This window comes from Anser cygnoides, chromosome 1 (assembly GCF_040182565.1).
Source record: "Anser cygnoides isolate HZ-2024a breed goose chromosome 1, Taihu_goose_T2T_genome, whole genome shotgun sequence".
NCBI classification, from domain to species: domain Eukaryota; kingdom Metazoa; phylum Chordata; class Aves; order Anseriformes; family Anatidae; genus Anser; species Anser cygnoides.
Window position 1 is genome coordinate 110,694,247 of NC_089873.1, and position 141,083 is coordinate 110,835,329.

The 141,083-nt window shown below is 42.3% G+C and overlaps 1 protein-coding gene and 2 long non-coding RNA genes across 5 annotated transcripts; 1 reads left to right on the forward strand and 2 right to left on the reverse strand.

The window, feature by feature from the left end:
• Positions 1–17,228: 17,228 nt before the first annotated feature.
• On the reverse strand, positions 17,229–75,960 carry CYYR1 (cysteine and tyrosine rich 1). Of its 2 annotated transcripts, none has more exons than XM_066977771.1 (4): positions 75,373–75,960; positions 73,488–73,593; positions 22,624–22,781; positions 17,229–19,969 (listed from the first exon to the last, which is right to left on the reverse strand). In XM_066977771.1, exons 1-4 carry the CDS (start codon positions 75,914–75,916, stop codon positions 19,836–19,838), a joined length of 942 nt encoding a protein of 313 aa, XP_066833872.1. In that variant the 5' UTR covers positions 75,917–75,960; the 3' UTR covers positions 17,229–19,835. The 2 variants fall into 2 exon arrangements, with proteins under 2 accessions (XP_066833872.1, XP_066833877.1); XM_066977776.1 differs by having other exon boundaries at positions 73,488–73,590; positions 75,373–75,956.
• LOC125180363 (uncharacterized) lies at positions 20,934–25,459 on the forward strand. Of its 2 annotated transcripts, none has more exons than XR_010825138.1 (3): positions 20,934–21,589; positions 24,233–24,324; positions 25,281–25,459. It is a non-coding gene; the product is annotated as an uncharacterized lncRNA (long non-coding RNA). The 2 variants fall into 2 exon arrangements; XR_007158840.2 differs by lacking the exon at positions 25,281–25,459 and adding an exon at positions 24,762–25,209.
• Positions 75,961–115,421: 39,461 nt separating the features above from the next.
• On the reverse strand, positions 115,422–120,438 carry LOC106037012 (uncharacterized). Its single transcript, XR_007158844.2, has 3 exons — positions 120,306–120,438; positions 116,512–116,579; positions 115,422–116,039 (listed from the first exon to the last, which is right to left on the reverse strand). It is a non-coding gene; the product is annotated as an uncharacterized lncRNA (long non-coding RNA).
• Positions 120,439–141,083: the final 20,645 nt, after the last annotated feature.

The window sequence follows — 141,083 nt, forward strand, 5'->3', positions numbered from 1 at the left end:
AACAGCATTTTAAGTAACTGCAAACTTTTCAAAAATTTATACTTATTTATTCATCCTTTCAATCTCCACAGTTTTCAGTTGAAGGCAAATAGGAGGCCAGGGGTACATGAAAATAACAATCAAGAGCTTCTAGGAAAGCACCAAGTTTATCCCTTTTCTGGGAAAGGCAGACAAGTAACCTTTTATTTTTACCAAGACAGAAGTAATTATTGGAGTTCTGTTTGTACAAGTTTTTTTTGGAGATTCTTTTGAAAATCATAACAGGAGGGAAAATAAAAGGTGGCCTTTCACAAATAGCTAGGAGACCCTGAAGAAACTATTACTTATCACTGCATAAAAGGAATGCACTGTTCAAGAGATGTCTGCAAGCTGGTCTCCCACTGCTTTGAGCCTAATTTGGTTGCAGAGAAACAGAAAAACAATGGCCCTTGCAAACTCAATGTTGCACTGCAAAAATCTGCTCTAATGTTAACATGGACCTTCAGCTGCCATCATCACAGTCAGATGTTTTGGAAGTGTTGACTTTCTTGTATTGTTGATAAAATGTTATGAGAGTATTTGTCCAGTGAGTGCTTCATGGCTTTTTTTTTCCCCAAAGTTAAGTACATTATCTCATCTGTTTCAGAACATTTTCCTTTCAGACGAACCATATGACATTAGACTGCTGTGAGTATGATTGCTGCCAAGTATCCTTTGTCTCTTCAATATTTAATTACAAGTCCAAAGAATGACACAAATGTAGGAAACTGTAGTATGAAAAGCTGTGCTTACTGCAACCCCTTTTTCTCAACAAGGAGAACAACAAAGTCAGAGCAAGGTTTTTAGCTGAGTTGAATGATGAAAACATGACGAATTTTTTTTTCTTTTCAAGAATATTCATTCATATTTTCTAGAACTTCAGCTGCTTACACTGATTTGCTTGCCTTCCATGAATTTCACATTTCCTGTCAAGAACATTCATCTTGCAAATGAGATCCCATAGGAGTTATGCTGACCCGTGCAGACCCGCGTGGCATGGCTGCAGGTGTAACTCCACCACGGCAGCATTAACTCACGCGGGTCTCTCCTCTCCACTCAGCTGTCAAGGTCTGTCTCCTGGAGCAGTCTCACACCTGTCTCCACTCTGGCCTTGCTCTTGATGTGAGTGTGGTGTGTATTCACTGTGCTGATCCACTGGATCTGCATGAATTCAGGCATGTCCTCGTATTCCCCACAAGAATCCATGTATGGTCTAGTATCACTCAAAGAACTGTTTGAAAAAGTATGAATCACCTATCTTGATACACAAAGAGAAGATTGGAGTACAAATTGTCCACATGAATTGCTCTCGTATTTAGAAGCTCATCATTAGATGACGCACCAGTCTGGTCCCATAACTGGCCACCTTTGAGGGAAGATGAATTTTTAGCATCTGCCAGAGCCCTCATATTCTTCCCTATTTCTGTTCTCTGGGCCATCAAGTAATGAGCTCCTGCAGGTTCAAAGGAGACTCAGTCAGTATCCAGAGACATTTTTATCCCTTTTCTGCCTGCTTCCTCGTACTCTTTGTGTGATTTAATCCAATATAGTCATGTGGCAAACCATTTTACAGTGTTAATACACTGTTAGAGAGCAATACCCAATTCCCTAGGGCATATGTCCTACAAAATACAATTTTATTATTATCTGCCCTGCCATCATTTATGCAGAATGCTTTAGTTCTGAAGGAAAATTAGGGAAAATAAGAAAATTAAAGCACTGGCATAGAACTAGAAAGATGAGGGAACAATTTTCCCCAGTAGGGTTCTTAAGGTTAAGCAAAAAAAAAGATCTCTCTGGTTGCCCTCCAAGCAATTCTCCCAAAAGAATACAGAATAGTACAGAGCTGTACCATCTTTTGTTACACTACCGATGTTTGTCCCTTTTATAGTCCCAAACAGTAATTTATTCCTGGATTGGCTGAAATACTAGCTCCCTGGTGTTGCCACTGCAATGCTTCTGCAGAACATAGAGCAAATGTAAAACAAAAACAGCTTAGGTGTGTATTTATGTCAGAAGTGTTGAGAAGGAGGGAAGGGCATTTTCAGGAGGTAAATGACCATATTGTTCTCAAGTGAAGGAGGGGACAGCTCACCATGACAGGGACTTCTGGCCTGTGAATCAGCCTTGCTGGTGATGGGTTTCCTTAGGCTACAAGTTTTTCACTGGGCAGGTCTCATTTATTTCTTCCAACACTGATATTCAAATCTTTCATTTTACTGTCTACATGTACAGCCTAGGCAAGCCTTTTTAGACCCAGGCTCTTCCGGCCTTCTAACACTCCTTTAGGTAAGAAGTATCCATACTATAGGGAGCATCTTGGGGGAAGAGGAAGCTTCAGGGGAGCTTGTAGAGCGTGGTTCAGTTTTCACTGGGAATCATTATTTCTCTTGCAAAATTCCTCTGTCTGTAAGCCACAACTGGGAAATTCACTTTTTGATTTTTTTTTTCCTTTTGTCAAAAGCAATTTTTAAAAATTCTCAGAATCATTATGACTTCATCTGTACCCACAAACCGATTTCTGTGGAGGACAACCCACTGTTGTGGTTGAAGACACAGGTCCATTCTGCTTTGCATGGACCTCTGTATTGTCTTTCTTTCATGAATACACACACACATCCTCTTCCCTGGTTGTTACAGGTTGTATAGATGATGCGACTGTCAGTTTCCTGAAAGCTTTTTGCCTAGCAGACAGGGGCACACCACTCCCTAATCTATTCAAGTCCTTTAACAGCCTCACCAGCATCCTATCTCAACCACTTGCAGACTTTAAGTGGTTCTGTTTTACAATACCCCTGTGTAACAGAAAAATACCGTCTCTACCTCACAGTGAACTGAAGCACTGCAAAGATTAAATGTTGAAAAATCACAGCTGCAGTGGAGTTAGGAGCAAAAGCAAGGTACATCCTATGTTAGTGTCCTGTTCATTCAACCATCCTATTAACAGTTATATATTTGGAAAGGAAAATGAGAGTAGAATAATGAGAGAAGTAGACATAAATAGAAAGAAAAGAACTGTGGGAAAGAAAGATTTATCATCAACATTTTATGGAACAGGCAAATGTTTTCCATTTTTGACTGCCTGAGAATGTCCCGTCATATAACTAAAATGGCATTTTGGACATTTCACAGAATCACAGAATGGCCGACGTTGGAAGGGACCTCTGAAGATCATCTAGTCCAGCCCCCCTGCTGAGCAGCATCCCCTAGAGCACATTGCACAGGATGGCATCCAGGAGGGTTTTGAACTTCTCCAGAGAAGGAGACTCCACAGCCTCTCTGGGCAGCCTGTACCAGTGCTCTGTCACCCTCACAGTAAAGAATTGCCCTCTCATATTCAGCCAGAACCTCCTGTGCTTCAGTTTGTGCCCATTGCCTCTCGTCCTGTTGCTGGGCACAACTGAAAAGACCAGCTCCATCCTCTTGACACCTTCCCCTCAGATATTTATAAACATTGATGAGATCTCCCCTCGGTCTTCTCTTTTCCAGGCTAAACAGGCCCAGTTCTCTTAGCCCGTCCTCATGCGACAGGTGCTCCAGTCCTCTAATCATCTCTGTAGCCCTCTGGACTTGCTCCAGTAGTTATATGTTCCTCTTGTACTGGGGAGCCCAGAACTGGACACAACACTCCAGGTGTGGCCTCACCAGGGCTGAGTAGAGTGGGAGGATCACCTCCCTCGACCTGCTGGCAACCCTCTTCCAAATGCACCCCAGGATACCGTTGGCCTTCCTGGCCACAAGAGCACATTGCTGGCTCATGGTCAGCCTGCTGTCCACCAGGACTCCCAGGTCCCTCTCTACAGAGCTGTATTCCAGCAAGTCAGCCCCCAGCCTGTACTGGTGCTTGGGGTTATTCCTCCCTAGGTGCAGGACCCTGCACTTGCCCTTATTGAACTTCATGAGGTTCGTCTCGGCCCAACCCTCCAGCTGTCAAGGTCCCTCTGAATGGCAGCACAGCCCTCTGGGGTATCAGCCACTCCTCCCAGCTTTGTGTCATCAGCAAACCTGCTGAGGGTGCGCTCTGTATTTCATATTTCAGTTGTTGCTTATGTGAGTGTGGGATTTTTTAGAAAGACAAAGGACAATGGAAGCAGCATCTGCTTGGACCCAGGAACCTAGGGGAAGGCGGGAAAGAGAAAAGCAGAACAATGAGAAGAAAACCCCTGGTTACCATTTTGAGAACATCTCACAAATAAGTTAAACACTGACCACTGGCCAGGTATTTCTCAACACTGTAAGAAAATACATCACTAGATGCCTGCTATTCAAACTGAGGCAATTTGGGGTCAGATTTTTGTTCTGAGGAAATGGCTCAGAATTTCAGCCACTCAAGTTTCAGAAACTCAGGCCAAACTCAGTTTGAACAGGAAAAAAAAAAGGGGGGAGGGGAGGAGGGGGGATGGAGGAAAAACAGCCATTCTCCAAAGTGAGCGAAATAAGAGAGTTCCACTGACCCTCATAAGTAGGGTGATCAACTCACCTTTGGGAAGCTGTTTGAAACTCAAAGGCTGTATTTAAATAATTATGTACACTATAATTTTATAGTGTTCCCATATTCCTGCTAGTTTCCTACTATTCCTGCTTTCATTTTGATCAAATTTTCTTTTGAAATAAAAACAAAAATCTAGGCATTAAACTACCATCTCCCAAGACAACATTATTATTATAAAATAAAAGCAGCAGATTTAGAGAGTTAATAATAAAATATGGATTATGTTTTCTTGGGTAGAAAGAATTGCTTCATAATATATTGCTTGCAATAAAGGGTAAGCCTCAGATTTGGTGCAGCAATATTAATTACCAAGGAGAGAGAATGGAAGAAATCATGTCAGATTGAGATTCTTCTGAATCGCAGCAGAGAAGATAGAGTGCATCTTCTGAATAAACAGATTATGTTACAGAGAGTTAAATTAGCAGACAATCCTCAGCTATGCCTGCCTCTAATAGTTCTCCATATGACTTCTTGTGGGCAGGCCCAGGGGAGAACAACTGATGGCAGAATGATTATTTCAGCTTCCTGTGTTATTACTCTGCAGTCTTTCTCAGAAAGGGGGGATATTAACTGTTCCACCTCTTCCCTGTGCTGCAGAAAAAAATAGAGTTCACATCAGAATGTAAGGTGTATGTAACAAATAATTGCCTATTACAAAAGCTGTTTTCATATGAAAGAAAGAGAAATGACATACAGAAGAGGTTGCTTCATATGCTGCTGCTGGAGGAATGATAAATTTCAAATAATTGATATAAAGTAAGGTCACCATCAAGAAAGCTGTGTAATAACCACAGGTTCCAATACGTGAAAGACCAAGGTAAATGCATTATGTGTTGTAGTGAGACTATTTCCACCGATGCTGGCGGGCCCAGCCATTATCCTGTCCAGGCCAGGCCACTGCCCTCAGCAGCACAGCCCTCCAGTGCTGCGGAGGCTGGGCCCTTCTCCTGCTCTTCCAGTTGTGCTTCTTCTTAGGAGACGTTTCTTTAATTAACCTATACACATTTAATTCCTAATAGAAACAAAGTTTGTGAAGTTTCTGGGCTCTGGAGGAATTTATTGGAGGCTGCCTCTGAAGACAGCTGTTTCCTGCTGAAGTGACAGGAAAGCTATTAATGCCTGTCATGCCTGAGCCTGTCAGCCCACAGGCACCTTCCCAAGCCTCTCCTGAAGTCATAACCCAGTAGTTCCCCCAGCTTCATGCCATTGAATGCCTCAAACTTCACTTAATGATCTTCTCCAGCCTGCTGAGGAGCAGACTGGAAATCCCCAGGGGGGTGCACGTCGCTGAGACACATCCCAGGTCGGCTGGAGTACCTGAAGGATTTCTGGCGCTGGGGCTACGGCCCTGCACCGGGGTGGTGGGAGGGAGGAGAGATGAAACACCCCACCAAGAGCATGATGCTCTTGGAGCACGGGTTGTCACCCAGGGAATGGGTAGGGAAGCAGCAGCAGCACCAGCCCAAACAGGAGCAGGTAGGCAGCCCCAGATGCAATGATGACTCAGATGCGGGGAGCAGAGATGTTTGCCCCAGGGCTCCTGTATATCAGGGCTGGAGAGATGAGCACCACTCTGGCAGCCTACCCTGGATGCCAAGAACACTTGCCCACATGCACAGAGTCAAGGATGCCTGTCATTCACAGTGTATTTGTAAGAATGCCTCTTACCCTAGAAATCCTGCAGGGAATCCATACTTAAAAAAAAAATGTTCTGAAATACCAACATTTTCCTTTAAATGTAGTGAGGTTACACCACCTCATGCCTATGTGGTGTTCATGAAAATCTCTGTCCGTCCTTTTCTTAGCTGAAAAACTGTTTGCTTTGCAGCGCTGTGTGGAGATCCTGAACTACACTGTTGTTATTTGATGACAAGAGTGGGGCCAAGCAGAAGAGAAGCTCTTCCACCTCTAAACTTTAGGGATGCTATTTTAAAGGCCTGGATTTAACTGTTCCTCATCGAAAGATGAATAGAATTAATGTGCTGTGTTTCTCTTCAGAGCTGTTGGGTAGACTGTGCTGTTCTCTGCCTCGTAGAAGGAACTCCTTCCAGGTGGCGAAACTTACCTATGCCCATTCATGACACAGTTTTTCTGTTAAGAACTGTTATTTACCCTAGGTGTACTCCAGAGTTTCATGTAACAGAGAAACACCTACTGCCTAGAGATAATGACATAACACTTTGCCCTTTAGGAAATATCATCTAATAAGTATTTACCTAGTATTTTAAAAATGGGTAAGAGAACATTTTTGAGATTTTTTTTTCCCCCCAGTAGAAGAGTCAAACAATCTTTAAGACAATGAGATAGCTTTTGTGCTAGCTTGGAGTTTTTTAGGTTTGTGTCTGAAAGATTCCAAAAAAAGGGCAAAGGTTTTGCCTCGGAGAGTATCTTATAAGGGATGTACAGAGTTTCATGGTCTTTCTGGTAAGCATTTAAAACTACATGGTAGACAGTACATTTGAAGCAGTATGGCTTTCCCTTGATATAACTATGGTATAAGGTATTTAATTCCAATACAGTTACTCCCACACAGGAAAAAAGTGTGAAGTAGCCAAATCAGGCTTCCTTATACCAATATAACTGTGTCCTTAGAAATCTTAATAATATGCTGGGGAGCAGAGAGAAGGGGAAAACAAATCTCATTGACTAAAGCAGTTTAAAATAAAATACGAGTATTTCAGCTCCAGATGAAGCATGAAGTCAGAAAGGAAATACTTGATTGCATGAAGAACTGAATGATGGACTCCAGGAAGCCCCCACATCACAGACCAGGGGCCCCTGCTCCACTGAGGGGATGGTTCATTGCCATAGCAAACATGTTGGCTGTCATTACTTTCAGGGACTGCTACAATTTAGGCTCCGGCACCCATGAGCAAACCGCCTGGTGACAGCAAATGACCCCAGGTCTCATGGCATAATGTTTCTACCTGTAACTTTTTCTGATGCTTTCTTCCACCTTCTTTGAAGTGACACAGTGAAGGACTGTATCGTGCATGATCCAGCCATCTTGTATTGGGATTTCACCTGCCAGGTCATTATTCTTCGACTTCTCACAAGAAAGAGAAACAAAGGGCTCAGTGCTGCTCACCTTACCAAGAAGAATTACACTCACAACAGAAGAGCTGGGGCCAAGGGACTGTTACTTATTTACTCACACTTTTGCTCAAGAGGCAGCCTTCAGAGGAAAAAGGAGAGGGTACCGGTGTGTGAAATTCATCTATGGACATAAAAAGATAACTTGCCAAACTATCTGCTGCCTTCAGCATCATTAAACTCACGTTTCTGGCAGTGTTTCATGAAGAAATTGGCATATCCCAGCTGGGTATGAGGTGCCAGTCACTAGAGATTTTTAAAAGACTCTCTCTTCCTAATGTGAAGGATGGGTATTTGCCTATTTTTTTAAGCTGTGAGACATCTAATACCTGGTAATTATCTTACTTAAAAAATTTAGGGGGCTGGATTGCTGTTGTTTGCACAGTGAGGTTGAGAAAAGGAAAGCTGCTGTCAATATTAAAACAAACAACCACCCAATCCCGACTTTTATTCACACTTGATTTTACAGTAAGATAACTAGGACTGGTCATTAGCTTAGCCTGTGGTAAAACAACTTTTTAAAAATTTTTCTTCCTCACTCCCCCACCCATCCTCACCCCTGCCACCCCCCCAATACCCTTTATTTAAGCCTGAAGACTTTCTGGACAGAAATATTAATGCATGCACAATAAATCTGAATTGTGTAGAAATCTCTGTGAAGATGCTTTAAATCTAATTCAAATATAAACTTAATTTACCACAGTGAACAGGAAATTGGCACCATCTGACCTGACGATCTGTCTGCCCCTTCCCAGACCCATCAGGCCTACAGCAGCGTGTGGGCAATCATACAGCAGATGACGTTTCTTCCTAACAGCAGCAGCCTTTCTGCCCAGGACTAAACAGCTCTTGTATGGTGGCACCAACAGGTCTGCTGTGTATTCCCCAAAAAACTTGGAAAGTCCTCAAAATCTGCCAAAAACAAAGCCAAACCAAACCAAACCACCAACAACAAAACAACTAACCAACCAAATAAACAAACAAACTAAAAAACAACCCACAACCCTCTTGATGGATAAAGAAGAGACAAAAATGCAAGAAAATTTCTAGACAAGGCAGTCTTAGACCAAATGGGCTACAAGCCCGAAATAGGTCGGAAATGATTTCATTACTTTTGCCTCCAGGTCATGAAAGTTTATTCAGCACTCAACAACAGTGGAAAGCAAAGGGCAAGAAACCCACAACTTTTCCCAAAACCACAAGTCAGCTGCTCCCTTCAGGGTAAACAAAGCCAGTTAAAGAAAACTGTTATCTCCAGATGATATTCACCCTTCATTCACCAAGATAACCTTCTTCTAGGCTCTCTTCTAAGGCAAATTATAGCTTACAACATCAGGCAGAAAGGTAAAAAAAGTGCGCCTCCCAAATCACTTTGATCTTGAATTTTTGGTTTTAAATTCCTCTGGGCTTGAAAACATCCCAGCAACATGTATGAGGATAACAATATTTCCTTTCAGTAAAGGACTTAGGGCAGGTTTGGTAGTCTGTAGTCATCACAAGAGATGATAGTGGGATGATCTTAGCAAAAAGTTTTGATAGTTATGTCTCTGTGTTGCACTCCACCTTAGGAAACAATAAATTTCAAGATCTGTGAGAAGAGCCAATGATGAGCCTTTGCTAAGCTCAGAAATACCACACAGGTAACAGAAAACACGTTAATCACCACTGAATCCAAATACTCCATGGGAGCTTCATCTTCCATGGGAGTTGATGATCAAACCAAAAGGTTTCTTTAAGTAGCATTACCTCTGTTCCAGTATCTACTTTTGGTGGGTTATCAGATCTGGTTCAACTCAACATTACCAGCTCAAATTTACCAGTAACAACATGAGTAATGGCAGCAACAAAGGTGTGGGAGCAAGGAAAGTACAGCAGTGGTCTTGGGTTGTGGTACAGCCTCTCCACAACTGTATGTCCTCTGGTTGCTGATCTGCATGTCCATAAAAATCACACTCCCACGTCGCCATGCAGACTTAACCCAAAGTCTTGCTGGCACATTTCAATGAACAATGCTAGAAATACACTGTAATTGTTGACCTTGTATTCAATACTTCCATGGGCAGAACTGAGTATTTCGTCATGCTCGACAAAATTTCTAAGTTCAAGTCTTCACCCAGACCCTAACTAGATGTTGAATAATTTTCTTCCTGAATTACACAGAGGCTAGCAAATCATACATAAAGGAAACAATAAAAAAAATGCTATTTTGTGATTACATTGTCTCTAATAAATAGGAACTGTGAAAAAGAATTATGCTCAGTATCAATTATTCACACTTCCACCAAGTAACTGACACATCCTCAAGTTACGACTTCCATCCACGCTGGCTATAAAATACCATTTTCACTATGATTGGAATGGCTGTTCCTGGCTGTCAATTAAAATATATATCATGTACCAGGCAATAGAAGGTGACAACATTAGGAAGAAATAACACTTGACAGCCACATGGGAAATACATAAGCAAGAGAAGACTGAAAATTACTGCAGATCTTTATCTACAGCTTCTTACTTTTAAACACTGACCTCCAAGATACAAAGATCAGAAAGATTTATCTGCATTAGAACATTTCCTTTAACTCCTGTTGCTCTAGTTCTTTTTCACAACCAGGATGACTGAAATCTTTCTAAATTACACATTCTATTAAGCATATTCTAAAGAAGCAGCAACAAAGTCATTCTTACTACCCAGCATGAGAAATTTCCCTTAACAGAAATCTTTGGATGTCATTTTCCAGCTCAGAAAACATACCCAGAGTGCACTGGAACTAATTACCTCCAAGTGAGGAAGTCTTCAGGTGAAGTCCAGGGAAAATTTATCATTTTCTTAGTTTTGCCCTTAGATTTAGTGGAATTGGCCTTTCATAAGAGTATGACATCTGTGTAGGAAGAATTTTTTTAGAAGCTGGAAATTTGAACAAAATATTCTCACTTCTCCTGTAGGCACCCAGATATGAAGAAGACTTACCCAAAGAAGCTATCTCTCAAAAGTTAGCAGTCTAGAGACTGCATAGTTGGCCAAGTAACAGTCTAACAGTACCCAAGTCTGGGTGCAGAACATCACCCCTTGGAGATGCTCAGAGCTGCATCCATTCCCTCTCTCTGTGCTGTCACTGGGCTCTGCTGGTGGGCAGCGACTGGCAGAGCTACAGCCAGGGGCCAACCCCACTTTCTCACTCTTGAGGCATGGAAGAAGTGAATGGCAAAGACTTACTTGCCTTTTTCCATTGCTATGGTCAAAAATACCAGTTCATCAAACTGACATAAAATGCATAGCTGTATTTCTGGATGTAGATCCCACTTTGCTTAATCCACCTTCATCATGCATGCACGTCTTATGTGAGGGTCATGGTGAACAGGGCACAGGAAAATCAGACGCTGTCTAGACCAGGAGAGTTACTCTGCTGCTGCAGACAGAACCAATGGCTGTTGTCCTATTTCATTTATGGGACTTCTCATCAGATACCTTGACTATCATGATCAAAACAACCCACAGATGGAAAAGTGCTTTAAAACTTCAGTAAATCTTGAGCTCCAACTAGTGGGATGCTTTGTTTTCCCTCACTTCCCACAAGCCAAGATCTAAGATCTGAATGAAGCCCATTTATTATCCTTATTGGTATCAGAAGGATCACTGCCTAAGCTTACCAGTGAGTATATCAGGCTTAGAAAGGAAATTCTCTGCACTCATCAGCTAGAGAAAGAATGTATGTTGGGTTCCTACTCCTTTTTAAATGAATATGATGCATGTAAGGGATAGGTAGGTCAGCCTTTAGGCTTTAAAGCCAAGCATCAATAAACCTTCATATTTGTGTTGGGACTTTTCCAGAGTTATTGATTATCAAGTCAATCTTACCTTTCTGCAGGACTCCAGTCCTTGAGACATACAGTTTCACCTCTTTGCACCAAATCGCTAGTCACAGCTTGTCCTCAATTTCACTCACTGAAGTTGGCCAGAAATCATAATCAACAATAAACACCAGCACCAAAAGTAAACATGGATTTTAATGTTAAGATTTTTTTTAATGAAAGTAAGTTTTCACTCTTGCCTCATTCTTTTTGCCAGCCTGACCATAACCCTCATTCCCTGTTTCCCTGCGCCTCTTGGGGGGAAGAGATAGAAGGGGGTGGATAGGGGGGAAGATGTTTTTGGTTTGATTTTAGTTCTCACTGCTGGAGCCTGTTATTAGTAGGCAATAAATTACATTGATCTCCCTATATTGAGTCTGTTTTGCCCGTGATTATGATTGGTAAGGAATCTCCCTGTCCTTATCTCAACCCATGAGACTTTTTTCATCATTCTCCCCGTTCTTTTGAGGAGGGGAAGTAAGAGTGCAGCGTGGTGGAGCTCATCTACCCATCAGTGTGAAACCACCACACAAGCCCAGTAGGGAAGGCTTACCGAACTGCTCCATTTTGGTTGTAATTACATGGTGACAGCTGGTGGTAACTTTGTTTTACTCTACCAGCCTCTCAGTTGTGACAGGGACTCTTCATTCTTCTCCATATTCTCCAGTAGATTATGAAGATAGATGTACAGCGATAGCCTAACTAGGACAGCGGTAAATGTCTTAAACATAGGTTCACAATTTGTCAGTAAGGAGACCAAAATTTATCACTCAGCTGGGTTGGTTTACCTCTCAGTTCATCACTTTATGCACAAATATATATGTTGATTTTCTAATCCTGAATCAGATCATTGATCCCCTGCCATTCACCTCAGAGGAAGAGCACCACCAAATGAGGAACAGCAATGCAACACATATGTATTTATTTTCATTCCTAAATCTCAAGAATTTACCTGATTAGGTCTTGGCTGAGGCACATCAGCGGAGACTGCAGTATCACAGCACTTCTTTGATGAATGCCCACAAGAACCCTGCCTTGTTTTTTTTAAGCACAGAAATAATGATGATGATAATTGACAAGGGCAGCCTCAGATGATTTCATAAATTCTCATTATGCGAGGTAGCAGCATCAGAAACAACCTTGTCTCTTAGCTGTCAATAAACGGCAGGTACCGTGGTATCCCTTCATGCCTTGGCAAGTAATCAACCACCCCAAGCCTATTATCATAACAAAGCAGCTCACTGCTATGACAGCCTGTCTCAAACAAGGGCCAGTCACAAGTACACGGGTTTAATCTGCATGTGTGTTATGCATATCCCATCGTACAAGCTATATAATCTGTAGTAGTCGATTTATTATTCAAGTTTCAGGGTATAATGAAATATACACTGAAGTTTTGAGTCCCACTACATGGGTTGACTGGATTCCCAGTCTTAGGTTAACATTTTGTGCAATGAAGCTCAGCCTAGTCACCAAGTTACCACAGGTATACATGAGATATCTAAAAATTAAGCCCAGAAGAGTATTATATATCATCATCAACAACAAATTAAAAACTTCCCAGTTGAGTGATTGTTCACAAGGATCCAGATACAAAACAGACGGCCACGGGTGCCAAAATCAGAGTGCAGCCCCAGGTAAGGTTTGGGTTTCACAGCCACGTGGATTGCTGAAGCACACCCTCCTCTTGTTAAAGGCAGCTGTACAAGAAAGGGACTGGATCCCTCTTCAGAAACCAGGAAGCATCCTGTCAACTGGATAGCTGGAGATACACAGAGCAAAAGGCATCTCTCAGAGGTGAGCTAAACCTGAGGGCAGATGTGGGCGTGACTTCTTTTTCCACTGCCATTTACTCTCTCTAAATTTAATGACCATATTTAGATTTTGGGAAAACTGAGAAAGTGGAGGACTAAAGCTTGGGCTGAGGGTGATCTCAGGATAGCTGGTGAACAGCTGGCATTCCTCCCCTGTGGAGGAGGTGATGTTTAAAACTGGGCTATGGATTACTCTTGTAGAGCCTGATCCTCCCACACTGAAGGTGGTAACACGGTGGGGGCAGGGGAGCAGCCTGGAAAATGTCTTCCTGCGATCAGTGTTCTTCAGAAAAGCTCTTTGGCAAGCGGCGGTAAAATAAGGACACAGCCCTGAGGGATCTTGAGGGAGCATGTAAAATAAGGGCAGTGAGAGGAGTCACCGGTAAAAATGCTGTAACAAGAAAAGACCGGGCAATTTGGATAAACTGGTGAAAGGCGATACCGGTGTCCAGATTAATTTCTGTGAAGGAGGACTTTCTGTCAATAGAATATGGCATTTATCGAGAGAAAGTGGGGGGATTGTTTCCTGGCCGTGGAAAAGTGGCTTTGCCCATGTTAACATGTCTTAGATCTGTTGTGAAGGTTATGGACAAAGATAGCCAACTTTGCATTTATGCAAGAGTGCAAGAAACAAACACTGCCCTGAGCCCTCACCCACACAGACATTTTCCTGCAAGTGAGCAGGCAGCTCAGGTAAAGACCGAGGCCTCTGGGAAGAGAGCACCACGCAGCTCCCACCTCAGCCTCGCTCCTTCTGGCATCAGCTGCTTACCATCAGCTGCCCGAGCAGGCGGCCTGCCAGCTCGCCTCCTTAAGGAGCCAGCTCCATATTACACGCTAGCAAAAAAAGAACACTTTCTTCAGAAACACCTCGGTCTTTGGCTTTCCTTTTGTTTCTCTTGGCTTTACTTTATTCTTAGTCATTGTTGTGATTGCAGTGGCATCCAAAGGCTGCCCTTTCCTAATCTCCACTAAAATACTAATCATGCACAGCATAACAAAACTAATTAATGTTTCCCCTTTCCAGTGCTGTGCAAATATTGAGCATCTAATCTTCACAGCAAACTGGACAGACCAACACCGCTTCTCTGGTTACTGACGCCAGCACCTTGAATAACATTATCCCCGAGTATAAGCTTCCTGGGATCTTCTATGGGCACTCCTCCTGGTTGCACGTCAGTTCCTTAGCACACTTCTTACTCATACCTCTCAGTCTTCCCACAGTGATAGCTACTGTCCATAGCAGTAGCAATCCATCCTCCACAGGTCACAGAAAAGCAAAATGTCTCGATCATGTTGTTTTTCCCTATCTCTGTAAAATGAGGGACCGTCACCCCTTCTTCTTCTAGCCCTCCACTTCATCTAGTTTGACTTCACATCAAACTCACTGCAGAGTGGGAGAGGTGTTTTTACAATAGATGTACTATAATCTACACTTGGACTGGTGTTCAGCTTTTTGGACCTCAGAGGTTGCTGCAATATAAAAACCGCCACTAGACTGGATGTATCCATTGGAAAGTAGCAATTGGGACCACTTTGATAAAGGGTCCTGGTCATTATTTTCTCAAGGTGTTTTGCTGAGTGCGGCCATTTAAGTGAAACTGAAGAAATACATTCAATATCTCTAAATTTTTTACTGCAACTTCTGCCTCAAGGTGTTACTGCTATTGTCTGCTGTTAAATACCTGTTGTGTTTTATTCCAAGGTGACTAAAATATATATATATATATATTTTCCTAGTTACTAAAGCATTTGGCGAGCTTCCAGGATGAAAGTGAATACAGAAATGCAGAACATTTACCATTCAAGTAGATAGCCATCAGTGCTTTATGAACTATTCCATTACATAAAAAAAAATCATTGTGTCTTAACAAAGGGTCTTGAGAACATTTGCTTTAAATTGAAAGAATGTATTTTTACAGTACCAAGAACACTGCTAATATCGATCCAGGTGTTCTGTGGAGCAATCTAATCTTTTCATTGCGGCACTATTGAAAATCTGGTCTTGTACACCGGTGATACTGCGTCTTTCAAAGTTAGCAACAATGAAAAAGTAAATCCTTACATTAATTAAAAAGGGTTTACAATTGCATTAACGATCCTTTCATTGGAGTGTGTCATTTAGGTAATGGCAGCCTAGCATATTAACTTCCCTTGGCTTTGCCTTGGCCTTGTAACTACTCCAACTGATTATTAACTAATTTGTAAAGTCTCCCAAATGGGACATTAGCTCTTAAATACATTTCTCCTGCTGTTTGTTATATATCCTAGAAAAAGTAGACTGTCAGAGAGATAACTGTTTTGGAAGTAGCTTATTCTGAGAAAAAAAAAAAAAAAGGTTAACAAAATACCAGACTAACACTAAGTTTGTGAAATGAATCATGGCTTGAAATATCCCCGATACATGATTATCTAAGATGCTACACACACACACACACACATATATAGATGTATTTTTCGCAAAAGAGGACTGGCATTGGAACATATGCAAGCAGATGTGCTTTTGCAAGTACTTGTAACTCCTGCTGCTTCTAGTCCATAACAACACTCATGCAACCAGGTAATCTTCTAACATGCTAAGCTATGAAACCCAGGAGAAAGGCTCATGGGACCAAATCCTGTACTCCTGATATTATAACCTTCCTTCTGCCTTCTCAATCCAGCCCAGAAATCATGAGCCAAAGGCAGAGCAACCTGAGAGCACAAGCCAGTCAGTAGCATGTAGTCCAAGTATTTGAATCACCCAAGGCAATGCTACATTCATTAACTAAATTAGTTATTCTGTCCACTGCCAAGTGAGAGAAGCAAAAGATCATTTTGGTATTTTTTCTTATTTACAATAATTACTTACAATTGATGCTGCCTCATTTTGCTTGCATGGAGTATGGCTGTTGGGTCTTGATGTCCTCACTGCATTGAAAAGAGATCTACTCATGGTAGGACTAAAGTGTTTTTGTTATGTATTATCTGCAATGTAATGTTCTTTTGTACCTGTGTTGTTCATGCATGTTGGGTGGTGCACAGCCCTGCTCCAAAACATGGGAGTATGGGGACGTCTCTCTGTCGTGTTGGACCTGCAGGAGTGTGATGTGACTCCACGACTGCAGAGCTGGGCAGTCAGGCTGTGCCCAGGGAGCTGGCAGAGGGGTGGACCTGTGGACCTGGTGATCTCCAGAGGTCCCTTCCAACCTCAGCCACTCTGTGATTCCGTGATTCTGTGATATAATGCAGTGCAGGAGACTGAAATAAATCTTTATGACTAAGTAAAAACTCTTTGTACTAACCCACTCATCTGCAAGCTATTCATGTGAGACAGAATAAATGACTACTGGCCAGCAATATCCGAACTGCAGGAACTTTGAGTACTGAGATGCTGAATAAATTACATGTTTCCACACAAAGAAAATAACACCTAAGGTATAACAACACTTCAACTTTTTCAACAGGATTCAACTTCAGTATTAGCAAGTGCTCCCATTTGTTTATGCAGTCTATGTTTATGTTCTATTTCTTCACTTCTATAAATTTCTCAAACTCCCTCCTCCTCTTTGGTTACTTCTTTATTTTTGAAGCAATCTTCACTTGTTTTTGAAAAGAGGTGACTTGGCACTACTTCTACCTGATTTGCTGGAAGGGCAGCTACTGTATGTTTTATCTTCTTAGCAAGGACAAGACATGTGGTCACCTTTGAGAAGTAAAATCATTGTCTGGTACGGCCCAATACATATGGGTCTGCAGAACATAAATTGGCATATTAAAATCAACATCCTCACTAGCTTTTTCATATCAGACAAATAGCTCTCTATCACCACAAAATTCTCAAATTTCTATTTCTGTAATCTTCCCCTGGATTAAGCCATGTATACATTCCAGTTACTTAGGTCACCATGACTTTTATGCAATATCATCAGAGGCAACATGCAATCTCAAAGCTGAAAAACAGAGGACTCCATGGCCAAAGATTTTTAATTGTTTTCCTGAAATGCCTTTTTATTTAAGAAATCTGCTTTGTAACTTGTTCTGACAAATGTCACAGGTGGAGAAATTCTTCCTCTAAGGAGAGATTTAGGATCATTTTCTTTCTTTGTATTTTTCAGGAGACTGGATTCATCAAATACAAACTACTCTTTGATTGGTGTGTCTACATGCTCCGTACAAAGACATGAGATACACAAATGGGAGAAATGACAAATACTCATTATCTACAGGTAATTTTTTGGCACAGAAATATCATCCGATGTAATCAAGGGTAAAGTGCTGAGGTAGTAGCGTAGAAGCAGGACTTTCCACACAGAACACCATGTTTATTTTGTTCTTCACACTGACCACCAGTTCAGATGGGAAGTTTGGCAGGCCCACCAGCACCCCTACAGATGGTTTTGAGAAGGGAGTGCCAAAACCCAGAAGGTTACAATTCACAGGAGGATTTCAACTGTGGAACATCCGTCTTAGGAGAGCTCATGTTAGCAGCAGAGATGGCACAGGACAAAGCCCAGAGAAGTAAGTGCAAAGATAACCTAGTTTAAGATTTGTCACCTCAGAACAGCAAAACAGAAATGAGAATTGTAACTTTCCTTCCTTGGCGAAGGCTCCAAGCAACCAACAGCAACCAAAATCTGTGACACAGCTCAGTTTTCCTCTGACCGGGTTACAAATGCCTGGATAGCTAATGGGTTGGTGATTCAAGGCTCAGTTTGGCCAAGGGCCACAACACAGATCTGAACCTAGAGTGGTAAAGTTCAGATCTAAGGTTCTAGTGCGGTTTTCAAGAGGGTAAGGTTAGTCGTCTTGGAAAGGATAAATACAATTACAAAATCTGAGCAAGAACAGTCAATAAGGTCTTGGACGCAAGAAAGCTTCTGAATAAGTTTTGTACTCAGAGTTAAAAGGTTGCTTGAGTTCTTCCCTGAATTAGGACTGAATGCCAAAAATATCTCACTTAGGGGGTGACGAGAAAGTTTGTTATCTGGCTTCACAGGGATATGGATACCACCTTTTGCAAGCTGTTTTTCAGTTCATTAACGCGCTGAAACATCTGAAAAAAAAGATGAGGGCTATACTGGAAAACATTTAAATACCTTCAGATCTCCAGGAATCAGTGGTAACCTGAAGCTTCTCCTCTGAAATGAACTTGATGCCACAGCTGTCCTGAACCGTCTTCAAGCAGGTGTTGTATTTTGTCACATTCCAGTATTTTGACTGCACAGTTTTCCAACTGCTCAGCTACCCAACTCAAACTAAGTGAGTTCAACACATGTAAATCCCTGAAGAGAACCATTGCCTTTTGGTTTGCATATAAAACCAGTCTTGTCATTGAAGGATGACGCTTTAGGATGAATGATGCTTTAGGTAACTGGATACTCTGTTCTGAAATAGCTGCTGCTGAATTACAGTTAGGCCAATAAGTATATGGAAGATTTTAAATCATTAAGGTCTGTACTTTACATAGTAGAGATTGAATAATTTTGAACAGTGTGCATGACAAATGCAAAAAATACTACTTGGTGACTTAGAGTTTTAGAATGCCCAGGACAACATTCAAAAGTAATCTGATGCTCACAGTCTCTCTTCCCATCTCTTTGCTTAGGCTGAATTTCATTACTACTGGAAAACACTATGATTTTTTTTTTTTAATTTAAAAAAGGTCTTTACGCAATCCAATTGAAACACAGATCTATGATGTTTTAATAATTGATTTGTTTTTCTTCTCCCACTTGTGAATTAATTTTTTAATTAAACTCCTGAATTAATTTTTTATTAAAAAAATCAAAGTATCATTTGGTCTTAAAAAAGGCATTGTGGCATTGTCCAATGTATACGGTATCTAAGTCCAGGTAAAAAGTTAATCAGCTATAAATTAGTGTAATTCACATATAAAAATGCTCTTTATGTTTACATTTTAGGCCACAAACTAGTCTCAACTTGTTTAAAAGTAGGCACTTAAAACAGCCTGCACTTGGCCAAAAATAACATCCATCATTTTTTGGTTACTGAGTAACTCCCAACAGCACTTCTCTTTGTAATACACTTATCAGGTCAATATGCACAGCTGATCATCAGTTATTATCATCCTGAAGTAGAAACTCAAAATAGCTTCAGTCTTCCTTCTTCTTCCTTATTCCCCTTGTCTCACGGAAAGGTGTATCACATGTTTGAAGACCACCGTTGGAATTTTCTCCCAGAAGAAGCCCCAGCAGCTGTCTCTTGTGCATTTGAAACAGACCTTGTTGAACCATTTGCAACATTTACATGTTCCTAAATGGGAAGACCACGGCTCCCATGTGTTGTAACAGGCTGCAGCTGAGGCTAAACACTGGTATTAAGGGCTACTCATTAGGCACTGACTTGGAGGAACTTTGGTCACACATTGTTTAATCATGAAATATGATGGTCCAGAGTGGACACTATTTTTCTTTGTCCTGAGCCACGTCAACCCTCCTTGGTTATTTCATCATCTGACCAGATGTGTTGATGCAGACCCCATCCTACTTGTCCCTGAGCCAAAAATATTTGTTCCAACAGTGCTGGCTGTTTCAACAGGTAGTTAATATCCAGGTGAAGCCATGTAATTATTTCCCTGAATATCCAGGGTAAGGAGGGGGTGGGGGATACTGTATTGAAGTCTGTGGAGTTGGAGTATATGGTGGAGGTAAATCAACTGGGTACTCCATTTCATATTCATAGCTGTACGGTGGTGGAGCCACTAAAAAGGGAGAAGGAAGAAGAAAGAGTTAAAAATTAATCTTTTTCATATGCAGGCCCCTAAGTATTTTCTTGTTGGCATTAAGATTTCCATAGAACAGATGTAAAGTCTCCTGACAACACACGTGCTTTTTTTTTTCTTTTCAGACTGTTGCTATAAGTCACTTTATGTCAATGCCAACCCTTGCTTATTGCCTTTTACTGCTTATCCCTATGCCCACAGACATGCCACAGACATGTTGTGCTGCTAACAGGGCTTGAGTGGCCATATGGCAAAAGATACCAGGGTGGTGTGGCAGAGAACTACACTTTTTCAGAGGAGGGAGGTTGGGTTTTCATCAGATCTATTCCCTTTCACCCCCTTCACCAGCAACATAGACTTATGTTATCTCAAAATGGTGGCGTAGCCAGGGCCTTCACTGATCTCTACAGATAATCGGAACACCCTCTGGGTCCCCAGGACATGTGTGCCATGCCATGCCAAACACAGTGGAAAGCTCCTTGCAGCACAGCAGTGTCACACCTGCTAGGGCAAATGCTGGACATCTTTCCAGGACGTTCCCAGGTCTCAGGCTGAGGAATAACAGAGCTTTCATCTTGTTCTCCCCAAAAGGGACACCTGAGGAGAGCCCTGTGTTTGTAAACCAGATCAGGCATTTAGAAAAAAAAATAAATATATATATATATATATATATAAAGAGGCAGCTGAAAAGCTTTTCTTCAATTACTTCTGCTAACCTTAGAGAAAGATTAATTCAGTGATCACAAAGACAGTAAATGTTGCAAAATTGTATGTATGGTAGGAACAGAAAGCCCCGTATCAAAACCCCATTACAGCAGTCTACAAATTTTAAGCTTGAGTCTGCCTCTTCTCAGCTTGTGTCACCATGGAGGCCTTTCTATTCCTTGCGTAGGTATCTCAAGCAGACTGGCGTCAAAATAGCACTTTAATGGAGAGGAAACAGAAACCTGGGATGTTTGTGATGGAGGGAAGAGACTCGAGCCGTGGTGTAGCAGGAAAGGCACTCGCTGCTCTCTGAAAACCTGGCTGCCACGGTGGCTGAGGCCAAAGGAAAGGCACCTCCTCACTTGCTGTTCCTCTCCAAAACTGGCAGTGGCAGGAGGACAAATCTTACAGCCAAAGCCGGGTCAGTCATCACTCCAGAAGTGTTCATGACAATGGGGAACACAGAAATCATTTCAGGGCTTGCCCTGTCCTCCAAAAAGTGCTGCTGCTGAGAGGAAGAACTGCTCAAACAAATATTTGGACCTGGAACAAGGAGCGTGCAGAGTCAAACTGCCTGGAGGTGGAGAGATAGGGGGTGAGTCATTGCAGGAGCAATCTTGGGGAGGAAAAGGCTACAGCCCCAGAGCCTTCATTTTGCTGTTGTTTTTACAGCTTGCAGTCACTGTTAGATTCTAAAGTATCTCTTCAGCAATTCATGGCTGAGAGTATTGCAGTTTTCTTTCATTACTCATCTCCCTATGCAAAACAATGTTGCCATGATAAGGATGATTATAGCTGGGTTTAGTTTAACTGGAAAGTCAGAGGATGAGGGAGAGAACAGACACTAAGAGCAGTGAATGTGACAGAGGAAGACAAATACTGCATAGCTTGCCTGTAAGTATACTTAATGCACCTGGGGTTTGTGGCAACCTTTTCAACAGGAGGGAATATAAAGGTAGGGGATTTCTAAGAGTGGGATGGGGGGACATGCTCTGTGAAACGCCATTGTCCTTTATGACAGTGAACTCTCAGTTATCGCTAGGCAGTTGCTCCTGGATGTGTAATTAATCACATCACCAAAGCAGAGACATAGCTGCAATGCATAAACACCATTAATGCTGCTTCCAGGGGCCAGCTTTGCTCTTCAACAATGTGGCCATTTTCATCAGGTAGGGACCCCAGAAAAATGACCCCTGCAGCTTTGGTGCTCCTGTACCACACTCCTAGAGCGCAGAGAGCTGACAGGCACAGTGCAGAGAGCGGATCTGCACAGAGCTAGCTCAGGTACCACCAGAGGTATCAGCTCCTGCTCACGATGGGCACAGCTACACTACAGCAGAAGTGTAAGGGGTCCCTAGTACCCCTTGGGGTGCCCCAGGGCCCTGGCTCGGTGCCTCCCCTGGTGCTGCCCTGCACCTGAAAAACCATTATGGCAAAATGGCACATGGCCATTTTGGCATAGGGCATGCTGGGCCCCCCATTGTGCAGGACGATGAAAGGGAGCTGACTGCACACGACCAAGTGCAACTACAAGAACCAGAGCACAAAGGAAAACCAACCGATCTGTCACCGCAGAGCCTCTGGCACGTGCAGAGAGCCGGTCCCGCACAGCGCAGCGAGGCCTGGACGTGATGCTGCGGGCACCGGCCGCCGTGCAGCCATGCTGATGATCTGGCACCCGGCCAGATCTCGTTAGCCCACAGAGGAGCAGAATAAACGAGCCTGGGTGGAGAGCTGCACTAATGAGCCCTGCGCAGGCCAGGCTGTCTTGCGATTCTTGGCAGGGAGTCGTGGTCGTGCCTCTCCCCTGCAGGCCCAGGAGAGCCTCCGGCGCTCGCACCCGTGTTCGCTGTGGGGCTGGGGCTGTCCACAGCCACGGCTCCACCGGGGCTGCTGGCGCTCCTGCCGGCCCCGCTCTGCCCCCTCACCTGGGTAGGTGCTGATGGCGTTGATGTGCGTCGTGCGGATGACCCCGACTCGAGTCCCACGGTTGTTCTTCATGCACATGCAGATACAGATGGCAATCCCGGCGATCACTCCCATTATAAAGACTATGCCAAAAACGATCCCGGCTATCGCTGTGCCTCTGCAAAGGGAATGGAAATACGCAGTCAGTGGCGGCTGAATAACGTTTACAAAAAATAATAAATTCTTTCCTCAGGAGTGGCCTCATTTGAGCAGAAAAAGTGCATACTGGATATTGAAAATGCTGCAAATTTTGACCCATGAGAATAAAAGAAATAAAAGATCTCAGAGACCGAAATGGAGACTGTTTCAAAGTCACCTTTGCAATTATGCCAGATCACTCTCCTGATTTACTGTATGTGAAATCCTTCCATTCCAAGGCCTTCTGCATTTAAACACTTCTAAATATTACCAAAATAACTTCCTCCCTTTCTCCTCATCACACGAGACCTTTTTCTCCTAAAGGCATTGGCATGAGTTTCTTTTTAAAAGGCAGTGTAAGCTACCCCCAGTAATATATTCCAGAAGCATCCAGAAGCGCAGCCTGCTTCCACAGGAATGTTTGTGTCATTGTTTTATCTTGGTCATAAAGTCCTCCTGCTCTGCTTCTCGGCCCACAGATTAAGGAGAGCCTGCTCTTCTCGAGGATGAGCAGCAAGAAGCAAAGCAAGTGCTTATCCTTTCACACATCTGCTGCTGCAACCAGTGCAAGTATTTGAGGCTTAAATGATTTCTTTTAAAATGGTCCAGGGGATGGAATGAATCGGGCTTTCCTTGAAATCATACAGAGAAAGGACAGGAAGCCTCATTGCGCTGACACACAGGAGAAAAACCTCACTAAAAGGGACTGAGGAACTCCCAATAATACCAAGGGCAAAATTCGCCTTTCTGATGAACCCTGTAGTTCACTTGGGCTTGTTTTCAGGAATGGGAATGAAACGTTATATGAACGAGAGTATTTACAGCCTCCCCTTTTATGAAACAAACCCAGTGACTTGCCAGAAATATTCTTACTTCGTGCACCTCTTCTTTCTCTTTGGAAGCCATCTACTGGCTTCCAAAAAGTCAACAGGAGTCAGAGTAGACTCAGTATTTGAAAAATCAGACTTTTTATTTAGGAATGTAAATACGAATTTAAGAGTTTGTTTGTAGGTACCAACTTTGCAGGAATTTGGCCAACATTTGCAATAATACTGAATTGTATAGCATAAGTAAACACAGACAATTTGCTGTCTTAGTAAAATACACTGCCAGGGAGCTAAATTGTTCTCTGCTGTTATGTAGCAATGAATGAAGGGTGTGCAGGGAGAGTAAACCTGCTAATATTTTGCAGAATACATAAAGGTCGAATTTATGAAATGCTAACTCACGGCAGCAAGCACTTGGCCACAAAAACAGTAGCTCAAAAGTCATTTTGGAGCACTGCTGTGATCAAGTACTTTGATACTAACCTGTATGAATAACTTAAAAAACACCTCCCCTGCCTCCGCTTCACCATGACCTTCGCTGGGAGCGTTGTCCTATGGTCACAGAGAATGCTCTTACACCCAAATTTCTTCCACCCACTTTCAGGTGGAAGAAACAGAAGCAGCCACCGCTGGCCTCAGGACCTGGGCTGCATTTCTTCTTTGTGCATGGCTCGCTGCACAGCACTTGCAATCCAGGTAGGCTCTGCCAGGCAAATCTCCCTAAATCCCAGAAACTACAGTAATTTCCCTTGCTCATAATCGGCAGCAAGCTGAAGAAAATGTGACTTCCATCCTAAAGGCTGACAGATGTGGGTAATGCACAATATTGCACACATATAGCTAATACATAGTATAATTACTTTCCAAGAGCTAAATTAAAACTTCTATATTGATGAAGCCCATTTTAAATAGAGTTTAACTCAGCTGTCTCCAAAGGCAAAGGCGCCCCATTTGTTCCACAAGCATTCAGCTGGATGCCGTTTGGTTATCTGCCCCAAGCGATGGGTTGCACTAGCAACACAGAAAGCATTCTTCATGCACCAGTGCCTACCAGACAGCTTGCATCCAAAGCCCACTTTCCCCTCCTGCATGAACAGCTATTGCTCCAAAGCATTGTCTCTCCATTAATTCAGATGCAGATTCAATGATACTCTACATAAGAAGAGTGTTCATAAGGAAAGGAAAAAACATGACAAAATGTCTGATGCTGTCTTCAAGAGGAGTTTCCACTGTTCCTGAGACATTATGCAGATGCTTGTATACTTGTCAGCTTACTTTGGGTGACAGAAGTGAGATCTGAGGCCTTACTTGCAGTACTGCAGTTTCTTGTAGTGACCTTTGGATGGTGCTGGCTGACGGGCACCATCCTGCCTCTGCAGGGAAACACTGGCAGGGCAAGACAGCTGCAGAAAGCCCATCGGCATCTGCCTGCATCTGAAATTCATAAAGAGCTAGATTTGGCTAGTATATACACGTGTCTTAAATCCACTGGCAAAACTTCCAAGTTTGAAAAGGCCTCTCAGTCTAAACACCAAGTTCTGCCAGGTTCACTATGCAAAATGAGTTGTGTTTTAGCTTAGAGTTGTGTTTTAACTTTAGTTGTGTTTTAGCCCGCATCAGCTAGCACATTCTTTTGCTCGTATCCACCACAGCTCCTGCTGGTGTAGCCATGCGCTGGAAACAAAAATGGTCACCAAAGAAAATATCCACCAGCTCAGCTCTGTCAACAAAGCTGGTAAATGCAAGTCCTGCTCATGGTTCAGAAATCAGGACAGAAAGTGGTTTAAATAGCTAGCTAGACCTACCGCTGCTCATGGATCCTTGTTTTCACACTGCAATGGTAAATTTAGACCACCTCTGGGTAGTTACGCAAAGAGAGCCTGAGGTATGGAGCAGAAGATGTAGGTCACTTTTTAAATCCGGCTGCAGCCTGGCTGAGCATCAACAGAGAGGCATTCACTGGCCTTTGTGGGCTTCAGATTAGAGCCAGAGTCACACACGTTGAACTGCTACAAGGGACAGAGTGTTTCACTTCAAAAGGAGCTGTCTGAGAGGACGTGGGGAGATGCGCACGGGGACACTCCCTGGCACACGTCCTGGTGCAGGGACCTGCTACACCCGCAATGGCTCCCGTAACGCTACGGGCACTCTGCCTTCCTGCATCAGTCTGAGTGTCCCGGCACGGTCACAGGCATGTAATAGCAGTCCTCTGGATATAACACAAAAACAAAGACTTGTGCTTTTTGTGGAAAGCCCATGGTATGAGTAGAATGTGTGAAGAAAAAAAAAAGTATGCATTTTTAAATAAAGTGTCTGGGTTTCTTTTCATGCTATTAGGGAATTTTTGAAAATAAATGTCCTATAAATATGGATCCCTTATTTTATATTTAAAAATTCTTGCTTTGTCTCTCTTTGTCTCACAGATATTTTAGACTTCTATGTAGTGACACAGAGGGATACAGATGATATTTTTCATTCTATCTCCACCGCAGATCTTTTCAAGGGAAGCTGCCTAAGAGATAAAGGACAGTGTAGAAGAGCAAAGGGAGACCTACAAACCACACAGCAGAGTCACATAGCAACTGGGAAGTTTGAAACAGAGGGAAAACTTTGAAACAGAACAATTTAAAGGAAAACATTATGCAAAGTCATTTACAGAAGCAAAAGACACATGAAAGAACAAGCACCAGAGAAAAACAATGCTTGAGAAAGTAAAGAGGGAGAGGGGAAAAATAATTTTAAAATGGTGGAAATGTCAGGAGGAATTGCCAGGGTAAAAATCAGATAGAGAGAAGCAGCTTTGGAGGTGACTTTAGCAACATCCCACTTGAAAGAACATAAATCTGATTTACACTGCTGGCCAGACAGTGCCCCGTGCAGGGATCAGCCGGGCAGGGACCTCGCTGCCTGAGCAGGTGGCAGGGCCGAGGTGCCTGGGGTCAGGCACTCCGTAGCCTGGTGTAACCGGCCAGCTGGGTGTTTTACTCAGGTGTCAGAGCCATCATTTCACCTGCTGGAGCAGGGGGTTGGACCAGCTGACCTTCAGAGGTCCCTTCCAACCTCAGCCGTACCGTGATTCGGTTATCAGCAGCCGCCGCTCCAACCTGCGAGCGCCAGGGTTGAGGTGACCAGAGAACAGGAGAGGGACTGAAGAGCAGCCCTGTTCCTTCAGGTTTTAATGAGTGGGAGCCAAGTTCATTTAGCACCATTTTCCCCTTGAGAAGTCCAGTAGTTTGGGATTTTGGCAAGCAAAGTGGATGCCAAACTTGCTCAGGTTAATACTGTCTCTGTGGTCATCTCCACTTTGGGGCCAATGGATCTCAGAGGCCTAAAAACCTTACAGCTCAATAGGTTAGTGTTTCCAAAAGGAAGAATGATTACTGAGTAGGCATTGATTTTTAAACGTATTGCCAGAATTTTGGAGCCAACTCTCCACAGCTTGCAGTGTGATATGGCAGAGGCTTGCCTAGTCCACTGGCATCCTTCTACTGCTGCAGTTTCTCCTTCTTTGGTTCCATCCTAACTTTACATGTGGTATTGCCTGCAGCATAAAACTTTGCCTGGAAGCCTGGTTTATTAATACAAAAAGAAGAAAAACCTTTCAATCAGCTTTTCCAGAAAGCCCACAGACCATAATACAAAACTTCTTCATCCCACCAGCACCAAGACAGTCCCTCCCTCGACTCCCCCCTATATCACTTGCTGCTCGCCTGGGGATGCCCAGGGAGGTGCACGTCTCCAAACTCCCCGTGTCACCATGCCCAAGGAATGCTGCGTGGCACGTCACCCCCGGCCTCCTCTTGCCTCCAAGGCACCTTCCGCTCGGGGGCTTGCATGTTGTCCTTCACAAGCAGGTGTTTTCTCTTGATTTCTGTTTTCCTTTAGCCATTTCCCTCCCTGGAACACCTTTAAAGGCTTTCTTAAACTGGGGAACACAATAGCAGCAAGTAGCCAAAAAAGATGCCTAGGGAAGACCGTAAGAAAAGGAAGAAAATGTGCGTTCCTCTCCTCGCTCCCTCCAATGTTTTGCAGCACAGCAACTCTGACCCAGACAGGTCTGTTTGTTTTTTAACTGTATCACTCAGTGCACTTCTCTGCAAACTTGCCCAGCCTCTCTCTGCCCTCATGCAAATTTTAGCATCCACAGCCTCATGTGGCAAGGAGCTCCCCAGCTTAACTACACACCTGAAGAACCACCTCCTCTGCTCTATTCTGCACTGAACAGGCAGTTTCCCCAAGCCTCCTAGCTCTCAGCTCTTCTGTCACCAGCTTCCCTGTCTGCACTGCCCATGATTTTAAAGACCTTTTTAGCACCACGCCTGGCAGTCAGCTCCCTCCCATCCTGCAAGATCCCTGTCCTACCTCATTCATTTGTGTACGGGAACTGCTTTATACCTTTAATCGCTCTGGTCACCTGTCCTTGTACTTATTCTCATCCTATTCTGTTGGTTTTTGAGTGCTGCATACAGCATTCAGATTGCAGCTGATGCCAGTACTACATAGAAGCATAATGATGTTAGCTGCCTTATCTCTACTTTTTTTTTCTAAAATAATCCATGGTATTAGATCTTTTTTTTTTTTTTTTTAAATTTTTTTGTGGGGGCAGTTGGGAGCTGAGATTTTGTGGAACTATTTACCATAATTCCAAGTCTCATTTCTGAGAGGCAACATCAGCTCAGAGCCCATAATTTCATGTGGGAGTTGGGACGGTCTTTCCCAATATGCATTAGATAATGTTTACAGGCCCTGGGTTTCCTGCCATGATGCCTGGACACGTGTCCTCTACTGGAGGACAGAGACTAAAGTTAGCACAAGAGAACTTAAGCCACTGGATTTTCAAAAGCCCAGCTCACTCAGTAATATCCTATCATTTTAGAAGCTATCATTGCAGAAGTGGTAGCGCTCTACACCAGAGATTCATTTATACTGGTACAGAAGTCCTTTCATTCTGTAATAGCTTACGTCAGCAATCTTACAGAAATGTGACCAAGTATGGCAAGAAGTTGGTTAGAAGCATGTGAAGATCAGTATTCCTACTCTGCCTTCACTGTATTTCATTACCCTTTTACTGCAAGAATGACGTGCCATTTTCAGTCTTCACTTTGGTCAGCTGATCTCTTCTATCTCATCGTCTTTCCTAATTTCCAGTACTTTTTTAGTCCTCCAATTAATTTCTTGCCAATTCTCCGTATCTGTGATTTGCTGGCACTGCATCTCCAGAATAATATGAATAATAATGCATGTAATACATTTTGGAATACTACTGCTAATACTAATAAATACCCTTTAATTTCTTCCGTCTTTTGGGCATTCAAAAAGAGGCTGATAAAGGGTTTTTTAAAAATCATTCTTTGCGATAAAATAAAATAAAAAGAAATCAATGATCTTTGATCTTCCGACCCAGCCACTGACGTTTTGAAAAATGTACTCTTCGGACTCTTAATCAGACCTGATGTTCCTTGCAGGCAGGGGGTGCTGGGCTGTTTATATAATTTGGTTAGCAAACCTTGGTTTACTCAGACTGACAGCAGAAATGCACCTCTCCTGAGTGCACTGAGCATGCAGACCTGCTCTGGGGGCTTTCCCCCTTTTTCAGTTGCCCCTCTGTTCAAATAAGGGCAAAACCATGTAGTGAGCGCCTGTCCAAGAGGCTGTGCTGTTCAGGGCAGTTTGGCTTTATGGCTGGGGCACTTGAAAGCCCCACTGCTAAAACTGATGGAGCAATGGTTGATTATATCTGCAGCCCAGGTACCCCATGGCTGAGCCTGCAGCCACAGTTTTACAGCCATAGAATGAAGAAACCAGGGTAACGTGGACTGCAAAATCATCTAACTCAGGAATCAGTGCAATAGTCAGCTAGCTGCTGCCTCCTGTTTTAAATTAAGTAATTAGTTTATGGAGTAGCAACTCAAATGGACCAGGCTTGCCTTTGAGGCTCTACTTTGCAAGCTCTGCTTAGACAAAATTCCTACTAGTACTTCATTTTAAGGCATGTTTTACAGCGCAGAGGAAGGCAATGATTGTCTGCTTCCGTAAACAAAACCCGTCTGCCTATTACAACCGAGTACAAACTGTACTTGGACGGTATTCCCTTCTTTTGTTCCTGTTCAGTTGGATCTAAGGTGTGCTGTTAATGTTTAATTCCTTCAAAATTGTTTCCTCTGTGCCCTTCTCTCTCTGCCTTGCTATATTCACGACATTATTAACTCAAGCAGCAAAATATTCTGAGTAATCCTGGTGTACAACGGAGAGCTAGTGAGTGGGTAATCATCCCAGTTCCTGACCTCCCTCCTCCCACCTACTTGTGGCAGGTCACCATCTAAGACTACTCTGTATTGTTAAGCTGCATAACCTTGCAAAGGGTTAAAGGCCGGTACTTTCTGTCTTTTAGTATTACCAGTGCATGAGCAATAGGGTACCTACTACAGCTTGTTAAAAAGCTGCAGAGCCACTGAAGTGTAACTGTGGCACACTTGCAAAACCAGGGAGAAAATCATACAAAGTGCAAAACAAAAGGACAAGTAATTACAGCTTGTTCTGGTTTGGGCTATCCTTGGAGAGACTCTTTGGACAATTTGCCCTTTGAGAAATATGTAGATGTTTTATGCTTACTTCCTTTATGCTAAACCATAGACCTTTCTGCTGAAGGTGCTGCTTGGCCAGGGAGGCTGCAAAGTGCTTCAAATAAATGATCCTGGAAAGGTGTGTACGGCCCAATGTAGCTGCTTGAGCAATGGGAGAGTAGAGAAGGCGGCAGCAGTGTTCCTCTTGCTGGTTCCTGAACTGCCCTGCCTTCCTCTGCCTGCGCACCACGGGCCTGGCATCCTCCTGCTGCCCTGCGCAGAGCAGGCGAAGGCAGGGATCAAATTGCTTGCACCCTGCTTAAGAGTCAGTGCCAGGAGCAGGGCTGTCTCAGAAACAATTTTATGGACAGAGGGAATGATGCATGAAATGGAGCCGGGAAGTGCACGCCACAATTTAACAAGCACAACACTTAATACACAGTGGTGTTATTAACTGATCACAGTTAAGCAAATACATTTTGATCAGCCTCAGCCTGCCCAGCATGTTCGTTAGACTGATACGTGCACATATGCAGATGCTGGTTTTGAAACTCTGAGCCTGTCTGGCAGTTCAAAAATTTCAGAACACTGCCAGAATGTGAAAATAATAAAAATCAACGTGTGTTTAGATTAAAACAAGCGATTTAAAAAAAGTCAGAAATACAGAAGTAATTGGGGGCAGGAAGAAAATGCTTTCTTTTTTTTTTTTTTTTGACTTTTTATCTGAATGAATTCTGATTAAGATGCTGCCAAAGTTTCCAGTTACCATTTTCCACCCTCATGCTCTCTTGCTGCTTCCCTGCCCTCGCTTTCCAGCAGCTCCTCTTGCTCCACCTTTCCCTGCTCAGACATCCTGTCCTGTTCCCTGCAGTCATGACCTTCCCTTGCTCTGTAATGTGCTTCACATGCTTCTCTGGAAAGGAAACAGAAGCCATAATGCAATTTCCACTTTTCAAAAGGCTCCTCATTGTGTTTATGAATCCAAGGCCCAACCCGGTGTTGTCTTAAATAGAAAATTGTGGTGTAACTGCACCTAACGTAGACTTTCCTTATTTTAGGCATTTTTATTCTCATAATGCCTGCAGTTTGCATTGCTGGCAGAGCCTGCCATTTAAAACACTTTCTGAATCAACAACAATGGGAGAAGCTGTAATTGCTGCCCAAGCTGCAGCCCTCTGAGAGACAAAGTATGTGCTGTCAAGATGACGTGGTGGGTTTCCACGAAGATTACAAAGTTAGTAGCCCCAGTAATAACTCACTTTTGGCACCAACCTGTTTACTGGGTATAAACACTTCAGAGAATCCCAGGAATATTATCTTACTGGTAATTCTTAACATACTCTTTCTGACAGCAATTTTATTTATACCAGCTTCTGCAAACAATGACTTTGCACACTCCATGAGCTCAGCACAGGAGAATCCTGCAGCTCCCCTCCTGGGAAGCTCTTGCTCTAAGAGCCCGACTTACTGTGCTGACTTCTGGACCTCTTGCCTGTGGGATCCTGAAATCTCAGAGCGATTGCAGTCAGACCTGCCTAGTTTTACAGATTGTTTTTACCCTGTTGCCAGAAAGGTTGATAGCTCAGCACTTCTTAGCATGCTTACTCCCTGCTCTGAGGCTGTAACAAACCCCAAAGCCAGCTTCTGATGGGATTTTGATCTGCCAGGGAACATCCCACATGGGGCTGTTACTTGGCTGGTGAATGAAGTGAGCAGGCACTACGGGAAAGGGCCATAAGACGGGGCCCTAAACTCTTGCTCTGCGAGGCAGAGGAGCATAAAAGCAGGATGGAGGTGACCCATAGATTAATGAATTTTAAAAGACAAAGAACTCAAATGGCTGTTATTAAAAAGAGCAGTTTCTCATGATTTTCATGTCAATTGGCTAAACAGAGAAGGAAACGCTAGATATGGAAACCAGAGGAGAGCTCTGTCACAGTCCAGGATGTCTTCTGTGAACTCACTTCATTTTCTTGCTGTTGGCCTCTATGTCTGTCTTCATAGTTTCACACCACTCTTTCAGTTCTGATCAACTTCACTTGCAAAACTGTGCACAGTGAAGGCTGGCCCCTACCTTATTTAATTTTCTCCACACAAGGCTTTGTCTTTCTCAGCAGCCCTGTGTGTGCAATCTAGCCACTAGCCCTGAGCACTGCGGCACAAGCTGGAGTTGCTGGCAGAGCTCTGAGCTCTGCCACATAAGCTCTGCCTCTCTAACCATCCTCTGCTGCCACATTTCCTTTAGCTGAACAGAAACTAGTGAAAGAGAATAAACTGGTTGTTAGAAAAAAAAAAAACACACTTCTGTCCCTTAAGCTGACAACCACACCACCATTTCTAGCTTTCTGAAAAACAACAACAACAGAAGTAGTGCTCTCCTCTGTGTTTCATTTGGGTAATGGGATGGAGGAAGATAGGCCTCAGGGTGACTTTCTTCAGCTGCTAAGAGCTGGGACCTGATTCATGGACACGGCACCCTCCAGGCTTTCCCAGAAATGCTCATGCTGGCACAGCAAAGAGCAGGACCCAGTGACTTAGGAAGGCAGCGCTGGAAAGGACTTCCCCTTCTCCATGACCAGTGGAAGCATGAACTTACGCCAACTCAACTGACCTTGCATCTCTGGCCCAAACTCAATGACTGAGTCAACTGAGAAAATTACACTTTTTTTCCTTGCCAGTTAAATACTTTTCATGACAGAGTTGTCTTTGAGAGGCAAAAAGCCACTGAATGTAACTCCCAGACAAGGTTATTATTTGGTTTGCTAATGAGAAACCTGTTTGCATTATGTAAATGTGCCTCTTCCAGGCTGTGACCCTAGGCTTTCCAGGTCCCCCTCCTGGGCTCCCAACCAGGCCGTGCTTCAAGCATTCTGTCTCAAAATACTCTGAAAGAGGCAAAAGCCCAAACTTGGTCTCTTGCATTTGGTCCATGGTTCATACAAAACTGCACACTGCTGACTCAAGGTCTTCTTCCCAATTACGGAAAAACTGAGGCCAACTGAAACATCTTTCCTCCTTCGTGGTCAGCTCTGAAGACAAAAGTAACCTAGAAGCAAATCTAGTAGCTTATGTAAATTGCTAAGTAAGACATATTTTTAATATTGAAAGATTTCTGCCTGGATGCAACACAGCCCCTAAATACATACTTGGTAATCACTGCAAAGAATTGCACTGTCAGCTCCCGACAAAGACAGCAAATCCAAATGTGAGCTTTCAGGGGAACGTAGACCGTGCTGTGCAGAGGGAGGAGCCAGCAAGCAAATGCCCACAGACCAGATATTACAAAGCTAATGGCAGCTCTTTTTTTGTGCCAACTGATCTGGAAGAGCGTCACAGAGACCATCATCCCTGAAACGCCCCCTGCCCATTCAGCACATTTTTCATGAGCTCATCATTCCCCCTCAAGAGGCATCACAGACCTTGTTCTGGCATCCTAGGATATATCCTCAGCACCTATATAACAGCACTGTTTCATTTGTACTCTTTCATTGACATTAGAGAGCTATAAATTACTCCCAGAACAGATGCCTGTTAACTCTTCTTCTTTTCTCCTCTCCCCCGCCCCCCCCCCCCCCCCCCCCCCTTGGAGATCGAGGGGAGGAAGAAGCAGAGAATTTTGCCTTTTTATGCAATGAAGAGTGGGAAGATTGTAACCAAAACCCCCTTTTCACAACAACAAAGTGAATACAAGATGAAGCAATAAAATACCTGAAAATGAACAGATGACTCCAAACAATTCTCCTTTAATGTACCTGAAAAAAATGCTTTTGGCCTTTTCAGAAATTTGATTCCCACAACATAAGCCGTGCCCCCCAAATGCATTTATGGTTTACCAAATTTCAAAATGGAATACTTTACTGCTTTTAGACTTCCACCTGGTAGACAGACAAACAAAAAAGATGTAGGCCTTTTTTTTAGAAATTGAGTAATCTGAAGTGGCTCCTGGAAGATCTGGGAGAAAAGTCTGGATTAAGAGATTAGTCAGCTTCATATATTGTTTGATTCCATTTAAAAAAGAAAATCATAATTTATGTGCACTGCCTGAGTGAAATAGCATTTAAAAAAGGCAGTACTGCACTTCTTGAGTCTAAATAAATCTAGCTGGGCATTGAATTATCCAGCATAGGGGGATTTTTCCCTCATATCTTCCAATAAAAATAATAAGACACTGAGAGTTTAATTTTAGAAATTCTGGAGCAGACTGAAAGAAAAAAAAATGTTTTTCATCTTCTCTTTCCATCTCCTTTTTCTAATGCACTTTAATATTCAACTCTCTTACTCCTGTGAAAGCAATAAAAGAGCCTCTCCTGCATTATTTTCTGCATCAGATTTATAGCACCAATTTCATTTTTCTTTCTCGTTCTTTCTTCCCAGGTGCTGTCTCAGAGCTTATGAGGACCACAGAGATAAAGATGCATCGAACCCAAGTCAGTGGAGGTTGTGGCTGTAAGTCACCATCTGCAGAAACCTACAATGAACTGCAGTATTTACATAAGTCTTTGCAGGATTCAAGCCTTATTACGTAGCACAAGCAAATTATGGTTTTAGTGGTTTGGAATACCCTCGTTAAGCACGCATGAAGTGCCATTTACAAATTTAAAGTGAGTTAAGTGCTTGGGTATATGAATCATTTTCTGTTTCTGAAGAAAGGGACTATGAGTCAGAAAACTAAAAAAAAACCTGAAAATTAAACTGTATTTACAAAAATATTCTGTGGCTCTTACAAGTTGCATAAAATGTTGAAAGCTGCTGAATCTGAAGGCAGCTATGCGGAGGATGCAGAAATTGCTGTGCGATAAAAACCGTATGCACACACTACATTAAGTAACGTCGAGCTAGACTTGACCTCTTCCACCGCGGGAGCTCTCTGGGGGCTGGAGAAGAGCCAGTTACTGATCACTCAGCAACAACTTCCCTTGTAAATGCGAGAGATCCTTGCTCACCTGCTTGCAAGGTCCCAACGAAGGGAAACCCCTGCACTGGGCGAGGGGGAGCAGACCAAGGACTCTTCTTCCCCTATCCCAGGAGACTAGACATCACCTAATCTTGTAGGGCCATGCAGAAAGGACACCCTGATGTCTCTCTGGTCCCTCCCTCCCCATTCTCAGCGTCACTTCACCTTGGTTTTTACACCAATGAGATGCTGCATAGTGCCCTGATGTCTTCAGGCACAGAGCCCGGTGCCTTTTCCCTCCCATGCAGGGAAGGTGAGAAGCTCTCTCCCTGAAGGCCCCGCTCGGCAGCCTCAGGAATGAACTTAAACATATGCTTAGGTCTAAATGTAACACTCCCAAGGAAGCCGACAGACTCCATGTACTTTGCTAAATAAAAGCCTAAATCCGCTGCCTGTCAAACAATTAAAATGTTATCCTTCCGTTTTAGTTTTGCCTAAGGTAACAACAGCTTTGAGGCTGGCTTGACTATCTGAAAATAAATGCTCTGCTCCCCCTCTCCGAAAGGCGAGGCAGCCTGGCAGAAGGCTCTCCCGTGCTGTGATTATCACATCTGACAGTAGTTAAACACACCCGGGAACACCAAAGCGCAGCCAACCTTCAGGTGTCCTTTGCCATACTGCATGCTCTAGTAGGTTTGTGCTCCTTCACGGGGTCGAGCGTTCAGCATCACCCTGTGAAACCACAGAGGCATCCGCGAGCCAGAGGAGCTCATATCCACACAAGTATCTCTGGTAGCAGAAATAGAGATTTAGTGACAGTCTGAGCTATTTTGACAGGATGATCTGTAAACATAACATTTTTTGAAGTTTTCCTCGAGGCTTTAAGTACTGCTGTTATGCCACGACCTGTTACTAATCTAAACTTTACACAGTTTTGCAACAGTGCGAAGGAAGTGACTGAATACCATTATATGGCTTGCAAAATATTCAAAATCAAAAGCATCCACCACCACTTAACCACATATCAATACAGCTTTAAATGAAGATATATGTTCACCAGGTCAATTTTTTTTCACAAGTGTCACAGTCCATTAGAGTCACTTCAGACCTGCGTGCATCTGTTGGATAGAACAGCCAGGTTGGTCAGCGCTGTGGTGAAGTAACACAGAGAAATATTTCCCCAGGAAAGCAGACCGAATTATGGCCCTTGCTGTAAGCAAACCATGCACCCCACCGATTAAACGGGAATTACATCCCTTAATCAAGAAATGCACATTTGCCTACACAGTTGACTAATATACTGAAGAGGAACACTGTGAAACATGTGAGGACATACATGTACTCTGCCCCAGAGCCGCTCCCCAGAGCAGCTCCATCCTGGAGACACCATCACTCAAGAAGGGACCAAAAAGGATATTTCACAACTGCAACATGGCATATGCAGGGTCAATTTAGAAATTTATCACCAGAATTAACACACTTGTAGAGGAAGCTTGCAAAATCAAGATTTTCAGCAATCCAAAGAGTATGGCTCTGGATCAGCTTTTCGGTGGATACAGCTGGGGTTAGCTACTTATGAGGTGTGAATATTGAGCTTGGCACATTTATAAAGGCAACCACGCGGTGTGTTGCCTGTGATAGCAGGAGCCTGGTCACGGTGACCTGGGAGTGCAAAGCAAGCAAAAGTTCTGAATTCAAAGCTAAGCTGCAGCAGGTTTAAAAAAAATGCAAAGACATCAAAAGGACTCGTGCCTCTCTGAGTCAGTGCTAAGTCACCAATGCTCTGGGAAAGCTCTGGGCTCAGATTGAGAGAAGGATCTAATTAGCAACCCCCATTTTCAACTTCTCCACATTTTCAAATCTTTTCTTTCTGAAGCAGCTGCACGCATCAACTGTTCGCTTACAAAACCCAGGAACACTCTTGTACCAAGCAAACATGTAGGCCAGCACGTTTATTTTTATTTTTATCCCATCAGGACAAATGAAGGTGAGATAGTATCCTCAGACCTGTCTCACTGTGGCATGAGAGTGGCATGCATTGACAGCCGCCTGATGGTACCAGAAGCATGTCATGGACCAAACAACCTCAAGTGCCAACTCAGTTAAATAACCATACACTACATATTCTGAAGTTCAAAATAGAAGCATGCTTGCCAGCTCTGGGGAAGACAAGTGGTAAATAAAAGAAGAGCGGAGCGATGAGAAACAGAAAGGCAGACAATACAATATGGCAGAGAAAGCAAAAAAAATGGGAAGCTAAGAGCAACTCCATTAAAGGACCAAAGAGACTAATAAAAGGAAGAATTAATTGGTCCTCTCTGTGCCACTGAGAATCTCTCCATGTGCCTTTCAAACTTCAAAGGATACTGGCACTCAAACAAGCAGAGTAGAATGGAAAGGTCCTGACTCAACAAAACACTTCATCACTTCAAGCTGAACATATGTTTAAATGCTTTATTGCATTGGGACTCCAGCACTTAAATGGAACGAGGAAAGGAGGAACAAAAAAAATAAGTGGCAGTATGTTGGACTTGGCAGAAGTAGCAGAACGCACTGCATCTAATACGTGACATTAACTGAAACGGAAGAAGGCTGGGAATACAGTTAGGAATTAACAAGCTTTTAAGTACCAATGGCCCAGATGATGTAATGGCCTGGAAGGACTAACCCTGAAGTTAAGAGAAGCTAATGAGCCACACCGATTTCTCTAAAACAGAACCAATTTTTATGAGCAAATCTCTGGTTAGTGCCTCGCTTTTCAAATGGCAACATTGCTGCTTCCCACCCTTTATGTAAGTAATCAGCATTGCAACTGGACTGAAGTTTTGCAGTTGCGAATGGCACATCTTAGGGATGTGACAGCAATGGCACACACGGATCATGTGAATAAGCAAGGATGGGGGTGATAGGAATATCTGAATTCTGATTGCCTGACATGAGAGCATCCAGAAGTAGGAGAACTGCACCAGAAACCTGTGGCTGTATCATCCGGCACGCACACCGCAGAATGAGATCTTGCCATGGGAAGCTGCTACATTTTGGCCCAAGATGAAAGTACATCCAGCCACAAATTGCAGGAAGCGCCACAGAGAATGAGAATAGCAGTGAGTAAGGTGCCAGTTGTATTAATTAGAAAATTAGGAACTCCTATTTGAGCAAACTGAATCACCACACAAAAGGATAGCACCACCAGGAACAATAAATACGATTTTTAAAACTTGTTAAAGGCAGAAAGCAAAACATTACCGAGTATAATGAAGAAACCAGAGAAAATAAGGGAAAATAATGTTTTATGATGTAGCTCTCATTTTCAGCCTTTTGCAATGGAGAGCTTACACACTTTTGAAAGTATTTTTTTTCCCGGTTTCATTATTTCAGACTTTTATGCATGTTTGTGTGAACAAAAAACATGACTTAACAATCAGGCAAAGGTATTTTTATCCGCCTATCTTTAATGCTGCCCTCTGGTCTTACAGCACTGAATAGAAGTTGAAGTCGATACAAAACCCATAAAGCAAGAGAATACAGTAAATGGTATAAACGACTTAATGGTGTAATTTAATGGAAGTATTTCCTGCTATAAAAATGCACTTGCGCCTTTCTTATCACCTGCCAGCTTATGAGTAATGAAGTATGTGATCTTCTAGTTACCTAATTATTGTAATGATTCTGTAGGTTGTTTTGCTTAGGAATTCTTTAATAATCCCTTTTTCCACATTATGTTTCTACCCTACTTTATCACATAGGTAAGTACAAAGAAAGAGATTTACAGCTTCCTTTTTTTTTTCTTTTTTTTTTTTCCCTGATTGGAGAACTCAGATGGAAAAAGAAACATACATACTTGCACGTTTTATAAGACTGTAATTTCAAACACCAGGCTATCACTTGATTTTCAACCTTCAAGTCCTGCACTGGCCAAAAACAACAGAGCTTCTAACTGGACTGCATCAATGACCAAATAATCACCATTATTTTTAAGAAGTGATTTGCATTTTTAAAGCACATATAAGAGAGTAAAATAAAGAGTAGCCTCACTGTATTTCTAAAAGCTATTTTTTGCAGAACTATTGTTCAGTACATGCCACACAGTGCAGTTATCACAGTAAGAGATAAATATTGCAGCTGCCAAAGAAGTAGCATGAAGTATCCGTGGAATCATTTCAGTCCCATGGTGCTTTGGCTTTCCTTTTCCAGCAACTTCTCTTGAAAGGTGTTTCATCTATTTCAAAATGTTTTTACAACCCCCTCATTTCTTTAATGGGTTTGGGGATTATGAACAGACTCTCCCACCACCAGGGAATCAGATAATGCTCAGATAAACATCTGTTTGGAGACTCAAGGTTGTGCTAGACCCATTACCAGATGATGGGTGGTCTGGAGACCCTGTTGTAAAGACTAACTTTTGGGAAGCAGAGAAACAGATAAATTAAATCCTTCCATTTCAAAACAGCAATTTGGTAAAGTGCTTTTTCCTATTTCCCTCCTCAAAAACAGGGTTCAGGAGATTTCAGGAGAAAGGTTTTCACCACTAATGACAGGCTTAGCTGAAAGCTCATGTGATTTAAACGATGGTGTTCCTTTGTTCCTATTTAATTGTCAAAGGAAAGTCATGTTTTAATTTTGCCTTTTCCTCATTTACTAATTACACAGAAAGCTATTTCATTTAGCTTATTTAGCCCTTTACAGAATTAAACTCTACAAAACCAAAACGTAAATCATGCTCAATCAGTGACAGTTTAGGCTACCAGAAAGCAGTTAGGTCTGATTTGAAGTAAGGGAAAATTTAAATGCATATCCAACACATAAGTCAAGATCAAATACTCCCCTTTTCCTAGCCTTACAGCTGTGCTTTGTTTCCAAAGATGCCAACAAAGGTATTGTTTTCTGACTGCATTTGACTGCCATTTTGCAACACACTTTGGGTCCAGCTATTCAACTTTCGGCCTCAGGTAAGTAAGAAATGTCAGGGTGAGAGAAAGCAAGGAGCAAGGAGAAAGTCTCTTTCTCAGCTTTCTAAGGACCTTTATCTCTTTTTAACTGATTGACACCAGACATATTATACCCAGACACCCCAGTGATAGAATGTGAGGGAATGGCACAAAGCTGCACCAGGGGAGGTTCAGATTGGATGTTAGGAAAAACTTCTTTACTAGGAGGGAGGTCAAACTCTGGAACGGGCTTCCTAGCAAGGTGGCTGATGCCCCAAATCTGTCAGTGTTCAAGAGACATTTGGATAATGTCTCAATAATATGCTTTAACTTCTGGTTAGCCCTGGTGTGGTCACAAAGTTGGATTTGATGATCTCTGAAGGTCCCTTCCAACTGAACTGTTCTATTCTGTATACGAAACCATTCACAATATGGGAAATAGCTTCTCATTTCTTCTTTCCAGAGGACAAAAAAGTTGTTTCAGATTCCCAGGTGGCTTGAGAGGATGTAGATCTATGAAACTTAAAAAATATTACTGCAGATATTCACCAGCCCAAGACCTGGCTCAGAAGGTGTTGGAATACTTTCTTCCTCAGTAGCAATCCGATGACCATTTCTGTTCTTCCTCCATGTAAAACTGTGGTCAATGAGAGATGAAATAGTTCTGCCGATAACTACAGCCCCGTATGGGGGGAGGGTGCCCAGGTGGTGGCAGGGGTCTGGGGGACGCTGCGTGAGGCGATGCCAGGGCTGCCCCGTGCTGGCCCCAGCTGGCTCCAATGGCCCCACCGCAGGGCACCAAGATGGCGGCACCTCGGGGGCAGCCTGGGGAAGGGAGGCAAGCACCACATGGCAGGGGACGGTGAGGGGAGCGGTGTGAGGAGCAGACCTGCACAGACAGCAAGGGGAGAGGTAGAGGAGGGCAGGAGGTGCTTCAGGTACCCAAGCAGACATGTCCCTGCAGCCTGTGGAGGAAAAGTGTGAGGAGAAAGGAGTGGCAGAGAGGAACTGTAACAGACTGACCACAACCCCCCCATTTCCTAACTTGGTGGGTCGGGGGTGAGGGTGTCGGCAGAGGAGCTGGGAATGCAGGAGACAAATTGAGACTTGGAAGAAGGGGGCAGGGGGCAACAGGAAGGCGCTTGAGTTTTTGTCTTCGATTCTCAACAACCTTCTCTATTTTCAATTGGCAATAAACTAATTTTCCCAAAGTCAAGTCTGTTATGCCCATGCCAGTAACCGCTAAAGTGATCTCCCGGCCTTTATCTTGACCATTGCCTTGCCATTTTCTCTTCTTCCTCTGTCTTGTTGAGGAGGGGAAGTATGAGAGCAGCTGGGTAGGCGTCTGGCTGCCAGGCAAGGTCAAGCCACCACAAGCAGATAAATACTATAGCATCCTAGAGCTATTTTCTTCCATGACTCAGGCTCTCAGACACAGATGTCCTAAGATATCTTAAGTACCGAATCCCTATGCCAGGAGAAGTCAGATTTTCAACTCATTATCAGGGAGGATCTATTTTAGAAACACCCAGGACTGTCACTTAGCTGCCCACTCCACCTCCCCAGAGATCCCTGCTGCAGGGACCACTCAGGTTTCTGCTAATCACTTACCCACCCACAACAAATAACAGCCTGATATGTTATGAAAACATGAAACTGGAGTTTACCTTAACTGCACAGAGCTTGACTGCCATTTTGAGGCAGGAGGCAGTGGTAAGGCTTATTTTCTCATTGAAAGGTAGGCTGTTTTTTCTTGGGGGGGTGGGGTGTAATGTTAATATGACCTCCAAAACAAGGCAATAGAAAGTTCTGCTCCTTCCAAACATTTCTGCTTGGTGAGACCAAACACGAAGCAGTCTATTGTAGAAATACCAGAACTTGCACAGACCTTCAAAGAATACATTATATTTAAAAATGTAACACAGGTGCTCAGAGGTTAAGCTCACCTATTCTGGTCTCAAGCTGACATGACATAAAATCATAAGGAGAAAAGCTTTTGTGATCCGAGCTGAGGGAACAGGCTATTTATTAAAATGTCATACTGAAAAACTGCAGGTAAGTGACAATAGTTTAAACAGAAAGAAAAAGTAGAATGCAGGACAAAAAAAAAATCCGTGTTTAGCAGTTCAGTAGTATTTAAAAAGACTTGAGAGTAGCTGGTTAGCCGTAATTTTCAGAAAAACAAAAATCTCCATGATTTAATGTGGAAGGACAAAATAAATATTGTCTCAGTACTATAAAACTAAAGGAAAAGCATTGTTATATTTAAGAGTAACTTGTTAAACACCTGTGTATCATCCTCTAAATTTATGAAAATACAGCTAAATCACACTTCTCACAAATACCTGTGCCCACCCTATTAACCTCCCACAGAGAAACCTGAGGCGCTTATTTTAGGATGTGTGCTGCTTTCGTATTATGTGATGCTGTAAAGAAATTAGTCAGTGCCAGAAGAGCAAAGCTGGGAAATGCAGCCAAGAAAATCATAGCCTAGAAGCTACCATGGTGGCAGAAAGAAGATTTGCTGCTGTCCTGGGGCTAACAGGGAAAAGTGGATGATGATACCTAGTCCCTTCCTGCCCTACCAGTCTCAGCTCCTAGGGACAGGATCTCAGTAAGGTTGGCTGAATCAATCACACGAAATGGAGATGTCATGGTGGAAGGTATAGCATGCCTGGACAAACTAGAGGTCACAGACTGTATTTTGCCTTCAGTGCATGTCTTCTCTTTGCTATCTGAAAAGACAAATGGAATTTTTATACACTTACTCCTACGCAGCAGGTTTTCTTTGCCAAGATAAACAATAGGAATCACATTTTTTTAAGCTGTGAAGTTGATGCTGGTGTCCCTAGCTTGGTTTTACAAATCTTGTGTAGGACAGCAAATTAGCTTTACAAAAGCACTCCTGTCAGGTAACTAACCAACAGCCCTATTTTATGAAAGGTGAAAAGGAGACATAAGAGGTTGAATTGCAGCAGTTCCTGAAAAAGAAGCAGGGATTTCCTAATCGTCATATGTATCAGCTGCTTCACACTGCAAACTTGCAAAATAAAGCTTTATAATTCCCAAATGTTTTACTGCACGTGATAAGGAGATGTTGAAAAGCAGTGCTAGAAGCTTCCTCAACAGTCAGAGCACAAGGATCAGTGCAGAATGCAGAGTCTGATGCAGGCTGTAGGATCCTTTACTTTCTCTTCGCATACACATTCAAAGAGTCTTAAACTTAAAGAATGTGTTTGAGATATTGATGTTGAGCCAAAGAGCCCTCCAGTGATTCAATCTGACTGTAGGCTTGAATTTCCTTCAGTACTCACAAGGAGTTCTTACCCAGGTAGGCTGGCAGTCATAAATAAATGTGCAACCATTTGTATCTAGCAGCAAATTTCCATGATCTGTTAGTTTGGATTTGGGCTAAATGCAAACCAAAGCTGACAAAGTTACAGGTGAGAGCACTGATGTATAAGCAAGGCTGGCAACAAATGGTAAGGAGCACCCCCAGAACGTACTACAGGCAGTTTTGATCTCATCCAGGCATCTCAAAAACAGACTTTGGGTTTATTGGGTGCTTCTCCTGCTTCAGGCATGGTGGCAAACAGAATGCTTACTGAAAACTTAATGTGCTCAATACATAAGCACTGAGGGCTGCAGACAAGCTGAACATAGCTGATGGAAGTAGTCAACTTTGGGCACTTTTCTGCCCTTTTCTACAGTGACTCTTAGACATTTCCTCCCCCTTCAACTGCAGGATGAATGGAACGCGTGGTTCCATGACGAGGAGTTATGCTGTAGATTTGCTTGTTGTGTAGTAGTGAGGGAAAGGCCTCTAGCTTTCCTGGGGCTGAGGTAAATACAGAATACTTTTATTTAGGACTAAGTCATGGGACAAGCAGCTGAGTGGAATGGAGTCATTCCCCTCTTCCTGATAGAGGAGGAACAGGGAGAAAAGAAACAGGTCTACTGTTAATAATCAGGAAGAAAATCTGGTAGCACATCCCATTCTTCATAGTGTTTCACCATTTACATTCATGTGAAATGACAGTAAAAGGTTTGCAAATAAGGACAGGAGATTACACTCACTTTGCTCTTCTGTAAACATGCAAGTTGAAAAGCAGTGGAGGAAAAAAAAAACACATAAATTGGGCATTCATGGTAGGAAAAACAAGATTGTATTGTTTCCATGAAATCCTCATGTCAGATTGTGTAAGAGCCTTTTAAGCACTACATCGGGACCTTGCTCTGCAGAGACCCTGTCATGCCCTGCAGGCTATATGTGGCCCTAAGCCCCCATAAATCTGTGTGACACTCCTTCTTTCACACGACTGGTGTTGTAGCAGAGAGTGAGTTATCTGACAAGCACATACATTCCTCAGATCATTATTACATGCTCAGACCTAAAAACCAGGAATGAAATGCTGGCACAAATGTAATATAAGAAGACAGTACCTGTCCCCCTGGGAATCTTAATGGCAGTGCTGTGCACTTTTGAACCAGGCAGAAAAATCAAGAAGGTATGTATTAAAATATGAGTGAGCTTTTTGTAGAACAAGTCCTATCAAAACCCCCAACAATGTGTTTTTCCCTTTTCAACATTTCTGTTCTTTTAATCTTTATGTCAACTTCCCATGTTTCAAATAAAGCAGGAACTATTAATGCATTTGCTTTCATTTCAGGAACCAGGAAAGCTCTTGGCTCAGGAACTGGTGATTGGAAACAGTTATTTTTCAGTCTGCCTGAACATAAAATGCTTTGGAAGCCATGATGGCATTGGCAATGTAATTCTTTCAATGTTATCTGTGTGGTGTAAATCCAACCCTTTTTGAAATTCATTGCTGCCAGGCAAAACTATTCATGCATAATACATATCTTGGAGTTGGACACAAGATTACTGACATTATATTACTCCCTATTTCCTTTGTCATGGAAGCTCTGAATTGCTGGTGAACAGAAAAAAATGTCTTATGTCTCGCATAAAAAAGACCCGTCAACTATATTTTTATTTACCATTGCTGAGCACTGACTCAAAGTTTGGCATCAGTGTAAGAGTTGCTCTTGTTCTTCCTTTTCATAAAGTTTGGAATTTGTTTGCATTGTTCATAAACCGTCTTTGAAATGACATTAAGGCAGAGCATTCACAACAAGCACAATCACAGTACAAGTAACAACATGTGTTATAAAAAAGGTGCGTATCAGTCATTCTTTAGGGTAAATCTACCTGTGAAAAATGAAGCAACGCTGAGGTAAGCCAGTAATTTTCCTCTGAAAGCAGTAAGTCTACATTTTGCTAATATTCTTCACAATTTTATAAGGCAACACGGAGTCACATTTGAGCTTTGCTTTTTCATCTTTTTCAACCTAAGCATCTCATTGACCACCTTGAAAATAAGTATTTGTTCCCAGGACGAAATGGGTGTGACACTGTCTCACATGCATGTTGGAAGGGCGGTGCATCCTGGCCACAACTGGACTTCTGGAAAGATGACTTCAAACAGTATTAGACTAACTGCCTCTGTGTGTGTCAGTGCCTTCCACATCAGATTTGCAGAGTATGGAAATTTTGGCCTTGCTGTATGCAGTTCTTACCTCTAGGTACAGATGATCAGGGGTTGACCAGTGGGGTGTTCACAGTGCAAAGCTCCCTGGTTATGTGACATCCCAGGACCCATCATCAGGCCCACACTAAGATGGCCCGTCCCTACCCTTCATCTGTATGACCACGACAGAAGAATGGTCACAGATAGCTTTGGCAGATAAATATCTTGAAGTAATTTCTAGGGGATAGCAGTGGGTCAGATCTAAAAGAAATTCAACCTTTGGAATGCTTAAAAACTGTAATCAGGTTCTTCAAAGTTGTCTTATGGGCTACTTAGGAGTGCAACTATTCACCTGATCTAAGTTACTTCTAAGGTGTTTCCAAGAAGGTGCTTTTCAGAAATTCAGTATGATTTAAACTCTGGGCTTCTAGCTAATAGCATGAGAAGTATGCAGAGTTAAATTGTAGAGCAGAAGTCAAGCTGACAACGGCTGTTGGCATGGACCTACCAAACGTTGAGCCCCTGACCCAGGTCTGTCAGGTCCTTCCCCTCATCGTTAATCATGCTTGAGTCAATATTTAAAAAAAAAAATTACATGGAATGAAACAATAGCTACTTAAAGGAATCAATGACAACATTTGTAGTAGCAACTTACACAAAATATAGTGTAACAATTTCTTGGCAGTTTCAAAATAAGGAAATAGAGCTAAGAGGTCTTTAGCATAGCTTTTCATTAGTTACAATACTTCCACTGATGGAGGGAGGTATCTATCCATCTCACCACCGTGATTTTTTTAAACATAGTTACTGTCAAAATCCAGTCCACTTCCACTTCAGAATCTCAAATGACAGGGCTCAAAGAACTTCTTGTTGCTTTGCTTAAGTTCTCTTTAGTTCACTATACCTCCATCCTCCTGAGTCTGCATATCACAGCTGTGGCAGGCCTTGTCCACACTTGAGTACTTGCACATAAGGTGAGTTTGGAGACAAGTGCGGCATCCCCCAGAAGTCCTTGTGCTCAGGACACGGTGTAGCAGAGAGAAACAGGACAGGAACATGATCAGCAACTGAAAGCACCTATTCCCACATAGGGATGGGCTGCAACAAAAGTTACTGCTGAATGAGGAACCTGCCACCTCTCAAACATCCGTAAGAAGGCAGCTTCCTATGGAGAGCCTCTGGCGCTGTTCCAGAAAGTTACTCAGTTTTTCAAAGGGTGAAACAATAAAAAAGCTGCTGCTGCTGAGCTGGTATCCCTAGTCATGTTACCTGAACTTTAGTTGTGCCCTCAGTTTGGGGGAAATAACTTTTTGAATGAAAATGGTCAGATGTGATGGACTTGTGAAGAAGGGTCATCCACACAACCCTGAGCAGCAGCTTGTGTAAGTGCAGAGTGACCATACAGTTCTAATGATCCAGCACATCTGTGTTTGTTTCTCTTTTAGCCCTGGTCTAAGCAGTCTGCCTTTGTGGAGGAAGAAGAAAATCAGTGAAGATGGACAGCAGGACAGTATGCAGGAAGACATAAACACGATTGCCAGAAGAAAAGAACTTCTTGCATGTATTAGTTACTGTCAATTTTGTTCAGAGGTAGATTTAGTCTTACATCAGAAATCACTTTAAATATGTGACAGCGTCACCTACCATTTTGGCAAAACTGTCTTTTTCTTCTGAGCAGCTTTTCCGGATTATCATTGTCCTGCTGGTTTCCACATTTGGCCAGGCTGATCTCCTGCCAAGGGCTGCTGCTGAACTCTCCAGCCCTCTGATCCTCACAGCACCTCTGCTAGTCCTGACACTTGCCTCAGGATCAGCATCAAGAGGGTGGCCTGGACAGAGTCAGCCCTGGAAGAAGGAGACCACTAAATGTGCCAACCAAATGGAATCATGCTACTGCCAGGAAGTACCTGCATTGACTCTCCTGTTGACATGGGAGCTGTAACCATTTAAAGTCTCCAGAGAGAGAGAAAAACTCCTTCCTACCACATTCATTAGAATGTTTCTTGCTGCTGATCCATGTGGAATAAAACTTCAGGACCTATGCCAGCACATGAAAACATAGAAGCAGACACAAACCATGCAGTATTTTTCCAGGGATAATGTGACACAAAACCTAGAAATTCAAGACCAGAATTTTTCATTTAAAAATACTCCAGGATTTGCAAACCCTACACAACCTCATGATTTTTACTGTTCTGATTCATAAATCAGTGATTGCCATCCCAAGGGTAAAGAAAGGATTTATATTTGAAAGCATATTTAGGATTTATTGGCAGGATTTGTACTGTAAAGGCATGGAAGGATTTGTAAATCTAATTTTTCACTTATAAAGGCTTTTGAGGATATTTGTGTGGTAAATCCAATTAATATAATTTTAATGTCATGATTAAAAATCAGGCAGCCCTGTGCCCCAATTTTGAACCATGTCAGTGCAACCCACTGGAATAGTGAGGGGAGCCCTGCCATTGAGTGAGGTTGTCTGGAAAAGCCTCGCCTACCTACAATGGAGACAGGAGAGAAGGAGCGTGGCTTCCAGCCACATGGGTACTGGAGAAGAAACATTGACGGCAGACAGGTCTTTAACTTTTGTCTCAGTACCTCCTCTGCTTGCTCACCACCGTCTCTCCTGGGACCACAGCAGGGAAACAGAGGCACTTTTAGCCCCAAAGAGGCTGAAGGGAGACCTCCTCCTTTGGACCCAGCTGTGTCCCCACATCCTGGCTCAGCTGTCTGACCTTGGGGGCAGCACCTTCCAGGGATGGAAAAGATCTGGTAGGTGATCAACCCATAGTTTGGGACATCTATCTGCAGGGCATGGCTATCTCCAGACTGACAAACCCCATGATACCTCCCAAAGCTTTGACTCTGATAGACTCCTCTTCTGCATCTATCCCTGTCTGGGTCAGGGCACCCCAAAACACAGAGTGGTGGCTCAGCTCACAGCATTCACTGCACTGGCCCCCACAGGCACATCCTCATGCCGGAGAATTTTGTGCTTGAGTGATGACACTACCTTCAAGTTTATTGCTACCTGAGAGACCACGGTCCTGGACACCATTAATCCTTGAAACCCCAGCTATCCCAAGGTTGAGCAGCTACAGTGCATTATCTCCGCAGAGTTTATTTTGAGGATACAAGCTAATTTAGATCCTAAACAGATTTAGATTTTGAAACTCTACTGGCTGTAGGTGTGAAGGTGTTTATAGCCAGGTGCTGTGGGGCTGCTGCGTGAGGCGATGCCGGGGCTGCCCCGTGCTGGTCCCAGCCGGCCCCAACGGCCCCACAGCAGGGCTCCAAGATGGCGGCGCCTCGGGGGCAGCCTGGGGAAGGGAGGGCAAACGCCACACGGTGTTTGAGGGGAACGGTGTGAGGAGACAGCAAGGGGAAAGCAGGAGGAGGGCAGGAGGTGCCCCAAGCGCCAGAGCAGATCTAGAGAGAGAGAACGGTGGAGCACATACCCACAGTGCAGCCTGTGGAGGACCCCACACCACAGCAGGTGGCTGTGCCATGAAGCAAGCTGTGGCCTGTGGCGAGGGAACAGGGGAAAAGTGTGCAGAGCAAGGAATGGCAGAGAAGAGGTGGACTGACCACTATGCCCATTTCCCATCTCCCTGTGCTGCTTGAGAAGATGGGTGGAGGAGTCAGGAATGAGCAAAGTTCAGCCTGGGAAGAAAATGAGGTCAAAGAGAAGGTGGTTTTAGTTTTTATCTTTGTTTCTCCCCATCCTCCTCTATTTTTAATTGGAAATAAATTAAATTAGTTTTCCCCCAGGTCAAGTCTAGCTTTGCCCATGATGGTCACTGGTAAGGGAGCTCCTTGTCCTTATCTCGACCTGTGAGCTTTTCCATCCCACTTTCTCCCCCTGTCCTATTGAGGAGGGGCAGTGAGAGAGCAGCTGGGTGGGCATCTGCCTGCCAGCCAAGGTCAACCCAACACAGAAACACAAGAAATGTTGGCACAATTCAGGCTGCTGAGATAGCAGCATCTATGCTATCCTTCTTCCATCACTGCAGTTTTGCATTTTGTAATTTGTCCTTGCCACTCTGTCAGTGCTTTTACTTAACCTAATTATGCATTTGCTTTTTTTACATAAGAACAACCACCCTCTTCCTGATGTTTGAAACAGCTAATGCAAGACAAAAGAATTCCAAATACTTAATTATCCACAAGAAATTACTTGATTATAGTAATGTTAAAACAACTGGTATCACATATGCACTTGGATTTTAACCAGGGTCTGTTTTCTGCATTCAGATTTGCCCATTAGTTACTAAGTCTCCTGGGTCAGCAGCTAGAACGGCCTGTGTCTTTTCGAACAATGAAAATGACTTTTAAAGAAACCAAATTTCAACTTTAGGGCCAACCGCCTGCAGGGTAAGATCAGGGACTGAGTACATTAGCTGAGCCAGACCTTGCCAATTTGCATCTGGTAAAGATTTGCACAGAGATGCAGTTATTGCAGCAAGGGACCAGATATGAGGAGGACTGGGTTGTGCATGGCAGTATAATTCTACTCCTTGCTCATTTAAAATATTTAGACAACTCACTTCATCTCATGGTGCCTTACTGCAAACACAGGGGGGGGGGGAATGATTTTCTGTTACCTCCAAAAGGAGCTGTAAAGCAGTATCTGGTTCCTAGCTGCTTTGGGATTGCGAGCTGTATAAAATGTGGAGGTAATTCTGATTTAATTTCACTCCTAAATTCTGTCAAAGTGCATCTAGTAAATAGGGAATATGCTTTATTATGACTAACAGTACCACAGGGTTTCAACCAAGGCTATTAACTTACTGAGCCTGGAAAAAAAATAAAGAATACACACATGCCCACAGAATTGGGAACACTCGATTCCTGCAAGGCATTTACAGGCCAAACTGATGACAGATTGCCCAAGGCTACCCAGGACACCAGCACCAGAGCCAAGAATTTACCTACGACTTTTACTAGTCAATAATCCAGCAATTCAACCCTCATTTTGTCCTTGATACTTCCACAAAATGAACCAAAAGGAGATCCCAGTATTAGCTGATATAATTCTGATGAATCACAAAAACTACAGTATTGCTGGAACATGTGTTTCTCTCCCACGCATCAGAAACGGGGATGATGCCGATAATCCCATACAAACCACTGGCTTGGTAAGACAATTAATTACTGACCTTATAAAGGTTTAACAGGATAAAAAATCCTGCTAACAGAAAAATGCAGTGTACAATTAAGTTTTATCTTTTGATGAAGAAACCTCATTTGTGCTAAAATACTGCATGATTTATGTTTTCCATTTCAACAGATCGTTTAAGATTTAACAGATTGCTGAATAAATTGTTTAAATATGCAAATCATCTGGGCATTTTGTAATATTTCTCCAAGGACTTTTTCCCAGTAGTTCTGACCAGATCATGCAAATTGCTAGTGATTCAGAAAAGGAAGCATATTATATTTTAATTGGCAGGGTGTTTATTTCGGCTCAAGTTCTTTTACATTTTCCCTCATAGATAACTGGAAACATATGACCTCCAGGAATACCCATATTCTGTGGGGTTTATGACAAAATAGAGCATTAGGAGAGATAGAGCACAGGAAATTAAGTGTTTTACATAGATAAAATGCGCTGACTTTGGGTATATAAATAGTACTGAGTTACACTACATAGCGTGCCCTGTACACTTTATTTCCATGATAAATAACGAGCTGCACCGGGCATTCATGCATTCATTACACAGCATCCCCAGAATTTCATTTCACCTCTCCTCATGTCCTGCCTAGAGGCTGGCAGACTCAATTTCCCAGAGGTCCAGGGGCTGCTCTGAGAAGGGAGCACCGTCCGTCGGGCACCCTCACCACCTCACTGCTCGCCCGCCTGTGGTTTCCACCACCACACGCTGGTGCAGCCAAACCCCATTTCCATGAAGCACTCCCAACTTGATGCTCAGGGAATCTACCTTTCCTCCCCAAAGCCACGAAGAGGAAAGGAGGTTTTCTCCTTCTTTCCCATAGCTGTCTCCTGTGACTGCTTCTTTAATTACTCTAGTTAACTAGCAGCTCAAAATCTCAACCTCTGGGCCAGAAAAGTAAAATTGAAGATGAAAAAAGACAGCTTTTTCCTTAATGACTCATGCACTGATTTCATTTATCCGCTACCTGGTGAAAAGGCCAATGCATTTGTAATTGCATTACAGAATAACATTAGACGCAACTTTTTTTTTCCCCCTTATTTTCTTAAAGCTCCACTTCTATACCGGCCTAAAGAACGAGTAACACAGATGCACTTAGTCCTGGTTAGCCAAATTGTTTTCCTAATACACTTCTGCTGAGAAGCAAACTGCCTTCTACTGAGGCAGATTTGGGTACGCTGGCTTCAGCATAAGCTCACTTCCCCAGTGATCCACTTCAATCAGAATCTGAAAAGAGAGATGCCAGCCCTGCAGCATGGTGTGAGCTCTGCTACCTCATGCATTATTTCAGCATGAAATATTTATAAATGGGAGAGAAGGGGCAGGCTCCTTCTTCAAAAAGTATAATGAACATTTTTTTTAATGTATGAGAGTAACTTGTAACAATCTGTAACTTATGATATCCTGGGCTTAACAGCCAATTCCCAACTTCTTATCCATACAAAAGGAGCTGAGATTTCATCTTGCAAATGACTTCTCTTTAAAAACTCATCTTGGAATAAGCAGGTATTTTTATGTTTTAGGGCTAATTTTGCTTTTCTTTACACTAGCTCTCAACACTACACTTGCATATCTTATTGTAGAGAAAACACTATTTGTATCGTAATTATCTTTCCCCTAGCAGCAGTTTGTATTCTGTAATTAAAGTGGTGGTCACAGTCTAGAGTGACACGCTGTCACCAAGCTGGTCCTTGGAAGCTCACAGGGAAGTGACAGAGGCAGATCTGACAACGTAAGGGTCAAACCAGTATCCCCGTAATACAAAGCAGACAGGGAAAAAGCCTCTGACAGGAAGATCCCCTCGCTCTACCAGATTACACCTGTAAAATTTAACTCCTGTTTTAGCTGGAAATTGGAAGCTGGGACTTAAAAAAGGCAGAAGGTAAATGGGTCCCCTGGGGCACTGGAGTCCTCAGCAAGGGCAGCAGCTTCATAGCTTGGAAGACCTGGGGCTGAAGAGCACAAATCTCTGGAAATTAACCTTCTGTTTGACGTGTAACTCGCTAATGAATTCTGCAGAAACAGTTACACAATTGACCTGTTCTCTGTAGTGTAGATGAAGCATTACTCTTTTTTACCTGCAGATTTAGTAATATTTACCAGTAGACAACTAATTGACTCTCAGGAGAACAAACCCAATTTTGCTTCCTTTGAAACATCAGGAGATAATGCTGGATATGTAGCACCTTGCAAGCAGGAAAATGGTGGCTGTTACTGCCTAGCATTTCTGAAGGCATCTGGTTAGAGAATAGCTAGCTACTTTTATTTTCATGAAACATATGATTTCTTTCTTTCTTTTTTTTCTTTTTTTTAAAAATATATTTCCTATTTGGCAAAGCAGAGGTCAGCTGACCTGCCTTCCATTCAGCCCTAAAACACGTCCCATCTCTGTCACCAGCTAGTGTGTATGCCTTAATTTATATTTCCTTCAAGCCTGCACTATAAATAGACGTCTGTGGAGGTACTGTGTATGCAGTGATACTTATAAATGCCAGAACCATTGTGAATCCAGCCCAGGAGCCAAGAGACGTGCACGAAGCTGAGCTGAGTGACCGAGCATGCCACACAGCCTCTCTGCCAGCTAAGGGCACAGCTTTCCAAGGGCATGGACAATTCCTAAGCGTCCCGGATAAAACAGATTACAAAAAGAGCTTAAGTCCAGTGAGAATGCTGAAAATTACTTACATGGACTGCCTGTGGAATTATAAATTCCTGGGTTGGTAACTCTCTGTTTAAACATCAGGACAAATGCACCGCAGACCGTTCATTTGTATCTCTCTACCAAAGAGATAATGGGAGACCACTACAGTGAGTTGCCAAAAAGATTATGCTTTATTAAAGGTAGCTGATCTGGCTACAATCCGGTATCTCAGTAGAAGGAATTTTTCAGGAAATCAAGCACTTGCTCAAGTTGATAACTTTTTCCCCACCTGGGCCCCCGCTTTGGTTACTCATTCCTTTGGAGCATTGTCTGTTTGACTGACAGACACTGCAGCGAAGGGCATTTTGTGGGGAATAAAAGCCTGTACTTAACGTATTTCTATCTTATTGGACATATCCTTCCCAACAACAACACAAAAGGCTCCATTTCACTCAGTGCAGTACAGTCTGTGCTAAACCTACGCCATCTGGTGCAGAGGCACACAGTAAGTACCTATTTAAATTTAGAGAGCAGCTACAGTATGACCTACAGATCACAGCAGTAGATATTCATGCCTGAGCAACATTATGTGCTTCCATTATCACCCTGCCTTTTAAAGGGAGCCCTAAAGCTGACGGCACATTAGCTATTTTTGCAAGCGTTGTCTTTGTTACACGCTGCCTTCTTCGTGGCACTATAACTAATTTGCTGGAAACTTCTAGACATGGACTATACATTGCAATATTCATCGTCCTGCTTCCTGACATTAAGCTAATAGATTCAAAATGTATCTGCTTTACATCAAAGCACTTCTCTTGGAGCCAAACTCCGCAGCCCTGTTTTCAGCGTATGACTTTGCTTCAGGTTCTAAATGGAGATTACACTGATTTTTAAATGTGCTGCTTAAGGGAGGCTTGAGACATCCAAGAGAGCTGTAATAAAATATACCTCCACGTGATCAGTTCAGAAGCCACTGCTGTAAGACCAGCAGCAAAATTGCTTGATGGCTTCAGTCTGTTCCTGCACTGAAAGAGATCCAGCTCCCAATAACCATAACCAGCTATTAAGCCACCACAACCAGTGCCAACCATGATGCTGACTGGCCAGCTCAGCAGTAAGACTGAGAAGGAAATGCCACTGCTGTGCGGGTGGAGGAGGAGATGGTAGCATTACTGCCACAAAGGTCCTCTGATCTCCTCTATCACAGCCCATGAAATACAGCGTGAAACTTTCTGGTGAATTCCCGGGGGCCTGGACTGGGACACAGGTTACAAAATAAGCAGTTTTCAAGAGAAGGTCACTACAAACAAAAAGAAAAAAAGAAATAGCCTACATGGTTTACAGCAAATCCATACACTCTCAGCATAACCATTTGTACTTACAAAATAAACACTATTGTAAACAACACTTTGGCCCTTGTAAGACAATTCAGGAAATGCTACAACACTCCTTAGTATAAAGCTACTCCAGCTCCCACTAACCACAGATTCTTTCAGAAGCTTGTACCGGTGTTGGAAAGGTAACATTTATATCCAGACATCACCATGTATTTAGCAGTGAATGCTTCTTCCTTATGTCCCGTTCCTTGTGAGAGCCACCCCAATGGGCCATCAGGAAACATCCCCTCCTGTATGCCACCACATGCTGCTCGTGCAGGTAGCATGCCAGCCATCTGGCAGGACAAGGAGCTGATTCAAAAAACAGCTCCAGCCACTCTCTCTTATCCCCAGAACAGACCAGGCTTCCAGAAGGAGAGGGATTAGCAGATGATGTTCCTCCGCCACCCCTTTCGGTTCCCACACTCTGCAGGTTGTTCCACAACACAGAAGAAACATCCCTGGGAACTGCTCCTTTTCCTTGGAGGATGACAACTTCTGCCACCCCTTTCCTGCCTCTCCTCGAATGCGAAGCACCCCTGAAGGGGGCAGGTATGTGCCCCCATCACCCCTCCCTTCTCATACCTGCCTGCTGAGCCCTGCCAGCACCTTTGCATCATGGAGCAAACTCCACCAGATGGGCACTGGACAACCTGCTACAGCCCATTCCCCCGCACTCAGTTGGATGGTACGACCTCCTGCTTCACAAAGAGAAGGAAGAATGCCATAAGACACTACACTGATACTGCACTGCTGCAACAAACGGGCTCCAACCATCACTCCTGCCTACTTACTTTGGAGATTAAAATGGCACGCGCGAACCGTGCATCAACCATCGCTGTGCGCACAGACCAGAAGCATTTATTATCAGTCCGGTTCTATAGCCTCAACAGCACTCCTACTGACTTCAGGATAAATCAAATTGGCATTTTCAGGACCACTGCAAATCTGTTTTCAGACTGTAGAAATTAAGCCTGAGACAGACATATAAAGGCAGATTCATTTTTTAAAGAGTCTTGAAAATATCTTGCTAAAAATGCAATTAAAAAATCCTGTTTCATAGCTTAAATGTAACACTTGCTATGAAAAATATGCTAAGTAGCTTAAGAGAATGAATATATTGTTACTGAAATCTATTTCAAACAGGATAGAGCTTATTTTCACTCTCTTCTTGACCTTTATTTGAGAAGATGCCCTGAAACTCCAGATATTTTGTATTGTATCTGATGGCACTAATTCAAAGGAGTTTTCAACCTATATTCAACTATCAGAGATAACAGAGCAATGCCCTCTCCCCCGCCCCCCAATTTAATTTGCCATCTTGGACAGCTTTCAGAAATAGAAATGCAGTCACATCTGATTAAGAGCTTATTTATTATATTTCATGGTTTAACAGAAATAATGTAACAATGTTAGTGGAAAGTCTGAAGGGATCAAGAATCAGAGTAATTGAGCAAGCAGAGAATACAAGGACTTTTTGAGATACTTGTGTGTGTGTTTTCTTTCTTTCTTTCTTTTTTTTTTTTTTTTTTTTAAGAGGAACAGGAAAGAGCCATGCTGCTAAGACTAGAAAGTCAGGAAGCGCACCAAAGTCAGCGTACACAAAGACATTCAGTTTTCCAGCACTAGGGAGTTTGGTCATGGAAAGCGAGTGCTCCAAAAGCCGGGGGGGGGGGGACTCCTTACCTACAGGAGACCACCTGCAGAAAACCTGAGTTTTTTGAGACTTCCCAGTGCCTTTTCTCTGGAAGTAAACCTCTTGCTGGATGCATGAAAACAGGATCAGGGATCCCACAGCACTTCTGAACATAGGGGCTGTAAAGCAGTTTGTTATGTTTTTAATCAGGTTGCATAGATCACCTCTCTTTGTACTGTCACTGAATTCCTGAAACACCACCATAAAAATGGCATTGAATTAGAACGCTGAAATTTTTATTGCCCTTTCTTAACGTGCTAACATCGTAAGAGAAGGGACTCTCATTTGTGTTCAGAAAATTTATGTTTCAGAAAACAAGAAATCACTTGTTTCCTGCACTGTCTTGCTAGGTGTTGTTTGCCCTGGCCAGGACATACTACTTCTGCAGGGATAGGGCACGAGCTATTCTCTGGCCCTTGCATTTCCATTTTTGAGCTATCTACCTAATATCTCATTTGGCATCAGCTGTGACAAATTTTGGTTGTAATCAGTAACAGCTGGAATGAGGACAGCACTTCAAATAAGCTGGATGCCAGTGTCAAGACCTGGTGAAGAATTTTGGCCATCACTAGCCTGAGCCACTTACTGCTCTGAAATCTCCCATATCAAGATCAGAGAGGGGCTCTTTTGCGCTACTGCGAGTAATATGCATTAAGGGGCCAAGTTTAAATTTGTATAGAGAGGTACATGCCCTTATACGTTGAAAATACCTCTGTGAAAGCCATTCAAATGTTATAATCCTGCTGCTCTGTGAAAACCACGTAATTGCCTGCACCTCAAAAATACACTGAAAAGGAACAAATTAAGGTTACAGAACTTTAAAAAGTGCTTTCGTTTAAGATGTAGCTTTGTCACACATAAACATGCACACACACTTTTGACCAGGGATTTTGCATTTACATCCTAGGTTCTGACTGGCATCGGAAAATTTTCAGTGCTAGTGCTAATCCCCAATGAACTTTGCTGCAAACAACCCTTATTACACAGTAATTCTTTGCTGCCTCCACTTTCTGACATGTCAGCCAGTTCTTAATCCTTTTAACTTCTTAATGAAGGAGCAGTTACACAACGGCGTCATCCCGTGGAAGGTCACCGATCTGTCCCTGGAGAGCGCTTCCCTGGCACGCGGCAGGGAGGGAAGGGCTCGGATCCTGCTCACAGGGATGGACAGCTCTTGGCCGAACACCTTCCGGGAGGATGGGGCTTTCAGGCTGGGAGAAGCAGCTGCAGGCACTGGGGGCAGAGGAGTGACACTGCTGTAGTGCAGGATTTCCTCTGAAGAGATCTGCTGGCGGGGGCAGTGACAGCTCCCCCCTGGGGCCGAGGCCTGATCTGCCTCAGGACAGCCGCGTGCATCCCCGCAGCACGAGAAGCACAGCATCGTCTCCGCTGGGGAACAGCTGCACCTTCTAGCCCAAACTGTTTTCATTTTGGCTTCTGGGCCTGTGTGGAGCTGCTAGAGCAGAAGAGCAAAAGCCTGGTGAGGGAAGCTCTTCCAAGCAACGTGCTCGCTGCCGAGGTTTTTGTGTCACTGCAGTTGTCACGAGAGCTTTCCAAGCCCACTGGGAGGCCAGGCAGGTGGACAGAGATAAAAGTAAAATAAGGTGGCTATTTTGTGGGGAAGAAGCAGTTAAAATCCTCAGAATAAAACAGGACTGAAAACACTTGGCTACCGAGCAGGGGCTAGTTTGAAGTTCAGCCTCAAGCAACTTCTTAAGTAGGTTAGACCACAAAATCCAAAGTGTAAGATTTGAACTCACAGGGCGAGTGCGGGCCTCCAATCTCTGTTTTATGGCTCAGGCCCCTGGACAGATGGGCTTGTGTTGCTGTTGTGAAGCCGGTACGAGGATTTTGCTGACACTACCAGGAAAAAAAAAAAGTGCTTCTCAAGCCTGAGTGTGGGCAGTGGAACACCAAGAATCCTTATGGCCACGGAGAGACGGCCTGAGTGATGCTGCTGGCCAGTCTGGGAGGACAATCTGGTCACCCCTCTCACACTGGACTTTATTTTCAGCCAGTGCATGTCAGTGCAAATCAAGTGACTTGATGGTTTTGATCAGTTAATTGGTGGTCTGCATCTCCTGACATGAGTTGAAAAAACAATGAGAGTGACAAAAATATGGCAGCAGCCATAGCGGTGCTACTGCTGGTTATGAAGGAGCTGTTAGTTCTGGCAGTTATTAAAACCACTCCGTGCAAGTGACAGCTAACAGCAATAAATCATCTAGCTTGTTTCACAAATCCACACATCACGTTTTTTTGTGTGTGAGCGCAGCAAATATGCGGCCTAGAAAAACAATGACATCTCATTACAAAGTCCTATCGGCACCTGAAACGTAGATTAAATTACCGACACATAACGAAGCCGAAGTGAAAACCCTTGCTGGAGGCACAGCTCCTTCAGGTTTAAACTACGGCTGTTAACTCTTAATTTGCTTTCCAGTTACCGGTCTCACAGAGAAGTAATTGCTTTCAGATTGGCTAGAAGAGGTACTGCGCCTTCTCTCAGCGCCAAGGAGTGGCTTTGGGAGGCTACTAGGAAGATGCAAGAAGGCACCTGTGCTGTGAGAGCATGCCCTTGCCACCCACAAGGCCTCTGTGTCCTCCCTACCGAGGTCCCAGCCTCCCTGGGGACCATTTTGGTCACCCCTACCTCAGCCAAGTGGCTGAGCACCAGGCTGGGCCCACAGGCCCCACACGGTGCTCATCATGGAGCACGGCACCAGAGGCAGGACCGTGCCCCCCCAGAGTCCAGACAGCTGCACCGTGGTGACTTTCTGGATGAGCCTCCAAGTGTCCCCACAGAGGAGTAACCTCCCAACACTTTAGGCACCAAGAACCTCCAAGTAACACAACTTTCTTGTAGAAGAGACGAGTCAATGTTTAATGAGAGCCTAACCTAGTCACTGTAAGTTCCTGGGGTAATTTGGGATTTCAAGTAGCTCTGCAAATGACAGCTCCTCTCTGGAAGGAAAATAAAGCAGAAGTATACAGCAACTTAATTGATGCTGTCTCAAAATAACCTCACTTTAACCTAAGACAGATTTCAAATTACATGGAGATAAGCTGCAGACGTTACTTTCCTGAACTCGTTTAAATACCTGACAATCCAGTGAACACTCAGCACTCCTTGGCTCGCAATAGCAGCAGCCTCCCACCGCCCCCTGCCTGCATAGGGTCCTTCAGGACCAAGTCCCAGCCCTTTGGAGGGGACCTCGGGCTCTTCAGATGCCCCCTGGGCATCCTTCTGGGTAATTATTCATGGATGTGTAGAACAAAACCTCCCTTGTAGAGGAAAAAAACAACAAGCTCTCCTTTAAAGAAGGATGCACTGCTCAAAAAACAAAGCAAAGCTGCTTTATGACTTGCTAAATAGGAGTGACACAAGCCAGGGCTGCCACAGGAGCGGAACAGAGGCCAGTTCACCCTTAGAGGTATTTCTGTCTGCTAGATAAACAGTACCAGCCCCGTATGCAGACGCCAACCTGGAGGCTGGCTTGTAAATAGCTACTGTCAGCTTCTGACTTCAGAGAAAGAGAGGGTCCCTGTATCTAGCAGTTTGCCCAGAGCTTCAGATGGTATGAACAGTCCAGATCCCAAATTCCTCCTTCTGTGGCTAATGCAAAGGGACCTTCCTAGGTCATCAGATCCATTCGCTGCTGCGCCAGGCAGCCAGACCGTACCAGCCATTTTGTGAGCAGGCCGCATGTCCTCACACACCTGCCTGGAAAGGAAGGGTGACGGGAGGCTGTGGGGAGAGAGCCGGAAAAATCCCTTTTCTTGATATGGAATTTTAATGCAAAATGGCAAATGTTAGAAGGTAGCAACAATGTAAACGTACCAAATACAAATGTTAAATACCATAGCTTCCCTCTTAATTTCAGCACATTATCTTATTATCTTGATGTAGTGTAGTACTTGAAACACACACCAGACATGCTGCTATGTTTACAGCACCCGTCATAGTGCAATTTTGAAAGCGTTACTGTCAAGCTGACATTTTATTACATTTCTGGAAATATGCTAATTCAATCATTGAGCTTCATTCAACAGTATGAAGGCTCAGGAACAAAGATGCATTGCGCTTTACTTAAAACAATTTTAAATGGAGAATGAGGGCCATAACTTTTCATCCATCCCCCACCCCTTGAAGCTCTATCCTTTTGCTCTCCACCGGAATTTAATATCGCATTATCTCTGCAAGGAGCCACATGAGGAAAGCGATGCGAGGTAAGCAGCCTGGCGATTCTGTCAGCCATTTTCATAATTTCACTTTATGCAAATAGGCCATCTATTGCCAAGCCAAACACAGGGTTACCACAGTGGGCTGAGCAAACATTATTAGCTTTCAGCCATGTCAATATATTTGCTATCCTTGGACACAGCCTCACTGAGGCCTTTGGGGACAAGGACTACGCGGCATAGCAAGCGGCCGGCACGCTACAGTGCGGGAGAAGCTGTGACCCGGAGCAGAGCTGTGGGCAAACAGAAAGGCAGACAAAAATAACAGCTGCCATAGAAAAACGCAACATTTGCACATCGGATGCTCTGACAGAATAGGTTACTAATTCCTCCGATTAGATCAACACCAAGGCATCTCATTCACAACTGCGAGAGCTTTTGTGCTGGACATGGCAATAAAAGGCTCCTCACACTAGACAGTGTCTAGTGTAACTATCCCAGGTCTTCATCTCAACGTCCTCATCCATGATATATTCAGTGTCCACATCTAGATGTCAAACTTTGGCTCCAAATAATCAAAATTCTGCCCAGAGCCCAAATAGTTTACCTTTGTCTGTGATCACTGACACCATTAGATCATTCAGAACTGACCAGCCCATCACCAGCCCACCACCACGTGGATGGCAGGCAAGCAATACCCAGACGCTGTTTCTTTGCCTGACAGGATAAGACTGTGTTTTGGAGCCTTTGGATGATAATATGCTACACAAGGGGAAAGCAAAGATAATTACAAAAAAGCTGCAGTTTTTTATACAAAAAACCGCACTAACGAAATTATTGTTACTCTTCCAGGAAAATCTCAGATATTCCGTGAGATATATTTCACCAATGTCTGGTATAAAATACAAGTAGCACTGCTTTAGTCCCAACAATAAAAAGTAAGTGATAAATTTATGCTGGCTGCTTATTTTCTCTCCTGTTGTTTTATATTTCTGAAGCAGCAGATGAGGAGAGGCCTTAAAGCTCAGGGACTTGCTGAAGGATTTTATCCAAAAAACAGAATTAAGTTGCTATCATGTATCATATAAACACTATAATATTATAAGCACTACTTTTAAGCGAGTAATTAATTTGGGGTCTTTCCAATGCTTGTCTTCTGTCCCTGAATTCTCCTCAGTATGTTATCAAACTATTTCTGTTTCTCATTTGCTCCACGCCAAGGGGTCTGTTACAGAGGTGTCATGATATGGGAACATGAGCTCTGCAGCATTTCTTCCTTCTCCCCACTCACAATCATAACCGAAGTCACAGAGCCTTGAACTTTGTGTGCCAAGTACTGATGATGGACACCACCAATTCGGTGCTTCAGCAACACACATACCAAAACAGGAGGGTAATGCCAGCAGCTTCTCTAGATGGTTTTAATGTTGCTGGAAAAGAGGAAAGCTGGAACAGGTTGCATAGGGAAGTAGTTGAGCCACCACACCAGTAGGTCTTCAAAAAACGTGTAGATGTAGAGCTTAGGGACATGGTTTTTTGGTGGATTTAGCAGTGCTAGGTTAACAGTTGGACCAGATATCTTAGAGGTCTTTTCCAACCAAAATGATTCTATAATAATTGTGTATATATATATAAACACGTATAATGTAAAAAACATAACAGACAGCAGTTGCAATCCCCTGTCCTCTCTTGCTAACCTTCCTGTTCTCCCCAGTTGGTGTTAACCACAGGCTTGCAATCTGCTCCTGGGGGTCTTTGTCTTCTGGAGTGCAAGATACCTCAGTTTTGCCTCAGTCTTTAGCGGCAATACCGGTTGTTCTCTGGATACCCAGTGCCTTGAGCTGGTGGAAGGGGACGGGGAGCAGGATGTGGCCTTCGCTATCCATGAGGAAATGGTTGGCGACCTGCTACGGAGCTTGGATGTGCGCAAGTCGATGGGGCCGGATGGGATGCACCCGAGGGTACTGAAAGAACTGGCGGAGGAGCTGGCCAAGCCGCTTTCCATCATTTATCAGCAGTCCTGGCTATCGGGGGAGGTCCCAGTTGACTGGCGGCTAGCCAATGTGACGCCCATCTATAAGAAGGGCCGCAGGGCAGACCCGGGGAACTATAGGCCTGTCAGTTTGACCTCAGTGCCAGGAAAGCTCATGGAGCAGATTATCTTGAGGGTCATCACGCGGCACTTGCAGGGCAAGCAGGCGATCAGGCCCAGTCAGCATGGGTTTATGAAAGGCAGGTCCTGCTTGACGAACCTGATCTCCTTCTATGACCAAGTGACGCGCTTGGTGGATGAGGGAAAGGCTGTGGATGTGGTTTACCTTGACTTCAGTAAGGCTTTTGACACCGTTCCCCACAACATTCTCCTCAAGAAACTGGCTGCTCGGGGCTTGGACTGGCGTACGCTTCGCTGGGTTAGAAACTGGCTGGATGGCCGGGCCCAGAGAGTTGTGGTGAATGGAGTCAAATCTGGTTGGAGGCTGGTCACTAGTGGAGTCCCCCAGGGCTCGGTACTGGGGCCGGTCCTCTTTAATATCTTTATCGATGATCTGGATGAGGGCGTCCAGTGCACCCTCAGTAAGTTTGCAGATGACACCAAGCTAAGTGCGTGTGTCGATCTGCTCGAGGGCAGGAAGGCTCTGCAGGAGGATCTGGATAGGCTGGAGCGATGGGCTGAGGTCAACTGCATGAAGTTCAACAAGGCCAAGTGCCGGGTCCTGCACCTGGGGCACAACAACCCCAAGCAGAGCTACAGGCTGGGAGATGAGTGGCTGGAAAGCTGCCTGGCCGAGAGGGACCTGGGAGTATTGGTTGATAGTCGGCTGAATATGAGCCAGCAGTGTGCTCAGGTGGCCAAGAAGGCCAACAGCATCCTGGCCTGCATAAGAAGCAGGGTGGCCAGCAGGTCTAGGGAAGTGATTGTGCCCCTGTACTCGGCTCTGGTGAGGCCGCACCTTGAGTACTGTGTTCAGTTTTGGGCCCCTTGCTACAGGAAGGACATGGACGTGCTCGAGCGAGTCCAGAGAAGGGCGACCAAGCTTGTGAGGGGTCTGGAGAACAAGTCTTACGAGGAGCGGCTGAGGGAGCTGGGCTTGTTCAGCCTGGAGAAGAGGAGGCTCAGGGGCGACCTTATCGCTCTCTACAGTTACCTTAAAGGAGGCTGTAAAGAGGTGGGGGTTGGTCTGTTCTCCGACGTGCCTGGTGACAGGACGAGGGGGAATGGGCTAAAGTTGCGACAGGGGAGTTTTAGGTTGGATGTTAGGAAGTACTTCTTTACCGAAAGGGTTATTAAGCATTGGAACGGGCTGCCCAGGGAGGTGGTGGAGTCACCATCCCTGGAGGTCTTTAAAAGACGTTTAGATGTAGAGCTTAGCGATATGGTTTAGTGGAGTGCTAAGTGTTAGGTCGGAGGTTGGACTCGATGATCTTGAGGTCTCTTCCAACCTAGAAATCTGTGATACTGTGATACTGTGATACCCACCGGTGAAGCTGGTACCTCCCCTTCCATGGCAGGACCCACCACTCTCCAAAGCTAACTGTATTCCTGCTTCCCCAAACGACTGTATCTATTCTGTTCCTTTTACTGGGGAGGAGCAGGGAGCACCGGAGGTGAAGAGAGGGAAGGAAAGGGCACTACTTAACTCCAGGTCCTCTCTCACCCCACTGCTGGAACAAAAAACTCAAATGCACAGGCAGCACAGAATCAAGCAGTACTAGGGAGTCACAGTCAAAACTGCAGTTAATGGGATAGCATCAGCACATACATTTGGGACTGCATTTTATATGCTATTCCTAGTTTACTAACACTAAGCGGCCCTATGGGCTGCTTAGCAGCTGGAAATAGCTGCAGGTCAGCAGTACCCAGACTATGCCTTCATTAGATCACCTTGACTATGGTCTGTAAGAAGGACTGGAATACAGAGAGTTTATACAGTCCCTTTATGTTTCAAAAGCAGTGTAGGAAGTCCACAAGGTATCCAAAAATAAGGTTCTCTGCATCTTGGCTCGTGAACAGATGTTTCAACAATAGCGGTAGATCCTTAGTTCCTCTAGTGCTTGTCACAAACTGTACCATGGTCCTCAATAAAGAAAGAGAAGCTGGAACATTCAGCATTAAACCAAGCCTCCCTTGAGAGCAAAAGGAATAACTTCATTTAATGATAGCAGTAAAAACCTCTTATCTGTGTGGATGAGCCAACAGAGGGAGATAGGATGATGGAACATGCCTGCCCAGTGTGCGGTATTACTGCCTTGCCATCCCATACTAAACATTCACATATAGAGTAAGACCCAGGACAAATCTTGTATTTTACAAAAATAAATCAGAAAAAAAAAGATTTTTTTACAGAAAAAAAAAAGGATTTTATGATAGCACAAGTTATTCCAGAAGTAAATGTCACCACTTTTTTTTTATTATTTTTTAATAGAGAAAAATTATTAAGAAACCTTTACTGAACTTCTAAAGATCATATTAACTGTGGAATTTCCATCTACGTGGTGGTTATAAATCTCAAAGGAACTTGTGGCTGCCCTGTGAATTAATAGTTCATTTCCTTTAATTTTTAATAACTCACTTATATACTCCAAACTTTCTTTCTGTCCCTTAAAGAGGCACATGTAAGATTAGAGAGTTTGTCTTTCTAGGACGATATTGTTCAAATATTGAACCAGTGCTACAGCTGTTATTTGGACTGGCTGCAATTACCGTGTGCACAGCATCAAATGGCCCTCTTGCACAGCTTTTGACCCAGAAGTATCTTCATTAATAACCCTAGCCTGAGTCAGTCTGATATTACTTACTCCAGAGGAACCAGTACAAAATTCATCAGACCAATCCCCTGAGAATCCCGCGAGTTCAGTGAAATCTCAGAATTAGCCAATAAAACAGAAATTCTCCAGCCAAGGGTAGGGAAGGCATGTATTTATCTGAGAAATGCAGGGAGCTAGTGCAGGGAGGTGGGGTTTGTCCTGTGTATCTCCTGACATCCCTCCACTTGAAGTGGGAGCAAGGGAGCACGAAGTGGCAGAGAGCATTGAAGGTACCGTGGTGATGGAAAAAAAAGAAAGAAAAATGTCTTTTTTATAACAGCTGGATTCAACAACGTACTTGAGCTTACAACTTGTCCCATTACAGCCAGTGTATGAAATCCCCACTGAAGTAATTAGCTTATTGATTTCAACAGGGTGAATGATACACTGCATCTACTCACTGCCTTGAAGTTACACGTGCGTTTAACTAGTTGCTGAACTGGTGCCTAGCAGTCTATCTGAATTATCTTGAAAGCTCTGGATGTACAGATGGCTTAACAAAGTTACAGCTTCGTATCAAATTCAGGGCTGTACCTTTCCCCCACTGGAAAAAGGAAAAAAAGGGGAGGGGTACAAAATAACAGACAGAAGGTAAAGTTCTTATTTTTTATATATATATATATTATATATATATATTTATGTATATATTTTATATATAAAATTCTTATAAGAAAGGACAGGGTGCTTGTGATCAACAGAATCCCCAGGCCCAGTCTTTACGCCAGTTTTAATAAGTGTTAAGAAAGAATTCATCTTTTACATGAACGAACCTTATGGGAAAATCCTACAAGCTTCCAAAACAGACAATTGCAAGTGATAAATACCAAATTATCTCACCTTTTCACTGAATAAATCTTTTAAAAGCAAACAGCGCAGTAAAGGCAAGTTAATTGCACTGAATTCCTTAAGAATGTTTATGTGTGTCCCCCCCCCCCCCCCCCCCCCCAGTGAGTTTTCTGTAAGCCACAGGCAACATTTCAGTGATTTATACCTTAATGCATCCATTTGCGGGCCAAATTCTAGCAATCTTCCAAATGATGAAAAACAGATGATCCACAGAGATGTCAAGAACTCAGGGCTTCACACAACCATGCTAGCCTTTTTTCTCATGAACAGCAGATCTTTCATGTTTACAAAGGCCTCCAGTTTTCATTAAAAAGGTATTCTGGTTCTTACAGCTATTTACTAAATAATAAATAAATAAATAAATAAATGACAACAACTAAACTTCTGAAAACAAACAGCCAAAAGAATCCAGTCCCAGTCCCACTGGCCTTAAACATTTCAAAACAGTTAGTCAGATGCCCTGTGCAAAAAAAAAAAAAAAAGGAAAAAAAAAAAGAAAAGAAAAAGAGGTGGGAAACTTGAAGTGGGAGCTATCTTTTGAGAGTTTCTGTTTGGCAAGTAAAAGATTTTTTTTTTTTTTCCATTTTGAGCTGCAACACAGGGTCAGAAATAAAAACACAAAGGGCTAAAGAAGAGACGCCCTACGTTTTAATTCTGGTGCTGACAAGGGTTTCCTCTGCATCCGTCGTCGAGAGCAGATACTGCTCTGGTCGTAAATCTGATCGCACATTCTCCACTGAAGGATATGAGCTGGAACAATAGGCATGGAACTAAAAACAACTGGAAGTTCAATTGCTTAGCAAAGGTCACATTTCAAATATCAGCTCCCTCTCCGGCAGATCTTACAATGAAAACGTGGTCCTAGGTCTTTCTCTAAGCTGTAGTTAATCAACCCCCTGCACAGAGCAAGCTGGATGCTTCTCTTGAGGAGGCTTTCCCAAGCTGAAGCATGAATAGCACGCTTCCCCAGGTACTGCAGATGTTGAAGACAGGGATTAAAGGGCTGAACTGCTATCCTCCTCTTACACAGAATGAAAGGGAAATAGTTTTAGTCCAATCACGGGAGCCTTGCCTTTACTGATGACGTGTTTACAGCCAGCCCCCAGCGCTCAACACAAGTGTCCTCAGGCTCTGCCCACGTCACCTCGAGGTTCAAACTGCACTCCGTATGCTCATTCAGGGAGGCCCTCCCGACCAGAAGCCACAAGTCAAGCCAAATGGAAAAAATAGTTACTGAAACAGGCCTTTGTCTCTCCTTCCGGCGTTGCATCAGAAGTCACAGAGCCAGAGGCATGCCACGGTAATTGTCAGGTGAACTGCAATTTTACATATTGTCCAAAAGTGCTCCGATCGTGGAAAATTCTGAACATTGCAGTGACAAAGAGGAACCCAGTTTTATTTTAAGCAGAGTACCAAACAGCTGAAGTGCAGACACAGAACCATCCCCAACCCATATGTTGCTTCACATATTTACTGTGGGATGCCTGAAAATATCTAATTTTAATTATTTGGAATATACAGTGAATGCTAAGCTTCCTGATTTTTTTTTATATTTTATTTTATTATTCACTATGAAGCCCAGAGGCCACATCTCTATATGCCTAATTCTTAAAATGTTAATTCTGCCCTTCAGTGCACTCCTCTTCCATACCCACTCTCCATCTCAAACTACCATGTTAAGTGAATCAGCTTAAGGGACATTCTTTCTTCCACAAACAAAACTGGTATTCTCTGAGGTCATCTGCACTTCTCATAGTACTACTGGATATGAAGTACTTCATGTCAAATGCCACACTGACATACACTACGCATGCCTTTTTCTTCAGTTTTACAGTCTGAGGCCTGCATGTGACTTTTATGCTAAATATATTCTCTGCCTCTTTTCCTCCCATTCTCCCTGTCTGCCTTCCTTCCTTCCTGGCCACATTGTGCAGCTCCTGGACTTAAAACAAAACAAAAAAAAAAACATGCAAAAACCTCATGCTTTCCAACATACATTTAAGTTCACGTAAATAGCACCTGTTTCAGCAGTCACTGAATAGGCTGCTGCTTCCTCATTATCTCTGGTAAGACTTGTTCCACCTACTCTCTTACAAATTGCCATCCACTACCTGTAATGAGATCACAGTTCCCTAAAGTTTTTATTTACTTTTCCCCCCAGTTATTTTCAAAGTCCTTAGAACCACTTTTTTTAAAAAAAAGATCCCTTAGAGTAAGTCATTGTGAAGACATTTACCAGGAAACTTCATATACTTTGTGACTTAGTGCAGCACCACTGCATCTTAACTTCCTTCTTCCATTTTAGCCAATATTCCAGTTCGTTCCCTTTCAAGACTTACCCAGGAAACTATGGCCTAATCACTAAGGCTGAATATTTTAGCAATGAGTTTTCCTAAATACTGTGGGCCAAATCTGGGTGTAAGTCCCTTCATTTCCACCAAATATCCAACTGGCCCCGCAACATTCATCTGAAATAAGAGCTGGTTTATTTGTCCTCTCTGCCTCATCGTTCACCTGGAGGCTGGGACTATCCCACACCAACTGATGGCTGCTGGCAAGGGTGAAAGGGCAAAGCAGCATCCAGAGCATGTCCTGTCAGCATGCAACTGCTGACATCTCCTTCCAGGGAACTGCGGCTCCAAAGCCACATGTGAGCCACCATAAACACAAGGCACAAGGTGGTGAGAAAATTAAGCATGAAATTAGCCCACAGAAAACCCAGCAGCCACCAGGCCAAGCAAGTGGACCAGGCAACTTGGGGCCTTAGAAGAAAATATATAGAGCACTGGCCGAAACATTCACAGATGCAAATTTGGAGCCTCTGAGGAGCACAGGGGTTTGAGGCTGGAGCTGAAGGCAGTAACCAGATGTCTCCAACTCCCCTGAGTGACAGAAGGCAAAACGCTGCTCGTTGGTTGGTTATGAAAATACTTTTGCTGGGGGCAAACCTGGAGCATCTGTCACAGAGAAAACACAACTGCAGTCCTCTCAGTCCCTAGCCAGGCAGCAAGTTGCAGAAGTAGACACAACACAGGGAAACTGATAAAAGGTCAGTCACCATTGATTCAACAGGCATAGAAACTTGCTTCTGAGGAGGAGAGGAATTTGAGTTTCTTGCCTCAAAGGGCTGGGATGGTGCCGAAGGCTGGAAAGGGTGCCTCCACACTGCCTTTTGGTAAGGAGTGAAAAGCTGATCACGAAGATCAGTCTGACCACTCAAGCATCCCTGCATCTTTTCATTCATTGCATAGAGACAGCTCTATCACCTTGCACAAGTCCAAACATAAATCTACAATTTGTCCAAGAAAAAAACATTTTTAGAAGGGCCAACTATTGAGCACTAGATGGCTAGTGGATAAACAGGAGGAAATGCACATGCATCAGAGGAAATAATGACAGGCTGTAACTACTGAAAACTAGTGGGAAGGGAAATATAGCTGGAACATTAATGCTGTAACAATTTGCTCTGAAAGGGTATCATGAAAAGCAGGGGGAGAAGGAGGAAGAAGGATGTGTTACTTTACATTAGAGATGCTCATGGGATTACAAGTGACTCTGTCACAGACCTTGAATACTTACAGATTATACCTGTGGTCCAGCTAAGGAGGGTGTTATGGGAACACCTCTTAAAATCCCCGAAGTCCTAATACTAGAGTGAGCTGATAACTCTGCATCTGTTTTTCACATGCAGAAAGAAAAACAGGCTAATCACAGATGCACACAGCCTGGAGGATGTTTGCTGAAAACCTCATCTGACTAAAGAAAAAAAATTCCCCAGTGTCCTAAAAAGATGACGACTTCTTAAAATAGAAAACTCTAGAACCCTACACGGAATATCTCAAAGTTGAATCTCATTTTAATGAGTGAAGAGACTTAATTAATCACTGAAAAGCTAAAAGCTGCCTAAGTATCAACGATCATGATCTAGTCACAGTGACTCTGTTTTAAAATTAGGATGTGCATTATTGCCTGGAGTTTATATTCTGTTTGCACAATCGTTGGCATATGGGTCTAGAAAGAGAACAGTGAGAGACATAAAGCAAAACACTGAGCTGTTTAAAAGGAACCTACCACACGCTGAAAGGCTTTTCCTGAACTGCAAGGGAGAGTTATGCTTGTGAAAAAAACATCCCGCAGAAGATAAAGAACAGAAACCTCAGAAAGACATGCCAGTGTATGAAGAATGGAGAGAGGAGAAAAATGAGTGGTAAACAAATGAAGAAGCATAGGGAACCTCTAAAGAAGCAGAGGAGCCAATAAAACACTAAGGACTACTAACAGTGGTTGAGGCAGTAAAAAGGCACTTCTAAAAGCAGCCAAGCAGATCAAGTCCACTTGGTGTTTGGTGCAGGCAGTAAGATCAAGAATGATGATACAAGAAAACAAGGATACTGTAAGGACATCGTTATGTGGAACTATCAGGGCACATATGTTTTTGGATTAAAAACGGTTCTTTGAAAGATTTCAACACACAGCTGTTCACAGAAAGACATAAGCAGAAAGGTCACTAGTGGTGATTTCCAGATTCCACAGAATCTCACAGTGTAATTTCACAGGTTTGTCCTTTGGGGGTGAGGCAACATGAAACTTTTGTGGGATATGCTGTCACATAAAACAAAGCCCGGTATAGTGCCAAATAATGAAAAGCGATGGTTATTGTTACGGAGCATAGCTGAAGTTGCAATCTGAAGTCACTCTTCTGTAATTAAACTAAAGCTGCTACCCCTAGCAAAGAACAACCTGTAAGCTTAAAGTAGCAGACATGTTTTGAGGACAGTGACTTAAGGACTTAGACCTGGAACAAACTGCTACGTTCACTTATGTCTTCAGTGATGATCATTATAGACAAGTGCTTCAAAATATGTACCCAAACCTAGATACTCAGATATAGAAAAAAAATAATCTTAGTAAGGCTTCTGTCAAAACCTTGTGCTCAGCTCTGATAGACACATTTTCAGAAGGAAGCGAAAATACTAGAGGGTGCTCAAAGGAAGGCCAAAGAATTGACCCCTGGGCAAGGCAACGCAAAACAAAGCAAATCTTACATATTATGAGGCTGACAGAGTTCACCCAACTTACCGATAAGGTTGAAGGCTGTCATGACGACTATTTAGGACCACATTTCAAACTCACAGATAAGTTAAGAGCTGACATCAGGAATTTCAGCCTTCATTTCCCAGCAAAATTTTCCAGCAACATTAGTAAATGAACTACAGAAAAGTTTACCAGGGCAGACGGTGAACTCATTAAAGGCTGAAGTTTTCAGAACGATATTATACGTGTTTGTAGAAGGCACACCCCACACAGATTTCAGGGAAAAAACTGTGGCTCAGTCATTCAAAATGTCAGGTCAGAGGAGTATAATGGCTCTTCATTGGTCTTTGAGTTTATGAATTGGAGTACTTAACCATAAAAAAAAAATCAGAAGAATCAAATGTCTCCTTCAAGTCATGCTGCGACAAACAGCATTTGTAAGAGCCACTCCGGTGTTCAAAATCATCCAGATACACCCAAACCTTTCCAACATGCCAGTGTCACTCCCACTTCAGCTCTAATTCAATAGCTGTTTACCTTGGTTAAATAAGCATACAAAAGACAAAGTGTGAACCTGGTATTAAGGCCGTGGTTTGAACATTTCAGCAACAGCTCTAAAGAATCCCCTGGCCGATCCTTTCCACAGCACTGCTCTGACACCAGGCTACACCAATGCCAATGATGTTCATGTGGAAGTGGGAGACGAAATCCACTTGCTTTGCTGCTCTATGGGAAGCCTCTGTACAATGCAATATCCTATGCTACTGAGTCCATCATTCCTGACTGCACACGAGCTGGAATCAGCTATTCAAAAGCAGTACCTCCTTCCATGCATTTAAATTGGAAAGCAATCTTGGAACGAGAAAAGAAAAAAAATATCAAAGCAGACATTCCCTAAGTGAGAGGAAAACAAAATCACTTGTCATTCTCCAACAGTAATCAGTCTTGAATGCATGCCTTCTTATTCCCAGAGGAATGAAGTATTCTGGCGCTCTATCACCATTTCATTTACCTTAAACCAAGAACTGTTCTGATCTGGTATAAATGCTGTGGATCAATTCTGTATTAAAATGCCATCACTATGCCTACTCCTTCAAAGTGCTATATAATACGCTGAAGGGAACACTAACACATTCCCCAGGTACCTTGGCTAAAACAAAACCTGCAACAGAAGAATCTTTTTAGAAAAGGCAACTACCACCTTCACACTCACTCCTCCTTAAGCACTGGGCAGTTCATATGACATGCCTCATCTTCCTTCTCTGGTTTTAGCCAAGAATACAAACCAAAACCACATCACAGACTGCATGCTAAAGATTAAGGAAAGTACTTGATGGGGTTGACAAAACACCATTTAAGATGCCCTACCTTTAGAACATTTTATGTTTTGTTTAGGTTTATCCACACGCACAAATGTAATTCTTATGAGTTGTCACTTAAATGAAGCCCAGAGCCTGGAGTCAAGTCTGCTAGTGTGCAGGCTCCTCTTCTTCCTCATCGATACAGAGCTAACACTTGAACTGGAGACCGTGTTTTTTATCAACAGTTCACCACTGTACTTTTCTCTAGATAGTAAATATTCATACCCATTCTATTTCACCTGCTGTGGTTTTTTTTAAGCACTGTGAGAGGTGCTACTTGTACCACAGTATTAAAGGGTCAGATTACCCTCACCTAGAATCCATTCAATAAATTCCACCAAAAGCCAAAACGCCATTTAATGAAAACAAACAAGTCAGTACAAAGAAAAGAAAAAAGTACCCAAAGCAAAAAGGATCTCAAATCCAAGTCATTTGAATAGTGGCCTGACTCAGGTATTGTAACAATGCATTTCAACAAAAAAATACAAGCTTTCTGTTCACAGTCCTCTTCACTTGAAGAGCCTGAAATAAAGTTCTCAGCATCTCTACAGCTTGCTTCGAAAGGCTCTACCAATGTACACAAGCTAAGGATGTAACCCTCAATTTTAGCAAGCTTTTTAGGTATAACCATGCTTCAAAAAGGTATGCAATGTGAGACTTTACAGAAATAACAATATTTGTTACTAGCAAGGAAAAAAAAGAACTAAAACCCCAAGAACCCAAACCCTGCCACTGTTTCTTGCCAAAACATAGTTTCCAGCAACCTGAGTTTACATCAAGTCCATGAACACAGCACATCAGCTTTTCTGAAGAGCAAATATACTTACGAAAGGACATTCCCAATGTAGGCATAATATGAACAGCAGTAGGGAGTAGTCCCATCACAGCAGTAAGCCTTGCAGTCATTATCACACTGAGCCAGACAATCTTCTGCTGAATAAAAATAACATTCATGCGGTCAAACAGCAGCAACAACAAAAATCTGTACAGAACAGCTTTAAAGAAAACGCAATCTACCAGTTTTATACAATCACAGGACTTCACTTGAGGCTTGACCTGACCCTGTAATCCAAATGGCAGCCAATTCCCACTCATTCAAAATTTCAGTAAGAAGTTCTGATTTAGGTGCTTTGTGTACAGGTACTTTGTAGCTGGCTGTATCAGTTCCTTCTCATATTTAATCACTTAAAATAAAAAAGAGCATCTCAAAATGTCAAGTCACCGCGGATGATCTTTTTTATGCTTCAACAAAGAGTCCAGATTAAAACCTTGAGGCCAGGCTGCCTCCTGTGCCGTGCTGTCAGGCGGAGGGAGAGGAGAATGAAGCTGTCTGCAAGCTGGCTGCCCCCCGGAACCCCTGCCTGGTGCAGCCCACCAGGGTTTGGAGCTCAGAGCTGCCCTGGCCAGCTGGCAGCGCTGCCCTCGCTCTGTGCCACCTCCAGATCCGGCTCTGGCTGCAGCTGGGCCCCGGCCAGCACTGCACAGCACGGCCCTGCCTGGCACTGCCCTGCCTGCTGCCCCAAGGGCTCTTCTGCCTAGCAGGCGCCAGGAATGGCTTCAGCAGCGATGCTCCTCAGGACTGGTGAGCAACTCCAACAGCAAAATAACAATAAGGGAGCTCTTTACAAGTGAGAAGTGTGGAAGAACACGTTCTTTTATTGTACTGAGGAGCTCTTTTGAAGCTATCGATCCCTTGTTTGCAGCACAGCTATTGTTCCTCTGTGTTTTGGAAGCCCCAGGCCAGGTCCCCCCAGGTAAATGTTACAGTACAGCCTCTGTGTGCTGTCACTGTCCTGCAAAAGCACCCACATGGGTCCCATATTTCTTGTGTCTCATCCTGGGCTCTCCTTCCTGACTGCCAGGAGCTCACCTGTAGCCCTTACGACCACAAACGGAGCCTCGGCCCCACACAGCCTCACCTTTTTGGTCACACGCTCGCTGCCACAGCAGAGACCTAGACACGAAGACAGCTAACCATGCTTCTGCATTCCTGACCAGCTGTGGCTCCTCTTCCCCAGGCAGCAGACCTCTCTGGGGGGTTCTCTCTCTCCCTGCAGGTTTTACTCCCACTCCTACCTCTCACCTGCACTGGCCCCGCTTGCTGGGACCCAGGCAAACCCACCTCATCTCAGCTGCTTCCTCCTCCACCATCCCTGCCCCATCCCCGGCTGCAAGCCCCCACCTTGCTCTGAGGCTCCCCTGCGTGTGAACGTGTGGCCAGCTGCTCATGCTGCTGGTCCATCCTAAAGCTCATCACCTTAATTTTGTTGGTTACGTTTCAACAGGTCAGCTCCCTGAACCTGCTCAGGCTTGGTCCCGTAAGAACAAGCACCAAGGTAAGGGTAGGCGAGGGCTCGTGCGGCTGCACACCTGCACCCTAAATGTGTGCGATTACCCCTTTTTGGAGGAAGGCATGTGCACGACAGCATGGCACAGCCGACCCCCTGCCTGAAGGCCAGCCCGCCGAGAGGGGTCAGGCTCCTGCCCCGCAGCGCCTCCCCCAGCACCAGCAGCCCCCGGCCGGGCTCCAGCCGTCCCGGGGCTGGCGCTGCCCCCTCGCGGCGCTGCTTTTTGGGGCGCAGCCCCCTCCGCACACCCCCAACCCCCTGCGACACAAAGAAAAACCTCCGGGAAATTCTGCTTTTAGCCCGAGCCCGCCCCGCAGCGCCCAGCCCCGCCGCTCCGCACACGGCCGCCCGCTGTCCCGCTGACCTGCGAGGAGGAGGAGGAGGAGGAGGAGAAGGAGGAGGGAGGGCAGCAGCGCCCCCCGAGCCCGCCCGCGCCGCCCCGCTGCCTCCATGCCGGCAGCGGGTGCGGAGCCGCCACCGCCCGCCCCGTCGTGGAGGCGGAGGCGGGCCGGGGCCGGGGCCGGGGCCGAGGCCGGGGGCGGGCGGCGCCGTCGGGGCCGGGCCGGGCCCGCTGCCCCCCGCCGAGCCGGGGCCTCCCTCGGGCAGGGCCGGCGGCGCCGTGTGTGGCGGCGGCGGGGCCGCCCCGTCGCGGCCCGGCCCCTGGCCCTTCCCCGCCTTTGTCCGCCCCGGGCCCTGCGGCCGTCGGGGGTGTGAGGAGGGAAGGGGGGAGCTCCTTCGGCGGAGCCCCTCGGCCCCCTGCGCCGAGGGAGGGCTTCTCGCACCGTCCCCCTGCACACGCCGACGGGTGTCCCAGGGGCAGGCGCATTCCCCTTTCCCAAAGATTTCGCAGAGTTTCGCCTCCTGCCTTGGGGCCGGATCGAGCTGGGAGCAGCATCTTTAATGTGCATTCCCCCAACGGGGTTTGGACGGCCGTGCTTGTTTTCCTTCTTCCTTCAGCAAGCACAGTTTCCGAGTTGTTACGTTTCTTCCTTTCTCTCCTCTGGGGTTAAAACCATGCCCTGTTTGTAACCACGAGAGTGGCATCAAAGCATGGCACCTCCTGGTGAACATGGGGTACCATCTACACAAGCGACAACAAAATGGGACCTCTCGAACAGCAAAATGGGACCTCTCCAAGCGTGGCGAGGTTCCCTGTTGCCCCATGGGAACACGGCCCTCGCTGAGCTGGCACAGAGAGGGTACAGCACGGCCAGCAGCCTGCAAAACCCCCTGAGCCAACCTGTCTGTGTTGTCCACTGTTAAAGTTGTTCCGTGACCCGGCTGGAACCATACTCTCTAAAGTATTTTTCAAGGGAGATTTTTGATAACTGTTCAAATGCTGCGGCAATTAGCCCTGTGCCAGAGTTCCCATCGACAGGGCCCAGAGGCCAGAATGTTTTCCCTATGTTCTCACAAAACAATAGGGCCAGCTCTGACCTTGTGTAAAGAGTTACAAGTCAAGGAATGCACTTCGAAGCACTGAAGTATGCACGCAAAAATGAGAAAAATCCACAGGTGTTTCTGCTCATAAAGGGCTTCCTGCTGTTGGCAGCTTAGAAGGGAGGGCTGACACAAAAACATACAATGACATTTTTTTAAAGGATTTTGCTATTCTACTGCGGCAACAAAAAGCAAACCCCAAAGCACCAAGTCAAATCACTTGAATGCCAGTTGTTTTGTTTATCAGCACACAGCTATTCCTTTAAAATATATGCCAGAATCTAATCATCAACAAAGAGAAACAACTTTTTATGTTTTTAACTACTCTGCAGTGTGTATGCCTTAGTTATGTAACAGCCTAAATTAAATGAATAAAAGGAAATTTCAGTTATTTCTTGGTTCCTTCCCTTGTAACCCCCTCCCCTTCACAGATCTCACAGCAAGTCGCATTTCACTGTTACCCAAAAATGCTGGGTAAAATTGCCCAATGCTTATAGACCAGCATAGCATGCTTGATTTCAGTACTGATTTGCACATAATAAGCTTATGGACTTTCTGCAGTTGCCGCTTTTTTATGTCAGCATTTGAGCCTCTCTAATGCTCCCCAGCCCAAATTACGAGAAGGCTGAGAAGAGGAAGCACGATGCCAAGGCGGTATCTTCTGTTTCAGCTTGGATAAGGCAAGGGGAAAAAAAACGTTTCATGTGCTCAAAAGCCATTTCATGTGCTCAGAAGGAGATTTTAAAGGAAGACAGATTCACAGCAAAGAACAGCAAAAGATGAGAACTAAGGCCCTAGCCATGACGATACTTCTTACAAAACTCAGCAACACGTGATGACAAAATCATTTTTTTATCAGAAATGTTTTTTTGGAAGACGGTTTTGGATAGCATGTAGGATTGATAAAATGATGTGTACAAGCCCTGAAGTGTTAATCTTCAGGCACAATTCAAGGAGAAAATCTCACTCCCAGTGCACTAGTGTTTTGAAACTCACTATAATCAGGCATTTCAGTCTCCAGAAGCTTAATTAGCAGTTTAGAAACAGTAATTATCACACGTAGAGCACTAGAGGAAACTTAATAGGGAAAAAGTCACATGCTTAAGGCAAGCGTTTAGACTTCTTTACCTCTAGACTACCTCTAGAGAAATCACTTCAGAACACTCACCAGCATATCGTTTACACATGCTGAAGATGTTTCTTGTTGAAGCTGGCTAAGCATGAGGAATGACAAGTCCTCTAGATGTTTTCCAGCATGTAACCAGCCATGCAGCTCCTCAGCACCTCCAGAAATGCCTGGACATTCCCTGTGGCAGCAGCAGAGCTGTTGATTTGGCCAAACTTCTTGTTTCTGAAACAAGGGGAGGCCAGACACACTCCTTTTGAGCTCTACCCCATGTTATCCTGTAACACCATTGAGGCGTGGTCTCAACTTCTGTTTATTAGCCACCTCTGAGCTCCTCCTCCTTGCTCTGCAAGATTTGAGTGATTAGTTCTCAGTCACGGTTGATGCCTGCATACACTTTGGTACCTATCAGAAGAATAGCTATCACCCTTGTTTTCCTGCAGGTTCCTTGTTTCAAGGACCAGACAATTAGTCAATGTACATCAGACAGCAAATATGATTTCATTGTTGTGGTGGTTTTACTCAGATGGGCAACCGAGCTCCACCACAGCCACTCTCTCACTCCCTCACCTCAAAGGGAAAGGGGAGAAAAACACGATGAAAAGGTCTCAAGGATTGAGATAAGGACAGGGAGATCACTCAACAGTTATCGTGATGGGCAAAACAGACTCAGCATAGGGAGATTAGAGAAATCTATTGCCTATTACTAACAAGCTAGAAAAGTGAGAAACAGAGAAAGCTAACTAAAAACACCTTCCTCCCATCCACCCTCTTCCACCTCCTCCCCTCAAGCAGCACAGGGGAATGGGGAATTGGGGCTGCGGTCAGTCCCTGACACTTCATCTCCACCACTCCCTCATGGTCACTCTCTGCCCCTGCCCCACGCGGGGTCCCTCCCACGGGATGCCGTCCTTCCTGAACTGATCCTGCGGGGGCTGCCCACAGGCAGCAGCTCTTCAAGAAATGCTCCCACATGGCTCTGTACCACAGGGTCCATCCGTCAGGAGCAAACTGCTCCAGCACGGGTCCCCCACGGGTGGCAGCTCCCCCCAGACCCCCTGCTCCTGCGTGGGCTCCTCTCCACGGGCTGCAGCTCCGGCCCGGGGCCTGCTCCTGCGGGGGCTCTCCATGGGCTGCAGCCTCCTCCAGGCCACATCCACCTGCTCCACCGGGGGCTCCTCCACGGGCTGCAGCGTGGAGATCTGCTCCGTGTGGGACCCATGGGCTGCAGGGGGACAGCCTGCTCCACCAGGGGCCTCTCCACAGGCCGCAGGGGAACTTCAGCTCCATGCCTGGAGCACCTCCTGCCCTTATTCTGCGCTGACCGTGGGGGCTGCAGGGTGTTTCTCATTCTTCTCTGTGCCAGCTGCTGTGGCACAGCAGTTTTTTTCCCATTTCTTAAATCTGCTCTCACAGACAGCATGACTTATTGGCTTGGCTCTGGTTAGTGGCGAGTCCCTTTGGAGCCGTCTGAAACTGGCCCTTACCTAACATGGGGCAGCTGCTGGATTCTTCTCACAGAAGCCACCCCTGCAGCCCCCTGCTACCAAAACCTTGCCACTGCAAATATGCATTTCATTTAGTACCTTCTCTTTTCCTACATCACAAAAGTACAACCAGGATTAGCTGACAGAGGGCATACTCCAGCCTCTGCTGAAGTTAATGAAAGGCCTCCCAGTGACTCCACATTAGCCAGACCTGGCTTTTAATTTCTGGTTATGTTCTGCTTCCCTGTACTTATCTCATTGCTGGTCAAAAAGTCTTAATCTTTTATCCTTCTTTAAATGGAAATCTTTTCACATTTCTAATCAGTTTCATTGCCGTTTTGGGATGCAATTTCTGCTAAATCTTTTCCTGAGGATGGCATGAACACTAAATGCAATATTTAAAATGGATTTTCGATATCAAATTCTGTCCTTCTCTGACAAAGTGCCACATCTTTTCCTGACCACTCCATTAGCATGCATTAGGTCTACTGCGGTATTGGCAGGTAGTTAGTCTCACACTATTAATGACTCTAACACAAAAAGTACATGCTTGCTTTCTTTTTCAAAAGTGTTGTCTATGATTACGTTGCTACTTATCTCCACACAAGCCACTTTATTATCTCTTTCAGGGTTTCAGATTTCTGCCACTATCTGTGACATTGGAGAATTTATCACAAAGCTCCTAGACTGGGCTACCAGGCTGTTTTTCTTCTCCACACAGACTACCAATCTCTGTCACATGATGGATGTGCAAACACTCCTGCGTGTTGCTGTGTGAAGCTCACAGAAAGCACGGTGCAAGAATGCTGTAATTCAGATGCAGCAAGCAACACATCACATGGGCCCTTCAGTTACACCTACCATGTTAAGGTAGATATAATCTCTACTTTATAGAGTATATTCGTATTCTGTGGAATGGAACTATTCTTCAGGTATAAACACATTCTTTATTTTTGTAAGCATGTGTAAAAGCTAGAGAAATCTTGCCTACATTTTGCACACAGAAAAGCTCAAGGCAGCAGAGAAAATAGGTGGCTGTTTTTTAATATTTGCAAATCAGACATTTCCCTTGTTCACGCCATCTCTTATGCCACATCAAGCTTTTGTCTACAGAAAAGGAAATAATGGAATATCTTTAGCATTATTTCTACTAAGAGCAAGGTGTGTCCCCAGAATGCTGTTTCCTTTCTGGTAGAGCACCAGGCAGTGATTTATAAGTCTGTGCAGGCAGCATCTATCTGCTGAAAGGCTAACTCTCATTCAGACTTGAACAACACTGGTTAAAAATACAGGCACTTGTGTGCTTTATTGCTTTCCTTAATGAAACATTTATTTAATAAACTAATCAGTAGTGCTTGGTGAAGCTTAGCAAACAGTAACAACATTGGGTAAATTCACTAACTGCTGAAGTCTTGGATTTAGCCATTAAGATTGATGATTTTTGTCTTCCAAACACCCTCTCTCTACAAACAATCTTTTTTTTCATAATTCAATATGAAAATTCAGAATCTGGGTAATAAATAGTCTTTCTTAAATAATGATATAGCATTTGAGGATGTATGATTTGACTGGATCAAGATCAGAAATATAATTAGTTGATCTAAACTAGACTTTCATTTCCATTAGCCATTAAACACTGGCCTATGACATAAATTCTGTGGTTAAAGTGAGTTAACCTGAAGTAAAAGGTATTAGGAGAGGTAGTTTATCATCTGACTAATAATCTACTTTTTTCCCTATTAATTGAATAAAATTTCAGTTCTTATTTTATTTTATTTTATTTTATTTTATTTATTTTATTTTTTTAATTTGCAAATTTTATCCCGTGCATGGTTTTAGGGGACAATGTTAAATTTTTGTGAGTAGTATCTGGTTTTAGGATGACAGTAGGTGAGGAAGATATGTAAGTGGATGAGCAACCAGCTGGAGATTACCAAACCAAAATTTGTTCTCAACAGCCTAGTTGCTGTTATTTTTCACATTCCTTCTGCAGATCAGGCAAATCTCTGGTTAAACAGAAAAACACTGAAATAGGATGGAGAGTTCTGTACCCTGTTATCTCAGTGCGAGGAAAAGCAATGTAACCCAGGAACCAAGTAAATCTCCACAGTTTGTCAGGGAGTATTACCAGTAGCCAAGATTTACCATTATTCTAAAACTAGTTTTGTAGCCTTAGAAAAAAACAACAGCTCAGGATTCAGGGATCCATGGATATGACTCTCTCGCATGTTAATTCAAAGCTGAATGTCTAGACCTAAGATTTTGTCCTGGAATTTTTAAATGGTATCAAATATAAAAATAGAAATAGGTAGAAAATATTTAGAAAATACTGAATATTATTTCCCCTTTAATGAAGTTGACTGCATACAAGTATACATTAGTGTTGTAAACTTCATAGGAAGTGCATGTGAACATATCTCTTAGGTTCAATGCAAACAAAGCAAAACCTGAAGATATGTCAGAGTCTAAAATTAAGTAACTATTTTCAAGAAGAAGATGAAGCTGCTTAAAGAAACAATGAGCTCAGTGAACTTCAAGTTTCTGCTCCAGGCAGAATGCTTTTTTAGTTTTAAACAGAATCATTCTGAGCACAATGCCTCTATCATTCAAAGTTGAGTGAGGTTTTAAAAGCTTGTGTTGAGGATAGGTAGATGAAAGTCTCATTGGTTCAGAGATTGCTGGTGAAGGATGCATTAGTATCCAAAGAAGAGCTCTGTCTTCTATTGTACACTTTCTCTTACAAAGTCTGCTCTGTCTTGTGTTTACCTAACACATCATGTGCTATCTCAGTTTGTCTTTATTTACCACCTATTACCACCTATGATAAGAGCAGAATTGAAGGGGTGCTAGGAAGGGCTTTTTTTTTTTTATTATTTTTTTCTGTTCCCCTCCCACTCATATAATGAACCTACTAAAATGATTTTTCCTAAGGAATGTACAGTGTAAACAGCCAAATGTCACCTTTTCCTGTAGCATCCAGCATGCAGGGTGAGTAGCCTCAAGTTCTCCTATCAGTGTCTGTTATAATTATTGATGCTTGGTTGGTACTTGTGACCTTCAGAGAACTTTGACTTTGTGAAAAATGTCACTAAATCTACTTTTCTTGCCAAAGAGATCTATGTAGGAAAACAATTTATAGAAAACAAAAGCGAACAAATGCCAGACTGTGGTTTATCCATCTCAGTCTGTGGATAAGCTGGATTACAAATAACTACACTTATTTACTTGACTAACAATGAAATAAAAGGTAGCAGAAACCAGCAAAGATGGGTAGCAAATGAAGAGGAGCACAGTAGGTAGGAACTGTAGCTTGTTGTATTTAGGAGGGAGGAAATTGTTATTCTGCTGATCCCTTAGTCCTTGTTCTACACTTATTAGGGTTGAAACAGATAGTCTTCAACAGATAGTCTTCTATAATGCTATGTATGTTCTTATATATTTGCTTAGGCAAACATAACTATGTTCTGTTTTTTAATGTGCTATTTTTTCTATAGCATCCTTTTAATCCTCGTGGTTACAAAAAATACACATTTCTGTTTTGCTTTGTCAGTGTGGCTTGACTTGACAGGAGCCATTATACTGGAGAAAACATAACTCTTCCACTTGAAGCCTAGGGCAATATAGACCTTGCTGGCTTGAAAAGAGAGCAGTCTGACATGCTGCTCATGGAAATGGTGATGGAATGCCTTTATCAGACACCCTGTGGTAATGGACCCTGTGTCATTCTCTTCGGTATCCTGTTCCACAAACTGAAACAGGAGAATAGTATTTAAAACATAAAATATTAACATTTATTAAACTCTTTCACAAGAAAGAACCCAGTCCCTGAGTCCAGTAACTTAGTGCCTTACCTTTCAAAATTCTTTTGTCCTGTATGGCCAAACCTCAAATTCTCACATAAACTGATAAGCAGGACAGCAGCAGCAGCATGCTTTTATTGAAAAACAAAACAAAATGTTCTAAACTCTTCAGTTAAAGAAGATGAAAAATCTTTTGGAGCAGGGTAGAACTCATTCAAAGTGGAGGCAGAGATAGGGGTCAAGGCAGCACCATCTATTTTCAGTAATGTTCCTAATCATCATCACCAGTGACACTGGAATTACTATTCAGACTGCACACTCATTAGCACCTTGGCAGCTTTCTAGTTCACTAGAACTGGCAATGGAAACAAGTGCTTTGTATTCATACAAAAAGCCATCCTTAAAATTGCTAGATATCTTTTCAGTTTCCCCAAAAAGCTCAGCTGAACAACTTGTCTTCTATTTTGCATGCTGTATGCAAACATCTTTGTATTAATCCCCATGACATATAGGACATTATAATAAAAATATCGTTAATAATCTTACTGTGGCGTTCTGCTCCCTGGTCTGTAAGAGACTACCTGACTTTTCTAACCCAACATGAGAAGTCAGTGACAGAGTCAAGATTTGAACCTAAATGATCCTGAGCCCCTCCTTCAAGTGCAGTCATAAATGGTGCCCTGCATACAGCATTAGAAATACTAGGTACATGAGTTTCATCAGCAGATACTGGTGAAGAACTTAAGACAAATCTGGCCGTATCTTGCATCACACTCTGGCCACACAAATACATTTTAAAAGCTGCTTCAAGAATGGCTCTGTTGTGGTTCCAAATGCAGAGATTTTGTAACTCCTTATAAAAACTATAAGCACGTTGCTCTTGGTGAAACACTAAATGCACTCATACATGCATATGTACCTATATATGCGTGTACATCTATGTATTTATATTCACACATACACACACATACATGTAAATACATCAAGAGGCAATAAGCCTGTGTTCTGATAAAGAGCAGCACAAGATGCTTGTTGTGGAGACCCACTGCTCCCAGCTAAGGTTAAAAGGCAACGCCCATGGGAAGCACTGGATTCAGAGAAGGAAACTGCAGTTGCCAAAGACTCTCCCTATGCTCTTCCATGGTGGCACTGTGTTTTGATCCTTACATGAGACATCCAAAGACTTCCTTCTCAAACCCTGAGATCTGACACAGTTGACAGGCATCAAGTCCTGGGGCTAGAGACACAGATTAAGTCCAGGGATTTGGAAGTAAGTGCCAAGGACTAATAAATGGGAGATTAAAGCTCACCCTTCTGAGAAATGCCCCACAGACATCTCACAATGACTTTTTGCCATAAGAAGGACTTACTGGAATCAAAAAGCTGTTAACACAATTAAAAAATACTGTTAAAAACAAAATGTCTAACAAATGACAAATGTACAACAAATGACAAATGTACTTTCTTCCCAAACACCGGGTCTTTGGAGGTCATGCTCTCTTCTGTAGTGTTTGAGCCTTGGATGCTTTTGCTTAAAGAATAATTTCTGAAGCAGAAAACATTTTCTAGAGATTTAATGGCCGGTTACCATAATAGTTCAGGTGATCCATTTTCAAGCAATGTTCCACTTTTCATGCTATACTTTAACTTGAGGGGTTTCAATCTCTTGACTTTTTTTTTAAGTTTTTCTTTTGAATTGGGAGGCAGCTTGCATGTGATGTCCCCCTTGCCAGCAGCACAACAGCTGTTAATTGTATTCTGCAGAGTTCGTCATGTGGTGACACAAGATGTGCAACTGAAAAGCAAAGGGCTGGAACAACACAGGAGTATAATCATAAGGGGGCTAGTTATAATCAAGCCAAATACATTCAGTTTAGGAACTGAAAAATTATCTTTTCAGAGTGATGAAATACTTGGTAAAATGGATTGTAGGAGTAAAGCCAAGAGATTACTAACTTAATCAAAAGAGAAGGCATCTCTGTGCTCATTTTGATTTAATTGCATCTATCCAGAGTTATCCTGTTATAATGCATCACACAATGGACTACCCGGTGTACAATTAGTATCTATTTTTTATAAAAGGTACAGAAAAAGTGAGGTTTTTCCTCCTGTACTAATCCACATGCACTGGGTGCTGCAGGGGCAACATTTTATCAAGTACTTCAACTCTCACCCCTAGAGACATTCTGAAGCTCCTATTAGATATCCGAATGGGTAAGTTCATGAAAACTGTTCCAGTATGGGGCTTTGTCCTCCCTATGTCATCAAAGGAACAGTCCGTCCACTTAGTTAGGGTGCCAGGAAGGTAGGAGATGGAGGATGAAAGGGCACTGTGAAGCTCTTTATTCATGTGTTGAGAATTGTGTCTCTACAGCTATTAGGCATCCAGCTTGTCCATGTACCAAACCTAGGAGGTATGGTTTTTCCTAAGAACACACCAATGCAGTCATGTAATTCACTTGCAGGAAAACTGCCTAGACTTTCCTAGCAGCTCAGGACAATTCCAGTGAAAAACAGTGGCATTATGTCAACACAGACATCTGTAACTGATCTCTGTCCTGCGGATACCTATCGCCACAATTGCCTCCAAATGAAGGTACTTCTTTATCCACCTGTGCAGCTATTCTGCTCCTTGTATCCCCTTCACTTTTTCTGGCTTGGGAATTGGTTGGATTGCGTGGTGAACAGAGCTGGGAAACTGCTCTGAGTAAACCATTGCTTCCTTCTTAATTTATATATGCATTTCTAACTTTTCTGGTTGGGTGATTTTCTGAGAGGAAAATGCTGTCAGATGTCTATGCAAGGCACAACGTATATAATGACCATATCCTTATCCATTTCCTTTGTTGTATCTGGAGTCTCTGTCTGTCTAAGATACTGGCCCTCTGTATGGTATTCATAATTTCTCTTCCTGTCAGACATTCCTGTGATAAAGCATGAGTTTAAAATTCCATTCACTTGTTTTTGGTGATCAGAGGTAATTATTGTAATTGGTTGATGACCAATGAGGGTCACTTCAAGGAAATCAGCTGGAAAACACAAGCTTTAAAAGGTCATTTTTAATCAGTTCCTCTCCTGAAAATCTCCAAAGGTCTCGTATTTTTTAGTTGTATACTCAGTACTCAGCTATCAATGTAATACTGATTAAAAAAAAAAAAAGAAGAGGAATGAATATAAGTAATCTCAAAGATGTTTCACAGCTTATGCATAAGTTAACATGTCATTAGTTACAATAAAGTGATTGTCAAAGAAAATTAGGATTTGTAGACAGTTATCACACAAAGATGGATATTTTCTCTATTCAGAGCAGAAAATATTGTTACCTATATAAAAAAAAAAAAAAGACATCTTAATTATAACCACTGCATTATACCAGCTGGCCAAATACAATTTTACTAAAACATATAAGAAGGAAGCTGGCACAATTAATACATATGTGTTCATAACCATAACTCTTGAAATAAATACTGTTTTGGCTTCCTAGAGGTAATGCCGTTGGTCAACATTATCTGTATCCATATGCCAAGCAGTCAAGGAGTGACCTCTTCAGGAAACAGTAATATTCTTGCTCCAGTTTGACAGAGAGATCCTTACAGGGAATGATGGCACATGGGATAATCAAAAAAGAAATGGAAAATGCTTATTAAAAAGTAGTGTTCCTGAGGGTTACGTAAATCCTACTTTAGCATTCAGGTAAAATGTAATGTAATTTTTGACTAGAGCCTCTGCTGTTGTAAACTGCTGTATCACCACTGAAATCTGAGCAGTTACACCACTCTACAGCAAATAAGGATCTGGCTCATGATGTTTATGCACAAAGCTTGCAGAAGGTACAACTGCCAGAGAACACAAATGCAAACTCATAAACTGAGAAGGTATTGAACCACAAGATCAAATACCAATAACTTTTTGGAAGCCACAATGAGAAATTGAAAGAATAATAGGAACAAAAGGCTGAAAGTTAACAAAAAATGAGAGCTCTTCTCAGAAACGGCAAGGATTTCCTTCATGAGCTCCCTAACCTTTGTATTCCTTGTTTATCAAACCATAAATTAAATTGGACAATAATAGCTACCCAAAAGATCTTGTTTTGCAAGATCCATTGAAAACCATCAATAGAATCTACAATAGTAGGTGAGATATATCTTATCACTCAAATTCTACAGGAATAATAAATCAATAAGTAATAAAATTAAATGTATAACACTTTTAGCATTGTCAGCATGAGAGTAAAAGAAAGAATTTTTTTGATAACACAAAGTTCACTGATTAACTTGTTCTATAGCAAGAAACATCATAACCAAAATCCAGAGAAGAAAAATTTTGGTTGCCTGCCAACAGAGAATGTAAAAATGAGGATTCTAAGACTTTTCTTATTGCTTGTTCCATTATTATATCTGGATAAAAGAAGTATGTACTAATATGCTGTGCAAGTGAATGCATAGTTCATGATAGCATCCGTGTCTGAAGGCTGAGGCTGAAATGCAGCTGAATATGTCCAAGGCCATTTGTTGTTTGAAGGAAGAAAGAGAATCAGCACCATCTACTTTTTCCAGAACAGAGGTCATTTTACAGATTTTAATAGGCTTGGATTTTAAAGGTCTGTTTCCTGAGAGAGCTTTTTTTTTTTTTTTATTGCCATTCTCTCTGTTGAGTAAAGGAAAAAAAAACAACATATTACTTTGAGCCCAGGGATTTCTGCTCAGTCTCTTCTTTAAATTCTACAACAAAGACAACCACCACTACCCTAGTTTTGAAAATGCTTCCTGTTTAAATTCTATTTCACAAAGGTTCCACAAAACCCTTTAAAAATAACTATAAAAAATGCAGCTGGTTTTGCTGAAAAAGGGCAATATCAAAAATCTATAATGATATTTGCCACGTTTGACAAAAAAAAAATCCCCACACTTTTCTCACTCTTGACAGGAAATGCCTTGTCTAATTGTAAGCCATTTACAGGTCTCTGCAATATGATGAATCTAGGCTTTCATTGATTTGAACATATTCTACAAGACTAAAAAGATGAAGAAGCCTCATTTTTTGTATTTCTAGGGGTGGTCCAACCTCTTCCAGTAGTATGAGTGGTATAGTTCTTTGGTAAAGTTAAGCTTGTGCTTAAAAGCATTCTTGGATCAACACTTAAATGTTGTAAGTTTTACAAGATTATTTACTTTTTTCACATTTTGCTCATAAACTAGTCCTTTTACAATGGAGGTCCTATATATTTTATAGAAAATTACACTAATTTAAGTGTCATTTAAAGGCATTTTAATTAAATATATATATATAATATTAATATAAAGGCATATATATAGAAAATAGTAAAATTAATACATTTTTAGAAGTTTCTAGAAATTATTTAAAAGAGGTTCTTCAGTGCTGATGTTTTCAAAATTCACAGAATCACATAATGGTTGAGGTTGGAAGGGCCTTCTGGAAGTCCTCTGGCCCATCCCCTGCTCAAGCAGGGCTACTTGGAGCTGGTTGTGTAAATGGCTTCTGAATATCTCCAAGGAGGGAAACTCCACAACCTCTCCAGGCAACCTGTTCCATTGCTCAGTCACCTCCACAGTAAAGAAGTGCTTTCTGATGTTCAGACTGAACCTCCTGTGTTTTCATTTGTGTCCATTTCCATTTTTGCTGTTACTGGGCACCACTGAAAAGAGGCTGTCTCCATATTCTTTGCCCCTTCCATTCAGGTATTTATACACATCAAAAAGATCCCCACAGAGCCTTCTCTTCTCCAGGCTGAAGACTCCCAGCTCTCTCAGGCATTCGTCATAGAAGAGGTGCTCCAGTCCCTTCATCATCTTTGTGGCTCTTTGTTGGTCTCTGTCCAGTAGGTCCATGTCTCTCTTGTACTGGGCAACCCAGAACTGGACACAGCACTCCCATTGTGGCCTCATCAGTGCTGAGCAGAGGACCTCCCCTGGGACCAGCTGACCAGTCAGTTTTCAGTACACCTCATTGTCTGTTCATCTAGCCCATAAATCAGCAGCTTATCTATGGGAATTTTATGGGAGACAGTGTCAAAGGCTTTACTGAAGTCCAGGTAGACAATAACCACAGCACACCCTTCATTTACCAGGCTAGTCACTTGTAGGTAAAATGACTGTAGAAACTATATTAAGAAAACCCATGCTTAATGTTGGTTGATTTCAAAGGAAGAAAATGTGTGAAAGCATTTGCTAAATAAGGATGAGTTTAATTCATAAAATCTTCTACCAAATGGTCCTGAAAACAAATGGAACAGCTCAGAGGTATAGCAGGTATGTTCCTTTTTCTATAGTGTAAGACATTCACATCCAGCTCCTATTAGCTGTTAGGTATTGCATATTTATCCAATTATTAGTCAGGAAAGGTATACCGTAGGTTTACATCTCATTCTCATACTAAGGCAAGTTTTTTGTGGAAGATTTTTATAACTCTCAAAATGTTGTTATATGCTTCTTGGAAGGGATTTGGAAAACCTGGAGAAGCCCCAAGAGACACAGCAACAGAAAGAAACTAAGTGTTGCACCCTCGATGCAATCTTTTTGTATGACTAAGACTTTCATGATAGATTGGATAACATATATTTCTTCAGGCACACCCCACTTCAGTTGCTTCAGTTGAAGAAATAAAATATGTTGTTACATGTAAAGATGAACAAGAGTACTGTCTCTAGAGAATTTAATGGACTTGAATGACTCTTGCAAATGATAAATAAAAATTTGAATAAAAGGTATAATTGCCGATTTGCCAGATAGACTAGAGTAACTTCTGTATTGTCATTCTGGTCTGCTGAGTACATAATATGCTTTAAAAAAGCTTAATTACATACTTAGCGGATAGACTAATAGCTCCAGTGGGAGTAATTTTGCTCTATTAAGTATGAATAAATATGTATTTACCCAAGATGGAGCATTCCTAGTCTCCTGAATGAAGTGTAAGAGTTGTTGCTTTCTACTTAAGCATGAAAGAATAATAATAAAAATAAATAAAAAATACAGAAAAATGGCAAAATAAGGTATTTTTACCTACTATAATAACTACATAAAAATAAAAACATTAAAAAGATTTCACAGACAATAAAGCATTAAAATAACACTTTTCCAGGCTCTCCCCAAATACAGTCTTCTAGCTGTAACTATCCACAGGTGAGAAAGAAATCCCTTTTACATTCCAAGAGCCAGAAAGTAATTTCCTTCCTCACAGGACAAATTGTGCTACAGAGAAGACGTGGGCTTGCCAGATGCAAAATATTTATTTCTCTGGGGCTCAGGTAGACAGCAAGAGACAACTTGAGGAGACAGTACTTCCAGATGCTCTGAGCAGCTGCATAGGCAGTTCCACACTAATCTGTGCCACACACAGGAGGTACACTGAATTCTCTTTGAATACACTGGAGAAATACTTGGCATCCCTTTGCATCCCAAGACAGCTAGGTACCACAAGTGTAATTCAACACCCTGCTCCAAATGGGGCTAACTTCACTGTCAGATCAGGTTGATCAGGCATTGTACTGTCAAGTTTTGAATATTTCCAAGGGTGGAGGTTCTGATAACTCACAGGACAACCTGTACCAGTGCGTAAACTCTGTTATTCTGATCTTTTTAGCTTATGGTTGGAATTTCCCTAGTTGTGACTAGTAAACATTGCCTCCTGTCCTTTTGCTGAGCACCTCCAGCCTTTCTGACTCTGTCTCTTCTATAAATACCAGAAGATAGCAAAGGAAGGCAATCTCCTGGTCACTTGAAGCCATCTCTTCAGGCTGAACAAACCAAGTTACCTCAGCCTCTCCTCATATATTATGTGTTCCAGCCCCTTACTGTCCTAGTGGTGTGACTCCAGACTTAATACAGCGTGTTGGTATTTCTCTTATTAGTCCTCCATCTGGAGTCTCAAAGGAGCTGCATATAGGAGAAGCATCACTTCTCTTGTAACCAGCTGGTTACACTTTCACTAACATGGCCCAGTATGTGGTGGGCCTCCATTGCTGCAAGGTTGCATTGCTGCTCATGTTCAACCTGTTGGCCACCAGCACCCCAAGCTCTTTCCCTGCAAATCACAGAATCACAGAATATCCTCAGTTGAAAGGGACCCACAAGGATCATTAAGTCCAACTCCTGGCTCCACACAGGATCACCCAAAAATCAGTCTATATGTCTGAGCGCATTGCCCAAATGATTCTTGAACTCTGTGAGGCTCAGTGCTGTGACCACTTCTCTGGGGAGCCTGTCCCAGTGCCCGACCACCCTCTTGGTGCAGAACCTTTCCCTAACACCCACCCTGACCCTCCCCTGTCCCAGCTCCATGCCGTTCCCTCGGGTCCTGTCACTGTCCCCAAAGAGCAGAGCTCAGCCGCTGCCCCTCTGCTCCCCTTGTGACGAAGCTGCTGGCCGCCGTGAGACCTCCCCTCAGTCTCTGCTGTGGGCTGAACAAACCAAGTGACTGCAGCCACTTCTCATACAGCTTGCCCTCCAGACCCTTCACCATCTTTGTAGCCCTCCTTTAGACACCCTCTAATAGTTTTATGCCCTTTTTGTATTGTGGCATCCAAAACAGCACATGGTACTCTAGTACTCTAGTTAAGGCCACACCAGCGCAGAGCAGAGTGGGACAATCACTTCCCTCGACCGGCTAGAAATGCCATGCCTGATACACCCTCAGGGCACGGTAGCCATTTTGACTGTCAGGGCTCACTGTTGACTCATATTCAACTCACCATCAACCACAACTCCCAGATCTCTTTCTGCGGGGCTGCCCTCCAGCCACTCATCCCCCAGTCTATACATATACCCAGGGCTGCCCCATCCTAGGTGCAGAATGTGGCACTTGTTCATGTTAAACTTCAGGCTGTTGGTGACTGCCCAGCCTCTAATTTGTCAAGATCTCTCTGCAAGGCCTCTCTGCCCTCAATGGAGTCACCAGCTCCTCCTAAATCAGTGTCATCTGCAAACTTAGTACACATTCGTGTCCTGGGTCTAGGTAATTTATGAAAACGTTGAAGAAAACTAGCCCTAAAATGGAGCCCTGGGGAACCCCACTAGTGACTGGCTGCCAGCCTGATGTAACCCTATTACTATCACCCTTTGAGCATAACCTGTCATCCATGGAAAGCTCCTCATCCATGGTAAGTTCTCAGGCCATGCTGATTCAGGAATTGTTCAGTCCCAGGTGAAAGACTTTGTTGAACTTAAGGAGTTTTTTTGTTTGTTTCTTTCTTTCTTTTCTTTTTTCCTGCCAATTTCTCCAGCCTATTGATGTCTCTCTGGATGTAGTGCTGCCCTCTACCTTGTCAACTGCTTACCCTTCGTTTGGTGTTACCTACAAAGCTGAATTCTGTCACACAGGCAAAGTGTCAAAACAGTTGGGCTCTGTAGCCTATCCTGAGAAACAGTACCAGAAATCAGCTGCTTGCTAGATTTTGAATAACAGATTACTATTATTTGAGCCCAATGTTCTTGTTAGCTTTTTCACCCATTTTATAGTTCATCCACCCAGTCCATACTCTTCAAATTGATTATAAGGATAAAAAATCATAAAAGTTTTTGGCACATTAACGGAGCCTGGGTCTATACCACGATTTCATACTGAATGTGAAGAGAAAGACAGAAAGAATCCTTGTAGCAATTTATAATTGCAAAATGCAGCATGCCACCCTTCCTGTGCATTCAGTACATTTCTCTATCTAAGTGCACAACCTTGGACATATGTCATTTCTGTGATGAAAAACTACTGCATGACCAAGAGTGTGAGTTCCTGAACAGAAGCTCAGGAGGATGAAATTGTCCCTCCATCATCATCAGGAAGGCATGCACTAAGATTTTTTTTTAGTCCATTTTCAAGTCCAAATCTAGATTGTGTCAAGTAAAAAATACATTTGGGCAATAGAAGGCGAATATTTTCAGCTGGCTTTTGACTATTTTTTCACAAGAGTTTGCTATGGAATGACATGTACAATACTGACAGTAGCTGGTTAAAGGCAGTGGATGGAGGATTGGCTTCTACACTCACAACCAAGCTGTCGAGAATGCAAAGTTGAAATGAAATACCTTTTCCCATGTTTCTGGTAAAGAATTGCACCAGAAGCTTAGGAATATCCTTCACCAACCAGAAAAGTAATAGACTGAATTTGCAGTGCAAGGATTAAGACCTTTTAGGGAAGGCTGACAACTCTTAAGAGCAAGCATACACAAAACTGGGATACAGATGGTTGGCTTGTCTGCATAGGAAGTACAGATTCATGGTACAGAAGAAAACTTGCTGCATGTGTGTATTTTTCCACTTCTAATGTGGTGGAATAACAAATGGTAAAATAAGAATGCCTAGTCCAGGTGGGGCTGGAGGTCCGCTTTGCTCAGTACTTTGTCTCTGATTGTGGCTAACAAGGGATGCATAGAATGGAGCCTAAGGAAGAGAAAAAAAACAACACACTGCAATGCTTCTTCAGTCTGAGACTCAGGCTTGTTTTGTTTGATAATCCTTGAACGGTCTTTTGTGTATGAATTTGTCTGAATTTCTTCTTGAACTCCTGAGAATGCTTATGGCACTCACAGCCTCCAGCAGTAAGGGATTCCACTCCTGAGCAATGCATTGTATTAGGTGATAACTCCTTTTGTTTGCTTTCAGCCTCTTACTTTCATGATTCATTTGCTGCCCCTTTGTCCTTATACTGGGAAACAGTGAGTTATCATCCTTTATTTATCTCTGTATTATCATGGCTTTATAAATATCATAAAGTTTATTTATCTTCCAGGCTGAATGGTTCTACTCTGCTTAACCTCTTAATATATGGAAGCCCCACACCTTAACCATCTTTGTTACCTTTTGCTGCATCTTTCCTAACAGTATGGTATTCTCTTGAGATGGAGAGGGTGAGGGTTACACATCCTACTAAGGATACAGCTACCATCTAGATCTATACAGAAGCCTGGTGACGTTTGTTCTTTTGTTCTCTGTTCTATTTGCCTTTTTGACCGCTGCCAAGCTTTGAGCTGACATTTTCACAGAACTATTTATTATAATTCCAAGATCTCTTTTCTGAACAGTAATTGCTAGTTCAGAGCCCCTCAATTTGTATGCAAAGTGAGGGTTGTTTTTCCTCTTGTGAATCACCTCACAAACAGTGAAATTCATACGGTGTTTTATTCACCCATCATTCTTCTAAGAACTTTCTGCAGCTTGTCATAGTTGACTACTTTTCTTTTGACCTTTGCCATGAATAAGTTAGTATCATCTGCAAATTGTCACTGCACTCTCCTACTTATTTTTAGATCATTTAGGGTTATTTTAGATGGTGTAGGTCCTAGCACCAATTTCTGTAACCTCTTTCTGATTGCAAAAATTACATTTGTTTCTACCTTTTGTTTCATGCCTTTTAGCATATTACAAATCCATGAGAGGACTTTCTCCTTTGAGTCCTTAGCAACTGAGCCTCTTGAGGAGCTTTCTGCTTGGGGAGGAGGAAATCTTGCTGATAGCCTTCTGGAGAGGAAGCAGATAGGCATGGGCCTGTAATGCTTGTCTGTGTGCTGAGTCCCCTCAGTCCACTTCAGAGGACTCATGGATTTGTGAGGCACGACTTCTCTCCACATAAAATAATATGATCTTCCCTGATGCTATATTTGGCAGTGCATTTATGAATTTGGTTCTTTAACACATTTTCTGTCAGTTGCCCCTACACTGCCATCAGGCCTACATGTCTTCATTTGCCAGCATAAAAAGAAGAAACAACAAAAATGCTGCTGCTAAAAGCAGTTAGTGAAAAGAAGTGGCCATGTTTTGTTTTCTGCTCTGATTCATCTTTGATAAGTTCTCTGTCCCAGTATATATAATCCCTTGTGTTATATTTGGTAGCGTGCTACAATAGGTATTTTCCCTTACCATGATAATGTGAGATGTAGTTAATACAAAGAGTGAGATGGCTCCTCATCCAAGGACATGGCTGGTTTCAGAGTCTTCCTACAGATCCAAAACTGCATTGTCACGAATAAAAGTTTTTCACATGTGAAAACTGATTAAAAAACCCAAACAAACAAGACAACAAACACTTCAGATTTGTTCTGTTATTTATGGACACCGCTATGTATTGATGTTTACTGAAGCACACCTTAATATGTCTTTTCCCCTGTACTTCAATATTTTTAAAAGGTAAATATTAGTTTCGTAGGATACTTGGAGCCTTATGTGTGCCATATGACAATAAGGTTGCCATGGAGACTTCTCATCCTTGAATACTGGTGTAATTAATGTAGAAGAATTCAGTTCCTTTTATCTGCATGAACGTTACAAGATAGTCTCTTCTTTTTTGTAGACTTTTTTTTTTTTTTTCTGGTAAATATGCACGCCTTGTATAACAGAGCAAAGCATGTAAATCTGCAAAGTTTCCTGATCTCTGAAACAATGCAGAAAATATACAAGTACAGTGTTCACTGCTGCAAGCAAAGACCATGATACAGCCTGTATGAAAAATGCATCAGTAGCAACACAATTGCAGCTACTTACAGTAGGATGCATACAAAGCAGGAGGAAAGCTGGAAACATGATGAATCACAAAATGGCAGCTTCCCCACACTTCTTTTCCGTGTAGTATCTGTAATAATTTGTCATATATGAAAATGTCTTTTTAATTGATTCATTGATAGCTTAGTAGTTACCTAACCTACAGATATCTGACCTGGAAAATTTCCTTTACCCAACATGACATAAGTAAACATGTTGTTTAGACATTATCATCAAAAGCAACATGTTGTATTGACAATGTAATGTTTTGAAAAAAAAAAGGTAATGCTTCATATTTAAGAACCATTGGACGAAGAAAGGGGATATTGATTTTAAGTTATAGGAAAGATTCTTGTGCTGTTCTGGATGATTCTTTACTTACATTTGAGATGCTCTCTAAGACTGGACCAAAGTTAGGCTGCTTTATATATAAAGGCCACTTAATTTTTTTTCTTTTTTCTTTTTCATCTTGTCTATCATTAGGAATTCAGATCCTGCCTGGACTGGATGATTCTTTTTGCTGCAGAACTAATGAAACCATGACTGCGCAAGACACAAGAAAAAGAGATATTACAAAGAAATAGGGTTTCAACACAATTGTTTAAAAGTAATTTTTGTTTCATTTTTGTTAGCACCTATTTAATTTCAGCACCTCATGTTCTGTATAAATCATCAAGGTTCTGTTAAAATTTTTACACCCTTAGCATTTTACTCAGGAATTTGAAATAAACAGCCATTAGACTGTCTCCTGACAAAAACCCTTTTATTTCTGGTTTTATGTATTCGGGGGCATGCTGTCAGTAGAAAGTAATTTATGTTCTCAATTCATGTTAATGAACTCAGCTCAAATGCTGAAAGATAATCTTCTCATGCTGAACTTACTTAATGTTCTCTTTTTTCCTGGTGGAGACATAAACTAAGGTACAAATCAGGCAGACTTTAAGGACAACTGTAAAAAACTTAGAAGACATCACCTTTCAAACTCTTTGATATTCTATCTGATATTCAGTAGAGCTTCCAGCTCTCACAAAATTTATTTTTTTGCTTGTATACTTCCATCTTATCTGCTATTTTTGAAGTGGAAATACAGGAAAAATAGCTACTGATAAAAGCCATGCCACTCCATCCCTGTAACTTTATTTTTTTGAGACTAATTGGGGTAAGCAGTCCTCAGCTTTCCCTTCAACATGTGGTCCAGTTTTACATCTACAATAAATGTATCAAGTAAACTTAGAAGGAAATAGACTTCAGGAGTAGCACTCACTTCTAGCACTTCTGGCCACAAGAGAGGCCAGACCGAGCCACAGCATTGCCATTGGCAGAGCCCATCAAAGAGACTATTAGTAAAAATGTACCTTGAGATGACATGCCACTTCTGCTCCCTGTAACAGATGGCCTTCTAACAGAAGCCTTTTGAGTAGGGGCTGGACTGAAAAACAGAGGATGCAATCTCAACTTCTGGCTTTCTTGTAGGCATCTCAGGGCCCATATATTCAGTGTCCAGGGGCCCAATGAATAAAGGTGCCCGAAGACCTTGAAGACACTGGCGCCAGGCTTTCTGGGCTGCAGTTCCCCATCATCAGAGAGTCTCTTCTTACCCTCTGGCTTTCAACTTTTTGTTCATCTTATCTGTTAAGACTGAAAGAGTAATCCTCTATTCTGGACCTTGAGGAGCACTTCATTTAGCTGAAACCCTGCTCTCTGACGTTATGGGTAAATTAGTGGATTGGATGTGCCCACAGATGACGTGGCTGGCACACATGTTGCTGCTCCTTGTCTTCATTGCAGTTCTTGTGAGCCAGGTGGCCTCAGTGTCTCATTAGTATGGGACCCCTATGTTGGCTGCAACAATGGTATTGTAAGAGCACAGAATGGCTGGAAATGAATATTTCTAGATGTCCTGTCACGCCTCTCCACACAGGGCTGCATTCAGGTGTGTTGGACCCTAATATTATAGTTACATTCTCTGTGGACCCCTTTGGTAGTGAGAGAAAGAGAGAGAGAGGGAGGAGTGTCTTTGCATCCATGACGGTGTCTCTGTGACTAGAGTGCTGTTGAGGTAACCATAATTTGACACCAAACATACAGCTTTTGTTTGCGCTTGATGCTCTTCTGATGTAGCCATTAGGAAGCTTAAAACATTCATATTTCCGCAACCTGCCCAGACTGTCATAATCCAGCGTCTCTCACAAAATGTACATACCCTGTATTTACATATCATCTTTGATTTCATTTCTGAGGTTCCTTCTGTCTTAGACTGCAGAGGAGGAAGTTACAAAATGATCTGGTAAACAACCAGAGCCAGCCACAGAGTGTCTGGCACCTCGTGTGAGACTAATTACAATGATCCATATGGAATAAGTGATAGGACAGACTTTCCTATCTGAGGGACTTTTACTGACGAGAGTTTTGAGATTTCATTTTCACTTGCAGGAAAAAGTTGCCAATAGAATCAAATCTTCTTGTCATGCATTTAGACAGAAAGGTTATTAGCAGCATTTGTTGTCCAAACATTGCAGGTAGAGAGCTCAATTTGGGGGCAAATGGATTATTATGTGGTACAAGTCATTCTCTTTGTTGTTGTTGGCTCACAACAGTTAATGGAAAGGAGAAGCAAGAGTTTGTGCCTCTCATTGCCACATGGAAAGTGCATGACCATTCCAGCAGCCAAGTAGCCTGTTGGCAATTACACTGCAAATGCCCAGATAATACTAGTGAACTTTAAAAGAGAGTCCGTGTTGGCCACCAAATTTTACTTTGTGAGCAAGAAACCAGAGCTGCCATACAGACTGATGTGAGAAGTCAGTATCAGGTAGGACTGCAGAGAGACCATGGCTTTCCCAAAGTCCAGCTTTCTCCTTATGTAGTTTACATCATGCTCGCGAGACCTAAATCCTCTCTGCTTTAAATCTAATCCTGAATTAGGTTCTCCTGCATGATTCCCTATTTCGGCAGATCAGACTTTTTAGAAGGAAGATTGGCACAATTGTTAACTATTGCAAATGCCCCACAGCAGAAGATACCCACCTCTGAGTGCTGTCAGTGTTTGTCAGTTCTGCCCTTGAGGACACTGATGCCCCCTCCCAAGCACCCAAGCACTGCAGCCTCTCCTTGCTTTTGCCCCAGGCTCTGCCCAGCTCTGACCTGGTGCTGCTGTGGTGCTGGGAAATCACAAAATCACCTCACATTGGCAAACACCATTGACACTGAAACTAGGCATTAAAGCAATAAAATAAAATAAAATAAAATAAAATAAAATAAAATAAAATAAAATAAAATAAAATAAAATAAAATAAAATAAAATAAATCTTCTGCTCCCCCCATCCCTGATGATACAGTCAAAGACGGCATTTGCTACATCAGTGACATGATTGCACATTCCGCTGATCAGCTGCTATCTTCCTGGTAGTCTCCTCTCACTGCAGTGTGACCTCCAGTCTCGTCTCACAGATGTGTGACTGCATTATGCTGTACTGAGAGGAAGGTTGTTTGCTAGCCTGCCTCCCACTTACCCAGGCAACTCTGAATCAGTGACTTCGTCTTTTTTGCTGTTGGCTGCTGTCCTAGCACTTGTGCTCACTGCAAACTTTGTTAGCAATGATTTAATAGACCCCTGCAGGTCACATTTCAAATGTTAAATACCACAAAGCCAAGGCCATTGATAGAGAGGTTTTCAGAGAGAACCTGCAACCCCACGAGTCATCCATTTTTACAATTACATTTTGAGATATGTCACTTAGGCCATTTTTTATCCATTTAGTGAATACCAGGTTGATTTTGAATCATTCTAATTTCTTGACCAAAATACAGAATAGTATCCACTCAGGCAAATTGCACAAGCCTAAATACATTACCTCCATATGTTCTGGTTATTAACAATATTTATAATGTCTTTAAAAGTATATATATAGTTAATAAGAAATAGACCTGTGTAAGCCCATGTGCTATATCAAAAATTCAAAGAAACACCACATTTTTCTGGTGTGGGTTAAAGACAACGTTCCTATCAAGATCTTTGCATTTAGTCCAATTTCACTTTGCGGTATATACCTATATTAAGATTCCAAGCACAGAGTGGTCATCTGAAAGACGTGGGATATTTTGGTTTTACTTTTCAAAAGTGGAATCCTAATCCTGCTACTTTCATTCACAATCATTTATTTCTCAAGTATTTATCTGAATTCCTGGGGAATTCATGGATTAAGATCACACTTAGTGGAAGAAAAAGTATCAGGATTCAGTTCTAAATAGTAGAGGTGTATGAATACACATGGTATTTGAACTATTTTATTGAAAGTATATGACAGCAATAACCCGTCATTTGCCAAACAACAAGTAGAAGCAACTAGTATTATCACAGGAGTAACATCTTTTCTTTTTTGAGCGGTCAGTTTTCAGGAAACCGTCAAGCTTCCATCTGATCTTTTTTGTCCCCTGCCTCTCCTTCCTCCCCACAGTTTAAACAACTGAGGAACGCTGCTGAAATTTTCTGCTGAAGCCTATAAGCCATTTAAAAATTGCTTTAAAAACCAATAGGGGTGAGAATTTCCTAATGCTGTTTGATTTTGTTTACAGCATCAAAACAGTTTCAAAAGACAGTAGTAAAGCACACTCTGTGGCAGAAACAATCATTATGAGCAAAAATATAATGATAAAATCAGTTTCTAATATGCTGACAGGCATACATGAATGCAATATGGATCTTATATTTTCCCAGAGCTATACACTGCATTTTACAGCTTTATATGTTTGCTCTTCTCACCATGAATTTCCTCCTTAACTTTCCCATTGCTTTTTTCCATACCTATTGCTTTCTTTAGTAATCTGGACTTTTGTTTTATAAGTGAGTTGTCACTGTAGTAGAATACAGTGGACTGTTCACTGAGTGAACAACCTAGGAGGATGTTGAGAAAAGCATCTGCCACAACAGGGTCCTGTTCTTCAGCTCCCTTCTTATGTATATAGTTGCAGAGTAAACACAATTGCTTTCATTGCAGGGGTTCTGAAAAACAGGTGCAATTGATCCCATTGCTTGGACACAGCTCTGCATTCTTGGATGCTGAGGAGGAAGGAGACTGCTGGATCCAACAAGTAGCAAAGTCTCTCTGGCAAAGGAAGGTCTGGACTGTTTATTCCAAGATCCAAGGAACATCTTTATTGAGCAGCCACTGTGTAATGCAAAAAGCTTACTGACAATGACAAAGCAGTGACAGAATAATGTTGATAATTGAGCTTTGGTACATTTTATTTGATTGGCTTGAAAGTGGTGAGAACACACATGGCTAAATACAGTTTTGGCTGTTCCAATTAATCCACAGAGCTCAGAAGGATTAGAGATGAATTTCTGATGTTCACAGAGAAGTCCTTTTTAAGCTCTCATCTCCCCTTACTTCTGTTAATCACAAAGATTGTACAATGCTTATTTCAAAATTACTTTTAACAGCCAGTTCAATTCTGACAGCATGCTGTTATCCTTTTCTAATGCATTATCCTTTTGTGTTTTATGGGTCACAGACTAAAGTATATGAAAACTTTCTCTCATGCTGACAGCACAGGACAGCCATACGCAAATTCCTGTATCAATCTAAATTAGGCTATCAGACCACAAAGTTTCTGTTTTGCTTTGTTATAGCTGCTCAGCACCCTGACATAATTCGGAAACCATCCCAATCATTCTCTTTACTTGATTCTCCCATAATTGCGATAGAAGAGGATTGAGATGAGGAAAACACAGTTCCCATTGCAACAACATGCCATAGTCTTGTCTTTGGGTAGGTGCAACACTAGTCTCAGATGCAAGAGATTTGGATTTCCTGCTGTTTTTCTCTGGATCTGGAGGTTTTAGAGATCTCACTGAGTCTTTTTTGTGCCTTGGTTTCCCAGCCATGCATGTAGGATACAAATATTGCCTCTCTTGTTGGCAGGGTGCTAAGTGGAAAGAGCTCCAGCTGCAATACTGACAGCTAAGTTAGGAAAACCCATTATAAAATATCTTATTTGTAACATGTGGCTCCAAATAGGTCTGAAAGCCTTTCAGCACCTTTTTTTTAATATCAATATGGATACACAGCATATTCACAAAAGACTGCAAGTCAGTACCAGCAGAGATGAAGAGGTTGTTGCCACGTTTCTACAGATGAAGAAAGGTCATGGATTTTGTTTTCCTTTTTTTTTTTTTTTTCTTTATAAAATTTTGAATTGAGTTTTTAGTTTGAGTAAATCACTAGTCAGAGGAACTATGACCAGTTCCTCCAGATCCACATGAGAGGTCTACCCATGCTAGGTTTAGCGTCCTCCCTGAGCTGTGTGATACACTTCCAGAGAAATGTAATTTTAGGGCTAATATTAAGTTCTTTTATCACAAAGCTGTTGTTATATCAAATAGAGTATCAGCATGTGTCAAAAGGCGAATCGTGATAATAGCAACACTGAAAAAGCCCCATAATTCTATTTTTAGTGGGAGTAAAATCTCTTCAAAACGATTCCACAGGACACAAAATGCAGAGAACTGAGTCATACTATAATGATTAGAAAGAGATTGCTGCCTCTGATGTAAGTTTTGAAGCAACTGGAATTGCCATGATCACGGCTGTTCATTTAATATCAGTTTGTAACAACAGGCTTTTGTACAAGTTTATCCAGTGATTCAAACTCTTGACTGCTGCAGGTAGAAGCCATTAGCCATCCCAGTCGTGATTCTGTCATTTTGAGCCACGCCTGCTCAAATCCAGGAGAGGTTCTGGGTAAGTCCTGTCAGAAGTCACTCAGAAAATTTATGTCTGGGCCCTTCCTGAGACTGCCACAGGGCCCAGGACCCCACACCAGCCCTGGGGCTATCAGACCCTGCCCCAGCGAGGCTGCAGCAGGGACAGGATCCAGCTCCCCACAGCCCTGCCCGGCCTGGCATGGTCCAGCCCAGCTGGGCCCACCGATGGGCCCTTATCCAGGCCAGGCCTCCTCGTCCGAGCCTTGTCCCAGGGAGGTGCCAGTGCTCTGGGCTGGGGCTGCCCAGTGCCCCTGGGTGCCCTGCTCCTGGATGGCGTGGTGAAACGTGTCGCAGGGGAACCGCTGCTGCTCCTGGTGCCCTGGTCCCCAGGGAGCTGCTGACCCATATAGAGCCCTGGCAATGTAGGCCCAGGGTCAGCTTTATGAACAAAGGCTCTGTGTTAAAAACAGTTTTTGTCCAGGCTCTTCGATTTCAAAGTTAATGAATATTTGCAGAAATTTGTCATCACCACTGAGCTGCTGAAACCATAAAAATGGAAAAAAGAAGTAGTGTCTGTAAACCTTATTTCGAACTGTCCAGGGAAATTTCGATCTGACTGTTTTTCAGTATCTTAATAAGTGTGCTTGTTCAGGATAGATCATGCAAATACTGCATATGTTTGGATAAATCTCATTTCTCAACTACGAAGCATGTAAACAGAAGTGTGTACTTCATCATTAAGATGTGCATGCTCACGCACATGTGGTGATGGCAGAATGGAGCGTAGAGTCGCTACTGCAGAACGATGTGATAGGAATTGCTTTTTGCCCAACCAAAACCAACAATAAAAAGTATTCCTCAATAAAAATCTTTGACAGTAAGGCAGAGGCACATTAAGAAAGGAAAATCTCCCACAGAACAGTGGTGATTATATAGACAGCAGCCTCTTATTAGAATATTAATCTTTATAAGGGCTAAACCCTGTTTGGAATAACTTCTCCCTTCCCTGCAGGTTTATAGCTCCTTGGAGAGAAGGAAAAGGTTTTCACAGGGCACATTTCAGTAACTCAACAGTTTCTAACTTTATGTATTAACCTTTCCACGAATCAAAGAAGTGTGCAATAGTTTAACACAAAGCTTTGCATGGGCATAGTATTCTCTGGAAGTTCATACTGAAATGGGTCTGTTAATGAAGTGACAAGCATCCATGTAGTAAAATAGCTAATAACAAGCTGAGATCCAATGATGTGCAATTTCAACTGGATGAAAAACACTGTGGAGATGTGTAGTAGATGTCTGAGTGAGAAAAGCAACCACAAATGTTATAATCAAGAATATAATTAAGCAAAGCCTAAACATGCAAGATATATGAAGTCACTTGGTTTGTTCAGCCAGAGCAGAGCAGGCTGAACAGCCTGCAGCTCCCTCACGAGGGGAGCGGAGGGGCAGGCGCTGAGCTCTGCTCTCTGGGGACCAGCAATAAGACCAGAAGGAATGGCAGGGAGCTGTGACAAGGGAGGTTCAGGTTGGATGCTGGGAGAAGGTTCTTCACCAAGATGGTGGTTGGTCACTGGAACAGGCTTCCCAAGGCAGTGGTCATGGCACTGAACCTGAGAGAGTTCAAGAAGTGTTTGGACAACACTCTAAGACACATGGTCTGATTTTTGGGTGATCCTGTGTGGAGCCAGGACTTGGACTCGATGGTCCTTGTGGATTCCTTTTAACTGAGGAAATTCTATGATACCTGTGCAATCAGAGAGCATTTGCTACACTGCACTATGTTTTTCCATATAGGTTGATCGCACAACATAGGAAAAAATGCCTATTTGCATTTCACGGTTTTAGTGTGGAGTCACAGTCATGCTTTGTATTATTTACTCATTGTGTACTTGGCATGAACATGTTACTTTGGAAAGGGAAATACCTAACAGAGCTTGCACATTACACATATGCTGCCCTACTATTTTGAGAGCACAGCATTGTGCCATTTCCCCATGGTGGATTCTTTCTGTTATAGAGGAAACACCTACATGTTGCCAGTCTTCATCACCCCCTTAATCTTTGGGGATGGTTCCAGGAAGGAAATAGTAACTTTTCTATTCCTCATATTAGTAAGAGTTTCTTATTATTTTCCTATCATACTGTGTTTCAGGGAACAAGGAATCGATTCCTCACTGATTAAAAAAATAAATAAGGCCACTAACTAAATTCCAATAGTTCTAAGGAATCAGACTCTGTTATGTCTCCAAAAGACTATTTTGAAGAACATCAACTACAAGGTTAGCCAAGGATGGAAGAAGATCTGTAGGAAAAGCGACCAAAAAAATCAAGCATGCAGGGCTATTCAGGTATGAAAGGGAAGCTGACATTAAATTGCCTATGGGAAGGAGCTGTCATGTTTAAATAGGGATGTGGAGACACAACCTGACTTTGAGGCAGCTGGGACAAGGATGGACAGCCTGCCTCATGAACAAAAAGAAAATTGTAAGAAAATTTACAAGAATCTCATCAGAAAATCTGTGGGCAAAGGTGTAAACCCATTTTTCTATTAATCTTCTGTGTATAACTACAGTCTTTATCCAGACATGGTTTTTGACTAGCAAGCTAGTGCATGACACCAGGAGCCATTGATATGTATGGCCACATACATTCATAGGAGACAAAGACTAGGAGAAAATATTGAAGTGCATGTGAGATAAGCTACTTAATGGACTATGATGGTGGAAAACAAAACCAAGCATAATATTTTGGATCCAAATAAGTCCTCCTTCGGAGACCAGCAAGGTTTGTTTGCCTTTCAATTTGAGCGTATGAACACTAGTTATGGACCGTGGGTAGAAAATAGTGTAAATGCATTTCCTCCATTTTTGTCATTAATTACTCAGAGACTGAAGTAACAACCACGCAAGGGTAAATACATCCCTGCAGGTTCAAGAGAATGATCATGTACCTCCTTATACCGTAATAACAGCTTGGTAGACCACAAAAGAGCAGATAGGAACATCATAAACATCTTAATAATGAAGCAGGAATAGGCCAATGGGCCTTAACAATAGCTGTATTTTTTTCAGCACCCTCAAGGCAGGGATCTCAAAAGTACTGTAACCTTATTCTACCCTTCTGAGCTATGCTTTAATATCTTGAGTAAGTAAGCAGAGAAATAGAAGCACCAACTATTATAACTGAGTTAATAAGCAAAATCAATAACAGATCTAGAAAACGAACCTGGGGTTTATGTCTTCCAAACTTGTTTTCTTAAAACACCCTTGAAAATGGAATTGTTTGCTCAGCACTTTTTTCAAAAAATGAAGCAAAAAGCAATCTAAATGAACATCTCATGTAAAGTCCTGATAGGTATTTTGTACAGAAATCGCCTGTTCCAGCTTTCTGTCCATGACTAATGTAGATGTGCACTGACAGCCTGTCAAATGAGGTAGGAAGAGTAATGTGTCTCAAAACCAACCTCACTACATTGGGGCTAAAGAAATTTCAATAGCAAAGAGAAGCTTATGTTTTTTCCTGCCCTATTATTTTTTCTGTGTGCTGGGTTGAAAGTTCAGAATCTGTTTTAAGTTTTTTTCTATACCTATTACTGGCTTTTTTTTTTTTTTCCCCACAATGCAAACCATGCAAAACCTCAGTCCTTCCAAAACACCAGTAAATATGTTGTCATGTGGAAACCTGCCCATGTCCACTGAACACTATATTAATATAGTGCTTGACACTGTTGCAGGTTAAGACATTCTGAATAGTTTTGATTAATGCTCCTTGACTGGTTGAAAACACAAAGAGAATCGCTATATATTTGGATGATCAAATTCCCTCATATAATATAAATCAAAATATAATAAAGTTATTATTTGTCATAAGAAAAGAAATGATGAGCACAAAAGATTACTTGCCTACTTAATGTCCCAAATCCCTTGATATCTAGCAAATTGCAAAAGATTCCAGGCTTTCACCAAAATACAAGTCAGATTAAAATGTAAAATCTTACAGTTTACTGGATATAAGAATTCATAATCCATTTCTAATCATTTGAGATTAATTTCAGTTATATATTTCCTATTAATCTGCTGAAGCATAAAGCTGTAATCTAGAGAGAAAAAAATATACTTTGAATTCACATTATTAAGTTATCTTGACTGTACTCACTGATCTTGGTTTTATTTCTGAAACTCCAGGAATTACATGCACAACACATAGTTCTAGATTAATTATTTCTAACACTCTTTTTGCCTGTAAGTTTCCTTTCAAAACCAACCTAGAAAAAATAGTTTCTTACCATTTAATTTACAAAATTCAATTGAGAACAGAAAACAAAAACAAAAAACGATCAACCAAAACTCTACTATATGATAAACTTTCCAACTTGTATAACAAAGCATCTTACTAACTGCATTACTAACAAATCCTGTATCTTGTATAGATGGCCACCTTTTCCTGATTTTATAGGTTGGAAATAAATTCTAAAAAAATGTAAGGAAACAGACTTACTGTATCTGATTTTCTAGTACCGATGTGTTGCAAGGAGTTCAGATGTCAAAGGAAGTCAGCATCTATACAACAGGTTGCAGCATGTTGTATATGCAATATACTGGGGACACTGGCTACTCTTAAACAAAAAAAAATAACCACATTAGAACACACAGACCTCTATGGTACCATGGTTGCCTGCTTCCAGAACTTGCCCTACCTTATCTAAAACTACCTCTAATATTACTGTATTAATGCTGTGAATGTAGGATGTTGTATATCTTCTCTTCCATTGAAAATTGCAGGGGCAGTCAAACCACTTGCCTTCAAAATTGTATATTTCCTTGCAAAGTGGTAAAATAAATGATAAAATAAAGTTTTATATTCATGCACTTTAAATGTAATGTTGTTCAAAATTCAAAAGAATCCGTTCAGACATGGTCTGCAATAACACACAGCAGGAAAAAGATGAACCAGTCTGGCCCAGAAAATAAAGTAAAGCAGAATTTGGTAATACATATTATGAAGAACTTAATGCTTATATTTAAAGATACCAAATAAACTATATCCTACCAATACCCAGTTGATGATGCACGCATAAAGGACAACTAACTAGCTACTATTCCTTTGCTTATCAAGCAAGAATTCAAAGGATGTGCTTGAATGCAGGGAGATTCTCAGAAAGGAAAACAGCCCTCTCTTTTTCAACATATTCCTTAGAGCTCCTCTAGAGAACAGGAGAAAAATTATTAGAGCTATGAACTTCTTCCCTATTACACTCCCAGAACATGACCAATATTATAATCCTGTAGAGACCACCCCCTGGAGGCGTTGTAGCACAGTGCATTCATCTCCTCTGCTCCTGCCAATCCCTCTACTTTAGTATCATTATGGCAACAAAAGCATAATTTATGCTGGTTTTATACCCACAGATATACAAATAACAGCACAGAATCTACCCAAAGCACTAATCTTAATTTCTTGCCTTAAAAAAAAAAAAATCAGGATGATAATATTGGATTTTCTGATCCAAACCATAGGATCCCTATGAAATAGTTTATCACTCTCAAACCTCTAGGAAAGATTATTAGTGATAATTGACCTTGCTGTAGTGAAAAGTGTGTGCCCTTGATTCAAGCTTGCAATGCTTAAGTGCTCAGAGCAGTCAACTATGTCACAGTAATGTTGGTATCATCGTGTTTTACTATTTGAAGATACTGTCTGCCACTAAACATCAGCAAGATATTCAGCCTGTCGCAGATGAGCAGTCAATGGCTGATGGCCTGTGATTCTCAAATTATAATAAATCTAAAGGAAAGAATTGCTCTGCTAAATGTTAGCTGAATTACAGTTCATTACAGTATGAGGGTTAAATATGGGGATGAATTTTGTGAAGGGACAAATACAAACATTAATAGACCCATTATGCTTACAGTTCACTCTTTTTTTGGAATATGAATAAAGGAAATTAGAAGGCAGGAATACCCCTTGTAACCTTAGGAGTGTTCAAATATTCAGAAAATAATGCAGATTAAAACAATTTCAATCTAACCTGTCCAAAAAGGTTGGAATAAGATGGTATTCCCTATGCTATGTTTGAGAGCAGCTTATCTTTATCTGTACTAAGACTGGGTTTCTCTGAGCTGGAAGTAAATATGACTCATACATCCTCCTGCAGAGATTAAGTATTCTGGACTCAATTAATGTTCTTTCATAATGTTTTGAACTTTAAAAAAAATAGATCAACCCCCCAAATACATAAAAATACTCTTTTGAGAAATAGTATTTTATAGCTCACCCAGAATATGTGCTAACCTACTGGGTCTTTTTCATCGTAGCATCCTTTTTGCGCCTGAACCCTGGAGTCCTACAGACCTGCACTTTTTCCATGGTGACAATTGTGTAGGGAAGGTGGTGACTGTCTTCTTGGAGCTAATCGTCTTTCTCTCTGTCTTTCTCACTTTCTCTATGAAAGGTAATTTTCTTTGACTGTATACCAGGAAGAAGCTATAACCATCTCCTGTTCGTTCAGCCACATTAGCTTCTTCAGTGGAAGAGTGACAAACAGGCCCCTGTATCCTCTCCTGTCTTTCCCCTACCAAGACATCAGGCCAGATATAGATCTTGGCTTGGGTTTACCATCACACAAGATGGTATCAGGCTTCTTCTGGTACAGAAAGGCTGCCTCCCCCATTCTCCCCATCTTCTCTTAAAGTCTGCTTTGAGTTTTAATTTGCTTAGTTATAAGACTGAGATTCAAAGTGTTATAAACTTAGATGGAAAGCCAGAATATATTATAGTGCCTGTTCTGACTCTGATTATATTAACAGAAAGCTTCCTCTGCCAGGATTTATGTCACCTCACTTCAGACACTTCCACATTGGACATCTAACCTTATCCACTGTCTACCTGCTCTGGTCAGTTGGCAGAGACAGGCAGCACTCAATGGAGATTTACTCCATGCGATGGAGAAGCTGACCATGCAGGCATAACATACTGCGAGGGGATGCTTGTCTCCCAGTTTCTCCCTTGACTAACTGAGATTCAATGCCTAACTCCTGTATAATCAAACAGATGGATCCCACCTTAGGGAACACCAAGGGACTGGATCAGGTTCCTAAACATTCATACTTTTAGCTGCAGAAAAACTCTGTAGAAGAAGTTTGTAATTAAGTAAATAAATTCAAAAAACTCGAATACAGTAGTCCAAGTGTTGGAGAAAGGTAAATTTTTAGGTATAAGACAATTTTCTGTCACAGTATTGGCATATTTAGACCTCCTGGGCTGAAACATGCTTGGCTGTCTACCTATCACCTACACCTGATCATTTAGAATAAAAGTCAGTTATTCCTATGGAGAACAAACACATTTCCTGTTTTATACAAAAAATTCCCTATATAATACTGCACGTGGCAGTTCTAGTATCTCTGCAGCTGCAAGCTGAAACATGGCAGGAATGATTCACACACTGTGAGTTGTTCCCTGCAAAATCTTACCCAAATTTGGCCAAATTATGTGTGTTTAGGAACTTCAGTTCATATTGCTCATCAGAGCACCTGGGCTGCTGCTAATCTCTGTTAATTCCATCTGCTGAAGATTGTGCTGTAGTGTAGTTCCTTCAAGTGCTGCATGAAACTCCCCACTGCAACTTGGAGACTGCAAAAGTGTTTGCTGTGTGCTCTCAGCAGTTCCCACCCTGTCAGCATGACAATGTTCACCTGCCTAATGACCCATGAGGAGATAAGAGAGAAGGGAAAGACTCTCACAAAAGGAGCCTGGGATTAAAAGTGAGGAAGGGCTGGGGAAGAGAAGGGAGAGGAAGACCTCGCTGATGAGTCCAGAAGTAGAGAGCGCAATACTCACTAGAGCAGACTCGGTATCTGGATGGAGCACTAGAATTCATATGGGTCAACCTTTGTAAGTTCTCAGGAGGTCATCAACCATCAACCAGGAAATGAAGACTAACACCTCCATTAGTGTCAACCATGAAGAAGGAGAGAAAGGCTCATGCCTGGAGATTACACGGGGTACACTATGTCTTTCTGTTACTACCCTGTATGGAGCTGACAGAGGAAAAGCCTCCCAAGGAATCCTGCTCCCTCCACAGTTGTCCCACGTACATTTCTGTTTGAAATAACAGGTCCAATCATGCATGTCAGCTCATGACTCAGTCCTGCAATCTTTTGTCATGTGGATTGTACCTGGAAAGTACACTGTATTTAGGAAATCATGCTAGACGCAGTAGGCTAAAATTCAAAATCTGATTTGAAGGTTTCTTGCTTTTTGCCAAACCAACCATTCAAACATCTTAAACGTGCCTTCACAAGAAGGTAAGAGTTAAAAAATAAAATAAATACGACATTATTTGCCTTCTGGTTTTCAGTTTCTACTATCCAGGTGTCAAATATCTCTCTATAAAAAGCCCTTATTTACAAAACTGAGAAAAAATTAAAGTTGTTAATTTCCCACCAGAGTCACGGGAATTAAGGAACAAAAAGACCTTAGTGAAAAGACAGAAGGATTAGCTGATGCTGAGCATAGACCTGGAAAGGATGGCAGTACAGCACAGGCCTTCTCATTGCTTGCCAGCTGCATTTATTCCTGTCCCATGAATTATGACAGAGATTGTGTGCACTAAATCCTGCTTGAAAACCAGAGAGCAAATATAGTAAAGCATAGAAAGTATGAAATTTCAGTGCTCATTTTCTTCTCTCTGGTTCCAAGAGCAATAAAATGAAAATGTTATTAATCCCCTCTATTCTTCATTATTTTTCATTGAAAGAAAAGGAAGGGGAAGGAAGGTTAAGAGATGAAATTGTTTTGTGCCTTATCTTAGAAATGGACCAATCTTCTAGCCCCCTTCTCATAACTCCAGCTGCCAGGTGAGTCTTCTTTTCAGCTACTACTTCCAATAAAGGATATTTCTGAAGCAACGTGCTACTCTGTGACACTTTCCAGGTTCTTCTTGTTAAAATGTACTACAAGAAAATAAAATACAGCTTTTGATATCCCTCTGCTTGCCTTGAACCCTGCAGTTAAGATGACAAAAATCCATAAAACGGAAGAAAGCTATGGCTTCCCTCCCCAACCCCACACTTTTTAACCCAAACTCATTGCCTACAACCATGATAGAGATCTTTTCCCCCCCTTCTCTTTTGTTTGTGACTGCAAATCCAGATCTGCCAAGCCAAATGGTTTATATTTTATGGAGTGAAAGAAACAAACTTTCCAAACAAAAATGCCGCTCTCCTGCTGTTTATAGCAGAGAACCATGTATGTTACAAAAAAAGCCTTGGGCTTGCACAGTCAATGAGTGACAAAAAAACCATGGGAAATCATGAGTTAAAAATGTAGGCCTGGGTGTAAAAAGGCCCTGTCACCCTCCTTTATATGGTCTGATAAAGTGCTGATAATATTTCTGTAAATGTTAATGGTGCAAGTCCATCAAAGTTAACAGTATACTTAATATTACAAGCCCATGCTAATAAGATACACTCTGAGAGGCCCTTGATAACATTATGCACTGCTACCCTTAAGACATGAAGAGAAGGGCATCCATTAGTCATTTAATGTGTCTTTTAGGTGCCCAATGAACCTTTCACTGAAACAAAATGTTTAAAGCCCTGATTCATCATTGGGACTACTGGGATGAATGAAGAGTGTAGAACCCAGCCGTCAGAGAAAAAGAGTGCCAGAGTCCTGCTGGCTCGTCCCCATAAAATGTGCCTCTGGGTGCAGTCAAAGGGAAGTGATCTGCAGCTAATTCCTTGGGAGAGACGCTCATGGGTCCGCATACCCTAGGATCAAACTTGGGCTTGTTTTAACATAACCATATAGGATTGACTAGTTAAAAAGTACAAATACTAAGCAGTCTGCCTCATTCATTTTCCTTCTGCATTCAACCTCATATTTTTAATCCCCCCGTCAGCATAATATTTGAGAATGACTTCTTTCACTATTGTGGTACCCTGTTAATTCTCATAGGTATCAGAGAAGTTTAGGAGTTGAGAGGAAAGAAGCAGCATTAAAAAGACAAGGAAATACTGCTCTGCTGTAGTCTGAGTGTGGTGTTGCTTGCTTGAGAGGGGCTGCTGCACCTCCTAAACCATAGTCTTCTTCTCACTGATCCTGTGGGCACAGACTTGCTCTCAGGGTGCCCCAAGTGGGACAGTGGGCACCGTACCCTGGGCCCCGTGTCTGAGGGCAGCTGCTGACACTGAACAGGCATAATTTCACCTCAAATAATCTTGATCTTCAGGTTATACTTTGAGGATCCATGATGGGGGCTTTGTAATAGCCACAGCAGAATGAGTGCCCCCTGGTCTTTTCTGCATAAGGAGTGCATAAAGATGCACCTGTAAACTGTTAATTCAGCTGGATAAGCCAAATACAAACAGATGGGAATAAAGTATTCTCGTATTTCTTTATTGCAATGCACCCTATGGGGATTATTCTACCACTTCAGTTGCAGACAGTTCTCTAGTTTAACGTTTTCCTTAACCTCAAAGTCATGTGTCAGCTAGTGAACTTAAAACTCATCATAATATACTTTTTTTTTTAAAAAAAAGCTTCACTGCACATACAACACAGAGTCCCTACTGAGGGGCTTTCATAACTGGGCAAGCAGCAGGACTCTGTAGAAAGTACGGTGTTGTTTCTTGTATTTTTATGCTTTGCAACTAAAATGACATTACATAAACATTTAAAAATGCTTTCTTCCTTTACTTTGAAATGCTACTTCATCCTCACTGCTGGGACATTTCTTCTCATAGGCAAATATTGCCTCATAAGATGCAGCTACTCTTAGGAACAGTGAGGAGCTCATAAGCTATATGTACCAGTGTGGTATCTGATAATCAAAACACAATGTATCACCTTAATTAAGCCAAACAGCAAATGAAAATTTTGGCTCAGACTAGAGCTGGATCATCCTAGTTGCTTTAGGCATCACAGCTTCTTGCTCCACTGTGTTCCACTGGATGCCCAGCTCCATGGTTAGCATGGGCAGAGACAGATAAAGTGCAGTGGGAAGTGTTACAAAGCATCACTGTAGTTTGAACAGAAATTGAATTAACCCTTCCCTGACTGTGCCTTGAACTAGATACTAGTATCTGCACAGGATTGAATTTACATTATCTCAAAAGAAAAAAAAGAGCGGCAACAGAGAACAGGCCAGAAGCATTAATGGCGCTCTAGCCATTTCTGGAGACTGTTTCACAGTTTTCACTCTGGGATCAGAGTAAGCCTTACAAAGAAGGTCAGAACCATCATTTTGTTAAAGTCAACTTAATTTTCATAAATTTTGCTTTCTTTTTTCCAGCTGCACTGTTCCTGCAAAATCAGAATTAGAAGTGAGGTCTTCTCTTTCAACATATCAGTCATGCAAGGCCAAGCGAGATGCAGGGAAGGGAGTAGAGCTGGCAGGAGGAGCAGCTATATTTACAGGTGGCCTTTTTTCTTCTCCTTCAGACTGGAAGTGCATCCCTGGTACATGTGACTTTTGAGTAGAAATGGGAAAGATGGATCAGGTGCCATCACATCAGGATGCCAGAAAGACTTGCAATTTGGTAGTTCAGAGTGGGTCTTATGCTTGTAACACAACTTCATGATATCCTGTTTTCTTAATTACTTTACTTGCATGGCTATGCCCAACCAAAAACAACAACAAAAACAACAACGAAAACCAAACACAACCAAGCAAAGACCCCCCCACCAACAAAAAATCCTGACACCACTTCACTGCTGAAGGCAACAACAAATTGGCAAATGATCAAATATGGCATGAATTTAGTTGTATTTTTGCAACTAAACAGCCAGATAATACACTTTTCACAGTCATGACACCAGAAACTTGCAGCATCTTTGCACATTGAATTGGTGTAAAATAATGTGTCTTTTCTTCTAATGTAGGCAAGGCTATGAATCATGCATATGCCATCAAATTTCAGGTTCTAGTATTTCAGATTGAACAACTTGGCAATCACACTGTTAAATGCGTTTACTTGTGGTAAGATCAAAATTACTTGCAACTTTCAATCTGTAAGACTAATTACATGAAGGGCAAATGAACATATTTATTTCTAAGAGCACAGATTAAGCCCTAAGCAATAAAGCCAAATGTAGGGGTTCTTACTGAGATTCGCACTGAAATCAGCAGCGATTTTGCTGGAGTTACGACAGGGGAGACAATGGGGAAGGTTACAAAAACATGATAAGGAAAGAGCTCTCATACTGTTTTAGAAATACTGATGTCTGTAAAATAATAAAAGCTACTCATGATGTACTGTAAAAATAACGAAGAGTAATCTAACTAATTAAAATCTATGCCAGCTGCTTCTATCATCTTTTTTATTTTTTTTCCTGCAGAGCCAACGAAAAGCAACATTGGCCACAAGGGTACCTCAGCTTGGAGGCAACGGTTCATTTTTCTAAGAACAGCATGCTGTTTGCTTGAATCTGTTCATTATTCAGCTTTCTCTCAGACAGTTTATAAGTAGTCTCTTGTGACTCTCTTACAATCAAAATTCAGTCAGTTGTGCTGGATCTCACTACTGAAACCACTTGGGTAAACTCTTATGGCCATGGAGACTTGAATGCAGGATCAAGGCATACGCTGCTTAGTCCATACTGGATGCTTATCCCCAGAGACTCTTTGCTCTTCTGTTAAGTGTAATTTTTGGTCTTTTTAAAGCCATTTATGAATTCAAACATCACTTTTTTTCTGGATATCTTTTATAACTGCATTTAACTGCAATGATTCAGTGACTGCTCCCACTTGTAAACCCATTTGCCAGAATATTAATGGATGCAAATATCAGAATGCAGGTAAAGCCATTTCATTTTTGAAAGAGATTTTCCCAGGTCTTGCATTTGGTAATTTGACAATGGATAAGCACTAAAATGTTTGGTATCCCACTGAGGGGGAAACTGAAATCATCAACCAGTACCTAGCTTTGGGCTGCTCATCTACGCAAGATTTTTCTTATGTTGCATTTGATTCTGAGCTTCCCAGCTTATGAGAGTGGTGAGCAAATGCCTTCTGCACCTTCTTTTCCTTACATCCCTCTGCTGTGCAAGGCTCCAGGCCTGCACCACACTGGGACGCACCACTGCTACACCAGGAAGAGCCTGCAGTATCAGGGCCTTGGCTGTTAGAGAAAAACCTAATCCTATGGATGTGGGGGATGGGAGGGAAAGAAGGAAGACAAGGGCCATATCTCCAAAGGTACCACCTCATTAAAAACATCTAAAAGCTGTATTAACCAATTCATGAGCTATGAACTCCATTCTTACTTCCATTTTCATTATCTTTTTTTCCTTTCTCTCACTCGTGGTCTTCAGAAATAACCAAATTAAAATAGTAAATCTTCAAAACGATCTCGTTCCCCTGTTTGTTAATGCAAATCCTTCCTCTTGCTAGGGATCTTCATTGTCTTTTGAAAGAAGAGAGCAGAACACTTTATTATGAAGATTTTTATTCTTCCATATAAATAGATTATAGAAAACATATAATTTTTATATCACTGATATGATTGCTCTGTGTTTCACAGTTGAATTGGCAAGCAGCAGCAACTTAAAGGTTTAATAGTGTGAGGTGTCTTGTGCATATCCAGGTATATAAAAGCATAATAATAATAACAATAAGTTGTAATGGTTGATGTAAAAACATCACGTACGGAGGAATGGATAAAGCACACTCCTCTAACTAGGGACAAGTTATTATCTCTAGACATTGAGATTAGTCATACCTGACTTCATCTCTTCTCCCACAGGCTCACTATGTTTACTGAAATTAATCTGAGTATCAGTCAGGCAGTCAGTGCTAGGATGATTTTTGCTTTCAAACCTATTCTCACACGCCCTCTTCCCAAATTAAAGAACTGAATGTATCCTAAGGTGTTTCTGACTGAGGAAAGTTGTAAAGTTGACTAAATTTCCTCACTTTTCAATCTTCTCTCTTCGTCAGCTTTGTAGGTGAGTTCTAGTTTGGCATGAACTTTAACACCGAACCTGTAATACAACAGTGTTGAGTGCTGATACCTTTTACAAAATAGGATGTCATTTGCAAATATAATTGTCTTTCCTTTACATCACTGACCTCTATGGCATTACTGATGATTCTGGGAAAATCATTAAGGGCCACGTCTATTTTTTAAGGATTGTGTCATACATCTCTCGCAATGCTTTATTTTAATCCTACCATTCATCCTAGAAGGTCCCGGACTATTACCATCAGCTAATTTCTCCCTGTCAATGGAGGGCAATATCTCTACAAAGTTAACTGTGACAATCACTGCACTGTGCAACACTGAGAGAGGTGGGAGGAAAATCATCATTTTGAAGCAAACATAAAGGTTGATGACCCCTTTTTCTCATTAACTCTGTCACAGAAGTTTTAATAACGATCCAGGAAACACAGCAGCTAAGATATTAAAATCTCTTAAAAGATTCTCCCTAATAGCTTTGGAACTGAATATCTAACCTTGGAGCAGAGCAGGCATGAGCTGGTCCAACTACAGTATGAAAACACGGTTTCAAGGAGGTTTTCCCCTGGGAAAAGTGAGAGGATGGTCACTTTCTGTCCATGACTATTGCTGATTAACATGTATACATATTATTTATATTTTATCTTCTCCTCTATCCCTGCCACTTCTCTTCTTTCACTTGCTGTCTCTCAGCCTTATGGTGGTCAAATTTCTTCCGTTCTATGTGACATTTTGTGAAAGTTACTTAAAAGTTATTTGCTTATTCGCAAAATGCAGATCTCAAACAAAGGACATCTCTTATCTCAATTGAGGAGAGAGGCCAAGAAGCTCTACTGAAGCTAACAGCCCTGTCCAAGGGAGGTGTTTGTGTGGGTGGGAAGAGGCCCTAGCATAAGGGCATCTGCCTGTCTAATCTCATGTAGCAAGGTCATCCAGGTAGAAGGGACATGAGGATGGTAGTAGAGACAGATTATGGGTATATGATGAGGGAATCAAAAGGCAGTCTTATTTCAGCACACTTTTGTCTGCTTCTGCTGTGATCCCTGTCTGAGAGGTATCCTGCTGTGTGAGAGACCTGACCAGAGCATCTCCAAGAAGCTGTCCATGGTCACCAGGTCAATGGAGTTACAAACACTAGAAGGCGTCACTGGGGTCCTGTTTCTTTGCCACACAAAGCCAGCCACAGTGGGAATCCTGTCCTCTGAGCTGCGGCATCAGACGCAAATAGAAGTAATTTCAGTCATTTGATTTTTGTTTGCTTTCTTAACTATTGTCTCAATGATGCCCTAGTGTTTCTATATGTCTGAGATACCACAGGCTGAGTGCAGAAAGATACAGACAAGGTTGTGTCCTCTGTGTGAAATTGCATTTAAGGTGAGTGTTTTCCCCTTCTGACTGACTTTTAGACTGTAGAACTGGAGGATGAAGAAATTATTCTTTCGGACATTCCTGCATTACACTTGTAGTTACCAATGCCTTAATACATATTTTAAAAAGCACACTGTGGCAAAATCCGTTTTCAACTGTTTAAACCCTTTGGTTGTCATGAACTTTATTACTAGCAAGTATCTGTTCCATGCTACATAAGCAAAGCACCTTACACAATCCCCAAGCAATCATGCTAACCATACCATGCAAGTTTAGAGCTGTACCAGACAGAAAGAAAAATGGGGAAGACAGGTTAGAAAAAGAAAGGCGTATGGGAGAATATGCAGAAGGTGATTTATTATGATGATAATTTCACATAAAACAAAGGCTATCCAAAAAAGGCTGCCTCTACTCTTGTGTTTATAAAAGAGTTCCAGCAGCATACTGGAAATTTCCAAAATCCCTTATAGCTCATGCGGGGCTGCACTCATCTCACACATCCTTAACAGCTATCCCTGTTACTCTTAAAGACGTGAATGAATTCAGGAATAGAAATAGGGAACAGTCAGTTCTACACAAGGCAAGTTTTTCAGAGCAGGGACTAACTTGTTAGTGCTCTTCACCTGTATGAGCATGCCCAGCACGGTAGGTCCTGCTACCAATTAGCGCCCATGGGTGACTGCTGCAATAGAAAGACCACACAATAGAAAACCACCGGGGTAAGGAAGCGCAGTAGGGGAAAGAAAGAAAAGTGAAAGAAATGACTTTGAGGAAGGCATTGGAGGAACAGCATAACGTTGCTTAGCACTGCTTTTCCTGTGTGCCATTTTGGGTGCAGGGAATAAAATAATAATGCTTATTTATTAGATTCCCATTCTTGCTATGTGGACTAAATCTCCATAAAGCCAAATTATTTCATTGGCAAAGAGTTAGAGATTTGCGGAGACTTGACATTAAATAACTAATCTTTATTTCTCATTATCACCATATGCAAAGTGTTGTCTATGCTACAGTTTGGTCTTGCATATGCTAAATAGCTGTATGAATATCTGCTGGTGCAATAGCTTCTGCCACTGATTCAGAAATAAAAATGGAAAAAGAATATAATAATTCTGCAGTCTCAGATCTGAGTCTTTTCATCCCCGGCTATATTCATTACCCTTCTCTTGCCTTCACATTAGTAGTATAAGAACACAGCGTTTGATTCTCACTTATGCCACTGTTGTGCAGGCAACTAAGTCTTAAAACACATTCATTTGTTGAACGTGGCATGATCCCACAAATAATAGTTATGGCACTAATTTCAGAAAAAGATCACACAGCAAGCACTAGCCTACAGCAACCATACATTTCATTTCCTAGTATCTTTTTTTTCAGTACAGGCTGTACTAAATGACCTAAATGGAAGGCTTTTGATGAGAGAAAAGCTAAAAGAAGAACCCCAGATAGTTCAAACAGGGCACATGAAATGCTTAAAGTCTGGAAAAACAAAATCCAAACCAAATGGCACCATACTGAGCACTGCTAAACCAGGTTGTTTTACCTTAAATGGCACTCAGCTGATCTTTCTGTTTGCTTGTTCTGGCTTTGCAAATTGCATTAGTTGCATGTGATTTCATATTGGAACCATCGATCTCTCTTCATTTTTTTTTTTTTTTATCATTTATGACATTTTATGTGATTATTTTCTCTCTCTCTCTCTTTTTTTTTTTTTTTTGGTTCTGTTTATTGGACCGGGAATGGGAGGAATGGAAGAGAAGTTAGGCTCTGTAACATCTGTTCATCATTTTTTACATGGGACAAAGACTTTTCATCTTTCCCAGACAGACAGAATATAAAAATTCTGAGTATGAGGAACAGATACACACACAAAAAAATCCCTATATATTTCTAATCAGTGATTTATAGATTTAATCAGCAACTCCTGCAAGCCAATTGAAATTCACTTGAAGTTTGTCTTCTTAGGAAGCTGAACTGGAAGCTTCAAATCAGCTTTCAATTCTGCTTTTAAGCACTTGTTACCTGTAAATTTAAAATCAATCCCTCTTTTTCTCAAGCACTGATGATTCCTCATAGGGAGGCTGCAAGGGAAAACATGATGGTTTTTCTTTGAAACTCCACACTTGAGAAGTGCTAATGGCAGAACTCGAAAGGAAAATTTACATTTTCAACATGGCCTTGCTTTTAGTACAGAACAACACCTAAGGAGCAGAAGAGCTGATTTTCACTGAAGTGTTATTAGACTAGTATGAAAAATTCTACTTGAGGGGAAGAAGAGTTTTGTCCAAGATCAAACCTCATCTATGAGCTAACAATGGTTTATTAAACTCTTATTAGAGATTTCTTGACCTATCTGTATCCAGTGCCTACTGACTTTCTCAAGTTGTTTAAGAAGCATTTCAGGTTCAAGTAAAATTTATCAGAAGATAGCATAAGTTTCAACAACTCAGTTTCAGAAGTTTGATGATCCTATCATATGTGATCAGCAAAGCTCCTTTTTGAGACAAAGAGAGAAACAGAATTATAGTGACAACCTGACCCAGCTGAGGAAAAAAAGAGTAATCAGATAAAAAAGTAATTTCCTCCGACTGTCTTAGTACTTATATCTGTGTTGTGGTGGCCTTGTGTACTGTTGCTTTGTGTAACTGCCCCAGTTTTAGCACTATCTTAAAAATAATGTGAGCAAAAATATGAAATAAGACATTTTTGTAGGAAACTTCTTTTCCCTTCCTGAATCCTATTAAGTGTCTACAATGCTTTCTCTCTCTGTAGCTTTTTACAAGCTTTGGGAACTTTACATTTTCATTTATGCAAATTAATAATAGTTAGACACTCATTTGCTGAACGGACTTACTGTCTTTGCAGGTTTGCTGCTACTGGGACTCTAAACTAGGAAAGACAAGGTAGAGAGATTAAGACTCACTGTAAGGCGAGGTAGTGGTGGTCAGGTCTGGAAAGCAAGGAGTGCTGGGTGACAGTGACAGGGGAGATCTCAGGAGTGGTAAAACAGGGCAAAAGGATGCCCACTTCAATCTGCAGCCTGGGAAAGAGGTAGGAGGAACCAGAGCTCCACCAAACTATGATGTCATTGGGATAACTGAGACATCATGAGAGAGCTTGCTTAGAGGACTGCTGTACTGCAATGGGTAGATACCAGCTCTTCAGGAGAGACAGGCTAGGAGGACAAGTGGGACTTGCCCTCTACGTGCGGGAGCACTTCAGATGCAGTGAACTCTCCTATGGGCCAGACAACAGCCTGCATGAGAGCTTTTGTGTCAGGATCAGGAGAGGCTGGCAAGGATGGCACCTTAGCAGGGGTATGTTGCAGTGGTGGTAAGGTTAACAAAGCCTTCTTTAAATAACTCAAGGAAGTCTCTGGATCACAGATCCTGGTAGACATACCAGGAGACCAGTTTGGCTGAACAGGGAACTCATGGCTGAGCTCCAATGCAGAAATGGAGTGTAGAGGAAGCTGAAGAAGGGACGGGCCAGGTAGCTGGAGTTAAGAAACATAAAGATGAGCAAGGAAAACATGGGTTCATTGATGAATGGGACAGGTAATTCAGTGACTGTAGGCATAGATAAGGCTGAGGTACAGCATGCTTTATTTAATTCACTTTCCACCAGGAAGGTCTCCCATGCATCTGTGCTCAGAGGCAGGCTTGAAGAAAGGAAATTTCAATTCTCTTCAAACTCCTGAATTTTATTCACGGCAGTGGATGAGAGTAAAGTCAGTGACTACCTGACAGGACTTGAACCATACACATATGCTGCATCTGAGGAAGCTGAAGGAGCTGCCCAGTGTCTATGCAAGGTTACTTTTCTGTCATCTTCAAAATGTTGTGGAGATCAGGAGAGGTAACCCATGAAAAACTATGAAGGCAAACACAATGCACATGTCAAAAACAAACAAATAAAAAACAAAGAAGCAAGCAAGCAAACAAAAATAAATCCAGAGATCTATGGATTGGTCAGTCTCACTTCGGTCCCAGGACAATCAAGGAGTGAGTCATCTGCAAGTACTTTTCTGGGCACATAGGTGAGAAGATGTTAAGGAAAAGTCAACTTGGGCTGAACAAGAATATGATCAGTCATGTGTGACTGGCCTGAATGGCTTCTGTGGTAAAATGACTAGTGTGGGAAGGTGACAGATAAGGTGATACGGACGAGGGGAAAACAGTGGACTTTATTTATCTTGACTTTAGCAAGATTTTTCATCAACTGTATCCCACATCACCCAGTATCTAGTTTGGGATCTTGTTTCCTGGATGGGTGAAACAGTTGAACTCAGAGAGTGTCATGTGGGTCGTATTCCACCTGGATGCCGGTAACAAGTGGAGTACTTCAGGGATCTGTCCTGGGGCCTGTCCTGATTAACAACTTTATCAATGAGCTGGGGGAGGCAAGAGAGTATATTCTCATCAAGTTTTCAGATGATGCCAAATTTAGAGCAGGTGATATGCTCAAGGCAGGAAGAATAGACTGAAAGGAACCTCATGAAATTCATCAAGGATACATGCAAATTCTTGCACCTGGGAAGGTATAACTCCTTTCAGTTATACAAGCTGGGGTTTGACTCACCGAGGGATAGCTCTGTAGAAAGAGCTCTGGGGGTCCGGGTAGACAACAAACGTAGTGTGAGTTAGCAGCATGCCTGAGCAGCAAGGAAGGTCAATGGCATCCTGGGTTGTATGAACAGGGTATTAGCCAGTAGACTGAGGAAATGATTACTCCCTTTTATTTAGCAATTATCATTTCACATACAGAATACTGCATCTGTTTTTGGCCCCCACAGTACAAGGAAGACGTTGTTAAACTGGAGTGAGGTCAGCAGAGGGCCACCAAGATGGAGCACTTGCCCTGTGAGAAGAGATGGGAGCAGCTTGGCTCCTTCAGCCTGGAGAAAGGGTGTCTGTGGGGGAACCTGTCTGCAACCCGGCTGCAGGGGAAGCAAGTCTGTACTTATGGGGGGGCCATCAAGAATATGCAGCTGAGGTCTTCATAGCAGTGAGCAGCAAGAGAACAAGAGGAAAGAGACACAAATTGAAATGAGAGGTTCAGACTGGATATAAGAAGAAACTTTTCCCCCACAAAAAACAGTCAGGCAGTCAGACAGGTTGCCCAGAGAGGCTGCACAGGCTCCATCCTTGGAGGTTTTCAAGAGATAACTGGAGAAAGACCTGTGTAGCCTAGTCTGATCCCATGCATCTGAGTTGTCTAATAGAGGAAGAGTGATGTGGGGCATCCAGAGTTGGGATCCAAATATTTCAGATGGGAAAAAGTACTTGAAAGTTCAAAAGGATTTTTTTTTTTTTTTTTTCCCTCATAACTGCACAGGAAAAGGATTGTTTTATATGTGTAGCTTATGAGACATAACATCCAAGCTAGGAAAAGGTTATTTACATGCCAGTTAATATGTGTACACTACACTCTGCTATGAATTACAGGTCAGAGTCCCGTTACTTACTTCCAACCAGGTCATATTACTCTATAGTGGAACAAAACAACTGAAGTGTGTCATATCCCATCGTTCCCATATAATTAAGGGTATCACAGTCTTAGCCTATACGGAACAGAGATTCACTCTACAGATGATAATTCACGGAGCATTCAGTGAAGTTACCAATAGGTATGTGAACTCCTACAAAATGCTTTGCAGTATGTTCTAGCTAACTTTAAATTAAACCCGGAAATGGTGCTCCTTTGCTAATGATTGCTGAAAAAAAAGCTGGCGGTTCTCTGACATTTACCCTCAGTAACCACCCTGGGGAGTTTGGCAAGTCTTAGTCTGTAGGAAGATGAGGGGCAGGATATGGCACGTAGCAGCCACAGGGCTGCCACCAGCCAGTTTGGGTAGTGGCTTGGAAAGACCTGAATTTTCCTCTAGATATTTTTTTTTTTAAATGTTTGTTACATATTAAGGGTTTGGGAAAACATGTTCTAGGGAGCATGGAACAAGGAACTTTTGTGTTCCTGTAACTTCAATGCAGCAAGAAATCATAGGCTGATAAATGGGTCCATAGGTCTGTTCAGCCTTTTTTAATGATTTCCAGTGTGTCTCCACACTAGACCTCTGAAGGGAATGGGTAAAAAGACGTGGAGTTTCAAGCCACTGATGTCCACATCACCTCACCTGTTCGAATCTTATTTTGTTTAATGGAAAGATGGCACTAGGACTGTAAGAACACAACAATATCATGTAGGTTGCATTCTTTCTTCTCTTCTGAACAGATCTGCATATTTGATGGCAGTGGGCTTTTAAAGAATGTATTTCAAAACCTGCCAAAATGGGTTGAGAAAAGCATACGAATGAAAAGCTAGCATATGGAACACGTTTGTAATATCAGTTCTCTGTACCACAGAAGACAGAATCGAGAGCCAAATTTTTAGAGTTTTGAAAACACATCCTATTTAGTCTAATCTTTGTGAACATTTTGGGTAGGCGAATTTTTCCAATTGAGACTACAAAGAAAACAAGAAAAAATTAGCAAGTTTTACATGCTAGCTACCATAGGTCCATTTTTATGGTTTCCCTTCTACCTCACTTTCTCTTCACTTGCGGAGGGGGGGTGGGGGGGGAAGAAGAGGCATGAGAGCAAAAGCAAGAAGAAATGGCAAAGAAATGAATCACACACACACACACATTTCAAAAAGGTACTGGTTGCTATCAGTAATGCAGGACATACAGGCACCGAAATTACCAAAGCCACAGAATATAAGAATCTTCATCACAAATCAAAACACAATTACCCTTTTGTTTTGAATCATTTCATAGGTGGAGTTGGGTGAAAATCTAATACTTCACGTTCCCACTTTGTATTCACACACATACTCTATTTCTTTTCACCCTCATTATGAAAGTCGTCATAAAAAAAGCAACAGCAAAACTTCTGCAAACCAAAAAGAAGGGGGGCAGTTGTATAATATCAGTTCTCCATCTTTGCAACCGCACTGACTGTTACTTGCAGAAACACTGTAGAAGATTTTTAATCTGTCATTGCTTGATAATGCCAGAGATAGTTCCCTCCAGGAAAAGTATCTCCTGGAAAAAATGTGCAATGCCATAAATGGTGATATTAGATTTAGACATCAGGAGATGATAAACGGAGGCTCTTCTGAAAAAATCATATAATAGCTTGGATACAGTCTATTGCAAGACTAGAGGCTGGCTTTTACCACTAACAGTGCATATAATACTACAAATGTATGCTGCAGGGATTTTCTTATGTCTATAAAATTGATTTTTTAGATTAAAAATTAACAGACAAACCACAGATTTTTGACATGTCTGTGACATAATTAACTTTCTCCAAAAGCTCTATTTATGCCCAGTTATGAAAAATCTTTGGTAAACTGCACATATTTCTGCACTTGATTATATTGCCGTGCCAGCACAGTCATTTAAAAGAAAAAAATCTATATTGCAATGCTTGTAAAATAGGATGGGATTTGAATATAGTTTGATATGTTATTTACTACAGAGAAATTCACATACATCTAGAAAATTAAATCATAACATCTAATTCTGTTCATTCAACTATTTAGATTCAGTTTTGTATTCTGAAGTTGTATCCATAAGTATTTATGTTCTTCTGCCTGTATTTTTCTTTAATGACCTGTAAAAAAAGTCATGGGAAGAAGCCTTCAAATAATAGAGTCAATTTTCCTTTAGCAGAAATAATAACACACGTGAAAATTTTTCAATACCTTAACCCAAGCCAATACAGGTAAGACCTCCAGAGAAAATAGTGAAGAAGCTACAGTGAAATACTAGTCTGGACAACCAGATATTAATCATTATTGTCTCTTCCCCCTGTTCAAGTGATATTTTCGGGAGGTTTATGAGGATTCAATGCAATTACTTTCTGGACTGGTCATCAATCAATGGACATTTCAATGTCTTCTGTGCATAGCCTCCTGAGATACCTCTCTTTCATGTCTTCTCAGATACCTCTCTCACTAAAGGAAAAAAAAATCCTATCTGTAGTTTATCTTGGGCTACTTGCATAAGACTGACATGCACTGTAAAAAAAAAAAAAAAACACACAACCCTCCCATACCTAGCTTTGTATTATCATACATCCCACTTTCTCTTTGTTTTCTGAATAGGCAAATAAAACCCAACACCCAGCTCTGAGAAACACCTTACTTTGGTCTTATTACAAATATTCCAAATTATGAATATATGCATTCCTACTGCCACATTTCCTTATTGTCTTTAAAAGGAAAATGTGATTATTTTTGGTAAATTAGTAGCTTCCTGGTACTTCTATTTCCATTTACACATTGAAATATATTTTTACTTTCCAGTTTCCTTCCAGACTCATGAGGTTTGGAAATTTATTTATTTTTTTTTATAAGTAAGATTCTCATATCCACATGATCCAGCAGGTATGATATCAAAGCAAAAAGTGAAGCCATAAAACTCAGTAAAATTGGCAGTCAATCATAGTACTGTCAATCAAACAGCAGGTGTACTTACAAAATTAAGTAGTGTGATTTCCCATGTGCACTGAGGTGAACTAAAAAAGTACTGTAATTCTCTGGTGCTTTTAGGAATAACGCATCTGATCTGATTGCACTGTTAAGTGTTGCACAACCCCTTGCCAAAATGAACAGAGTTCAATGAAAGGAGACTGTCCAGGATCACCTATGTGTACCCCTTGGAACGGTAAAACAACGGACTCCAAAAGAAGCATTCCCTTAATATAGTACCATTTGCTTATAACAATGGAGAAAACCTCAGTCTTGCGCTGCAACCAACCTGTTTTACCTGAGAAGAAGAAGGTCAAAGTCATTCATTAAAATCTGGCTCTGCAGAGAAGAGGACATGCAGGTATAATCCAGAAGATTGCAGACGTTTTGCCAGGGGAGGCAGTTGCGAGCTTAGAGGCAGAGTTGGGGCAGGGAGAACCTGCCTCAGCTATTGCTGGGGACTTCATCTTAAGAAAAGGAAATTATTAACCTTATTTTTTCATGTTGGGTTGATTTTGTTCTGCTTTGTTTTGAAGGAGCTGTCTATGCCACCTGGCCAATTGTCAGAGCTCCAAAAGCCAAACCTGCAGCTGACGCCAGACCAGCTGAGCTCATCATGGCTGGGAGCTGCAGAAGGGGAGGGAGGAAGGTGCAGCCCAGCCCTGGATCAGACAAAAGGGTGGGGGAGGTCCATCCAAAGCCCACAGCCAGTGAAGATAAAGGAACAGACTTTTAATGGCACTCGAGAGGCAGCATCCAACAGATGCACTTCCCATTGCCAAACATTTAAAAGTTTTGCATTTTACAATGTTTAACTCACCTTGAAATAGGAACTTGCCAAACTCATTTTGTCAATGCTCAGGTAAAGCGGAGAAAATGGACATAAAATATGAATAAAGTAAAGCACTTGTGTAATGAAGTAACTCCAATGATACATCAGAATGATAGGCATGTAAATACCTCAGTACAATGGTAGGTACATAAAACAAGAAGATTTAACCTGCTTCTGGCTCATCCCCTCTTTAAACAGAAACTTTAGAACAGTCATAAATGAGCTAAATAGTACATGGGTCTCTTCTGATGAAGTTTTTCAAAAACTCTAAGCCCTGGCCAAATTCTGACCTCTCTGAAATGTTCAGTATCTTTCCACTGGAGTACAATGCCAGGTAACACTGAGCATTCAGCAGTATTTCAATAGAGGGAAGAGTGTCTTTACATTTTACAAAGGATCCATTTTGCAAGAAGACTTTTGAATGACTAACACAGTCAGAGGCTATGCTATATTTAATAAGCATTTCTTCATCCTTATTGCACAAACTGCCACATGTTTACTTACAGACTATCGTTTACTATAAAATATGTATATGAGGTGACTACAAAGACACATTCAATCTTTTGAAGAAATAGCAGTACAGGATAGCTGCCTCTTCAGAAACAATCAACCGAGTGCTAAATGCTATCATTTAATGCAGTGAATATCTAAAGCTGAACATATTCTGGTACTAATAATATCAATCCAATTATTTCCATATGAAATTACAGTAATTTCAGGAGAGACCATTTTTAAGAAGGGAAACTACAGCAGTAGAAACACTGAGAACAGAGCTCTGCCAGCTTGAATGCAAATCTCTGTATAACATCAGGCAGGAGAGAGGTATGGATAAAGCTGTGTCATGCCGACTGGCTGCACAGAAATGCTAGCATGGCTGAGCCAGGCGAGCATGTTTTGCCACTGCTCACATAAGGCTGTAGTCTCTGTAGTTAGCCCACCCCAAAGGGAAGGGCAAACATTTACCAACATCGGAGACTTCTGTTTCTACTCAAATTACTTCCTTCTTGGCTTGACAAACTGAAATGTGGGGTGGACCCCACACCCAGTGAATACAGCGGATCAAGCATGGAAGCAAGCGTGAAATCTGCTTGCAAGGGCACTGCTGCTGTCCTGAGCCGTGCCCACGTTTGTCACGCAGCCCAGCACATGCTGCACACCTACGCGCTGCCATAGCCATGCTCAGCCTTCAGCAAAGCTCTTCTCTCTGCTCCTTTAATTTCCGATTTACCCATATTGCTGATTCCCCTGACCACTTGTAGAGATCTCATAATTAAAATAGTCTCTGAGATCACTCGTTTCATTTGAAGGAATTCAGCGGACAATATTTACCAGCTGAGGTTGCACTACACTCCTGGTATTTATCTTGCATTCACTGTAATAGGAGGTGATATTTAATGCTCTATTGATCACTGCAGCAACAGGTCTCATTCTGGGGAGAGAGATGGGATTGTGTTTCACTGCATTCATCCAAGTCTGAATGCTGGGACCTTAGCGTTCAAATGCTCTGATCCTCTGGTGTGTATGATACACTGAGTATCACAGAAAGGTGTTGCTACAGTGAAGCTGGAAAATGTATATACTCTTTGGGATGGAAAGCTGATGAAATTAAAGAGACTTGACTTGGTTTATCTCCACTGATATAGCATGAAATTTACTACATCTACCTACTAATATAGGTTCATTTTTATTGCACTGAACTCATTTGGAGGCTCATCCTTAGTCCAGATATCAGTGGGAGGGTTTTCATTAATCTCAGCAAGCATTAAATCCACAGTTCCCACCGTGCTTTTCTCTGAGAGAAGAAAGCAATTGCAGGTATTAGACATTCTGCAAGGGAGGCCGTGGGACTCAGCACAGCATTTCCTGTGATCAGCTGAATATGAGAGATCAGTTCAGTTTATAAAAATAACCTTCCTGTAACACACAGTGTGTGTGTAAACTAAAATAAATTCAACCTTCATCTGAAACCATGGGAAATGAAGATTTTCAGAAATAAACAAGGGATTTTTTTCAGGATTTTCCATGAGAATCAGCTAACTGTCCTGTGAAAATGCATCCCCAGAAGTATATGCTACTTCTTCCATTTCCATACAATACATCATTTTCATTCTTCTGAGCTTCGCCTTTTGATCAAATTAATCATCCATTTTAAAAATATCCTTATGTATGTTTTCAATATTAGCTGGATCAAATTAATTAGTTTTAACTTTCTCTCCTCCACAATCCTATCAAATTCTCTTCCCCCCCCCCAAATATCTTTAGCATCTATTTCATTATGTTTACAATCATCTTTTCTCACCCATGTGGGAATTTTACTGGGAGTCTTACATCTCCCCTTGTTTAGAAGTCATGCAAGCAACCCTTTGAATTATTAAGTAGGACTAGACGTGACCTGACAGCTTCAAACTGACAGTTTCTTCCTTGAGCAAAGAGTTTATTGCTCCTCCCAATCTGGAATATAACAGCCTCTTTGCACTTGCAAAGTTATAAAAACATTTGGAAGGACTTCTCTGAGCTCCACTGATGTAAACAATTGGAGTGTGAAGATGAGAAAAGTGATTATTATAAGAAAACTTAAAACGTTATATTGAAATTACAGAAGTTTCCCCAAGGGAACAGGCATTGCCAGAGTCATCTAGTTCAGACTGAATCAAGCACTTGAGAGTGCACAACAGATACCAAATTTTCTTGATTGGGTGACAGGATGCTATAATTATAAAATATTTGGAAAATGATGAATATCCTTGAAATCATGACACTGTTTTCTTATAACTGATAATTGGTACTAGCATTGCTTTTGGCAGTGAAGAGAGGTGGGCAGGGGTAAAAGGGTCTCCTGGTAGACAACTGACACTTTCTGGCATTTCGCAGCCATCCCCCCTAGTGCTATTTTTTTTTTTCCCTGCAGATCTCTGTAGCACTGTAGAAAGAACACATTAGTCCCCTGAGTATTACCACTGCTGGGTATGTACCAGGGACATCCAGCTCTATTGACAAACGTTGCATTTTATACATTTTAGCAAAAGTTCTGTTTCCCTTGTGTCAGTGCTGATAGCTCCTTCACGGCGATGAGCCTGACAGCCCTTATGTAGATTGCTGAAAAGAATTTGATGGATTAGTTTAGTCCAATGTTAAATTATTACCGAACATCTCTGTATAGAAGAAATCACCACTCGAGCAAGAAAGTAGGCCTCCTCTATCATTCAGTCACCTTTTCCTACAACTCCAGAGAAGATCATCTGCAGACAGAAATAGATGCTGGGGAAGGAAGGTGCGGATTGACTGGTGGGCACCTAACCACCAGTTAGTGGGGAGCACCAATGAGAAGGTGAAAATAAAACATTCTGAGGTTATTTTACCAAATATCATTAAAAACAAACAAACAAACAAACAAACAAAACAAAATAACATCGACAACAACAACAGCAAAAAAAAAACACAAACACATTTCAAGTGTCTCTTGCTGTAGGTTTTTTATAAAATTCAAGCTTGGAAAACCGTATAAACTGGCAGAAAGGCAGAGCCTTTCTCATAACCATAGCTACCATAGCACATGTCACCATGCATTATTTTGCAACACAGATGCACCAATAAATAAACAAATCCATAACCTACTTCAAAACTGATGAGGGGAGGAGTTGTCGCTCAGCTTTGTAGGTCCTTTACCCTAAATACTTTCCCTATCTTCATGTAACAGAGAGCTGTCAGAGCACTTAGGATTGAAGCCCCTTCAAAGTTCACATATATGGTTTGGATCTCCTAGGTGGGTACTGCTACATCTTTTACTTTATTGCTCTTCCAGATACTTCTCTTTTCCCCAGCAGTAGTGATTTTAGTACTTCTAAAAGCAAAAATATTGAAAATAGTATACAGTTACTACGTTTTTACTGTGCATGACCCATGGAGAAAGTAAACTAAACCCCAAAAGTCCATGCTTGCCAATCAGCTATTATACTTAATTAGTCAATTCACTCAGCTGGGCTAAGGAGGCTGAGATGACCGGCTTCTCTAAGATGAAATGGGCCATCTAATTATGCAGCTTTATATCTCATTATACCTCATTTTGAACTTGAAGCACAAATTAATTCAGAGGAACTCAGTGGCTGTGTTAAACTGAAGGCCATGTTATTTAACCATGAAAATCCTGGTCAGTATTAAAGATATCAATTTATGAGTCTAACTTAAATCCATATGCCTTGATATTCAGCACTACTATTTTTAACGACGTGTGCCTTGGACAAGCTTTTTGAAGCTGCAGCCTGGTGGGTCTCTGTTTTTGCAGGCATGGTATGAACATGCCTTGCTGTTGCAGAGAAACGCAGCCCCTGTCCCAAAGGACAGTTATTTATTGTCCAAAAGGCAGTAACTAAGTGGCCAAAGAGAGAGGTTGTGCCAGGGAGTAACTGAGGCATCTTGCCATGACTGTGCTGCTGCCAGACACTTCCATGGTAATTTACTACCTGTGCGATGAGCCAGGCCAGTGGCCTCAAGGCCTAAAGCCAACAGGGTGGCCAGCTGCTGCCTGGTACTCTCACTTGCCAGGTCACTGAGCCCCATGGTTTGCTCCCTTGGTGGGAGAGAAAACTGACTGCCCACCCCTTTGATCCTCACCTCCTGTGGTGTCAAGGGAGGGGGTTGCAAGCAGCAGCCATCAACCCCGGGCCAAGAGTCTCATTGGGTCATAAAATTATAGAATATCCTGAGTTGGAAGGGAACCACAAGGATCACTGAGTCCAGCTCCTGGCTCAACACAGGACCACCCAAAAATCAGACCATGTGTCTGAGAGCATTGTCCAAACACTTCCTGAATTCCATCAGGCTCTGTACCAGACCACTGCCCAGTGCCCGACCACCCTCTGGGTGCAGAACCTTTCCCTAACCCCCAGCCTGACCCTCCCCTCTCCCAGCCCCATGCTGTTCCCTCGGGTCCTGTCGCTGTCCCCAGAGAGCAGAGCTCAGCGCCTGCCCCTCTGCTCCCCTCGTGAGGGAGCTGCAGGCCGCCATGAGGCCTCCCCTCGGCCTGCTCTGCTCTGGGCTGGACAAACCAAGGGACCTCAGCCACTCCTCATATGTCTTGCCCTCCAGGCCCCTCACCATCTTTGTAGCCCTCCTTTTGATGCTCTCTAATAGTTTTATATCCTTTTTATACTGTGGCACCCAAAACTCTACACACTATACACAGTGCTTGAGGTGAGGCTGCACCAGCACAACGCAGAGCAGGTGTGGTGGTTTTACTTGGGTGGGCAGCTGAGCTCCACCACAGCCGCTCTCTCACTCCCCCTCCTCAAAGGGAAAAGGGGAGAAAATATGATGGAAAGGGCTCAAGGGTTGAGATAAGGACAAGGGAGATCACTCAACAATTATCATCATGGGCAAAACAGACTCTGCATAGGGAGATTAATGTAATTTATTACCTATTACTAACAAATTAGAGCATTGAGAAACAAAACAAAACAAAAACAAAACAAACAAACAAACAAAAACAACAAACTAAAAACACCTTCCCCCCATCCACCCTCTTCCACCTCCTCCTCTTGAGCAGCACAGGGGAATGGGGAATGGTGGCTGTGGTCAGTCCCTGACACCTAATCTCCGCCGCTCCCTCACGGTTACTCTCTACCCCTGCTCCATGTGGGGTCCCTCCCATGGGATGCCGTCCTTCCTGAACTGATCTGGCGTGGGCTTCCCACAGGCTGCAGCAGCTCTTCAAGCTCTTCAAGCTCTTCAAGCTCTTCAACAGCTCCCCCCAGACCCCCTGCTCCTGCGTGGGCTCCTCTCCACGGGCTGCAGCTCCGGCCCGGGGCCTGCTCCTGCGGGGGCTCTCCATGGGCCGCAGCCTCCTCCAGGCCACATCCACCTGCTCCACCGGGGGCTCCTCCACAGGCTGCAGCGTGGAGATCTGCTCCGTGTGGGACCCATGGGCTGCAGGGGGACAGCCTGCTCCACCAGGGGCCTCTGCACAGGCCGCAGGGGAACTGCTGCTGCCTGCCTGGAGCACCTCTTGCCCTCCTGCTGCACTGACCTTGGGGGCTACAGGGCTGGTTCTCACTCCTGGCTCTCCCAGCTGCTGCTGTGCCACAGTTTTTTTTCCCCTTTTTTAAGTCTGCTCTCTCAGAGGCACAAACAACATCACTTATTGGCTCATCTCTGGGAAGCAGCAGGTCCCTTTGGAGCCGTCTGAAACTGGCCCTTACCTAACATGGGGCACTTTCTGGATTCTTCTCACAGAGGCCGCCCCTGCAGCCCCCTGCTACCAAAACCTGGCCGAGTAAATTCAGTGCAGCAGGACAATCACTTCCCTCAACTGTCTAGCAATGCCGTGCTTGATGCACCCCAGGATATGGTTGGACATATTCAACTTGCTGTCAACAAGAATCCCCAGATACCTTTCCATGAGGCTGCTCTCCAGCCTCTTGTCCCCGGTCTGCACGTATAACCAGGGTTGCTTCATCCCAGGTGCAGAATCTGGCACTTGTTCTTGTTAAACTTCATGCTGTTTATGATTGCCCAGCCCTCTGATTTGTCAAAATCTCTCTGCATGCCCTCTCTGCCCTTGAGGGAGTTAACAGCTCCTCCAAATTTAGTGTTGTCTGCAAACCTACTTTTGAGTCCGATGTCCAGGTCATTTATGAAAACATTGAAGAGAAGTGGCCATAAAATGAAGCACTGGGGAACTCCACTAGTGACTGGTCACCAGTCTGATGTAACCTCATTTACTATCACCCTTTGAGCCCAACATGTCAGTCAAGGTCTTGAAGGGACTGATGGACATGGAAGAGGACTGCCCTGTATCAGCCCCTGCCATGCTCCTCTGCACCACTGCAAGCTGAAATCGGGGTCCTGCAGAGACCAAAGGCAAAGCCCTCATGAACTGGGGATTTGGGGCCCAGAGCTTCTAGTGGGTGGCTATGGCCCTCCTCCTCTGCCCTCCAGTAGTGGGACAGGAACCAGCCCCCTCTGTCCTGCTAAGATGCTGTGGATCTACTTCTCTGGGAAAGGGCCCATGCCTCCCATAGTTGGCAGCAAAATGGGGACATCCACCATAGCCACCTAGTTTGGGACTGGGGCCATACTGGGATACCTGCTGATAGGCATGGCCAGCCACAACACCGGTCTCCTCCTGGGCAGCCTTGTCTCCAAACCGTCTCTAGCAAAGACAGGTGGTAGCTCACGTCTGGTGCCCATCAATATGCAGTGTTTGGGGCAGGGAAATTGTAGCGGGGGTCAGGCTGCTGGTTAGGAGGGTGCCACCTGGAGCGTGGAGGGTCACAGTGCTTTGGCATCCATTTTGCGCCCTGAGTACGTAGGTGTCATTGGGCTTCCTGTGGTGGGTCAGTCATTTTTGAAAACTAATTTCATTCATTTCTGTTTCAGCACAAAGTAACATAAAAATGGATTTTTGTTTCCATGCCCAAAGGTGTAGTGATACCAGGTACTACATCTTAGATGTCATTGTTTTGGGAAAAGATTTGCTGAAAAATGTCTTTATGAGCAGAATGAATGGATTGCCTTCTCATCAAGTAAATTAAATGTTTCAGTTTTAACATCTGAAAGTCCAAATTCATTTATTTATCCTTTGCGAGCATGCACTTAAATTTACTCAATGCATGTGATGTTTATCATAATTTTCTACATCGACTAAACTCAAATTACTCCTAGCCTTTATTTCAACAGCTTCTGAAATGCGGCTGGCGGCTGGCGTGCTGGAGACCGTCACAGTCCCCGTGCGATTTTTATTTCAAATGAAGATTTCTGGAGGAATCCGGGTTCTGCTGGCCGGCGTGGTGGCTGCGCTGCCGTGCCGTGCCGAGCCGTGTGCGAGCCCCGTGTGCCACCCCGCGGCCGCTGCCGTGTCCTCCCCGGGAAAACGGTGCTTCAAGTGCTCCGAGACTCCGCAGCAACGTTTTGAATGAGTCAGCACTGTCCTCCTCCTCCTTCGTGCTTCGGTACCTTCTCTCTCAGAATGGCTGAGATTGTCTTTAGTTCATTAACAATGCACTTTGAAGAAGAAAAATGTGGAGCCAGGGACACTGATCATATAACTCTGAATGCACAGCCTCCTCCTCAGCAGCTTCTTTTGGAATGAAAAAATGCTGTGTATGCACGAGTTTGTTGCTGTTAAAACAAAACAACCAACCAAACAACAACAACAACAACAACAACGACAAAAACAGTCAAATCTCTAAGCTGAACCTGTTACTTATCAACGTCTTCTGTGCATGTAAATGTTGTATTTTATAATTTCTTATGATTAATTAAATTTGTACTGATTTAATTAGAAAGAGAAATGAGTGGATTCATTTGCTGAGATATCTAGCCAATTCTACACATTAAAGAAGGTTAAAATGGTGAATGTGTCACCAATACAGCTGTGTATGTGCATATGCTTGTGTTTGTGGCTTTCTAGGGTTTTTTTCTTCCGTCCCATAGCTAAATGCATCACAGCCATTTGCAACCACACTTGACTAGACAACAGCTGGGCCCATTTCAGCAAGCTCTCTGCAGTGCATTTAGATGCCTTGGGTAAGAATTTATTACCTGTGCACTGACTATCTGTCATGAGCACTTCCCTGGACTTTCCTTTTCTAGTCCTTGCCATGCAGACATTGCAGTAACATATTTTATTAGTTATGTATCAACATAACAGAAAACAATTGTGACTGTATACTTCATTACTTTGCATCAAAATAGGTAAGTCAAAATATACAACTAGTCAGTGATTTGAGGGACCTACTTGAAACTTAACAAGAAAAATCTGGATATCCACCTTGCTAGTAAAGCATTTTTTGTGTTTGATTTAAAAGCCATACTGCTGCCATGAACTTTTCATGTGACTACCTCAAATGGAGGCTGAAGAGCAACCAGATCAGCAATTAGATGCCAATGAACAGAAGCGAATAGAACATCTGCCTTTCTTACATGCTTTGTGTTCAGGCATAAGGGTTTTGCACTGTTTGTGTAGTCATTCAAGCAAATAATGAATCAAATTTCAATGCAGAGGATCCTTTTGCTTTATTTACAGTTTTACAGTTCATGATAGAGTTTTTATTTTGATAAAATAAATATCAGATGCTGATGCTGTTGTTTACCAAATACCCTCTATTCAGATTATTATGCTACACAACAGCTACAGAGAAAGAGCAGCAGTTGCTGATAGTGGTTAGTATGACAAATCCTCTGTTTGGCAGTAGCAGATGAAGCTGTCTCAGAAAGCTCAGAAGCTCTTTTCAAAACCTGCAAGCCTCTCTACAGCAGTGTTTTTATCATTAACTGCACCCAAGACCAAGGCACTACTGAAACAGGCACTACACCTAAACAGACAACGATTGCCATACACATGTTGATTGGTTAGTTAGAGAGGGTTTTGCTGTCTGAGGGGAAACCAACCATCATTTCCAAATTTGCTCAACCTTCATTTAAGTGAACATCTCAAGCCACTTAAGTTCTACTGAAGTTCATTGTAAGTGATAAACCCACAGCTGGTCTGAAAATTCGTCCCAAACCCATGTGAATCCCTGTATTTTAGACTAGTTGTTGAGCAGCTTGTTTACAGGTTTTCTGAGAAGTACTTTGAAGCCGGAGAGAAAGGTAAAGGCATTCCCTGTCTCACACCTGAATGAAGGGACATGAATAACTTCAGGGACTTGCAAGCTGCCTATGTACAATTCACAGATGTTTCATCAGTCTGACCTGGGTGAACAACTCACTTCCCAACTGCCATTTGTTAGTGAATGCGTTACTTGATGCCAGCTGGGCTTCCCTGTACTAGAGGCATTGCTGCCTCCCTCACTGCTCACTACCCAGTAACACAGCCAACAAAAGTCACTGAGCAAGGGCATGCAGGTGACAGAAACCGACACAAAGCTGCAGTACAACCCTCATTATTTTCCTTCTTCTCTCTCTCTTGAAAAGAGAGCATGGATGACTTTGCTTGTCCTTGATGTATGAGTATCTATATCTACAAAATTAAAAACTCAAAGTCCATGCTTAAACAGTTGATGTTATCTATTCCTTTTTTTTTTTTTAAATCATTCAGAAGCTGCAATGCATTCTCAGCATCCTATACTGCTCTTTTGCAGCAATTGATATTCACATCCAAAATAATATATACAATTTTTGTTATTGGCTGCAGATGAATAGCTGTATAGAGAAGTCTAATAAAATACTGCTTAGATTTCAACAGATGCAATTTTTCCTTTCAGAAGAAACAGACTTCTCCAAGGCTCTTACTTTATAAGTTAGGATCTTCATTTTCAAATGCACTTAAAAAAAATGGAAGAAGCCTGTTACTAAACAAGAAAGGAAAAGAAACAGAACAAAAATGAGTGCATGTGTGGGTATTTCTCAACAGATCCAAGAAGTCAGCACTTTTTTTTTTTCTTTCGCTCTGTTTCTTGTTTTCCAATTTTGTTTTCTTTCTCTGCAGTTTGCCTCATTCAATTTACGAGTGAGATATTAGTCTGTCACAATTAAAACAGAAATGATGATGTAGGACTTTCCTTCAAAATCCATGACGGATATGTCTCTGGGTGTACTGCTTCTATCACGCTCATATCCTCATGCCTACTACATGAAATTGTTTGGCAGAAGCAAGTAAACCTCTTCCCCCCTCCCCCCCCCCTTTCCCTCAGCTAACATAGAATATATCATTCTGAATAAATTCCTTAACTTTATGTAATGAATAAGCTTCTGCTATGAAAACTTACTCCTATCAGATGGGTAATGTCTTCTACCTCAGAAAGAATAGAAGTGGAAAACACTGCATTTGTCTAGGTATAAAGTCTGTAATGGGAATTTCCAAAAGAAAGAAGAAAAAGATGAACAAGAAATTAGTGATACAGATCTGCTGTGCTTCTGCCTGAAGAATTTGCTGTCCAAAGTAGAGTGTTTTAACAGTGGTGAGTTGATGGTCCTGCCCTAACTTATTAGTGATGCAAAGAGCAACTCTCATATTAACTTTCTGAAGCATGCAGATAACCATAAAATACGTGTATATCCTAGAGGAATGATTTTTCAAGAGCCATTTACTTACTGAGACTAACAGATTATGGTAAAAAACTTTCATCTGTTTATTTATTAAGTCTTAAACAACAACAAAACAAGTAAAAAAACAAAACCCCCACAATTTTCTAAAGTGCTGAAGCAAAGTACGTGGTAAAAATTTTGCAGTCATAACAGAAATAATGGCATGCACAGTATGTGCAGATATAGAACCATGAGTATCTATGGTGATATAAAAGGCTTGTAGAAAGAGGCCATATCTTTTACTAGAACAAAAGACAGCTGGAAAAAAACTCACACAGGCTCTTCTTCAGGTTTGAAATGGATAAGAAACTTTGCAATCCTGACTAGAGTTGGCAAACTTCTACCAGCAAATCATTTATTTGTTGAAAAACGTAGTTTTAGGGCAGACAATGCTCTTTGCCAAATCTGAACTATTCACCATGAGTTACAGCCAAGAATAGAAAATGCTGGAATGTCAAAAGGATTTATCTTATTTTTTTCTGAAATGGAAACAGTGACTGAGCTCATAAACAAAAGTCCTGACACAGCCACACGGCCACACGCTCAGAGTTAAGATTCCATTCACAAAACAAGAGACAACCCTCTGCAACATAAAGCAGGGCATCTGGGAAGTTTGTGTTCAAATATCGTTGTCACGTTTGCTACATCTGAGGTTTCCGTATTTTAGAGTGTAGCCTAATGATATTTTGACCACTTTGAAGTACAGCTTTCCTAATCCCACTGATAACCTGTGTTATATTTTAACCTCGCTAGACCTGTGAAGGGGACTGAGCCAAAATCAGATTTCGTGTGATATATCTGACAGAGGGAAACAAAAGGAAGAGAAAAAAACAAATACAGAAGCAGACAAGCAAACAACCTCTCCTATCCCCCCCCCCCCCAAAAAAAGCACAAAAAACAAAACCCCCAAACAAGCCAGTTTCCTTGCATTTCTGTGCCACAGATTTTTTTAAAAAAGTAAAAGAATTTGTAAGGCTGACTCTTAACTCTCCTAAGTTCAAAATATATTTCAACATGATGTTCTAATATACATGCAACCAAATATCCATATGCAGCACTATTTCTTCTTAGACTAGACAATAAAGATTTCTTTTTGAAAAATGTCCTATTTTCAAGCCAGTATATAATTTCAAATATTTTAATACGATTGGAAAGAAAGGAGAGTCAAGGTGAACTAAGAAAGAGCATAAAAAAATAGATACTTAGATGACATGATTTATTAAATGAGACTAAGCGATTTAATGTTTGCAGTTTGTAAGAAGGAAAACAATCAAAGCAACATTACAAATCTTGATTTTTGGTCTATTTTTAATCTCAAGAGATAAATGATGTACAAAATGAACAGAAATAAAAACATGCAGCTCATTCAGTAGTGAAATACAGCAACCCCTGAGATGGGAAGCAGTGAGTGCAGATTGGGACAGTAAGAACAAGTCTCAAAGGACGACAGGGATGGTAACTGTAGATGTTGTATGCAGCAACATCTACTTCTGTGGTACAGGACTGGGATGACTCTGTTAGGCCGGAAACTAACCTGAAACACTGTCGGTGCAGAGACAAAGGCAGACAGTCTTCCTGAACTAGTAACTCTTCTTCCTCATCTGGCACCTGTTCTGGCTCTAACAATGGTGAGATCTAGCTAGGGAACAGAGATGCAAAACTATCTTTTCCTTGGGAAAATAGCAGATGAAACTCCTAGGGATGCTTTGCTACAGCTCAGAGAGTGACACCTCCCCTGACAGTGAGAGTGCCAGGCCCCTACAGAACAGGGTCTATTACCTGGAAGATGTTTCTAAGACACACACTACCTGCAGTTGCCATAACCCATATCTCCTTCCCACCAGCTCACTCTCCAGCTGGATCTATTGCCCCACTTCTCTGCAGTGTAAGAAATAGCATTGGTAAGGAAGACAATATCTTACCATGCTGCCATGTGGTAGTAAGAGAGGAAGAAAGGGGACAAGTGAAATGGGACACCAGGGACTCCAACCCACAACTGATGGGCAAACCTCAGACCTTGTGTTTTACATGTCCCTCTCCTGTCCCGTGTGCTTGTAGGTGCCCCTTCGGATATGTGTGTTTGTGATGTGTGCTTTTTCTTCAGGTTAAACACTTGCGTAATGATAGGAGCACAGTAAAATATCAGGTAATAGAGCGGGCTGCTGGTTGGCCTTGCTGTTTTGCCCCAGAGTTTTCTTCTTGGCCTCCCAGCAGCTCAGTATCAGAAGGGAGAGCAACTGTGCAGCAAAATCTTGCTCTCTACACCTCCAGCATATATCAGATGAGGAAATCAGCTTGCAATAAGAAGAAATATTTCCTGACCCAGATTCAGGCATTTTATAAACCTCAAGCCTCTTTCCAGCTGTAGAGATAAAGCACTGTAGCTGAAGCAAGAAACAAGTGATAGCTGTCAGAGACAGACATCTTCGCCCTCTGTCACTGTGTGTGGCACAACCGTTCAGAAAATTTATACGGTGTTTCACAACAGAAGTGAATATGTGTTTCAGTCCTGAAAGCCTCTCTACTTGATTTGTTTCACTGTTTCTGCTGAGCAACACACTGCTGACTGCAAAGCCAGGCTGCAATGCAAACTGTTACACAACAAGGCCTTTGCCCAGCGCTCCAACAAAAAGACACCTAAGTAGGGAAATGGCATCCTCCCAGTTTTAAAGTCCTTCTGCAGGCACAGACTGGCGCCTCCAGGCTTACCGAAAGGCTCACACAATATCTCATTGTGCACAGTGCTCGTTGTCACCCTGCCTGGCCGGGAGATGAGCAGTGCCTTCGTGCCTGCTGGCGCGGAGTGCGGCAGTGACATCCTCCGCAGCTGCTCAGAGGCCTCTGTTAGGAAAGACCAAGAAGCCTTTGAAAGACAAATGTAAGGGTTTCTTTAAAACAAAAATCTGTATTAAGTAATCCCCATAAATCCTGGATAACAACTTTCTGCAGATAGCAAAAACGCAAATTGTACAAGACTAGGTTATACTTTATTTTGAAGCAAGAAATTACATTTAATTCCACAATATTTTAATTTTTTTTTAATGTATTTAGGAACAGATGTCCACTTTTTTGAAGACAGTGACGTGGTTCATTATTGTCCTCTTTCACTACCCATAACAAGAGGGTCTTTATAAATGGATACAACACAAATGATAATTGACACTTGAGGGTAATATTGCTAGAGGGAAAACTGTATGGAAGTGCTTCAAAGTTTTTTTTTTCTTTTATTAATAAAGTCTTCTACAATTATTCCCTTCAAACCAAAATGCCTTTTTATGAAATTCTGATGATGCTGCTGATGGTACTTTCCCCAGGATCACGCACCTCAAACAAGCAGGCACTACATTTTGCAGTCACAGCGCAGAGTCA

What these genes read in the sequence shown, in the direction of transcription:
- CYYR1 (XM_066977771.1), bottom strand. Translation starts at nt 75,916, where the DNA reads ATGCACATTAAAGATGCTGCTCCCAGCTCGATCCGGCCCCAAGGCAGG. An exon ending in CCTCCTCCTCCTCCTCGCAG is followed by an intron (nt 73,594 to 75,372) that starts GTCAGCGGGACA and finishes ATTTTTATTCAG; the next exon opens with CAGAAGATTGTCTGGCTCAG. An exon ending in TACATTGGGAATGTCCTTTC is followed by an intron (nt 22,782 to 73,487) that starts GTAAGTATATTT and finishes TTCCCTTTGCAG; the next exon opens with AGGCACAGCGATAGCCGGGA.